The 143,563-nt window shown below is 42.1% G+C and overlaps 8 protein-coding genes across 8 annotated transcripts; 3 read left to right on the top strand and 5 right to left on the bottom strand.

The window, feature by feature from the left end:
- Positions 1-47,522: 47,522 nt before the first annotated feature.
- On the bottom strand, positions 47,523-55,781 carry hbp1 (HMG-box transcription factor 1). Its single transcript, XM_071897526.2, has 11 exons — positions 55,757-55,781; positions 54,238-54,405; positions 53,941-54,121; positions 53,197-53,317; positions 52,892-53,006; positions 52,436-52,551; positions 51,938-52,094; positions 51,501-51,645; positions 50,400-50,687; positions 48,630-48,771; positions 47,523-48,476 (listed from the first exon to the last, which is right to left on the bottom strand). Exons 2-11 carry the CDS (start codon positions 54,308-54,310, stop codon positions 48,459-48,461), a joined length of 1,356 nt encoding a protein of 451 aa, XP_071753627.1. The 5' UTR covers positions 54,311-54,405; positions 55,757-55,781; the 3' UTR covers positions 47,523-48,458.
- Positions 55,782-57,664: 1,883 nt separating this feature from the next.
- On the bottom strand, positions 57,665-63,947 carry prkar2b (protein kinase cAMP-dependent type II regulatory subunit beta). Its single transcript, XM_071897480.2, has 11 exons — positions 63,592-63,947; positions 62,371-62,406; positions 61,340-61,392; positions 60,760-60,843; positions 60,397-60,503; positions 60,007-60,160; positions 58,614-58,715; positions 58,448-58,522; positions 58,251-58,319; positions 58,014-58,149; positions 57,665-57,798 (listed from the first exon to the last, which is right to left on the bottom strand). Exons 1-11 carry the CDS (start codon positions 63,854-63,856, stop codon positions 57,665-57,667), a joined length of 1,215 nt encoding a protein of 404 aa, XP_071753581.2. The 5' UTR covers positions 63,857-63,947.
- A 7,148-nt stretch (positions 63,948-71,095) lies between these two features.
- Positions 71,096-77,741, bottom strand: LOC139910284 (cadherin-related family member 3-like). Its single transcript, XM_078283046.1, has 17 exons — positions 77,678-77,741; positions 77,295-77,470; positions 76,838-76,978; positions 75,269-75,417; positions 75,017-75,162; positions 74,376-74,568; positions 73,976-74,135; positions 73,543-73,645; positions 73,344-73,442; positions 73,018-73,229; positions 72,705-72,873; positions 72,246-72,517; positions 71,927-72,120; positions 71,768-71,781; positions 71,650-71,675; positions 71,498-71,546; positions 71,096-71,418 (listed from the first exon to the last, which is right to left on the bottom strand). The coding sequence occupies exons 1-17, from the start codon at positions 77,739-77,741 to the stop codon at positions 71,096-71,098; spliced, it is 2,490 nt and encodes an 829-aa protein (XP_078139172.1).
- A 586-nt stretch (positions 77,742-78,327) lies between these two features.
- LOC139910248 (endoplasmin-like) lies at positions 78,328-84,943 on the bottom strand. The gene is made up of 18 exons (XM_071897478.2): positions 84,792-84,943; positions 84,145-84,247; positions 83,605-83,746; positions 83,366-83,482; positions 82,924-83,255; positions 82,417-82,528; positions 82,169-82,303; positions 81,934-82,050; positions 81,672-81,809; positions 81,476-81,553; positions 81,297-81,362; positions 80,714-80,983; positions 80,252-80,497; positions 79,954-80,090; positions 79,717-79,795; positions 79,147-79,302; positions 78,721-78,822; positions 78,328-78,597 (listed from the first exon to the last, which is right to left on the bottom strand). Exons 1-18 carry the CDS (start codon positions 84,838-84,840, stop codon positions 78,571-78,573), a joined length of 2,406 nt encoding a protein of 801 aa, XP_071753579.1. The 5' UTR covers positions 84,841-84,943; the 3' UTR covers positions 78,328-78,570.
- A 1,484-nt stretch (positions 84,944-86,427) lies between these two features.
- nt5dc3 (5'-nucleotidase domain containing 3) lies at positions 86,428-94,708 on the top strand. The gene is made up of 14 exons (XM_071897479.2): positions 86,428-86,821; positions 87,337-87,521; positions 88,147-88,221; positions 88,329-88,384; positions 88,715-88,805; positions 88,917-89,054; positions 90,181-90,241; positions 90,557-90,659; positions 91,277-91,378; positions 91,699-91,780; positions 91,901-91,987; positions 92,611-92,751; positions 92,869-92,933; positions 93,078-94,708. Exons 1-14 carry the CDS (start codon positions 86,530-86,532, stop codon positions 93,343-93,345), a joined length of 1,746 nt encoding a protein of 581 aa, XP_071753580.2. The 5' UTR covers positions 86,428-86,529; the 3' UTR covers positions 93,346-94,708.
- Positions 94,709-95,216: 508 nt separating this feature from the next.
- Positions 95,217-97,318, top strand: LOC139910330 (vertebrate ancient opsin). Its single transcript, XM_071897603.2, has 4 exons — positions 95,217-95,562; positions 95,906-96,234; positions 96,388-96,633; positions 97,163-97,318. Exons 1-4 carry the CDS (start codon positions 95,217-95,219, stop codon positions 97,316-97,318), a joined length of 1,077 nt encoding a protein of 358 aa, XP_071753704.1.
- A 1,724-nt stretch (positions 97,319-99,042) lies between these two features.
- Positions 99,043-101,270, top strand: LOC139910288 (5-hydroxytryptamine receptor 1A-like). Its single transcript, XM_071897541.2, has 3 exons — positions 99,043-99,718; positions 100,541-100,902; positions 101,115-101,270. Exons 1-3 carry the CDS (start codon positions 99,043-99,045, stop codon positions 101,268-101,270), a joined length of 1,194 nt encoding a protein of 397 aa, XP_071753642.2.
- Positions 101,271-103,258: 1,988 nt separating this feature from the next.
- LOC139910307 (A-type voltage-gated potassium channel KCND2-like) lies at positions 103,259-129,154 on the bottom strand. Its single transcript, XM_071897571.2, has 6 exons — positions 128,043-129,154; positions 106,754-106,916; positions 106,178-106,276; positions 105,096-105,194; positions 103,824-104,044; positions 103,259-103,436 (listed from the first exon to the last, which is right to left on the bottom strand). Exons 1-6 carry the CDS (start codon positions 129,152-129,154, stop codon positions 103,259-103,261), a joined length of 1,872 nt encoding a protein of 623 aa, XP_071753672.1.
- Between the last annotated feature and the right edge of the window lie 14,409 nt (positions 129,155-143,563).

Genomic DNA, 143,563 nt, shown 5'->3' with positions numbered 1-143,563 from the left:
ATGGCAAAACAGTTTGGGAACCAGCCACCCGCGGCCAGTGGAGGAAAGAGAATAAAGGCCCGTGTCCTCTACAGTCTTTTTCTCTATCGTTCTCTCTGTCTGCTCGGTTTGTTTTGGTGGTGGTGGGAGCGTTGACGGATGAGTGGATCAGGGATAAGCTGTCGGAGCCACCTCCTGTTTATAAACTCACGGTATTCCCAGGCAGGGGAGACGCAGCTGACCAACAAAACAGACAGACACAGACTCTTTCCTCTGCACAGGGCTGGAATCCACTGCGCATAGTACAATCCAAATCCTTGCTTTTTGCAGGCTGTCCCCTGTGACCAGATAGTAGTCAGATCTGTAAATAATCACCGAATACTGATGAATATTTATTGTGGGGGGTTTTTTCTTTGCAGAAAAATAGCGAAATCCATCCCTTGTATTCCAATAGTTTGTCAGCCAGCTATGGAGGTAGATTCCCCGATTTACACCATGGATGAGCGTCGGCGAGGTTGATGTCCAGCGTCAGCCCAGGAGAGGTCAGTGAGTCCAGGCAGGGTCCATGCCCATGCCCCCCCTGGGACCACTAATGGAAGAGGCCTTTACTCTCCCTCTCTCTCATCACTCTCTCCGTACGTCGGGCTCCAGTAGCCATTGACTTGTATATCGAGCACAGGTCTCCAGTTTGACCCCTCAACACTTTGACCCCTCAATCACTGGAGATTGTGTGAGGAGCAGATTGCTCAAGCGTGTATGTGTCCAGTGATCATAGCATGTGTGATCACCAGTGTTTATGTGTGTGTGTGTGTGTGTGTGTGTGTGTGTGTGTGTGTGTGTGTGTTGGAGGATGGGTGGGAGGGGGGGTTGTTTGATTCAATGATTCAGTCGAAGGTCATCTTGATGAGGAGATGATGAGAGTAAGTTCATTAGACTGATTTACACTAAGATCCTAGACAAGAATCCGACCGGAGGACCCAGGTGCTGCACACACCATCATCTGTCTGTCGTTCAATTCCACACCCTTCTTACACAGCGTCCTAGAGAGAGAGACAGAGAGAGAGACAGGATGGAGGGGTGAGGTGTAGAGAGAAGGAGTGGGAGAAAGAAGTGTGGGGGATGCATTAGTGAAAATAAACATATCTTCAGCAGAGAGACGACAAGGAGCCTCTCATTAGCATAGCAACAAGCCTCTGATGTCTTATCATGTTCCTGTGTATCGGCTGATGCACTTTACATATTTTCCATTGCATTAGCATAATACTAGCACTAATTGTAATGACCACGAGGGAAGAAACACAAAAGCAACATTTATGCACTTAATGCATTTATCCACTTCCACATCTGTCTTGGTATTTTACATCTCTGTCTCCCGTTTTCAGGTTGAAGACTAACTGTTGTAATATGTTACTATTGTAGATGTGTACAATATAAATTATTACATGGCAAAGATTCAGGTAAATTATTGTATGTCAGTTGAACCACCATAAGGGTGATGAACGGCTCATGCAGTCATCATAATAGGACAGACTTGCATATAACCTTTGTGCAATCTATTTCCTTGGGGAACATGTCATACAGACAAGGATGACTCCTCATGTAAGCATGTGTGACCCATGCAATCTCCTCAGAGGAACATGGCTGTCCTTCTTCAAGGTTGTCCCTGAGAGGGATGTTGTACTTTACTATGCCACAATGTCAGCACATATGACCAGTGTACCATGCTTTGCTAATGTCTGTATCCATCACTGCCATGCAAAATGGAGAAACATGCATGTAAAGCTCTATTGCACAGTGGCATATCAAGGCTCTTATAAAAGGTACTGCCTGACAGTTCTGAATATGATAGTGTTGTATAGCAAGACACAAGCAGATGTGCACACATAGGGGAATATGCAGACACAAAATGATTAAAAAAAAAGATAAAATGATATATTTACAGTAGTAGATGGAATCATGAGGCTGGACAAACACATATCTGTGAAACACAAATTCATTTTAACCATAACTGTATGTTTCTACATGAAAGAGTTTCTCATCAGTAAAGCATGACTGAAGTTACTCAATAAATTACATGCCTGGCCCTTTCTAAGTCCATTCATTCATGTTTTTATGGTGACAGACATATTTGGCATTGAACTCCCTTTGCTGTCACACACGCTCTACTCCGAGGAGCGCTGTAAATCAAACCATTAAGTAGAGTGCCCCATCAAAACACAGCAATGCTCACCATGCAGGGTAAACACAGATGCTCCGGAGCTGGTCCATACACCATGCTGTCCCCTCCTTCCAGCTCTGCAACAATCTAGGTCGACATACCAATTACCAACTGCTGGTTGATTTTCTGCCTCTTCCAGCAGTAATCCAAGAATCAGGATTGGATATTGATGGACATGCAAGGGTCATGCGACTGACAGATGTTCCTTTCTTCCTTATCAATCTCCTCAGTCCCGGACAGAGAAAAACAACTCCACAGAGATTAGTCCTGACAGGGATGTCTGTGGGATTCTTCTCCTCCTCCCTTTCCCCCCTTTTTTCTGTCTCTTATCTGTCCATATGGACTGGTGTGCAAATGCTCTTCATCACACCAACTCTCTCTGTCTCCTCTGTTGCGCTCCCTCCCTGCCTCACTGTGTGGATAGGAGTGCAAACCACCACGGTCCTAGTATCTCTCTATCTCCCGCTCTCCTCTCTCTCTCTCTCCCTCTCTCTCTCTCTCTCTCTCTCTCTCTCTCTCACTGCGGAGGTTTGCAGTGCTCCCCCAGTCCTGATTGGTCTTCTGTAATAGGCTTAACCCTTTCCTCTCCGAATAGGGGAGCTGTTTCCTTTTGTTCTGAGTCTGTCCTTTCTCCCCTGCCAGTGACTCTGACATCCTGTGTGCCGCCGTAGTGAATTAAAATACGGCTTATACCAATAGGCTTTTAGACAGGGACAGTAGACGCCACTGCGCTAAACACACAAGCTGCAGTAGGTTCAGGTAGGGACTGTTGAAGGCATAAAGAGCAGAAAAAATGAAATAGTGCTGGAATGATGTATTAATTAGCACTGTCACGATGTAATGAACAAGTAATATGTTCGTGCACCATAGGGGGAATGAGAGGGATGGAGAGCCGGCAGAGAGAAGCAATTTTTTTGTATTGATTTTGCGCATGTAGGTCTTTATATGCGTGTGCAAGTGAGCATGAGAGGGAGCGAGACTGACAGAGAGCAGGGAAATTCTTGCAGGAGTGAGTGGGAGAAAAGGATTATGCAGGAGAGAGTGAAAGACAGAGAGACAGAGGATAGTGGCTCTGATTGATAGTTTCAATTAAGTTGCTCTGTCAGATCAGCGAGAGGTTGGCCACCCTCCATTCCTTTGTCAAGGCTCATTTGTCAGGTGCGATTATTGCCAGGGGGCATCCCGGTACCTGACAGCCTGCAGTGGTGAAGAAGAGGGGGGCATCTGTCGCTCTGGCATGGCCACCCGATAAACACACCATTAAAACCCACTGAAAATACATCAGGTGCTGTTATTCTGACAGTGACAACCTAATAATTGCACCTAGAAAGATGTGTGAGGCAAATGTTTGGTTCCTTTCAAGGCATTTGAAGTCAAGTTGCCACCCTCTGAACTAGAGATCAAATCTCTAGAAGGCGTTTTTAAGCTGTAACCTTTGTGCTGCATGTTGACGTGTTTCATCTGTCTTCACTTTAGGCCACATAGCTTGCTTGCTTGTCAGAAGTGACATGATAAGCTGTGCAGTCATGATTATCTGGATTTCTCAATGGAATTCCTGCCCAGATGCCATAGACATCCCTCGTAATGTAGAACAGATTGGAGGTCAAGGGGAAAACCTCAATTACAGTCATGGTATTATCGAGGGCTTTGGATCCCCTCTGATCCTACAGTGATATGTGTTTCCCTGCCACTCGAAACACAGAGACCACTCTGTATAAGAGGATTAATGAAAGACCAAATACTTTCACATGTTTATGAGCCTCTCATTATCACTAATTCTCACTGGATCATCACACTGCATGATGCGGGGAGCAGCATGTGTGTAGAGAAGAATTGTGTGTGTGGATGAGAGAAAGATGAGGGAAAGACTAGAAGACTGAAAGACAGATTCAGAGAAAGAGAGAAAGCTTGCATCTGTGTGTATGTGTGTTGTAGGTCTTTTTATGTATCTGCTTTTCTCTGTGTGTTAGCACAGAAGGTGGTCCACATCAATGGGTTTGTGTGTGTGTGCATGTGTGTGTGTGTGTGTGTGTGATTGCACATGCATTTATGTGCATCTGTGTGCATGCACCCCACATCAAGTGCCTGCTTTCTACACGGGGTACGTCTGTAAGCCTCTGGCAGTCAGACTATAATGACACAGCACATCAATGCAAAAACTGCTTCTCTGTCACTGCCTGCGACTCAAGGCACGGTATGTTTCATAACTTCCGTACATCACGAGGTGAGTGGAAAATGGACGTGTGTTTAAAAAGACTGGGCCACTTGACAGCCTCCTCAAAGCTCTTAAGGAATCCTCCTGGTCTGAAAAGTGGTAAACATACTGCTGCAAAAACACTGCATTCCCAAAACTTCACAGAGTTCAATAGAAGAATGACGTTAATATTTCATATTCATTAATATTTCATCCAGCTTTTCTCTCTGTCCCCAGACTCCGCTGTCTGATATTCGCTACAGTTTCTCTCCCCTCTCACTCCGTGCGCCTGCAGATGTCCATGTATACGCTGTTTGCATGTGTGTGTATGTATGTGTCGGTAGATACACACACTTAAGTGAGTGCATTTGTTTGCGTAGTGTGTTTGTGTATGTGGTACAGTGTGTGTGTGTGGTGTGTCTGTGGAGAGATCCCTCTCTGGCCTGGCCTCATCAGATAAAGGAGATGCAGATGCGGCATCAGCTGCTGCCTTATTTCATATCCACACTTTGCACGCCAAACATCAGCAGGCAATCTGACCATGCAATAGTGGGATGGAAGCCGGCAGGCCCGGAGGACCCAGCGCACACTTTTATCTCCTCCCTGCAGCAGGCATCCTGCACTTCCATTTGGTGCCACTGTGATTTGCTCCAGATTGCTCGAGAACAGAACTAGCCCAGCGCTAATGGAGTGGCTGGTTGGAAATGTTGTAGCGGTCTGCTCTCGTCTGATCTATTTAAATCACCAAACCCTTCCCACAAGCCCTGAGGAGCACCTGGTCTGACATCACGTGGACCTGGGAGGAGAGATGGAAACAGAGAAAGAAAAAGATTTCTTCTGAACTGCTTCTGTTTTTGTTTACAACTTTTCCTTGTAGGTCTTTTTCTATTTATCTTTTTTTTTTTTTGTAATTTTCATCCATTTCCTGAGTTCTTTTTAGAAGGCCAGAGTGCATTATGGTTCTTATCTGAAGATTGGTAGATGAGAAGAGGAAGACTGAATGGAAAGTGGAGGGGGAGGGGAGAGTGTTGTGCTGGCTACATTACAAGGTCCTCTGGTTTTTGCCCGAGGTCTGACCAGTGGTCAGTCTGCTTTTGGCCTCGGTCCCAGTATCCCTTTGGGTCCATCCTCAGTTGACAAGTGATTAAAGGGGCGAGATCAAGAAAGGAGAGGAGAGGAGAAGAAAGAAGGAGCTCATCCTCACCTCCTTTACACACTCCTTGAGATTGATGAGCAACAGTTTAAGATGAAATACAGCCGCAATCCCAGAGGAAATGTTAATGTATCCTCCACCATAGCCATATGAATCCATTAGTAACGAAGCGGCAACAATTGTGTATGACGTACACCACAGTATATTGTGTTTGACATGTTATTGGTAGGTAAAATACTGTTAATAGGACACAGAATTGATTGGAGAAGCAAATAAATATTGTTCCCTCAAGATTAGAAGTAAATAAGACTTACATATAGTGAATGTCTGTCTGGTTTGTTGTAGCGTGCTTTACAGAATTTCTAGAAGTTCAACATGTACAACTTTGACAAAGCTCATAGGAGTCCTGGCAGGTACAGTAGGCTCCAGGTTTTTTCTAAATCAGTAATGATGACATGTACGTATCAACATTCTACCTGCAGAGCGTTATGCAGCATTCATGTCACTGAAAAGGATTATTTGCAAGGCAGGCTGCCATATTAAATGAATTAGTATGATGCAGAGTAAATAATGGCCATATAGCTGCAATACACTTTAAAGTATTGCAATTCCTTGTCTTTGGGAAAGTGTGAGCTCTGTACTCTTAGCCAGTGATTTACAGCTCTGGGTGGTATTACTGCTATTGTGGGTCAGTAAGGTTCACTGCCATAAAGCAGAACCAGGCCCAGTCAGCTGTTTGACCCTGACCGCGGGGTTGAACAGCATCCATGCAGCCTCTTACCCCCCCAACACCCCCTCCACACACTCGCCTGGGATAGGCTCTTTGCTGCTTCCTGCTGGACTCTGAACACTCCACTATTCCCTGTCAGGGAGAGGACCGGCTGCTTTTCCATCAGCCCCTCAGAAGTCGGCCACTTCCTGCCACGGTACAACATCTGTTTACGTTAGCCATGTCAAAGAGCGTCGGCCAAGGCGTGGGAACGCAAGGGAGAGCATGGGGGACCTCCTCACACCCACAGGGAGGTACGAGTGCAGGGGAGGGCTGAACCCTGGGGGAAGCACGTAGAGCACAACCACACATGCAGTAGATAAACACACACACACACACACACACACACAGACGCATGCGTACGCACACGTGCACGCTCCTCCTTACAGGCACTCAGCCATCAGAGCACTCAGTGTTTGTCATCTCATCTCATCCAGTCATGCTGCTGCCCCTGGGAGTTCATGTTACTGTAAAAGCACCATTTTCTGAACAGTCACTCTCCTTCAACAGCTAGTTTAAGGATTTCAGTCACCAGTTTGTTTACATTGACAAACTTGAGGGTAATTGGGTCAGCGGATTCTAAATTGCGTATGTCCCAAATATATAGAAGGAAAAATAAACAGATTATTTTACATGCATGCTTTCTGCAAAAGGACACTTCCGTCCCTGAGGCTGTATGTCTGCGTGTGCGCGCGCGCGCGCGCGCGCGTGTGTGTGTGTGTGTGTGTGTGTGTGTGTGTGTGTGTGTGTGTGTGTGTGTGTGCGTGTGTGTGTGTGTGTGTGTGTGTGTGTGTGTGTGTGTGTGTTGAGCTGGGACTGCCATGCTGTCTGTGGCCTAATCCTGTCGCTCCCCTTGGCTTTCCCGACTCACTGCCTACTAATACAGTGCCTTATCCCTGTGTTCAGTAGCCAGGGGGGACACAATAGAGAGGGAATTCCCTTCTCGGCAGAAATGACCCGCCAAAAACTACAAAGACCATTAGGCTCTGAAGGCAGCATAGACAAAAGACTTCTTAATGGAGCACAATGACATTTACTGCCATTTTGTGCTATAGCCACAGAGCAGTATGAGGTTATCGAGCCATTTCTCACCATATCGGTATTGCTCACCAATAGTTTATCCAGGTTATGATACTGTCCAATTAGCAAGGTAGAAATTTGGACAATGCCTGCCAATAAACTTCCAAGTTAGTTCTTTTCTACCTAACAAGGAAAGATTTTTGGACTATGTTATTCCTCTTAGAACATTTTTTTCTTAAATCACTATCTTTTGCTTAGAAGACTGCTATGTGTACTTGTAACTTAACTTTTCACTCAGATGTTACTGGCAGTAACATCTGAGTGTGTGTGGTGTCTTGCAGTGCAGGGGTCTGATGCTAACAGTACGTGTGCTGATCAATCCTCACATTAATGTAAGAACGGCTTTGTGGTTGGAACTCTTTGGCCTCATGGTCACTTGTGTTAAACAGTGCTTGTTTTTCTCTTTGGTATTGCCTTTGAATCGTAGTCTTTAGGGGAATGGAGGGATTAAACCTCAAATAGATGGGCCTGTGAACACCAACAGGAGGCCCAACAGGAGCAGAGTTTCACTTCCTTGTACATGTACACATACGCATAGATATGCACACATGCGCACACACAAACATATGCATGTGCATTCTACACTCAATCCTTACCAAGACAAATACAGCAAAATCCATACTTTGTAAGGAGGATCCACGACCAAATTCTCTTACACACAAATGAAAATAAGCCAAATAGGGGATTCCATGCTCTCTCTGTATTTCCACGGGAGAGTAACTTCCCTTTGCATTGATTTATTTGGCTCTTGACAGCTGTCCTACTTAAATAAATGAAATGTAACACCTTCAGGGAAGTGTTCCAATATTACACCTTGTAGACACAGATGGCATGACACAAGCCTCTCGCTTTCATTTCCTCCCTCAAACTGCTCGTTTTCCCCAACTCTCTGTCTTCCTCCCTCCCCCTGTTTCTCTCCCTTTTCTCTCTTTCCTAGGTAGCACCTAAAGATAATTAGCCAGCGCTGGGCGTCATCCTATCCCTGTCCCTGGTCACACCTTGTCAGCAAGGCCTCTCCTGTCGGCGGTGCACCACTAATGGGCCACTGCTTTGGCTCTGACAGCCCAGATGAGCCTATCCCCCTCAGCTGCTACCTCTTCATTAAGGCCTGCCTCCAGCAACTCTAGCACACAGATCAGCACCTCTCATCTTAAGACTGTCACGCCAGCTGGGAATCTTCACAGCACCTCACTTCCTCCTCCCACTCAGGTCAGTATGCACGTCCCGATCCACACCACGCAGACCTTACCAACTGCACCGCTCATCCACCTGGCTGGATGGCAGGAGCGTGGATGCATGTCTCCCTTCATGTTACTTCTGTGACCTGAATGAGGTTTATGTTGATTATTTGTCGCTGTACAAAAGTAAAACCTTGATATCGACCTCACTGCTAATCCACAAGGCTGGATGATAAGTGTGGATGTGTGTCACGAAATGTGAAGACGGCCTCCTTTCATGTTGCGTCGCCACTATTTGAATCAGAGGAAATCGATGTCAATTATGTGTCATTAAGCGTTAAATGCGGTGCTTCACTAGTCATTACTGTATTGTGTACTGTAGTGAGGATGCGCAGCACTGAATTGCGATCTTGATTATTTCTCACCGTGCGTAAGTAAACCCTTGACAGGTGTAGAATGAAAGATGATCCGTTCTACCATTTTCAGCATTAGTGTAAATTCATAAAATCGCTGCAGATGATTTTATCGGAGCAGAGACACCAGGTGCAGCACGGTCCAGTCTCCCATGCGTCAGTAGGATGACTGTTGCTTTGGAGTGTGACAGTCTGTGTGGGTGGCAGCAGCAGGGTGTTGGCCGTGCCTGTGGGCGTACCAGGCTGTTGCCCTTGTGGTCTGGCATAGGGTCAAGGTAGTACAGGGCCGGCCACCAGCGTCAGCACTTCTCACTGTCAAAGCATATAATGCCACCAGGGTCTCAGTGAACAAAGAGGTGTGTGTGTGTGAGTGTGTGTGTGTGTGTGTATGTGTGTGTGTGTGCATGTACAACAGGGATTGGACAAGCTTATCTGGGTGAGATGCTTTGCTGTGCTGATAGCGCTTTTCTGTGTATCACTATGACTCATGTTAAAGTAGATTGCTGCACTATTTCTCCATAATTAATTCATCCCAACTAAACTGGCTGACTCATGCACTGCACTGTAACATGTACTTCCTGTTGTGTGTACTTAGTTGTGTGTCATGGTCACCAGTCCTATCTGCCTACGTCACAATAAAGTGATGCACTTGTCTATTTCTAAAGTAGAAAGAACCAAGAAGTGTATATTACTCTATGTCTCTGTGGCACAGTATGTCTCTGTGGCACTTAGCTATTTAGTGATAATTTTCCATTAAGAAACATTTGCCTCCACTATGAATTAGTCTCTCTATCAGTATCCGGAGGATATTGCTGCTCTCAGGCTCTTATTCATCTCTGCAGAATGTGAATGAATCGTACCCTATCCAGGCTGGATGACTTGGAAATTACACTGAGAGCGGGGACAATGTAAAATCATATTGTACGTCTTTAATTAAATGATCCGCAAGTTTTCCGGTTGTAATATGTGATGTCATAAACATTGAAGCTGTAACTATGATATACAAAGACCATGTTAATGACAGTTCTCAAGCTGATAGATGTGTTCTTGGGGGTATTTAAATTGCTGGAAGCTATAAAGGCACTGGGTCTTATAAACAGGCTGTTTAGTGGGCCCTGTAGAAAGGAGCCTCGTATCATTAAACAAACAGATTAGATTTTGGTTCCAGTTGACAAATTGACTGTAATTTCTTTTGCCGGCTGGATGATCGGTAGAGATTGGATTTCTGCTGGGCTCTGTAGGAAATTCACAGGGAAGCATTAGCAAAACAAACATCTAACAACTGTTCAGGCTTGATTCAAAGGCTCTTTGCATTACCCAGAGACTGAGGATCACCAGTACATAAGAACAAAACAATTTTGGGGAACTCCCCTGTGAACAAGTGAGCAACAAAGTTGTTTTTCTCCGCCATTTGAAATGTCAAGGCTGATTTCCTCTAGAGGTAAGAATATATAACTAAAAGCGATGTGAATAAGAAGTTGAACAGAGTAGAGAGACAGAGTGATAAGCTCCCATCGTGGTGTGAGTGTCGGAGTGAGTAATCAGTGGTGTCCCCAACAGGAGACATCTCAAACAGGAAACACATGCTCGGGTGCCAAACATGGCAAGCAGATGGCGAGCAACAGGGTCCTATCAGTCCAGTATAATATGGAGGTGGATGGGTGGGTGGGTTGGTGGGTAGGGAAGGTGGGGGGGGGGAGAAAATGCAGAAAAAAATGGTCAGGATGGATGATGTCAGGCCATCTGTCTGCATTGCAACAAGGTGTCATTTTTAAGAGGGCGGAAAACTCGCTCCCACTCTTTCTTCAGATCTGGTCTTTACAGCAGATAGCAGATAGCATATAACAACTGTGCCTTTGCCTCCTCTGTCTTTGACTCTTTATGCAACCAAATCCCACAGTGGCAGTTGCATAATGGTATTTGTTTTAACATTCCTCAATTTGTTAAAGAGTACCATGTTGCGGCACTCTCTTAATCTTTTTGTCACCTCTCTGCCCATTCTATCCTTACGCTCCCTCTCTCTTTGTCTCCCTCTCTCCTCTCTCTCTCTCTCTCTCTCTCTCTCTCTCTCTCTCTCTCTCTCTCTCTCTCTCTCTCTCTCTCTCTCTCTCTCTCCTTCCTGTGATGTAGCACTGCAGCAGGTGCAATGTGGTGCATGGTGGGAGGCCAGGAGTGACACTGACATATTCACCTCCCTCTCAATGGAGGATTGAGACATATATAGGAAGCTGTCTGGAGAGGGAGACACACCAAAGTTCACACACATGTAGGGAGACGTTCCGGCTGTTATCAAGTGATGGCGGACAGGAGTTTGTCCGCCCACATTCAAAAGACCAGGAGATGTCGGTTTGGGCCCGGCTTGGATCTGCTGGCTTGAGCTACCATAGCAGGTGGTGCACATTTTCCATGAAGAGGAGGTGTTGTCATCCGTTCCTGCATTTAATGCAGCCAATCAAAACCACTATAAGGCACCATCGATGGTCATGTCTTATGAATATTTAACAGTTTATCCTGGCACACTGTTTTGCTTCAGTCATATTTCTAAAAGCGCACAAAATCAGGAATATGTGTCAATGTCCAGACACTTGCAAGGAGTTTTCTTCCAACATTGATTGAATGTCAGTGTTCCTGCAGTGTAATTACTGCCAGTACCCTTTATCTCACTGTCAGTTATTAGGAGAGTTTTTTGTTAGTGATGTCTTCATGGGTTATTAAACTCGGAGGAGGAGCAAATAAAACTCATTCTTTGGAATAAGTTGTTATAGATAGTCAGTATTTTTATCAATGCTGAATGGTGTATGGAGCTTTATTCCATGTGGAGTCTATTGTTATATATGAATGCTTAGGGGCAAATGTAACATGGTTTTTCCTTTTGCTTTAGAATTGTCAATGCCTTTTGCTTTAGAATTTCTTTTGATGGAAAACAGGCTTCGACATTTTACACATGGGCACCTTTTAACAGGCGGCAGTCAATGGAAGCTTGAATGTCACGCAAGACATTTTCCAACTCCAGATAAGGCGGACAGGCTGTGTGTTGGCTGTTGTCATCCTGACCCAGAAAAGTGGAGGAGAATTCAAGAGGGCATTGCCCTGATTCAGGCAGGTTTAGTATGCAGGAGGGAAGGGAGGATGGAGGAAGAGTGAAAGGGAGGAGGGAAAAAATGGATGGAGATGATCCCTGCAGTCATCCAGCAACCGTAGAAGTTGAGATATTATGCTAATTATGGAGATTATTCAACCAGCCAATGGATCCTCCATTTAGGATTAAGGTGGAGCATCTGGGGTTCACTGACTCTGAGTTGCGTTCTCATGGGTCTCTGATTGGCTAGTTTATCTTATAATCGAAAGAGCTATCTTAAAGTTAAAACCTTGGTTGATTTTGACTGTTGCACATTATTCAGTGGTATTGATTCAGTGGTAAACAATGCTATGAGCCATGATACTATATGTGAAAAACCCCATCTAGCATTGCAATGCAAAGTGCAGGAGTCTCTCTCTCTCTCATGGGATTATGTCTATAGGTGCCATTCACAAGTCTTTTTTCCCTGTGTGCAGCTCAGATACAAGAATAAGGCTAATCTGCCAGTGGTATACAGTATGTTCTCTCACATGAGCTGCAAGCTTATGAATACTGAATACAGAGGCTGTGGCATCCAGAGCTGAGCATATGCCGATACACTGAGGAGCTGACTGCACAGTACAGTAAATTAGTCACTTAGCTGCAGGTTATAATCCGTTTTACTGGAGTCTGTTTTTTTGTATGTATACTTACATAGAGACTTCCATAACTTAGTCCACCACTTCAACTTCAGCATTGTCATAATCATATTTCATCTTTCTGTTGTATAAATGTAAATGAGGCAGCAATGGAAGGATGGCACAGGCGTTGTGTGTGCCCCTGTGGTTGATATTTACACTTAACTGAACACTGATGCTGAGTAATGTTTGATGATGGGCCAAGCTTGTCCAATCCCCAAAATGTGCTACGCTCCAGTGGCTCGGGTCATTATACTCAGAGTCAACATCCTTTAGAAAGCGCTTTAAGTGACTGTTACAGTCAGACATTGCATTACGGTCACGTGGAGTTGTTACCACTAATTGTTTTCCTTCTGAAAATATCATTATTATTTAGTTGCTGTTGGTGTCACCTCTGTAAAGCGCAAGAACACATTTATCTATGTAGGCCAAAGGCACACTATGGTTGCAGAGATACGTACAGTAGTTTGGCATGCATTCAAAGTTGGTGCTTGTGTGGACATAATTCAAACTAACTAAAGCTTAAACTAAAAGCTTAATGTCTCAATGTTTTAATGTGACAGTTGTTAGCTGAAGCCTTTTCATTCTGTGGAGCAGTTGGATGGCTTTATTTCATGTGTTCCACGGTGTGAAGCAAGGAGACAAATCTTTGATCCAAAAATAACTTCACCTCAGAATTTCTTTTGATTTGGTTTGCCCTGTATCACTGTTTGATGATGATGTTTGATTTCTTGCTATTTCTGGTGCCTCTCTCCTTCCTGTTGATGTTGCATGCATGTGTTAAGTGTGAGTGTGGCTTACCCAGGCAGGCGTTCACCTCACACATTGCTCAAAATGACAGATTTCTCTGTTTTGCATCTCTTTTTTTACTCTACTGCCCCCCCTCCCCTTTCCCGAACACCCCACCCCCATCCACTCCCCTTGGGCGATGAGAGCTAAGATGGAAGGAGAGATGGATGATGTTGTTTTGAACTGTGACATGTCTCCATGCAAGTCATTCCATTATTATTCATAAATAATTGGCCAGGACCGTCTGCGGGACCTATTTATAGAGCTGATTGCTGTTTCGCAAAGAAGCACAAAGTCTTACAGCTCTATTTCTTTCTCCATCTTATTCAGCCAACCAAAACCCTAACAGAAGGTTCTGTTTTTATTAAGCTCCATGTGAAGTACTTAACCTCTGGTTGATTGTTGGCCCTAACACACAGGTCTAATGCTACAGGTGCCAGTGTGGTAAAACAGATAGATGTGTAAGGTATTGATTCAAACTCTGTCATCACACCTCTTCCATCTGAAGGCTCTGTTGAGAGACAACTTTTAAATATGTTTGGTTGCTTTTCACTGACAGCCAAAGATATTAACTCCATCTCTGACATTGGATCTGTCTTACACGTATGTTTAAAATCAATAGGGACTGGTGAGGCCAGTCAGTTATACTGGATTAGAAAGGGGAACTTATCCTGCTCAGAGAAAAACAGATGGGCCACTGTTCATTTGTTCATCCTGAGTACAACAGTAGCAAGCCTGATTACCTGTATATGTGTGTATGTGTGTGTTGTGTGTCTGGATGTGACTGTAGCGCTTAACATACAGTCAGATCAATAGCTGTGCCCTTGAAGGTTGAAAGCGAGTGACAAAATAGAGAGCAAGGAATCTATGAGAAGAGAAAAAGGAGGAAGTAATCAGATTGGGAACAACAGAGTGGATTATTTAGCCCACATGGTTCATTAGGATAAGCCCAGAGCCTTCTGGTGAATATTGCATGAGAACGTTAGATTAGAACAGATGAAAGGAAGAACATTAGCCCAGCCAAGTTGCGCATAAACATAGATTTAATTGCACTCGCTGGAAAGATGCAATTGAAATTGTCATATGCAGTTAGGAAGAGAGCGCAGGGTGAAATGTGTTTTTCTGAAAAGCACCTTGCACACGCATGTGGGATTAAGCAGGTATAATGGCCGGCAGAGCTTCCAGGCCAGAAGGCTTTCACAATCATCACCCTCTGTCAGGTCACTGTTTCTGCTGAATCAGGACATTTGGGTATGGTACAGTGAGCTTATTGAAAAAAGACAGGAAGAGGCGGGTTGGGTCTGCGCCTATCTGCATGACAATAAAGAAATTAACTTTCAAACAGAGGTTGCAGCTTCCCACGTGCCGTAGCAAAGCAGACTATGCTGCATCACCTCATAAAGCGCTCCATCTCCACCGCAGCGTGACAGCATGAGAACATGGCTGGAATGCGGGATGACAAGGCTGTACGGTGGAAACGGTGAGGCTGTCGTTAGTATGCAGCGCAGACCCGTCTTGTCTAGCTGGACCTTTGCAGAAACCCTCTCCCTCTCAACAGCAGATAAATTGCCTGTACTGAATAGAGCAGCTGAGGCAAATCTGTGCCCTTTTCTACACATGGAGATTTCTCTTGTGTTGCTGGGTCTGCTCCACAGACAGCAGTCATAACAGCCTCAAAATGCACTGAGTAAGAAAGTATGTTATGCATTGCCAAGCAGTATGGATAGGTGTTATTATGGATCCATTTGTAGTGAAAAGGGGCAAGGTTTGACTTCTCTACAAAATTACCATGAACTTAAGACAGAGAAAGAGTGATGAGAGAGAGAGAGAGAGAGAGAGAGAGAGAGAGAGAGAGAGAGAGAGAGAGAGAGAGAGAGAGAGAGGAGAGAGGGAGAGAGGGAGAGAGGGAGAGAGGGAGAGAGGGAGAGAGACTTATTAAGACCTGTGCTCCAGCAGCTTAGCTCTCTCAACTCCTGAGTGAGTTTTATCAGAGAAGGCCCTCCAAGCATGACCACAGTAATGAACCTATTAGCCATGAAATTGACTTTTCAGATAAAGAGAGGACAGATGAGAGTTTAGGGGACCGATTCCACATTTTTCACCTTTTGTTTGAAAGTCGTAATTACATTTGAGCATTAATACTTTTTGCCAATTGGATTTTCACATGTGCACACATGAGTTTTACATCATTGAATTTTCCACTTAGCTTCCATTTTTCACCATGCTGCAGAATTTTAATTGGTCCAATTCTCTGGGTAAAAGCATTAACAACTTGGGGCGGCCACTATTCAAACAGCAGTGTAAATAATGGCATGCTCATATTCAAGGCAATATATTAGCAGTTGGCTCAATCAACCTGTGCAAACTTCAGCCAGGTTTCCTGCAATACCATTTTAATCAACTCCTAAAGTCACACTCGGAATGAAAACTTTGGGAGCTTACACAGTACAGGGCAAATGTCTTCTGTGTACCTTTAATTCCTGCTTGAAGATTGTGCGAACTTGATTTGTCATCCTGCTGATATTTATTCAGTAAGAGGCTCATCTAGGACTTCAAAAACACATGACTCAGGGAGTACACTTAAAAGCCAATCAAATCAGAGCATTGACCATGATGATTTGCCTTCTTACCAACATGATTAATACTGTCACTTAAATACTTTGCACTTACTGTAGGAAGTGTAGCATGAACTTATGCAAATGATTAAAGTGCCTCATATAGTCTAGTGAGGGTTTGCTATAGCTGTGGAAAGTCTTTTCTGAAACAGGTGGTTTTGGTATTTCAACGGCGAAGGAGTAGAATACCAATGAACTTCAACTGTTGCTGGTGCGAAAAGGGTCCAGACAATCTCAGTCTGTACAGAATGGCCCTCAACACCATTCTATTTGCATGGGCATCCTGTGACATCCAATCAACATATCCCATTGTGGAGAGTGTCAGACCCCAGTTGATTGATTGTAGGTCTGTTTTGCACCCCTCTGCTCAGAGCTCAGCTCTGGCAATGACAGAAAGGACACACAGATGAATAATGCATGCCTGTATCAACCCATCTCACAAACATGGTGCAAGGAGAGAAAGAGTAAGAGATGGATAGATAGAGATGGAGCAAGCGGGAGAGAGGGCCAGATGGACAGAGAGAGAGAGAGAGAGAGAGAGAGAGAGAGAGAGAGAGAGAGAGACTCCAGAGTTGATTGAAATGGCCACTGTACATGGAATTAGAAGTCATGATGACACCATCTTACAGAAATCGTGCAGCATGTCATGTATTAAAATCACAGCATTACCACTGACTTCCATAAAGTAAGCTGCACTTATTCAGTTACAGTTAGAGATGACTGCTCTTTCCTTAAATTTGGTGTAAGACTTTGAAATTCAAAAGGCCTTCAGAGGGTGAAGTCCCCCCGCTAGCTAATCTAATTAAAGGCCTCCTTTATTCTTTGAAGGTCTTCCTCCTGCTCTCTCAATTTACAAAGTGTAGGCCAGAGCTATTAAGTGGCATTCTCTCTGCCAGAAAGGAAACGGATCGCTCAACACCTGCTACAACAAAGCGCTAATTCTCGGAACAAAGCTCAACATTGCCTTGGAGTGAGTGATGCTCCAGAGAGGGGAACATGGATAGAAAAATATCTCCTCAACCTTGGCGGGCAGCCATCCATAGCTAAGGGTCTAAGGCCAACATATTGAATTTGTATCAGTGACTCAGTGGCTCTTTATTTGGATGGTGCTAAATCACTCTCTAACAAAACTGTATTACTCTTGTGCACACTAACAGTGATACATCAACCTGTTTCCTTCTGTTACAGTACATGGCATCAGACAAGGCTGTTGCTTTTGACCATTATTATTCACCATTGCCATCAAACTGATGCAGTATTATGATGCAGGAGGTAAAGGAGGTTTGGTGTGATGAGGATGAGGGGTGGGTGGGATGAGAGGGGCGTGGGAAGGATAGGTTCGGAGGATAAAAAGGTGAGGGAGTTCACAGTGAATCCTGTGATCTGTGTTGTGTGAGAGTCATTAGTAATTTAGCATGTACTTGACTAGTAATAATCTCAATAAATGCAATGTTAAAACAGATATGCACTGAGATGGAGAAGTGCTTCAGCCCATCTGCCCATAATTCCTTTATTTGGGAGGCGACATTGCTGCCTTTCAAAATTGTTTTATCACCTTTAATTGTAAGTGCTTATATTTACTAAACCCTCCAATTATAGGTAGATCATCCTGAAAAAAATTGTATTGATCCACACTTGTTGTCAAAAGCCTAAAGGGAGAAAAGCTTAATTTAGCCTCGCCAGTATCTAGAGGCACTCTCTTTGCTCATGTATTCCTGTCTAAGAGGGAAGAAGAGGGGAGGAGGAGGTGGAGGAGAGAGGCTTAATGCATGAAAAATTAACCATGTAGTTTTGAATTCCATTCTGTCACTGGTTCCTCATAGACGGAGTGAAATGATGTGTGTGTCTGTGTGTGTGACTGTTAGAGAGAGGAAGACAGACAGAGAGAGTGAGAGAGCGAGACAGATTGTCAGAGAAATGGGGAGTGGGAAGGGAACAACATTAAAGTTGTTTCCAGTATAGCATGATCACCCCGTGAACCCATCAGCATTTACTGTACACGTTCACTTCATATCTCATAGTACAGTGGAATTAGAAGCCATTAGAATTGGACTGTTATCTACCTCTCTACCCATTCTCTCTGCATTCCGCGCACAAAAGCTGAATATCTAAAAATGAAGAGTGGGTCCAAGCCATGGAAATATGCTGCCACTGTGCGTGTGTTTAGCGAGGAGGGGATGGGTAACTCTTTGAAGTGTGAATGTATTTTTAGTTCAGATTTGCTGGCACACATACAGGAGCTGCAGCGCTTTAAATAATATAATCTGCAATTCATTTGACCATTAGGTTTTGAGTATACTTACGTTTGCGCTTGAAGAGTGTGACTTGTGGAAGAGTGTTTTTTGGGTTAGGGTTAGAGTCTGACTCAAAATGCAGGTATGTTTTCCTCCAGTGTTGACATGACATTACAAGCATGAAGAAAAATCCTTTCTGGCCTCTAAATACATGTAAATCTTATATTTAGCTGCCACAGATTGGCCGTTGCGTCAAAAGCCCAGACAGAAAAGATGTTTTTAATCCCACAATTGAGATAGGTGTTGAAATTGTTATTGATTGATAGATTTGATTATGACCTAATTTTAGCAGATCACTTGCGTTTTACTGACGTCACTGTCTAACACTCTGGAGGGCTGACGTCTTCAGCACCAAGAGAAGATGCTTGTTAAAAATTTATATGCAGAATCATGGGAAAAGGCTGTTTCAAGCCTGTACTGCCGGTCCTGGAGCCTTCTCAACCTCAAGAGCATATTTTGTATCCAAAGGTTCTGTTTGCAATGGACTTTGTGGACTTTGCTCATGTTTTCAGAAAGGCATTGATCTAAATATCTTGAATATCTTGTGAGATAATACAAGGAGAATACTTAGATTACTGCACTACTCGTAAAATGTAATCTAAGTATATATCTTCAGTCACTGGTGAAATGCATGCATGTGAGTGTCTATTTGTATTGTAGGGGACACATCAAGGTGAAATACTCAATTTCATGTGTGTAATATGAAAACTGTGATCAGGGATGCACCGATCAATCGGGCACTGATCATAATCGGCCAATAGACGTTCTAAATAGGTCATTGGTGATCGGCCGAGCACCGTTTCAACTGCCTGATCACATAATAGGCCTAAGTTGGTTATTTATGCTCATATGCCATTGGACAGTAATTGAATACAGGCTTTTTGTTTTATTGATAGAGAATGGACCCATCCTTCTTTAAGTGGCCTTGCTGTTGCCTTACAATTTCAGAACTGTCAGGATTGCAGCGTAGAGAGAGACTTGGTCATTTCCTTGCCTTCCTTTCTGAACAGTGTTTTGAGATTGTTTGATTGTTGTATTCATTCTATATTTTTCACTGCTGATAGACACTAACAGCTCTTATATTGTTGCTGTCATGTGAAAACCCTTTCATCAAAACCCATTAGAAAAAATGTGTCATCAAGCTAAAAACAAACTGCTTTTCTTAGGTCCTGAAACGTTGACATTTTGGAGTTAGGAGGTTTTCACCTGACAGCGATGATATATTCATTTCTGACATTGTGTTTTAAACATCACAACCTGTGTGATTAGGAACAGTTGGACAAAAGGCATATGGCTTCATGTGTTCATGCACTACTGGTGGCAAGAGGTGGGTAAGCTCCTCAGCCATCAAGCACACACTAACATGTACAGCAATAATTATGTTAGAAACACTATGATTTATTTACACATGGTTAGGCCAGAAATATCTTGTAGCCATGACAGCAATCTGTTTAACACAGTGCTATATTGAAATTATATTGAAAATGCTGTGCACTTGCTGTGATGTGTTGCTGTTACTAGAAAGTCCAGGTAAATTGCATCATTTCAGTCCGTGACTGGACTGATAACAATCACATTGTTACAAAATTGGTAATCAGTATTGGCCCCAAAAGAACTGATCAGTGCATCCCAAATTGGGAAAGCTAAATTATTTAAAAAGGCCCAGGCCAGATTTGCATGTATTAAGTGTCTAAGTGCCTAACTCTTGACGAATATTGTTAGCTAATGGTGGAAGTCTGCAGTGTGAAATATAAGGCAGCTTCCCGTCCTTGTAAAGCATGCGGTGTGTTCTGCTTGATGGGTTTCATGGTGTGTACTTGTCCTTGTCCGTGGAATCCTCCCATATCTGAATTCCCCCGAGGCAGCAATTAGCCCTCAGTCTGTCAGCGGCTAATGGCTTTCTAATTGAGTCTCCACAGGTGGTGTACCTGTGCATGGAGGTTAAATGGGACAGTGTGGGCAGGACGCAGACCTCCACCATGCAGTTGTTCTTTCTTTTTGTCATCTCACGGTGTGCGGCAGGAAGCAACGTCCTCAGTCCGTACACTGTAACTCTCTCTGCTGCTCAACCAACTGTTCCTCTCCAGCCAACACGCTCTCGTGCCATACTGCTCGACTCTGATTTCAACTTTGACTCTATTTGCCTGTAAAAGCAGAAAAAAAATTGGTCCTCATGCAAAAATTATACCTTATATCTACCTGTATGATTTGTATATACAGTGTTTTAATTGCAAGTAAGAGACAGAATTCTGGAGTTTCTCTGCACATTTTGTTGGCTTCCAAGTCTTCTTTTATGCACCTACTGTTTTAATGATGTGTTATACCTGTAATCTTGGACAGATTCATGAAACAAAACACTTGGCTCTACTCATCAAGTGACGCTTTCTGGAATTGCTAATTGACAATGAACGGAAGAAAAATTGAATGAACAGTAATGAGTTGAATTTTCTGGGGATATGGGTACATTTTCTGGTTCAGCGATGAATTAAAACTCCCTTTTCTATCGCACCACCATACAGCCTGCTCCCATCTTATTTTTCTCTGCACCACACCACATCTCTCGACACCGTGCATTTTGCCTGGCCTCTTACCCAGCTTCAATCTTCTTTCCAATATCCCTCTCCTGAGGTCCATTTTCCACTTTTCATTATCATTCCCTCACACTGCTTTCTGCTGGAGCCCACTTGTCATCTCCAAGTCCATCTACGTGTCCTTTTGAATGTCTTTCTTTTGTCTGGCCACACTCAGGGACGGCAGCAATATCACATACTCTTTTCCTAATGGCTCTCATATTTTTGTTTTTTAATCGTTCATCCAAGGCATCGTTACTGTGACAGTGCCGATGTCTTGACTGTGCTCTCGGGAGGCCTGGCTCCCTGTAGTCGTGTTACTGTGAAGGAGCCAAAATGAAAGTATCAAATCTCTCTTCTTTCCCTTCATCCAAATCAGCCTCTTTCTTTATTGATCAGACTGTGGAGTGCATTAGTGTCTAAACATGGACTCTAGCCTTCAGCCTGGTAAAGAAATAAAGGGCAATTGATCATGCTGCTCATATGGCAGCTACCTATTTTGTGTGTGTGTGTGTGTGTGTGTGTGTGTGTGTGTGTGTGTGTGTGTGTGTGTGTATATATGTGTATGCGTACCCTGTCATTGCCTAGTATGGGGTGCTGTGTCACTTCAATAGTAACATTAACTGTTGGTGCGCTGTGTTGCTTACTGTGACCCAGGGGCGGTGTTGTGTAGCTGATGCTGACCTCTGACCTCTGTGGAGGGGGCAAGCACAAAGACAGGATCAATAGTGTGCTCCAAAAAAAAGCCCTCTATCATTGTTGTGTATGTCACCATAGATTTGTGAATGAGAGTGGTAAATGGGTTAAACAGTGCATTTTTTTTGTATCTGAGAAATGAAATATCAAATGTGTACGTAAGAGGTAAAATAATCACTGTGAGAGTAATTTTGTGTATCTAAAGACATGTGAGTGTTTTCTTCTGTATGTGAGAGGTAGAATATAATTTATGGCCTGCATAGCACCTCATAGCCTGTTGGCAGTTTGTTAGGAGTAGCACCGAATAATATTCATTTTCAATTATATTCTTGTCCTGTGTTTTGCTACAGTGTTGTACACAATGTCCTCATGGTGTCATTTGAGATCAGGGTTAACATAACTAATTGCGCACTGTCTTGTCTGGCACAAGGCTATTTGTCTCCCTTTGTTACATCTATTAATTATGAATAAAATAAGATCTCATAGTGTCATTGCTCATAATTGTTCCTCCTGTTCACGTGGTTTGTGCTTTGTGCTGCTGGCACCTTTTTGTACAATTGTGTGAAAGTAATATCATGCAGAACCTCCAACCCTCAGCAAAGAAAATGCATTAAATGTCTGAAATGAAATGCACAACAGTTCCTGATGGGATCTTTGACCATTATGTGTGTGATAATTTTGTTTCTCTTGAAGTGGTTTGTGAAATGGGATTCGTAGATACAACTGTGGTTCTGTATCTCTTTCCCACTCATATTGCTCAGGGCGGTGGAGCAGAAAATCAGAGTACACTGTATTTTGTGTGTTTGTGTGTGTGTGTGCCTGCATGCATGCGCGTGCACGTATATGTGTATATCAGTGTGTGTGTGTGTGTGTGTGTGGGTGTACTCGTGCATGTTTGGAGTGGGTGTTGTGTAAGAAATATGAGAAAAAGTGAAAGTGGTTCAGAGACGTTTTATGTATTTATTAATAGTGCACAACCTAATCACAATAATTAGAAAATTCCATGTTTTTCAGGTAAGCGACAAATTTACAGTCAGTGCTAAGCAGGTGTCTTTAATGGATCTTGCATATAATGGGAGGCAGTGTATGTCTGTGTGTGTGTGTGATAGAGAGAAAGAGAGAAACAGGAGGAAGGCAGAGAGGTGGTTGTGTGTGTGTGTGTGTGTGAGAGAGAGAGAGAGAGAGAGAGAGAAACAGGAGAGAGGAAGGCAGAGAGGCAGTTGTGTGTGTGTGTGTGTGTGTGTGAGAGAGAGAGAGAGAGAGAGAGACGGGGGGGGGGGGTGAGAGTGAAGGAGGAGGGATGTGAATCCATGATTAATGCAGCATTGCCCTTGTATGTTTCAGAGAGGAGAGAGGAGGACGGAGGTGAGCCTAACAGCATTAGCATTCTGCCCGTGCTCCTGGAGGAGTCTGCCTTGCCCCTGTACAGATGCTCCGCTGCCTTTCAGATTACTGAATAGACACTTCACAGACACTTTGGTCTGGATGCACACCAACCGGCCGCCTTCCAAAAGCTATTCTAGGTCCACTGCGGACTCTTCTGGATCCGCTGTATGCACAGTTTGTTGTTAATACAGTTTGTGCTGCGTGTTGTGTCGGTTTATCCGGTCTGAGCCGTTGTCTCTCCATAGAGTCTTTCACATGCTAAAGCTCTTCGGAGTCTAATGTTGGCAGTGAATACCCAAACAATCCTATCTGCTACGTCATGTTTGGTTTGCATCCCTTATTTGGGGCATTTGCTATAGCTTGGAGTTTTAAAGGTACAGTGGAAGCAAAACAAAGCCGACATACTGTAACTCGTTCAAGGCTTCATTTCAAGTTTACTTCATAGCTCATTGCTTATTTAAATCCTTTATGTTATGCTGTGCCTCTGAGACCCTGTGATGTGTTATTTGGAGCTGTAGCTGTGATAGAAAGCAGTGGATCTGGTGTAGGGTTACTGGTGTGCAGAGCAAGGCATTTCGGCAGGCAGAGAAGAGCCAGTGGCCTGATTGTGCGATTTTTGACATTTCTAGTACTCTGCTGCATTCTAATTTAAAATAGGAACAGAGCTACCCTAAAAGCGAACTCCGTCAAAAACCCAGCTTGTGTTCTATGCATCTCAGAGCCATAACAATCCAATGCAATGCATAGCTCTGGTGCTCAATGTAGGACTGTAGATGTGTGATGATGCCTGTCACATTAGCATATCTTGTAAGTAAACGTTGTCAAGTCAATGTGAATGTCGATGAGTGAATGAAAACATGTTTGATGCAGACTGAAGGGAATTTAACTGCTGAATAAGGAGACGTTCACACTGCAGATGAAAGCGTCCCAATTCAGATTTTTTTCCCCCTCACATGTGGCACAGATCTGATGTTTTCTAATCAGCAATGATCTATTCTGATCAATATGTGGTACAAAATTGGATTGGATGACATGCGATCTACATGCAACTTGTGTTTGAACGCTCAGCATTGCCATGATAATAAGTACATAAATTTGGTCCCCTTGGCAGATTGGGTTCTGTCCTACTTGTGTCAAAATTTATATCCCCTAAAAAATGTGGTTCTCCTGGTGGTGTATCCTCATTTTGTCCTTGGTGTGTGTTGTTGTTTTGCTGCTGCACAGGGAAGTTATCACTAGGGGGACATGCCCTAATGTAAAGTATAAGTATAAATGATAAGTAGACTAATATATACCCTGCATTTTCCTTGTAGAATCACAGGAAGCTTGTGGTTTGAGATGATCACAAACAACCTTGATCTCTGTTCAATACAAGGCAACTAGTGGGAGAAGCGTAGGTATAAAAATGGATGTGATATCTTATTGTTTCCCTGTGCTGGCATGCCTTTTCGACATTGGTGTCAGTTCATATCGGTATGGGATATGAGTTACATCCAGGCACAGATATGAACAGTCATCCAAAAAAATCAGATATGAGCAGCAATTTGGAATTGAGCAAGAAGGCCTGCAGGGTGAACACAGCCTAAGAGAAGAAAGTGTGTCAAAGGAACAGATTGTAGTGTGTGCCAGTGGCAGCGGAGCTGTTTAAGCATGGCTGTTTGATCTGAGCTGAGACGGCCACAGCTGCCAGTGTGCCGATCGATCGCAGCGTTTCTCCTCCGGTCCCTGTTGCCCTCCTCCTCTTCCTTCTCCACCATGCTAAGGAAATGTTTGCACACGTAGCTTGTTTGGGTAGTTATTTCTGCTCCTGCCTCAGGTCACATATTGAGCTGAACCTGGCAGTAATAACTTTTTCCAGTGTGTCAGTCCGTTACTGGTGACTCTCTAGACACACAGCTCTCTACTCTCTGGATCGCTTGTTGTGCTGTAGAGCAGTGATATGTTAAGGTATTTCTTTACACTTTACAATAACCATCATTCATAAATGGTCAATTCATCATTATTTAACATGTATTAATATTATTTAATAGTTAAGTAACAACTAATTGATGATTAGTTAATTTCTTAGATTGCTCAGTAATAAATAGTTAAAAAAAAAAATTAAATCAATTAATCATTTATTTTGTATCACGAACATTAACATAAACAAATGTTCATTTGTTATTATTCAGGTAAAATAGTTTTAAATACTTAGATAAGTGTTCATAAATTAATACATTAACACATCTTTTGTAAAATAGAAATGAACATTTTGGCTCCTATTATGAAGTGTAGCTGCACTTACCAAATATTAGTGATGTTATTGTTAAGTGTTACTGAACAGTTTGTCAAGCTGATGGAATATTTTTACACGTGTTGAAATACAACATTCCTAGGATTTGGGATATAGAGAATTTAAACATCAGCATGAGTTACTGTTCTCTTTCTGTGTTACTGTGCTTCTGCCTCTCCACGTGTTGGGATGGATGCCTGAGTAATGATTGTGTTGCCCTCTGAGGCACACAGGAAGTATTTTTTTGTTTGTTTTTTTGTTGCTTTCTGCTTCAACGCTCTGTAGAAATGGATGACAGCATCTGTGTAAACAATACTGTGGAGTTATGAACCACGAACTCTTTGTCTTTGTTTAAAGTATCGCCACATTACCAATGTCACCCTTTAATTACACTGTTTTCTACTGTACTTTTGCTTTTCCTTATTGCCCTTGAGGCAGAATACTTGAAAATCAAAGGATCTCATTCATTTTCACACGTGTTTTAATGTCCTGTTGTCATAGATCAGAATATCTTTTCTCTCAAACTGTAAAGTGTCATTATTGATGTACCTGTAGTCCTCTGGGCACCCATTATAGTATGAAATGACAATCTAATTATAGCTCTCCTTCAAGGTTGCGGGGGAGTCTGTCTTGATGCTGAATGTATGGATGTCTTTGAGTGACGTGGCAGTGGAGTTAAAAGTACAAGCGGGTAAGAGTGTCACACGGGGCAGCCATTAGTGAATGAGATTCTCTCTGAGTGGGATCTATAATCCGGCCCTTCCCATGACTCCCATGACTCCCAGCAGCTCCCAGCACCTGGATCCCCTAAGAGGAGTTTGGGTTTGATGCAGCTTTAATTAAATTGCGGGCTAGAGAAACCAATCTGTCTCAAGTCCTCCATCTGGCCTCCGTCACATGACATGCTGCTCCTGTTGTGCTTTTTGATAACATTTTGATTTGATTCCCACTCTTGTTGGCCCCAAAGGACACCTAGATGTTTTCCTTCCCTTCACCTGGGGACAAGAGGCTATCGTTTGCTCTGTGCACCTGTGCTCCTTTATTTACACAGCCGTATTTTGCTGCAGTGATAAGTTCTCTATAAAATTCTCTGCATATACACTCCTGCCTTTGCTTGGTATATTTGCTGTTACTGAGCCTGTGTGAAGGCTGTAATCATGGGCACTTACGTTAATCAAAAGGGCAATAATTACAATCCGAGACACTAGAGATTAAGTTTTATATCCTCATGCTTAAGAACAGATTTTCACATGCATACAGGCCAACCATCCATTCCCAAGTAGTCTCTTTTGTGATGACGACTCTGCAGACCTTTTTGTGTATATAAACTCTTGACAGAAGCAGGTGACAATGACACACAATGTCTGCAGGCGATTCTCATCTTAGTTTCAGTTGTGGTCTTTTATCCACTGCCCTTCCATCTTCCTCATGCTTCCTCTCTTATTGCCCATAATACTGGGTGAACAGGTTGGTAACTAGAGGAGGCTTGGAGACTTGCTTTTCAGATTATGGAGGTCAGCCAAATGGTTAGAGAAGCGAGCTTGTGAGTGATAGGTTGTCCATTTGAACCCCCAGACCAGTTGGGAAAATCTAGGTGGTGGGAGTGAATGCCAATGAAACACACTCTTCACAACCTCAGCAACTGAGGTGAGGTGCCCCGATGCAAGGCGTTGAACCTTCAACTGCCCCGGTGCAGCTGCCCAGTGGCAAACAACATGACTGTAGTACCAGGCAGCTCCCAGGTGTGAATGTGCGTGTGTGTATGTCTGTATTTAACCAGTCCCTCCAAGATACCTCCAGGATGTAAGTGATTATTTCCACCAAAAATGCTTGATTTTGTGGTTTTCAAAAATTGTGAGATTTGAGCTTTATGTTTGTTTTTCTCAGTAAAATTGCAATAATTGGTAAGAAGTGACAAGTCAAGGAGACAAGATGTGACTAAAAACATACCAAAAATTTGATTTTTATGACTTAATTAAACTTGATTAAAAAAGTCATATATAATCACTTTAGCTGATAATAAGCATACAGCATGTCACAGAAACTACTGGATATACTTTAGTTCTCATCAGTTTTTTTTTTTCTGAATGGAATAACAACATGGACTCAAAGTTACAACAAAGGAAAATACTGTGCTTTGATTCCAGTCTTCATGAATATATACCTTCAGCTCGACATCAGCACAGTAAGCACCAAATAAAATCAGTCCTTTTGAATATCTTTCATGAACACAAAACTGTATAGTTTTATTTAATAAGTGTCCATTTATGTTTGAGGTAGACTTAGTTTCTTCTTATAGTATGTAAACCAAAGGCTCATGATAGAAGGAAGGAAGGAAGGAAGGAAGGAAGGAAGGAAGGACTTGAAATGTGACTTGACTAATAGTGTAGGTTAAATGAAAAACACTTAAATTCTTACACCTACTCATTCATTCATTGTCTTTACCAGCTTATTCCTATTCATGATTCTGGGATCACAGGGCTAACACATAGACAGACAAACTCCAATCCACCGGACCTGCATGTCTTTGGACTGTGGGAGGAAAACCTATAAGAAGACCAAGGTAGATATAGTTTGTTGATGTATGGTTTGATTGGACCATTTAATGCGAAAAATTGCGATGATTGACCAAAATTACAAGCACTTTGTTGATTTGGCCATTTCATGCTGAAAAATTGCAGTAATTTTGCAAAATTGCTAGTTCTCACAAATATTGCAGGGATTGCTTGAATGTGCATTAAATATTGAGCTTGCAAAATCGATTTTAACCCTTTATCCTGCAACTGCTTCTAGAGACTGTTGATGTAAATAATAATGTTTTCATTCGTAGACAGAGAGGAGAATGCAGCTCATCACTTATGGCTGGGACAGCTGATCCTCCCAAAAAAATAGTCCAAGGCACACTTCTTTGCAGAAAAAATTAAAAAGCTTTTAATGTATGGGCTACGCCTACGCGTTTCAACTATACAGTCTTCATCAGCGCATGTTAATGATTTAATTGTCAGCTTTCCTGGTTAAATTAGATTTTTGCCACTGGAGAGAGAGGTTTAATGGATATTTGAGGCTGAGGTGTTAATTTGTCCTGACATTTCTTAAGGTGTAATGATTTACCTCCTCTGTTCCATACTCTCTTCACCTCCTGTGTCTTCCACAAAGAAAATTCCTTAAGGAAACACTTACACATATTGGACTTATACAATACAGGACAATGGACAATACAGTGTGTCCAGCTCTATCATGGATATCCTGTACAATAATCCATCCTCCTTGCATGTCTTGCAAGGATTCAGAAGACTACATCAGTAAGAGTAGGTATTATATACCATGTATTTTCAAAATTGCACTAGTTTCTACAGCCACAATCCACAGTTATAGCTGGCCACAGCCAAAGCTGTGCCTGGGTTATCATTCTTCCTGCTCCTTGGACTGTAAATGCTTTTTGCTCCTGTCAAGAGCCATGGTGCAAAATGATTGTACGTTGCAAATGATTCATTCTCACCGTGGGTTTGGACAAAGCACATAAAATGATGTTGATGGTGCTCCATCCATCTTTACACGTGCAAATGCATACACAGGCCCTGTGCTAAACTGCAGCCACGACAATGAGTATAAATACTCCATGAGCTGTGTTTAAGTTTTCTGCTGAGCTGTTTATGCAGAGCTCTAGGATTTATTTTTCTCTTCTGTTGACAATTAACAAGTGCTGTCTCCACTCCAGGGTGTGATACTGCACTTCCTGGTTATCTGATTAACCCAGCCATTTCTGCATCTCTGTGAACGCTGCCTGAACTCAGTTCATCTAATCAGGGCTATGGGGTACTTAATGATATCTATATTTCTTTTGGCTCAGGGGTATAAAACTGCCATCTATAGTAATGTAAATACATTACAGTCCCCAGTCTTCCCCAATGACATTTCATTTCTTCAGGATGCACAGTGTGCTACTCCTGCAGGACCCAGATCTACTCTGAGGCAGCTTCTCCAAGCCTTATTTTTCATGGGGCAAACAGTGTATTATGGTCCTCCCTCCATGCCAAAGGTTTGAGGCCGTTGTTGTCATTAATTCTGGGCTCAGTGTAGTGTCGCTGCGACCCATTACAAACCCACACCTCCATCTTGGCTCTGTGGTGATGCATTGCTCTACACTTCTCATTAATAACCCCCCTGCATGCAGCATGGTGGGGGAAGAGAGGGAAACTGAGCCGCAATTATTGAAGTCTACAGAGTTCCCAGTCCATACAGGCACAGGGAAGCAGTAGGCCTATATGACAGAGTGTGGGAGGGAGAGAGAGAGACCACCTGCATAGACTAATGACTGTGATAATCCAATAGCTGGGATAAAACATCATCCACCAGCTATTTCCACTGATTCTAAGAAAAGGAAATTACAAACCTTTTAAAGGCAGCATGTTGGTTTTGATTTCATTTAGACCACACTATGTAAGAAAGTTTCACCTTAAAGAGGATGAATTTTACTCTTCACATATTTTATGTCCATGCACTGGGACAGTGAGTATTACCAACTGCCGCCTGAAACCAGCTAAAAAAACAAACATTTTTGCTCTGTCCCCAAATCTATGACATCACACAGATGTACTGCAATGAATGCGATGGGAAAAAATGGCAAAGGTGACAGTACCAAGGGTGATTTGCTGGGAATATGGGTATATTTTCTTGTTCTCAACTAATGGCAATACTACAAAGCTCTTTCATATGTACAAATCTAAACAAACATTTTACAATGTGAATCTACAAAGTCAGTCTGCCATTCATTTTGAAAGGAACAGCTCCAGGCTGCACCTGTTAAAGAAGCATAGTATTAGTCTTTAATCTCTTGTTTCCAGCTTTCTGAGAGATTTTTTTATGCTCATGTTCATAACTAGGTGGTCCTGGGAGTACTACATTTTCATTCTTGGAATATTAAGGGATGTCTTGAAATTGTGTCTTTTACTGTGGGTTGTTACATTTCTTCACCACTTGACACATTTTGTGGTGACACCAATGCAGTAAACTACCTCATTAGCTTGCAGCTCAAAACTATCTTTGTTTTGAGCTGTGAGAGATACTAACAATGCTAACAAGCCCTTTTTATGTACAGTAATACAGAATTTGTTTTTGCCTGATGAAGAAAAATGACAACATTTCAGATGTCAAGGTATCTCACTTTAAAGGGGCCTTAAGTAATATATGACCTTTATTAACCTTTATTGGCAACCAGCAGGAATTGCAACAACATCGATACAACTTATTCTCTGGCACTACCCCCAGCCCACTCCTGAGTGACAGTGGTCTGTAAATGACAAAAACAAGAAAGTCAATAAAGTTAAATTGAAATTCCAACGGCCGGCTTATATTCTAAAACAGAGAGAATGACAGAAATCTCAGCACCTGGAAAAGTAATTGTTGAGTCACTTATATTGATCAACAACCCTATCAACCCCCCACAGATATATTAGGGTCATTTTGTGCAATGGGGCACAAAAAAATCTTACTTATTGTCCCTTTTTAAATTGAGTGGTATTGCCCTTTAAGATCTTTGGCTGGCCTCTCAGACTGCCTCTCACACAGGAGCAGCTCATCACGACCTCAGCCGCTGACATTATCCCTACTCTTAACATTTACATTTTTGTTAGAAAAAGGAGAGTGATGTATTCATGAATCATTCACTCTGTTGGGTCACAATGCTTTGAAATGTTCCAATTCAACACTGCAGGTTTCTGTAATAACGTCACTTGAATTTTTAAACAAGCTATTGAAAAGTTTCTGGTGTTTTTCAAGAGGCAGTGTGCTGCTCTATCAAAAAGGGCCTCTCTGGACAGTTGTTGAGAGGAACATTTTTACTGCATGCAGTTAAAATATTTTATTTTATGCACATTGTAAAAGCAGTTGTCACAGCAGTTGAGTCTTCCATATAGAGTGTTCATTTATTCAACAGGGATTTTTTTGTTCAATGTGTCGGTATAGTTTTATGTTCAGGCAGGTATCAATGCTTACTGCACACAGAACTCAATTCAACTTAATAGATCAATATCCAGTAGGTTTTTCTCTTCGGTTCCATGGTTTAACTAATGCAGATGAACTTGTTTACTGTCTAATCTGTGATTTAGAAACAGCTCCTGTCGGTCCCTGAGGTAAAATATCTCCCACTCGGTTCTCTGCTGTGACAGAAAATGAAGTCATTTGCATTTTTTGCAGTGTTCCATTTTGTGATTTGCTGTTTGGAGCCCTGCTGTAACACTGGAGTTTAATTAAAGCTGAGAAATGGCTTTATTGTTTCACAGTTAACTGACACTATTGCATTATACAAATCAAAACTCAATGTCTGTGAGTACAACATACACAATACTCATTATGAACAATTAATCTCATGTAAAGATAAATTATTACATTAATAATGCCATGTTTTGGAAATGCCACCTTTTCACACAACAGATTTTTCACACAGACATTGGTTTGGCTTTGATTTTGTTGGAGAATCCATTGTGTTCACAAACTTAATATTATGATAGACTAACAAAAGCATCACTCACAGCTCTGTTTTTGTGCAGTTTGGTCTCTTGGAGTCCCACAGTGTCTTAGAAAAACAGTTCAACAGGCCCAGTCAGTGCTCAGACCACTAGTGGAATTTGAATGGGTGCCATGGGTGCCTGGGTGCCTGACACCCATATAGATAATCTCTTGGAATTTTGTCATATTATTAGAAAATTAAATAAGCATTTTACAAACAATCATGGACTATTTTCCTGTCACTAATTCACTCTTATTTACTGTAACTGCTACATCTCTTGTTATTTATTTCCACTCCTCAAGTGGAATGTTCTATTGCCATGGAATCACATAATTAATGCCAATCAGAATACGACTCAGTGACGTTCAACATATTCAAAGGTTTGACGAGCACAACGATGAGCTTTCCAGTGGCATTCACAAACCTGGCAATACTATATAGGATTTAGCTGTTATTGTGAGTAGTGCACTGGCTGAGTGCTCTTTCAGTTGACTGAAGCTGCTGAAAACTTTCCTGTTGCTGTGACTTTGATGCACTTACATAACCCAATATAAATTGGTACATAAATGCGGCAATTTTCGTTTCATGTTTTTTTGTCGCTATCAGTGCAGCAGTTTTGTAGCCTATTAGTTGTGAATTTAGATAAACACTAGTCTCAGTGTGCTTATAAGTTATTAATGCTATTTCAGACCTATAAGATGGTTGGGTCTCAACACTACATTACACCCATAAGCATAAAGGCAATTTTTACCCCTGGCTTAGACATAGGGATATTGTCGGGTAGGTGCAACAAAGGCGGGAGGCTTAGGACTGGGCATAGGGCAGCCTTTATGGAGTAGGGCAAGTCAGTCAGGAAAATGAAAGATGGTTGTGGAGAAAATACATTTGCAGAAGGAAGTAGCAAGGTGTGCTAAAACTGTCTCTCAGGCAAAGCAAGGTCAGCGGATTCATTATAGGTGCAATCTATGATGCACTACCATCTCTCCAAAAAGTCAATTAATGGGTAGGCGAGGTGTTATATTTTTATCTCTTGGCCATCTCTCTCTAGGTTACCTCCTTTGGCCTCCATATAGGATTTCTTCCATGCTAGGCATTCTTGTGGTCTGCTACTTGTGTTTGGATGATTGGATCATTGACCTGCTAGCCTATGGCTTGTTTAAATAATTGATATACCATAAATACATATATATATATATATATATACAGTATATATGTAGTCAGGTGTGGCTTTGTCTATACAGACTTGATGATGGCCTATGACCAAAACATTTCATGTTGTCCACTTTTTTGTTTTTTGCACTTTTTTTGTCACTTTTGCACCTTTGTAAATAAATACTTGTCATTTGTTCCATCAGTTGGCCTCTTTTGCTTTTCTTCCTCTTTTTTCAGTGTGTAAGTTCTTTGCTCACTCCCCACACGAAGGCCACCTTTTTCAAGGAGAGAACAATGGTCTCAGATTTGGAGGTGCTGACCCACATCCCAACCGCATCACTCAACAGCAAATCATTCCAATGCACACCCGAGATCACAGTCCACTGGGGCCAAAAGAATGACATCATCTGCAAATAGGAATTAATGTCACCAACATAGGCCCTAATGTCACCGAACTGGACACTCTCCAGACATTGGCTGTGCCTTGATATCCTGTCAGTGAATATCACAAACAGGACAGAGGACAGGGCGAATCCTTGTCGGAGTCTGATGGGCTTCATTTAATCCCAAAAATGCGAACACAGCTCTCGCTCTGATTGTATAGGGACCGAATGGCTCTCAGCAGCAGCCCCGGCCCCCCATACTCCTGCTGCACCTCCCACAGGATGCTGCGAAACATGGATGACCCCTTGATTATCTGTGAGAGGGTACAAAGCTGGTCCAACACTTCTGCTCCTGGTTCTTCAAATCAGACACACAGAAAACTAAAACACATTTCCAAACTAAGCGTCCCATGAAGACATACACAACAAACAAAGAAGTCAAAATACAGAAATCATTCTTAATATCAGCGGAATAGAGCATGTTCCTCGCCCTTGTGATAATTCTATGGTGACAGTGATGCCAGAAGTCTCATGAAGGACAGCACCACTGCTCAGTGTTAACCTAGCCACCTGCTAGATTACCCTCACTTTGACCTCTAGTGCTACTCTAGCCGGATGACTGATCTTAGTTATGTGCACCACAGTAACAATAACAGTGTCCCACATATTGCTCTCCCAGGCTGTACAGAAAATGTTGTACAGAAAAGTGCCACCAATTGTGAATCTTTGATGAAAACAGTACTGCATATCTTACAATTATTATGTCTAAATGTCCATGTGTCCATTTTTATTCATAATAAAGTAATAAGGCTGTGTCAAATTTAAGTCAGTTTTGAATTCACGTTAACACTCTTAACATACAATCTATACTTTCACTCTGTACTTTAACCATCCCGCAAGTCATGCGGCGATGAGGACACTAGTACAAGCTGATACTTCCCCTGTTCCAGTTCTTATGCAACAGATGGAGTGTGTAGGACTTGTCTGGACTTACACATTAATGAGAACTGATCATCTAAGTACCAGCGCATTAGTGGCACTTCAAAACCTCTCCAGTGTGTGGCAAGTGTTTGCTGTGCAGGGCCGTCAAAAGCAAGCAGGTCTCAGAAGTGATGCTGAAGGCTCCCCGGATCACCGCACTGGGGGAGCTATCTTTAAAGACAACTGTAACTCTCAGAGTTAGGGATACTATAGAAAGCTAGAGGACAAAAGCGGGCAAAAAATATAATTACATCTCATACCTGCAGAAGTCTTGAGTTTAAATCCACACGGTGTTTAAATCCTCCAAAAGTCTGGGCAGGTTCCTCATCAAAGACTCCACTAAAGACCCCATTAAACTGTACAACTCCATCTTTTTGAGAAAAGAATGACATTCCTGTCTTCTGAGTTCTCTCTTCATTAACGTATCCATTGACAATATGTCGGTTTTCTTCTCAGCCTTGGACCAAGGTGTTGTGCTGTGGTGGGTCCAATGTGGGTTGGGTCTCTGAAGGGCGTTTGGGCTGCAGTTCAGAGGGGCTGCACAGGCATTGATTAAGCAGCTGGCCTTGCCATATAGTGACTTGACCTAATGAGGCAGCCTCTGTGTGTCCCACTGAGTGGTGGTGAGATGGTGCCACCTAGGACCCTGGCACTGCTACTCATTATACTGGTAATTACGGGAGCTGTGGTGTGCCAAATTGCCTTTCTATGGAGGTTCCCTGTTGCCCTTGTGGCAAGTGACACATCCTCTTGATTAGCAAAAAGAAAACTCTCAGCTTCATTTAGAATAACTGACAAGGCTGTAGTTGAATGAATACAGAATGAGCTGAAATAGGTTAGTCTGCCCAAGTGAGCAGGGGAGAGAGACGGATAATGACAATAGATAATGGAACAGAATATGGTAGAGAGATTACTGTCCAAAACAATTGGGATATGATGAAACATCTTAATCATTTTTCAATTCAGTTGCAAGTAATTTAACACATTTTATGGAGATGTATGCATTTCTTATTTCTTTTCAAGAGAGATGAGCAAAATATCTCAATACAGTCTCTATGTAGTTATTAAGTGTAGAATTTGACAAAGCAGTGTCACATTTGTGTTGCATTTTGAATGTGAAATATTCATCCTAGTTTCATGTTACATTTCATATCCTCCTCTACTGAAAATTTTATTTTTTTAAGGAGAAAAAAATCTTTTCTGCCTTTTGTCTTCCCTGCCACTCTAGGGATACAGGAGTATTTGTTACATCTATTGTCAGGACAGTTTGGAGTTGATCCTCACCACCCCTTACTATTATATATATTATACTACTATATATTTTACTGTTGGACTCAATGTAAGTCACTCTGGATAATAGCATCATGTAAATGCTGAAGATCTAATATAACGTAAATGCATTCTGAGGGACAAATCCATTTTAAAAGTGAGTTGGGGATATAGGCATGAAAAAGAGTGGTTGTCTATATTCATCACTATCATAATATGTATAAAATCCCTCTTTAACCTGCCCAAAAAGGCATGTGTGGACCAAGCTGTGCCCCCAAGCTGAAAGGCTTTATGTGTCTGTATAAGGTGAGAATAGGCCAGACTACTTGCCTTTCAAAAACAGCAGTAATAACATCGCCCCAAAAAAGCAATCACTGACCACTTCAAATCCATTTTCTCCAGACCAACCCCAATTGCTCCAGAAATAACAGCGGCCCTGTTTGTTTGATGGTGATAATAGCAGTGGTAAGAATCAGATAACAAGCAAGGGCGCCAGTACAGTCTCCTTGTCTGTCTCTGATCCCTCTAACTTTTCCCGTCTTTCTCATCCCCAGAGTGTAACTGTCGTCCAATGGCCCAAGCTCAGTTTCCAAGCTCAGAAGATCTTCTTTCCGCAACTGCAGGCTCCGCTTCCCTGCAGTGTTCTGCCTTTGACTGTCGTTTCATCTTCCGGCCTCCTTCTACGCAGCTCTGAACTGGACACTCTTTAACAGTGTTGGTGTGGTGGGGTGGGGTTATCAGATTTATATATGACTTTCTATGTCTTTATGCAATCTGGGCACAATTTTATGCAGTTTTCTCTATGGGCACCCATGGGTAACAGTAGTATTTCAGTGTTCACGTTGCTATTAGAACGGTTTTTGTACCTCCACTGGTAATGATCCATGTATGAAAGATAACCGTGCAGCAAATTAGATTGGAGCAAAACGACAGGCTACAGTATGACATGTAGTGCCTGTTTGCTAAGGATATAGGCTACATTTATTTATTTCGGGGACAGTGGCAGCGATCTGATACAAAACACAATATTTGAAACTGACAACCAGCATACTATTTCATGTCACTATGCTGTGTGTATCTAATTGTTATAGGACTCCAGTATTGAAGCCCTAGCTGCATGTCCACAGCTGTCTGGGGAGCTGTGGACTTTATACTGCACCTTAATACCTCAAGTCTGATACCTGTTGAGAGAGAAGACTACTCACAATAATTCTCAGGATCTCATTTGAATATGAGATAGAATAGTGAAATAGTTCTATTGCTTTCATTAGAGAGACACTTCAACAATGATAAAGGCAGACACTCCAAACAATAGCATATTACTATTTGCAATCAGTGTTCGAAGAATGTGTCCACCCTTCTGGTTTGCACATGCTGGTGCATCTGACAGGGCTCCACTCCAAATTGTGCTTCATCTCATTGTAATCAGGACATATCCTTAGACAAAGATGAGAAAACAAAAACCATTTGACTGTGCACCATTTATTTTTAGATAAAAGATCAAATCACATGTTACTACACAAACATATTGTACAGATAGTTAGCGCCACATCTAGCATCCAGAAGCTAGCATCTAGGGCAGGCTTATCCACATTGTAACTCCACTAACAAGGCTACAGCCAATATTCACACTATAAATAATGACTTTATAAAAAGTTTCAAAATAAATAACTACAAATAAGATTTTTTTTTTTTACCTGTCCTTTAAACAAGAAGCCATCTCTGGTGCTCATCAGTTCTGTTTCCTAGCCGCTCCTTGAGTTTTTTTCATTGACTAAAGGCAATGGCAGTATTTATTTTTGTTTTATTTATCAAGCTCCTTATTTGCTTGGAGACTTTCCAAAGAGCTACTTCTTTTTTCTGGATGGCTGCAGGCGGAGGCGGTGAAGCCAGTCCTGCGGAGCTGCTTCTGCATGCTACACTGCACCTAGTACAATCCAAAACAGTGAGCAGATTGCAGCGTCTCTTCCTCGTTCCCCTAAAAGATTTCCTGCCTCTGGTTGTGCCCGACCACAGGGCTTGGAGTGAGTCAAACTAAGTGCTCCTCTCGTGCAGCGCTGATGGATGGGTGAATTTTCTCTTTTTGAGCACCGACATATTACTTACATTGAAAATAAGGCAACAGTTTATAATGAAAAAGATCCATAATGTAGCTTTAACAATTCTCTTGCACTGGCCGGCCACGTGGCCCAGTGAGGCCAACGCTGTGTAGTTCTATAGTTTTATTTGGATCAGGCCCCAGAGTGAAATAAATATATAAATCCCAGAATCGATTTTCTCCACAAGTGAATGTCACAGAGTTCATCCCACTCCATCTCCGACTTCAGACCTTGACACAGTGAGCCCACTACTATGAATGTGTGTGAGCAACCACCCCTGTTAGAAGTTCTCTTGTTTACATCTCTTCTTAAAGCTGCAAAATGCAACTTTTTCACCTTAACATAATAAGCCCATAATAATACCTAAATCCCCCCGTTTGTCTGAAATGTACTTTTTTTATGTTGTGGCCGTGTGCTGTATGAGCACAGCCAGCTGGATTGTGGCTATCAAGGTGAGCTAGCGGTGACAACACAGGGAAATCATAGCAACAACAGATGTGGAAAGCGGTAGGGGTGACAGACAAGGCAAGACTCGGGTCAAAAACACAGGTGAACATTGGGGTGCTTTTTTATTGCCTGCGTTTGCTTTCTGCTTCTTAAACACCTGTGGTGGCTGAAGGATATCGGTTACCTCAGCCTCAGGCTAGATGCCGTTCCATGGTAGACAACTCATCAAAATGAGTGACAAGTGTTGGGGTGTAAACTTGCCCAACTGAGGAGGAGGGGGGCAGAACTAGTGTTACACTTGCCAAGCAGTCAAGTTGCACATTGTAGCTTTAACTTCCCCCTTAGTGATTGCTTTGTCCAGTATCTGGTAGTGATTTTGTCAGTGATGTGGAAGAAAATCCTCGTCTTTGGAGCAATAGCCCATTGACTGATCCTACTTTTCTCTCAGTGCTGTTGGCAGTTTCTTTGTCTGCATTATGCTAGCTTAAGGTCAATTCAAGTAGTCAGATCAATTCCCCTTTTACCCTGGCAGTTGTAATGGTGCTGTAGCTCTCAACCCTCTTTGATGTACTTGTAGTTATGTCTGGATGCTGATTGATTTGAGTCTGAAGGTATGGTACTGACAAATAACACTGATAAATGGTGCTACTGTAAATAGCCAAGTGCTTCAGCAAGTAGATCAAAGCACACCTGGTTTGAAACAACCTAGTAAAAACACAGCCGCAGCGTGAGGATAAAATAGCTAATAGCATCTTATTCTGGAAAATGCTGAGATTATTAAATGAACTGGGATGTCATATTTAGCACGTCATCAGAATGTAAAGGTCTTCAGGGGAATACTGAAACACATATAGAAAGTAATGACCCAAAAAGTGGTGGTAGTGCAACGAACAACCTCTTAAATGGTCTCTGGTATATCCTGCAGAGACCACATGTCAAGCTCTCTGTTTGACAGTTACTGCTGCAGATCTCTAGGTATTTCCCTCACACTTTCACACATCTCCTATGCACTAAGAAACTGGGCTAGTGTTCCCAGGCAGTGCCTCCCTGCGGACCGTGCTCCAGAAATACCTGCAGGTGAGAACTAGCTGAGCTTGTGTAGCAGGTGTCCTGTCACCTTCACCATTATGTATGCATCATACCTGTGGGTGGAGGTGGTAATTAACTGTTGCTTTGCTGTTTTTAGATCGTTGCCATGACAGCTCTCTCTCTCTTTCTTCCAACCCTTATTTCTCTCATTAACTCTTACCTACCTCTCTCTCTCTCTTTCTCTCATTAACTCTTTGACTCTGTCTTTCTGGTCCTTTATCCCTCTTTCCTTCTCACTTTTTCTCATCTATTCCCCACTGTCTCTGATTCTATCGTCTTTCATTTTATAGATTTAGTATATATGCTCATCTTTCTGCACAAACACATAATAGGAATGCAATTGACACAGAATACCACTCTACATGCATGTGTGTGAGTTGACGGATGTGTATGCTTGGGTGTGCGCACGCGGGCGTGAGAATATGCATATGGCTGGTGCATATGTGTGTGTGTGTGTGTGTGTGTGTGTGTGTGTGTGTGTTTGGGTGGTCCTGACAGGCTGATGGTGCCATCCATCATGAACAGATCAGGCCACAGACTCTGCCCAGTGGGCCGTGGCCTGCAGGTAACGGCAGCTGCAGCAGCAGCAAGTAGACACTGTCTCAACTGTCATCTATCTACAGAATGCCAGTGTGACAGGTCCTGTCCACTTCACTTTGCAGCCTTTCACAGCACACTGCTATATATACAATGACCGGTCTTTTCTGCTCCACGCCTGCAAATAATACAAATTTGTTGCTTGATTGACTCTGATATCCAGGTCCATGGCTGATGATTTACAGCCTTGTCATTCAGCACTTTTTCTTGACTATAAACCCACCAAGCTAATAACAGCCTACTGACAAAACCTTGACATCTGAAACACTTAATTTTTTTTGTCTATATAGCAAGTACAATTTGTTGCATTAAAATTATATGATTCCCCTCTCCGGTCATCTCCCGCCATTCATTGATAAATGGCATAATAAAATGAAATGACTGTCGTTGTGAAATATTTAATAACCAGGATATCAAAATATTAAAGTTTGAAAGTAGAAGTGCGATATGATCAAAAGGTGAGCATTACTTTAAGGGGGAGGTGACATGTGAGTGATGATATCTGAGGACCGGGGAAAGCTCTCTGCTGTGTCTGTAATTGCAGTGAAGATGGAGAGCAGAGGGGATCTAGACCAGACAGACCAACACTGACACACTGGTAAAAATCACTCATGCTTCTGCCTCTTTTGGGGCCAATTTTGATGATTGCTTACAAGGCCAGTTCACTTGCTGCTTAATGAAGATCTCCAGCAATATCTAAGTCTTATAGCTTCCTCCATGTTCCATGTTCAAGTAGTTGCTTAAGCATTTACTAATGCACAGGATTTGATGTTGCAATCCTGCCCAATTCAGATGTCAAAAGAATGATGTACTAAGCCAGAAATTGTGGCAATAGAGGACATCAGGCTAAGCCATAATATATCTACAGGACCATCAGGCAGGCAGCACCATTCACCAGCCACCTAATCTAAATGTTACAGGGTTGAGTGTGTGAGTGCAGGTATGTCACTGGGGTTATCAACTTGGCACCTCCCATCACAGATGTTTCTTTGAATTAGGCATGCCAACACCACACCTCCACTTCCCTGTACCTATGCTTAGGTTCATCCCTAGCTCCCAACATTACTCAATAATTTCTAAACTCGCTATTGATCTCAACAACAATAAGCTAATGAGTTGGCTGATTCTTTTGGCTCGAAACAGCCCACTCAGCAGTTCAGAAACTGAATTGTATCAGCAAACAATTATACCGAGAGCAATGCATCACTACTCACTCTGGCTACAATATCTATATTATCATACAAACTCTAAGCCTTAAAGGCTATGCAGAGTGCACGCTCCTTCATGTACTACTCAAAGTAGGCTCCCAAAGAACAGTTAGCCTCCTACAAGACCACAACCTCTTTGACTTAGTCAGATATTACAAATGGAAGAAAACAATTTCAACAATTTAAATGACATTCCTCATGTTTTTGTAGCCTTTTTTCCAGTAGATTATATCCCCTCCACTAGTAAATTCAATCTTGACACAGATGTTAATTGAGGACACATAACCACAGCTTTCAAGGAGCACAGTTGGATGTAATCTACACAAGCGATTGGCAGACCAGATAGAGAGATTTACCCATATGCACACACAGGCTTGGAGGCAGCAGGCTATTAGGTTTACATTGATGTCTCTAAAGATTCAATAAAGGATAAGGCGCCCAGATCCAAAGCAGTGCTTGCTTCCCTTCTATCATGTCCTTGCACAGGCTACAGTTTCCACTCTGACACATTCACTGTGTTTAGCACAAGTCGACTTCCCGGCTTTGGCATTCACCTGTGACTTTGGGGAGTTTGTGTGCGGTGGACACAAAGGAAAAGGAACTTCACACAGCATTTTGTAGAATTACAAATGCACACATTCGTACATGTACCAGCAACCACTACATTCACTGTTATAACCACTGGTTTTCTCTTCAATCCATGTGTGGGTAAATTGCTCAAGCCTGATTAAGTCAGGATTAAGATAAGAGAATTAAACAGTGAATGTTTTATTTCAGAAATGGTAATAGGTTTTGGGGGAGGGTGTAAGGCACCTTAGGGAGTTTGTTACTGTTTCAGCCTGGGAGCAACTTGGGGTGTGAATGTGACAAATAGAATGTTAAAGGAATAGTTCACCCAAAAATGAAAATTCTGTCATCTACTCACCCTCATGCCAGTTGAAACACAGGTGAAGTTTGTCCATATAACACACAGGGAGGTTGCCAGCACAACTCCATAGCAGCCTTCTCTAAAACAACTGAAGTCGGTGGGGACCTGTTCTTCAGAGTTCCAAAAAGACCTATATTTACACCATAATTTAGTGCAAATCTTATCTACAGCTGATTGATTTGCAACAAATAATGGTGTATAGGTCTTTCTATTCACAGTGTGACTGTTTGGCTGTTTTTGTTTTGGAACTCAAAGAACAGGTCCCCATTGACTTCAGTTGTTTTGGAGAAGGCTGCCACGAAGTTGTGCTGGCAACCTCCCTGTGTGTTATATGGACTAACAAATTTCACCTGTGTTTCATTTGGCATGAGGGCGAGTAGATGATGACAGAATTTTCATTTTTGGGTGAACTATTCTTTTAACCTTCTTTGAGTCTTCTCAGTCTTTTGACTGTTTTAATCATTTAACAATCTGTTATATATGCCCTTGTTTTGAGACTGTAAGTACCTCCTGTTGTACGGTCGTAGTTAAACTACCAGCGCTGTACTGCCTCATCTTTGGGGCTGCAGGTCCCCATAGAGAAACTGTGACAATCGATTGCTTGGTAACTAGTCCATGACCTATTATCATCTCTGTGGTTGTGTATAACTCTCAAATACAAGTACGCCTACATCATGTAATGATTCTAACATAATGTAATACTCCCAGCAGCTCTTTGCTGCTGTGGATGGCATGTTAGAACCAGTGGCTTCACTGTTTTGACGAAATACTCAGCTGTATAATTTTGGATGTTTTTATTGGTCTCCTGATACCATTGCAGTTCACTGTAGGCAAACCAAACAACTCCATCTGACTACTCACAAAGGCTCTTGAGCAAATAATGAGGCAATAATATTAGATGAGTGTGCAATGTTGAGTTAATGACAACAATCCAATTATCTCTTAATTTACCCTAAAACATGTCAACTATCAATGGATAATTTCCTGTCAAGATCTCACTGAGCAGTATTTTATGAGGCCCTATATACAAAATTGTTTTTTATTATGCTTCCATTCCCTCTGGTATGGGCAATGCATTCAACCGTGAGTGGAAATTAATTGGAGTAAACTCCAGTTCTCTCTCACTATCGATAGATAGCTGGGACATAATGTGAGTGGAGTCCAGGTGTATGTCTTTGCTTGTTTGTGCTCTGTCTCTGTCTCTTTCTGTCTATCTGTCTCTCTCTCTCTCTCTCTCTCTCTCTCTCTCTCTCTCTCTCTCGCTCTCTCTCTCTCTCTCTCTCTTTCTCTCTCTCTCTGTCATGTCTTGATGTGTCATTAGCAGTGTGCTCTAGGGTTATTGATCTCTAGGAGACGTTAATCACATTATAGAAGCTTGAGTTGTATCTTTCGCTATAGTAAACACAGGAAATGAGGATCTGAGGCTGATTATGTTGACTGATTTCAGTCATGCAATGACTCAAGCCCCTATCAGAGCCCTGGCTATAATTGCTAGGAAAACATTAATTGATTAATGTACAGACCATAATAAAAGCCCATTGCATCTCATTTTCTGGCCATTTTCATAGGGGGATAGCCTTCATTTCCAACTGCCTCTCTTTGACTTCCTTTACATGGTTTAAAAAATCAAGTCACCTTGTTGAGGAACAAACCCATCTGTTGGATTATAAAAGCAGTCACCTGTAAAGTGACTCTCAGTTAGCTGGGCTTGTGTAGGTCTACATGGATGAACATGTTTGTAAGCCGGTGCAGCCGCTCTGAGCATTAGTGCAGATTAGGATGCTATGCAGCGGTTGTGTCCCCGGCTCCTCTAGAGCTTTGTTTAACTCTTATGTGATTTCTGTCCTCTTGGCTGTTCTGTTGTTCAGCTGTCAGACCACAAAGTGCAAATTCTATCAGCAGGGGTTTATTCAATTCAGCTCTCTGTTGCCTGAAACCTGTGGGCCAAGAAAATGGAAAGATTTTCTCCCTTTCACAGTGTTCACACACCATCCAATTAGGGCTCCAAAACACAAGGGAGAAAGCGATAGGCAGGCGGAGATGTGGGCAGTATAAAAGGACAGAAGAAGAACGGTATAGTGTGACAGGTTATAGAATATAGTTGGAGAAGGAGGGAGAAAGACGAGGAGGGGAAATATAGTGCCCATGTTCCCGTCCTTTGAAAGGGTGTTATCATACTGTACCACCATTCTTGCCTTGATATTGGTTAATACCAGACTCAGACTGTTGTCTTTTACTAATGAGCCATTTACTGATGATTCATTAATTCGTTTTGCTTGAAACATCCTGAATATTAAAATAGTTGTTCAGAAGAATAGAATAGAATAGAATAGAAGGGGATGGGTGATGAATTTCAGCTCGCTGGATGACTGAGTTTCAACTTGAGTGATAGAAAGTGACAAGATGACATTCAATATTCTGGCTGGACCTTTCAACAGGTCCAGCAAGTATTGACAGAAGGTGTTTGAATTTAAGTGTTGAGGTGTCACATCAAACTGGTCACAGCGCCAGCCAAAATCCCAGTGCTCCAAAGCAGGAAAAGGTTATATCTTAGGAGGTGGCAATAAAAAAACACAAGGCACTAAAGAAATATGGTCATTGTAACACTGACTCATCATAGCCCATACATTTCTGTCCCAATCAATCTGTGGTTAAAAGCAACTAACAGAACGTTTGCATAGAGATGATAATGGAAACAACCCCTCCTGCTCAGCGCCTCAGGCTTGCTAAGATGTCAGATAAGAATGTAATGTCTCATAGTGCCAGGTGAGGTATAAATAACAGGAACAATGAAAAACTAATTTGGGGCTGTTTTGAGCACAAATTCCTAGCCAAGGGTAATTTAAACTGGAAAAAAGCAATTTGGAGAAAATGGAGTGAAAACCTTAGACTTTAGTATTGCGTTTTCCATCATATGTGGACAGTTCTGTGGATGATTGAAATGTTTAAGGTACTATAATTTCCAGTACACTGACATTCTAGGGAAAAACAAATATGAACACCTACAGTATGTGACGTGTTACTGGCTATGTGGGCAAAAATGGCATAGGACCAAAACAGTAGCATTACCCTTAAAACCAGTGCTCTCCTGTCACTCCCTCTCACTCTTTATTTCCCCACCATTACCTTGACGATCTGGAACCCTTTAGCTTTGTTGCTCACTCCCTTGCCATATACTTCCCCTCTGTACTGTCACTATTGGCAAACCACTGAACCTAAAGCAATTTGCAGCACCGTTCAAATGTCAGGCTGGCAGTGAGGTGCCACTGATGGTTGAGTTTGCAAGGAGAGAAAAGAAGATCCACTCATCTTTCTACCTGCAGTGTTTTTTGTGAATGTCAACTTCATGCGCGTTAAAGTCACACAGTATCTTGCATAGTGATTTGAGACTAGGTTCTTCTCTTTCCAGGTGATAAATGAGCATGAACATGCAAAGAGAATCTCTGTGAGGATTTTACTTCATGTTCAATTTGTTCAAGTGGTAGAGATTCTGCTAAAGTAAAAATTAAGGCAGGTACTAACAATCCCTTCACTTTTGCCACCATACACACACACACACACACGCTCACGCCGCTCTAACAAGGACACCAAGAGTCTGCTATCTCTCAGTGAATTACTAAAGCTAATTGCCCCTAATTAGGAAGCCTTGATTAAGGTGCAGCTTCTGATTTAAGAGGAAGCCAGCAGTGATGATCACTGTCTCAGTTTCTCCCTATCCTAATTGTTCATTTTATTATTCATTTGTTCTTTAATTGTTCCTGTCAAAGGACCTTATGCATAATGCAAGCCATTTTTCCAACTTAGATGAATCATAGGTTGTTTTTTCCTTCATTTTTTTACATCTGGAATCCATCTGACATTCACTACTGATGTTGGCTGTGCCGCCATCTTGATCAACAAGCTTTTTAAGTCTTTCATCCTCCACTGAACCTCTCCTTGTCTGTAGAGTATCCGTTAAAAATCAAATGTGAGAAGGAACAACTGATATGTGTTACTTAATCTATAATACAGCAGACTTTATGTCTGCTATATCTATGCGGTACGATTCATAAACGGAGCATAGCTTTGCTTGCATGTTGGGCAATCTGCCTCCTGTGACATGATACATTGCTGTAATGTTATTAAAGTGTGGAAAAAAAGATACAAAATGCTTTTCATTTCTAATTGCAATCACAACTGTATTTTCAAGTTAATTCATAGAAGATATGATGGTATTGATAGCCAGAGGCAGAATCAGACACAACTTGCAATTCTTCAAATCTGTACTCCATAAAGTATTCAACTCTGCAGATCATTTTGGAGTGCCCTGTTGTGGATATGCTATAATTAGATTCCTATGCTTGAAAGGCTTGGAGGGTGTTGATCATTGTTATTGCATGAGGCATGCAGCGCTTTGAATCCCCTCCATCCAGACTCGTCATTTTCACCTTGCAGACAAACAGGGCCCTCGAGATATTCATAAACATGAAAACAATGACTTCCCAATGTCCATAAATCATCAAATCAGCATTCCTTTGAGGGACTTTCTGGTTCATACCTTACAGTACTATACTATCATCAAGTAATTTAATGTAACTGCATTGTACTATAGTTTCCTATAAACCTCAAATATATTATCATTGTTGTCTCTTTGTTGACCTTATAGTCATGTTATCTTACACAAAGAGAGGACTGAGATTGGGGATGCTTATAATATCATAATGAGAAAAACCGGCATGTCATACACTGAAGAAAAATGGTGTGTGGGCGCCCTCTGCCTCTAACAGTGTAAAATCTGTCTTAAAATGGAGTATTCATTTATATTAGTACCAATTCCCGCATAACATTTTTAATAATGTGTCTATATACCTTAATACTCTATATACTCGCTGTCTGATGCAAGCACCAGACAGCAAGGTTACTGAAGCAAACATATCTTGTACATCTGATTAGTAGGAGTTTTTATTCTGAAGTCCTGTGAGGAAGCAATTCTCTCCAGAAAATATTGTCTCTAGTTAAAAGCTTATGATAATGTGTTCTTTCATTTTCATCTCCTTTCAGATCCTTTTTCATCCTGGGGGAGAGGCCAGGGTGCCAGTCATTACAAGATTCAATTAAAACCTTTAAGGTCGCCCTCATTCAACCAAGGAGTGAATAATTGTGACACAAATGCTACTTTGTTAGCATCTGTGCAAGATTGTTTTGATGTGCTAGACCAGCAGAGGAGAAGAATGAAGCACACTTTAAATGTGTTGTTACCTGGGTAACATTAGAGTACATGTGCTATGGTTTTGTTGGTTGTTGGATGTTTAGATCAGTGGCTATTGAAGGCTATAAAAGCTTGAGAGATCTAAAGGATATTCGTCTGTCAAGCAGTTCTTCATGGGAGGAGGCTGTTTCTTTTAGACAAAGACGGCGGCACAACTGGCTAAAAGTGGATTCAAACACAAAGCCAAGCATGTCATGTGATAAACTGCAGTATACAAAAATGAACCAAACACTCGGATATGATGCAAGATGCATGTTTAAAAATGTATTTATAATATAATACAAGGATATTTTGTGCAAGAGGTTGGTGGGGGGTGTGAACCTGTACATTATCAACAAAGTACTATAAATTCAATAGCAACCTGCAAGCGGGACATGGCTACTGGGCCACGATCGTGTCAAACAGCTAACATACTGTATCAAGATACATGTATTATACAAATGGGTTTCACTAGTATACAATGGCTGTATAAGATTAGATTACATATTTATATAAAGTGCAAAAGAAATGAAACACTTACAGTGAAGGCCTGGCCCTGAAGTGCTTTGTGACTGAGTGTAAACCCACCACCACACACTAAAAGCCTCCTCATCATATGGCCAGGTGGTTGGGCCGACACAGTCTATGGCCTTGGCAGGGCAGTATCACAAACTATTGGCCAAAGTTCAGCTGCTGAATATATACTGTATTACAAAATGTATGAAAGGGTTACCAATCGGTGCAATATATTGAATTGTACAAATATAATCAATATGAACAGTTGCGAAAAAAGTTATCTAAAATTCCCCTTTTTACAATTATAAATAGACACTTGTTGTTTACTGCTCCTTCTACACTGAGCATAGCACCACAGGGTCTCATTTTTCAAACCTAGAAATATGAAATAACCTGAAATATATGAGCAGATTCATTCTTATTTCAGAGGAATAAGACATCTCTGACATAAAAGATATAAGAAAATATAAGCACTGTTAGTTACTAGATTACATGTTTTGTTTATAGTTCATAATTGCTGTTTCTCTTAATGGTTTGTCTCTATATTTCAAGGTTATAGAAAGCAAGTGAATTCAGCATCACAGTTGAGTCTCAAGAATACAGGAGAGCAAAGAGGCATCAAGCGGTCAGTCAGACTCTGTCCAGCACCTCTCCACGCCAACCACCAGCATCTGGGGATTCTGGGGGATTATCTAGGTCTGCTGGGAACCCTGTGGAAAGAGGTAGACACGTGACTGAGTGATTATTTTCAAACTTACTTTCAGAAAATGGCCGCGTGCAGTACAACTAATGCATTTGGCAATCTGATTGAAAGTTGGAAGAAAAGGCATTCGATGATACAGGTCAGTGCTTTTGCTCCTTACTGAGTTGGTTCTTTTGCGTTTCCAGCAGTCTGGATTCAGTCTTTTCTGCTCCTCGGCCAGAGCCTTGGCCTCCATGGTGTACATCCTCCTCTCCTCGCTCTTCATCTTCTTCCACTTGTCACCCAGGATCACACTAATGGCTCTGGGGTGAAAGGTCAGAGTCAGAAGATCAAGAACGCACTTCTTTCGGGTTATTGTCTGTGTGAACGTGTTTGTTTGTTTTTCTTCTTATCCTTTATTTATCCAGGGAAGTCAACTGAGGCCGTATTCACTTTTCCAGCTTTTACACATACATCATGTGACACTAAAACTCTCTGTTGAAACTACTAAAAATTAGATCATGTTAGTTGGGTCACCTGCTCCTTAAGGCAGGGTGACCGACCCCACAGACTGAAACTCTGCGATACATTAGGCCTTTAAATGACTGAATGAATTTACAAAAAATATTATTGGACAACTAAATGAATAAATAAAATGCGCTGTGGTGCAGGAGGATCCTCTATCATATCGTCAGTGGACAACACTGCCTGGACGATATCCTATTTGTAATAAAAAGGACAATGTCAGCCAAATGATTTATCAGTCTAACCCTAGTTGGGGGATAAATGCTTTGGTCAAGAGCTTTCTGACGGTGGTTAGGGTTGAGGGCTACTGCCATAAATCACATGTAATCATAGAACTGAAAGAATAACCCATTTATAATCATAGAACTGAAAGAATAACCCATATATAATCATAGAACTGAAAGAATAACCCATATATAATCATAGAACTGAAAGAATAACCCATATATAATCATAGAACTGAAAGAATAACCCATATATAATCATAGAACTGAAAGAATAACCCATAGACTCCCTCTGCGCATAGTACAATCATTTTCCTTCATGTTTTTTATTCTAAGAGAGCGACTGTGTTACTTTTATCCTCAGCCTTTGGGCCTAACAGCCTTCATGAGGCATGCTCTCTGTGTTAAGGTCCGCCAGCCTTCACTTATAATTTCACTGACTTTTAGTCCAGTCGGTTGCTCTGGGCTCCAACGCTATAGTCCAGTCCGTTCAGTATCATTCCACACAAAGAGAGCCCTTTCTTTTTGTAAACAGTGAGTCAGTGCACCCTGTACCACCGCCACCCCACACCCTCATCCCCTAACAATATCCCTGATCTAAGCTGGTTCATAACAGAGCATGACATCAGACAATGAGGAGAATGTCACTGTACTGCATGCTGTGACACAATGATAGGGCCATTCATTAAAGAGTAATTCTGCACCCAGTTGGAGCTTCTCTCCGCCTGCTGTGCAGACGGCGAGCGTGAAGAGCACGGGACAGGAGGGGGGTTTGGGGTTGGTCCAGGTTGGTGAGAAGAGGAATGGGGTGAATTGTCTCAAGTATACCTTCATACTGGGGGTTTTTACCAAATGGTGTATCTTAGGACAATTGTCCTTGAACACGGCTGCATCTCCAACTGAACACCGGCTGCTCATTTTAACCACTGGAGGGCGATTTCAGACAGGTTTAGTGAAATAAATACAGCACCGGCACATTAGTGCTGAAATATTGACAATATGACTGCCGTTGTTGTATTTTATAACTACATACTACTAAATACCTTACAGCTCAAAAAAAGTATTTTAGAGGTACTCTTTAACCTAAATTAGAGAATTCTGCTCTACAGAAGCTAAAGCGACGTCATTCATGGTGGTACGAATGATTGCAATGGATCTCATAGACATCTACACTTTGACTACAGCAAATGAAGACTGCACACCTGTTATCCTTCCCAGGATACATCTGGGTGTACTCCACCCGGTACTTCTTAGCGAAGAGCATGAAGGCATTCATTGGCCGCTTGCATTTTGTGGGTGTGGCACCACTGGCTGTCCCTGAGGTGTGGCTCCTGTTTGATTTGCTACTAGAGGATTGGGGGGAGCTGGAGCGCTCAAGTTTATCACAGTCTGGGCTAACGGCGCCCCAGCTGGACTGGGAGGTCCTGCGCTGACGAGCCATGCTGCTGAGAACATACACTGCTGAAGAATCCAGCGGGGTGAAGTCATAACTGCAAGAGGTAGAAGGAAGGAAAAGAAAGAAAGAAAGAATAATTATTTGTCTTTCATTTGTTCACTTTTTATCTATAAGCCTCTGTCAGCATAGCATTCATAGTGTAACAGCATTAGTTTTGTATCCACTTGTCACTTTATAGCACAGAAGTTTGTCTGCTTGAAAACAGATGGAAGTCACACCTTTTTCTTCTTAGCGGTCTACTTCTGTTCTGAAAGCGTAAAGTACTGTTCTGCAAATTCCTTATGCAAGTGTGTTAGGTGAAGATGTGTACAGTATCAATGTATAGATGAAAATAGGTCACTGTGTACACAGTACACACTGTAGGCGTGCCTTTATTGAGAGTGTACAAGAAGACTGCCACAGTAGCTAATGTTGGGCATAAATGTGAATATCACAGAATTGTTAGATTTTGATTAAATTGTTGTGGAAATAGTCAAATGCTAACATTTTAAGTTGTTTCTATCCTGGAAAGAAACAGGAATGTAATGTAAAGTGTGTGTGTGTGTGTGTGTGTGTGTGTGTGTGTGTGTGTGTGTGTGTGTGTGTGTCCACAACTTTAGAGCATTTAGAGCAGTACTGTGTTTTTCTGCATAATGTGTATGTATGCATCTTCAGCAAACAGTCTCCCATAAGATAAATCCAAATACTGTCTCTACTCTTCTGATGGATGACATATTTTCCCCTACGTTTCATAAGGTTTAAGTGCTATTAGCCACATATAATAATAGTGCTCAGAATGATTATAGATACCTGTTAACTTCAGTCTTTTATCACACAATGCAAGATCACATTGGTTACAAGGGCATACCTCCTGAAAGTGTCAAAGACAACAGAGTCATCACAGTTAATGGCATCTGGGTGGTTTGGTGGCAGACACAGGTCGCCCAGCTGCATCTCATAGCAAGGGATCCCATGGTGCACCACAGTAAGGCTCGGATAAAAGGAAGACCACCCTGAAAAACAAAGAAATGGAGATGAAAAAATATGGTAACAACACACTTTTCTTCTAAGACTATTCATTCAATATCATTTTGGCATCAAAACCAAAGACTGTTGTTTCAGATATTGCTGTGAAAACTGTTGTCATTATGCACATTTTGGAGTTATCTCTTGCCAACAAAGCTGGCATTATGTTTAGCTGTCTCAAACAAAAAAACAAAAAACAGTGCATGCATATACTGCAGTCAATATTTGTATTCTTTTTGTTGGAAATTAAAAAACATTTGTGATTAAAAAACATTTTACCTTTATTTTTGACAAAAAAGGGGTGATCCAGTCGGCATTCGGCTGTTAAAAGGCCGTCATCGGGTGAGCCAGGGTCAAAGGTCAGTTTGAGAACTACCTGGCTAAAAGATACCGTCTCTTCATGGCTCACCAACTGAAGCCCCTCTGAACCGTAGCTCTGTAAATTAACACCAAAAGCAAAAGGCATCAGCCAATCAGATTAGACCTAACTCACCACAGAGATAAGCAAGTGGAACCCACCACCAAAGAAGAATTGGTACCTAGTTGCTTTCAGATGTAGTGTAAGAATAGCTGTGTGCCTGATTGGTCTGATAGTTGGATGGTTTATATTATGCTAATTGAGACCACAACTGTAAATTTTAAGCTGAAAGATAAGCTGAGAGTCAGTGATTAAACCAGTAGTAGAGGTGAGGTGAACACTAGTGAAAAGTATTACAGAGAATTGCAGATGATTACAAATTATTTTAAGAGATACCAAGGTCCCTTTTTGGTGCGTACCTTGTGAGAGGAGGATGGCATCATGGTTTCATCATCTGAGTCATCATCAGAATCTCTGAGGTCGTCAGCGTCCTGCCACTCCACATTAGGGCCTCGATGGAAGCGCAGGCGAGTTCCTGAACATCAAGACAACAATGTAAACTGAAAAATAATGTGTGGAGGGACTAACTGACAGGAGAATGTAGGTAAGTTGTCGTACTGCTATTTGGACACCAGAGGTCAGTATTTCTCTACAAATTTTCTAAGACTTGTCGAGGGTGGGTCTTTTCAGAAAACTGTAAACGAAAGACTGATAGCAGCACCTCTAAAGCTTCTGACCCAATACAATCTTGATTACATGTCCGGTTGTTATCAGCACGCTTTCAGGGCAGAGCTTATAAGAAAACTTCATGTTGCATTTGTGAGTGTGCATACACACTGGCGCATGCATATGTACATGAATGCGTATGTATGCACCTTTCAGGAAGCAATGCCAGGCTGTGGAGGGCCAGGAATGAGACCAGGCCATGTCTTCATCATCGGAAAATGATGAAGACATAGAGAAAACTCCAGACTCTGATTCACTGCTGGCCTGTTGGTGATAAAAAAAAAAACACAAAACAAAACAAAACACAGTTTAGGATGACAATAATATAAGTAACATGTTGAATGTACATGGAGACGACATTGCCATAGAGTCTCTGCAAGAGAATAATCAGTGGATCTACAGCAATGGATGGTCCTTCATCAGAAATCAGTGGAGGTTTCAGGTTAAAAGTTACCCTGACACGCCTGCGCTCCCTGAGGTGGCCTCTAGAGGGATTGGGTGCACTGCTGGCTAACGGTGGCCGGGCATAGGAATGTAAACTATTACTGTTGCCAAAGATGTGGACAGGAGATGACCTGAAAAGAAAGACAAGAGAAGGTTATGAGACTATGACCATGAGGCATTAAATGCATGTGTGTGTGTATTAGTGCTGAAACGATTAGTCGATGAATTGATTAGTCGATCGACAGAAAATTAATTGATTAGAATTTTGATAATTGATTAATCGTTTTAGTCATTTATCAAGCAAAAACACCAAACATTTGCTGGTTACAGCTTCACAAATGTTAAGATTTGCTTGCTTTTCTAGGTTTCATATTATTATAAAATGAATACTTTGGTGTTTTTTAAGACATCACTTTGGGCTCTGGTAACTTATGATGGGCATTTATAGACTAAATAATGAATCAATTAATCGAAAAAATGATCGTTAGATAATAATTGTTAGTTGCAGCCCTAGTGTGTATACATGGGTAATACAAGTTTATATGTAGAGCAATATAATCTACTGTAAATTGTACGTCCTGCAGTGTCCACTTGCACTGACTGTGAAGTCCTGTTGTCCCTGCATCAGGTGTGCTAGTGTGTACTTATGTTATTGTGTGAGTTGTCATTACCCCTGCATCGATGCCACCAAGATAAATTACTGTACATTTATACATTCACTGGACTTAGTGAATGAAGTGATTCTGATGCAAACCTCTTATGAGGAGCGTCCTTCAGCAGGGGGCTCTGAGGACTGGTGGCGATGTTGGCCAGCTCGGTGAGCCAGTTGGTGCTGGGCGAGCTGCTGAGCTCCTGGTGCGACACTCCCGCTCCCACCTGAAACAGCCCCGGAGACCTCTGGTCCTCCTCCACCTCCTGCAGCTCTGGCATGTCATCTGGAGAGGGGGAGCGGGAGAGGTCAACTGTAAAAAACATTATAAATGGGTGGAAAATCTCAGTAGCTTGAATGCGGAATGTGCCATGTTGTTGGCGTTTTGAGGCAAACAGTTACCAAAATCCATGTTGCACCCAGGTGAGGAGGGCAGGTCCTCGTTACACTTCAGCGGATCAAAGGAGTCGTCCATTCTTGCGTTCTGCTGTGTTTCCTCTTTATTCACAGGCTCCAGGTCAGATTTTATTTTGCTTCCTGCATCATATAATGCGATGCCAGCTGGCCTGACTGTTGAGGCAATGAGGACAAAATTACAGATTTCACAGTGAAAGTGAAACTGCTGCACAGAGTTATTTCCACTGATTTAGCAGTCTGGGCCAACTCAAAAGTACAGAAAAGGGACTATATCTGTGACTTTATCAGTAAGTTTTAAAGTAAGTTATTTGGATGTTTGATAGTTATATAATGGTTTTATGAAAGCATGATGAAAACAAAAACCCTGGAATTCTAAAACATTCAGATTAAAAAACACAATATATCAAAGATATTTGACCATAAATAAATACAAAATTACACCTGACAATATACATTGCAATACGTGTATTATACGTTATCAGTGTAGTAGGTAATATGGGGGAGCCTTGCTTGAGGGAATCCTTTGTCTGTGGATCGACACAGCAAACCTCTGACAGGCTAGTCATGTGACCCATTGCGTGCAGGCCTTGTTTATAAACTTAAAGGACTTAGCGCATGCGTATCAGAGCTCATTCATTCATAACTGCGTAGCAAAAAGGATCAATAGATTGATGTAATTTAAAAGTGGCATATCAGAGGTTCGAAATTACATTTACAAAACAATATGGGCATGAAAATAATCAGTCTATCACACTAGCATATTATATGATTGGTTTAAACAGCATCTGGTCGTTGATGGCATATAAAGTAAAGAATAAAACGTGACTGAAAAACATCAGGCTGTACAGGAAAAGATCAAATGCATCATTTCACAAAGAAGAGCTAACGTTAACGTTAGTTATGTTCTGACAACCGATCGACTAATAGGCGCTGTAGGTTTTGACAAACAGGGCAGTGTAGTAGCTTCGACTTAATTACGTTAATAATCTTTTATTCTGATTAATCTGTTAATTCATAAACTGTATTTGAAATATTATCACCTCTAAAAAGACCTAATGGGGGCTGGGCCTACTGTTTCCCCACTCCCCAGAAGGAACAGTGTCTTCAGCAGAAACGGAGAGGCTGTCGTCTACATTGTAAACAAAAGAATGTCAACAAGTTGAGGCATGACGCAACCTCTCTGCCCCGTTCAAATGAATGAGACGAAACCGTGTAAAAGTACTTTTCCAAAACTTTCACGTTAATCACGACAATTTTTAACGTTTGAAAATCTTGTTTTGATACACGAGCTGCCGTTGGACTGGTTTGTTACCAGCAAAACAACAAGCGTCACAGCGAAAAAATTTGTCAAGCACGACCTGTCATTCGACATCGAATAAGTGCATGACAACCTCAACATAACACGATTTTAAAATTGCAAAGTAACGCAACGTACACTGCTTATCTTCAAAACAAGTTTCAACCCTTTGTTTCTTCGAAATCAAGTAGACAACTTCCCACTTACCAAACCTGTCGCCATCAAGAAACTCTCTGGCATTCACTCGAGGGGTGGGAATGAATGCCTCCAAATAAGGCCATCTATTGGTGGATAGAAACGTCAGTCGCGACAATCTGCGGTTGCTATTGGTCGACACTGTTGATAAAATCGTAGCGGGCAGGGCCTAGTTTGTTGATCAAATTCTCATTGGCTGAAAGTATATGTCTGTTACTACCCAGTAACAGCTGATTGGCAATAACAGGAACAATGCACTGTTATTTTTTTACTTACAATGTATCAACTATCGCAAGAAACACTTTTGTTCAAGTTTCCAAATGGTATCTGCTGCCTCGTGCAAACATTGCATTTGCTTTTTGTTGATATTAGGCTACTGGTGAATGAATGAATGAATGAATGAATGAATGAATGAATGAACGAACGAATGAATGAATGGATGTGCTGAACAGTGCTGATTATGTCTTCATTCTGATAAATAATAATGTTACACGTGAATATAAAAACGCTCTTTATTGACATGAAAAGTGAAACATACTTTCGGCCAATATTATGGTTTTGCCTTGTATGGTACTCCAAATTACCAGTACTACCTGCACAGAGGGGGAATAAGATTAATTTTATACAGAAAATTAGTGTTAAAATCATCTCTAAACCATTTAAGCTACAGTAAACCACAGACAAAAATACAGAGGACTGTAATTACTGTATAAAAAAGAAAGAAAAAGAAAACAAACAGGAGCCACTAGAGGTTCCTGTTGAGAGGGAACATTAGAATATGCATTTCCAAACAGTATTAGTTGTTGGCAGAGGTAGACAGCAATAATGGATGAAATAATCATAACATATGTTTCACCGACACAAGAACAGCATGACTTAAATTTTACATTAAAACACAGGGGAATGAACTGCTCCAAGACATTGCTTATAATGACTACAGTCTAGTAGGGCAATTTATCAAATTAAAGGTGTAACAGTAAATACTCAAATTCAAATTGTACAGCAATGTTCTTACAAAACTATCAGCTATCTCTGAAGTTTGTTTTGTGCAAAAGCATAGTATTAGGCTAACAGCCACTAAACACTTACCAACAATGATATACAGTTTATGAAAAGGTATTCAAGGGATTAAATCTCATGACAATGGAAATGTATTTCTTAAAAAGTTGGACCACTGCCACCACAGGGAAGTCTACATTCTCTGGTGGTCAAAAGTGAATGTGAAAGCTGTTATCCAAAAACAGGATGCAATTTCGACGTAAAATGATCCTTATGAATACTCTCAACTTTATTAACAAACATTGTTAATTCTTTCTCATGTTGTGGCACTTTTATACCAATGCACCTCATGGTGCAAGTGTTCCCTACACTGCACTAGTGCCCTTGCCAAAAATGACGAGAGAACATGGCATAATCGCTCACAACTGATCCAGCAAGAAATTACCTTTGGCATGTGATTCTAACAAATAACATTTTGAAATTTACAAAGGAGATTATGCTGTAGGCCTAAACATAACACTGTGAGAGAGGAGGTGAGAGTTAACAAAAGTGTTCAATATACAAACAAGTAACTCATCTGACACTGACAAAGTAAATGCACACTTAAAATTTTACGGTGAGAACTGTGTGAAATCTAATTTGACAAGCTTTAAGCAACTCTGCTTTGGCTTACTTTACTTTAGTCATAATACTCCATGACAAACCCCTTTAAAATTGAGGTTGTCTCATCTGGGACACTGAAGTAGTCTGTTAAAATTAGTTTTAAATATCTAAAACACAAATGTCAGTGTAGTAGGTTTTCACATTTCTTGTAGGAAAATTTGTATATTTAGGTCGTTATGGGGAAAAAAAAACATCCATATAAGACTTTTTTTCCATCCACCAATTCATGGTCCATTGGAGCTATCTCCATGCTAAATTTCATGCATTTTGTTCCTCAATGTCAGTGCTACTACCAAACAGGGTCACCAACTGCTCCTCATAATTAGCAATGTTTCTCTTCATGATGTCCATGCATGGGCCCAGCAATCTCTCAAAGGCCTGAACGTCCATGACTGGAAAACAAAACAAAGCAAGAGTCAGACAGTTTTAGGACAGTTCTGCCACTGAAGGATGTACAAAATAACAGCCAGAAGACCTGTCTTTACTCATATTTGTGTCCTCCCATACAAAGATAACTGTAAACTAATGCAGAGTTATAGGTGATCTATTGGAAAATGTACCTGCCCGACAAAATGTATGCATGATCATAAGATTGCACAGAACGTACCCAAGCATTTGACGCTTCCCACAGCATAGGCTGATGCAGCTCTGGGCTTGTTTGTGACAAGTGCCAATTCCCCAAAATACTGGCCTCTGGAGCACGTGGCTATATCTACCTCCTCTTCCTCTTGGTCTTTTTTCGTCTGGCAAGAGAGAAATGCAAACCATAACATACCGAACAGGAAATACCAGTGATCTCCATCTTTTGAGGAATAAGACAAAGTAGACTACTGTGCAAACATACCCTGCTTCTCTTCATGGTGATTCTAACTTGGCCAGACTCAACAATATAGAAGCAATCTGCTAGATCGCCCTGCAACACAAGAGATTAATGTAAATGAGCACAGAAAATGAATGTGACTGATTGCTTATAAATGTGATATAGTGGCAGAAGACAGAAAATACAAATCCAAGTACAGATAGTGCAAAGAGAATAATCACCTGAGCAATAATCTGCTGTGCATCACTGAACACTTTAGAGGATATCACATCAACTACCTTCATTCTCTCCGAGAGCTGTGGATGAGAGGAAAATTGGTTGACACTGTCTTTGTCGAAAATGCATACTGCAGTTTCTTTACGCTGGGGGGAAAAGGTGGATCTTAACCTCTAATGATGTAAGCAGTGGTAATGTTTCAATGAACGCCTCATACAGCTTCCTCTTCTTGGCATTGTTTTTAACTATGATCCTCCTGAATGTCAGACGATCCTGAAACAGAGATTAAAAGAAAGCATTCATATTCATTCTTCATACTAATTAAGAAATAATACAGGATGTACGAAAAGTCCGGATTCATAGGGATGAGTGACACCATATACATTTTCTTGCTGCACTTGCTTTCCCTGCACATATTAAAAGTCAGGATGGCTGAGTAGTGTAAGGCACCCGGGTTTCTGGTCTCCAAAAAGGAGATGTGGCTTTGCACCCTAATACTGACCAGCAGTTTTGATACTCATTTACGTTTCCCCTATGATGCCAGACTTTTCAGACACCCTGTACAAAAGAATAACAAGTATGAAACATTATCCACCAGGGGGCACTGTGAGTCAGGATTTACCAAGTGGAGCGTCTCTCCTCAACCATAACATCATCCAGAATATTTCAGCAGCAACAGCACCCAGGTGCTGATGTCATGCTGCTGTTTTTAATGATACAGCTTTAAAAACATCTCTACTGGCAGTTCTCTGACATTTCAGGAAGATATAAAGTTCAGGCAGGCTATCAATCTAACACAATGGAAGGGTTTGCAGCCAAAGCCAGCAACGTGTCAGATGACAAAGGTGGTTGGTGGCATAGGCGATGTAGGCAGCCGCCTAGGGCGCCCTCTAGCTAGGGGTGGCATGGGATTTTGTTTTTTCACCCAAATAAGCTTCCATGGCCTGCACTCAGGCACTCCCAACCATAATAGTGCAGTGGTTCTCAATCCTGGTCCTCAAGTCCCCCAGTGTACTGCTGGTTTTCTATCCTACCAGATAGTTAATTCTTTCATCTTGTATCCCAGGTGTAAATTCAGTCCTGAGTCAGATGGTTAGAATGAAAACCAGCAGGCACACAGACACACACACACTGGTGCCAAGGTTAATAGGTGATACAGCTAAAACTTGATTTGCATAAAGAGAGCATGACATAACAATGTTGTTCCCCATGACTAATTATTTCAAAATTAGTTTTGGGACATGACCCTCTTGTTGCGAGATTGCTGGTCATTCGTAAACAAACTGCATCATAGAAAGCCAGATTAAGTGGTAATTGAGCCTCCACAGCATTGTGAAGAGGTCTAAGTCATCAGATGCTCAGTTAAAAAAAAAAAAAAGTCTCCTCCTTAGTTACATTCAATGGGTTTTATTTGTATGTTATGTCAGTATGATCTCACCTAGGGAACAAACAATGCCAGGGATACCACTGACTCTAAATCTTGAGAGAACTGCCAACACAGATTATTATAAATTCAGGACAGAGCCAGCTGTGCACCTGCATGCGGGTTTAATGGTTTACTCACTAGGCACCAAAGGGCTCCAGGTGAAGTGGCGTTTATTGTAGCTGCCCTGGGGGTGTTGTACATCAACGCCAACTCCCCAAAGCTCCCTCGGTTGTCATAGCAGCCTACCATCTTCTCTGTGCCCTCAACCCTCATGAAAATGTTAAATGTTCCACTGAATGAAAACACAATGGAAAGAAAGACAAGCAGAGGAAATATTAACATATGATGGGTTATCAGATACTTCTGAATTCTTTCAGCCTTCAACATATTCTTGTATTTACAGTGTCAGCAGAAGGTATTGTGCTTACTGATGCAAGAATCCAATAATAATTATCAGATTTACAAATTTAACAATCAATAATGTGATTGGCAAATAACAGCTGAGTAAGCACTGATGTGAAAGAGCACCTTTCAATAACATAGAAGTTGTCCCCATCATCATCTTGATCAATGATGTGCTCTCCATCTGTACAGAACTTCTCAAACATGGCATCCAGTACCTGAGACATCTCTTCCTGCGATGGTGTGTAATCAAAACAAAAACAACTTGTCAAACATTTGAATTTCAAATGCTGAAACACTCATGTAGAATCCCTTTCAACATGCCGTTTCAGCTACTGAAAAATAACCATCTATACAAATCATGCATAGTGCACTGAGCCGTGGCAAAAACATGCTGGCCCCAGGCTATATTCTCCTTTGTGTAATTTAAGAGATGGCAGAGAACAAACCAGAGGAGTAGTGAGTGTTATTGTGGAATACTTCACTTACCGGGTCCAGATTTTTGAACAGAAGAATGTCCCTACATGCCTCCTGTAGTCTCTGTCTCTGCTCGTCTGTTTTAGGGTGTGTGACCTGCAGATTAAAGCACACTCCTGTGATATGGCCCTGCAGCGTCCTACACATGGAGCTACATACAGAAGACTTCATGATGTTGACCATTGTCATTGAACACTATGAGAAGTAGGGCTTACTTCACACTTTGCTTGTACATGCACATGTGAAACACTCACACACGCATTCATATTATTGAATACTCACACAAACACGTATGAAAGTCACACATAAATACGTGTATGTGTGAGTGTTTCATATGTACAAGTGTGACTTTTTCAAATGTGTATGTGTGAGTGTTTCATATGTATATGTGTGACTTTTTCATGTGTAAGTGTGAGCATTTCATGTGTACTGTATGTGCAAGCGTTTCATATGTGTATGTGTGAGTATTCATTGAAATAAGCCCCACACAGCCTCTCATACAACACTGCTTTTAACGCTTTTTTTATTCAGATTCACAGCTACAATTCATATTGCTTGAAATCAAATCAGTATGGCACGAAACACAGTTTACCCATGGCTCTTTATCCTCCTCATCTTCATCGGGGTTGAACGCTTCAGCACAGACTGCATGACAGAGATAAAGAAATGAACGAATTACACATTCACTTCCAGACGGTAAATTCAACCAGAAATTTGAATCTATGTTCAGCCCAATGTAAAAGACAGAGCTTTTGGAAACAAAGACATCCACCACATCATCTGAAGAACAAGCGTTCATGTTCAGTATGGCCAACACACCATTCATCCCAGTCATACAGTAAAAGCCAAACCCCAGGCAAGATTCAGAGTCATTTTATGCAATGAATCTTTCACTGAACATAACTTTTCTCTCCTTAAGTGCAGGATTTGAGGGTGATGCAGTGATGGTGGTGGCACTCTTACTACATTTCACATTTCGTTCCTTTGTATTTTATGCCAAGATAAGACATGAAGTAGTCATAGCAAAGCGTCACGTTTTGTCTGCCTTCTGTCTGCCTGCCTTTCCAGTGTCCTACGTGTCTACATGTTCATTCCCCATCTTAAGTAATTAAAAATAGGAGTTTGCGCTTAAAGAAGTTTTAATGGAGAGGAGTGTGCTGTACTTTCTCACCAGACCCAAGCTCCAAATCATTTCAAGTCATCCGTCCCAAAGCCAAGCATTCAGATATCAGTCCTGGTACAGTACAGTTTCTTTTATACAGCTATAGTCAGGATCAATATATCCAATCTCACATAAACAAGAGATTAAGATTCTTATCAACAGTGCGCTGCACCTGGCCTGATCTCATCCCACTGACATATGCCCCAGGCTCCAGGAGACAAAGTGCTTTCATAACCACTATTGTAGCAGAAGATAAATCAACGTTATTACAATAAGCACAGACACACTGAGAAGAAACAGACGGAAAAATTCTTCAATATTGAGTATACTGGAACAAATCTGACACAGCCTTGGTGAGTGTTCATGTGTCAAGGAGGTTTTATATATTTCCACCACTGATGCTGTCCAGAGTGTTCATCTTGACAGGACAGGCCTTCAACAGGCAGCGAATGAGAACTCACCTGATGCTCTTCTGATGAATCGGTTAATAACGGGGGCTGCAAAAACATAAAAAATATATATTAATGTTAAATTTCATCATAATGTTTTGATAATCATCATTATTGACACTGATAAAGAATCTGAGTACATTTATCTTACAGTAACTGGATGATCACTGGGAAGGGTCATGGACAAGCCAGCATAATGTGTTTCACATCAATGCTTACCACAGGTGTAGTAGAGTATGCCAAACCTTTTACACACCATTATGGAGACATGCTCACTTGTGTAAAACCACAATAATAAGAGGTCCTTTAAAATGCATTTGCCTCTTTGAATCCAATTTAAATGAGAAAACATTTAAATGACAAACACAGCAATAAGCACCAAGCTCTGAAACAATAGCTTGGTATGAAATATACATTAGATCCATGGTCCAGGTCTCATGCATGAAAAGCCTTGCTAGCCAGGCACAACATTACCCCAGGAAGCTCACTAGAGATTTGACTATCATTAAGACATGGCGCTGGTGGTGTGATGGGCTCCAGTCATCATGACCCACAAAAAGCTTACTTCAAGGAAATCTGTACCTGTTCTCAAATAACCATTCCAGCCCAGCAGACCCCATCGCTCATTGGGATGCTGTGTCAGGCTCTGGGTTGCTATGCTACTTGCTGCACCTTATATGGCAATTTTGCACCAGCCATTGTGTTAGATTTGCCCCCAGTTTGGGAAGAATAAATTAAGATAGGGCAGCCAAAGTCATTTTCCCCCGAGTATCATTTAGTAAAGCTCTAGTTTTGCACCATGACCTGTTGTGTTATATTTCTGATACACAATCAAATCCAGGCTATAGGCCCATCCTAGGCCTGCCACCTGAAACTCGGAAATATTCAAATGACCTATAGGTGCGGGGTATGTGTTTCTAAAACGCACCGTCCCCTAATCTGCAGCAGCTGTGCTTTACCACTGTCATTCTCATAATAATGTGTCTGCATAAATGAAGAGCAGCACACGTTCATTAACCATCATTCAGCCTCCATGACCATATATGGCAAATGACAGAGCCATGGTGGATGCAAGGTGGCAAGCGCTGGAGCATCACTGCGCTGAATGGTTTTTATTCCCTTCAGCAGAACAGAAGCCCGGTACACTGGGCTACATGCTGATGATTCAAAATAAATTAAGGTCAATAAGCATTCAAATTAACATAATGCAGACCAGTTAATCCGTTAGCCTACCTATGAATTCCTCGTCATCCTCCTCCTCCTCCTCTCCGTTTTCCGAATCGATCTGCATGGCTTCGTCAATGAAATTGACCGCTTTACCAGGTCTTGGGGCCGAATTTTGGTCATTGCCAAATGAGGCCTCTTTGGTCTCGCTGTCCTTCAGCTGGGTGAAGTACTGTAATGCAAACTCGAGTAAATCCCTGGGCTGATTCCTCAACACTTCCACGGTAAAGCTCTGTAACAGCTCCGTCAGTCCTTCAGGAATTTCTATACTCATTCCTGTTATCAGTCTATGGATGTGGACAAAATGCCGGTTTGCTGCGAATTTAAAACAAGTCTTCAGCTGGAATCAAAAGCACGGAGCAAAAAAAAAAAAAAAAATGAGCAGACAGGTCTATGTGGTCCACCAATTTAGCAAGCCATCCACAGCGAAGCCTTTCTATTTCTTGAATGAAAATGGCTCTGGATTTTTGGTCCAAGCATCTTCTGCTGCTTCTGGCTACAGGAAACCCACGCATGTGACCCAAGAATCCATGGCAACCACCTACCAGGGATTGCGTATGAGCGGCAGCTACGGCAGAAACTGCAGTCAGAGGCAAAATCTAAATTGTGGTAGAGAGAAACCTTCAAGTGTAGGTGAGAGACCGATCGTGTTAATAAAATAAGGTGCAAAATAATAAAAACAAATAACAAATGGTGTAAATTAAAATGACTAACCCTAACGCAAATATAATATTCCTATTGTATCAGTAGCCGATACTATAAATCCTTCTGTTGTGTAGTGAGTTTATAGTTCCTTTTTGTACTTTATGATCTTACTTTATTTATTTTTTTATCTCCTAAAATGTATTATTATTATTCCTATAGGGAAATTATAAGGACTTAATTGAATAATATCCTTTCCTGTATATTATATATTATATATTATTATTGTTATTATTATAGGATAACAAGGCTATGTTGTTAAGGAAAGTAGCAAGCGTTGAGCTACCATTACAATCTTATGATAATCATCATAGATTAATAACAGTTAGTCTTGGATAGATCATAGATAATGTTATCTATACATAGATTACCTATGATCTACATCTAGATTATAGATAATCTAGAGATCACATAGATCACCGATAATCATGCTATCAACCAGTTATTTAAAATTACAGTTGCAACAGACAGTTAAAACATTAACACAGTTGTAATGGATGAATACAGGGACATTCTATTATCAATTGCACACCAATCTCCAAAATAATCAGCTAAGCCTTGAGACATTCAAAAGATCAGTATAGAAAATGTCAGTTTGGACCTGCGCCTTTAATGCTACTATGGATTCAGTCTAAAGTTACTTGGTAAAATTAGATTGGCACTTTACTGCTCTGACCCATTTCCTGTCCTTTAGGGAGAAAACTTGCCAAGGGACCTTTCACAACTGCTAGGGAGTTCCCCTTTCAGTATGACTTTCATTCAGATATGCATTTTAAAAAGTTTCATTCCAAAATGAGATAGCCATCATTAAACTTACTCTGACAAACTGATTCCTGGCATGAAAGTAATATTTGCTCTTCAGTATATTTTAAGTAATCATCTATCTTGAGCCCTTTACATGAAACATACTGATAGGTGATGTAATCATCTGGTTTTGTTTTGTTTGTTTTTTTTAAATATTGACTAGTGAACATTAGCTAACAATTGTTTTCAAAATAGACAGAAGGGTTACATTTTGGAATGTAACCCTTTATTTGCACTTTCACATGCATTGAAGAAAACCAAACCTAACTTCTAAAATCCAATCTGTTACATGTGCCAGTAAACCTCCAGTGATACCACTTAGTCTCATGGTCTGTGCTGTCAGCCTTAACTTAGTTAATTTAACATACAATTTAACATAGTTCTCAGGTTAGTGTTTTTGTTGGGACGTGTATGTAATTGCTATGAGAAAAGATGTGACTGTATGCAACAAGCTCCTTTGTCCCTTACAAAGTCACATGTGAAAACCCACACGTGAATTCAAAGCACATGTGCTTTCTTGGACACATGTTGGTTTTCAATTTTTTTCACATTGTATTCTGACATCACATGTCACATTTTTTTCTTTTTTTTTACTTCATATGTGAAGATTTCAATTCGGTGAAAAGTGTTTTTATAACATGTCAACATTTTTTCACATTTTCACCTGCCATTTTGACAATTTGTTAAATATGTGAAAACTGAATTTTACATGCAAAGAGACAATTTGCAGGTGAAAATGTCATTTTCACTGGGGAAATGTGAAAACAACAACATATGTCCAAAAAACACGTGTGCTGTGAATTCACATGTGGCTTTTCACATGACTTTTTTGTAAGGTGTCTCTGTATAATGTTGTAGGAATTACAGTAGCATGTTGCATTGGAATTTGACAGGATTGAGCAGACTGCTGATTGGGCATGGAGAGAGGGACAGCAGCAGGGAGTCATTTGAGAAAAAAAATAACAAAAGAATTCTAGTATACCAACAAATTTCTAGTGTCCTCTGTGCCTGTGTGGCTCTGCTGTGAGACCCCTCCCCCTGCTGTGGCCCATATCTGTCACCGCCTATCGTGCAGACGCATGCTCTCGCTCAGGCGAAGAGGAGAGGGAACTAGCTCATGGAGTGACCTCTAATGCAACACTGCTGCCGCTCAGCTGCTAGCTTTCCGACTCTGTTACACTTAAAATGGCAGTGCCTTTCGAGACTACAGGTTTACACTGTGCTCTGTACAGTCTTACGGTTGTACTTTGATGTGCATCGCCCCACCCTGGCATAAGAAGGCAGCAGAGACAGTTGGTAGGGTACAAGCATTGCAAATCAGCCCTGCTCTCTGGACCATAGTTCCTGAAGATTCCTTCTGCTTAATGCTTTACAACAGACTAATGGAGCTTGCAGCTGTGGGATTATTACGCTTCAAATTACCACACATTTCTGAAATATCCCTCAGTGCCTATATGTGAAAGCCTTGAATTGTCATGGTGAGATGCAATCTATATAAGGCAGGAAAGAGAGAAGGAGTTCTGTGGTTTTTATGCAAACAGGAATTAGCCTCTACTGACATTTGAAAAGACTCCTAATTTTGCCACAACAGGCTGCAGTCAATCCATCGCACTTGAAGATTAGTTGAGAGACATGTTGATTTCAGACAAAAGAATGTACACACTGCCATCTGCTGTGGGGCTATGTTACTATGCTAACTATACTATACTGAGTACAACAGTGACTTTTGAATATATATATATCGTATCTGTCACTGGCACTTCCTTCCTATTGCCACCATCACTTCAGAAGTATGGGATTTTTTTTTTTATGTATTTGCTTAAAGATAAGATAAACTGTGTGGTGCCACTAATGAAAAAGAGTAAAACAGACTTCCCACTGGGCCAAGAGTCTATTGAGGGTCCAGACAGGACATGTCCCACCACCTCTGGTTCAGAAGTTGGCACTTGACTGTGGTGGGGCCCATCCATTTTGACCCACAGTGTGCTCATTCAGATGCCCAACTGGCATAGCTGAGATCTGGATCTGGATTCATACAAGGTGAGGTGTGGTGTTAGTGGTGCCTGGCTTAATCAGCAGTTCTCCTTTGTTTGGTATTTCAGCCTATAGGACAGCAGCCTCTAGTGAACCACAGAAGCTCAGTCTGTCACTAGTCATGTGTGTGACCGGTGAACCTCACCTCCCTTATTTTATTCTCATATTCCACCCATTGTTATATGCTGCCAAGGACCGTTACCGAGTGTAGGACTCAGAAATGAGGAATTCAGAAATGAGTAACTAATTTTTTGTAAGAAGAATCTTTTTTCCATTAGCCAAGCTGGCATGATAAGGCAGACGTTAGTTAGCAGTGCAAGTGGCTTATATCTGCTAGCATAACCTTGCTAGCTTCCCCACACAGCTAACGCTTCAAGGCAAATCTGTCCTTGCTATCTCAGCAGTTAATTATACCAGCCATTTAAATACAGTCAAGGCTGCGATTAACTCAGTTTTTTCCTTTTTTCTTCACCGCATGGCCTCTACCTCCACGTCCTTGAGTGTCCTCAAGTGCCCTCGAGTCAACGATGAGGACGAGAGACAAAGAGGAGGATGCCTCACCAGTCATCTCTCAAGACACCTCACCAATCCAGGTGAGATGTCCCACTCAGGGTTGGTTCCAGAAAATGAAAACTTGCAGCAGCAGCAGCAGCTCTAATGTAAATAAGTCTGGCAGTTTTGTGTTTGTGTTTGTGTTTGTGTTTGTGATTGGAAAATGTACACAAAATATGCCATAAAAATAACACACTGTTTTGCACTACCAGGGACCACTTTCCCTGTTTCTATAGGAAGTGGTGGGCAATGGGAGACTGTACAGCTAAAAATGACTGGATAATGCTGGTCTATGGGTTTAGCATGGAGCAAAAGACAGAATGATCTACTGGGGACACAGGGATGATTTTGGTGTCTATGTTCTCATCACTCATCTCCCAAAAACTATCTTCCTTTACAATTCCGTTAAGGCTGACACAATGTTGTATGTTTCAGAGTAATGTAACAATAGCAATAGTTATAGTAGTTTTTCCACATTGTCACAAAACAAGTTTCCCTTAAACATGTGAAAAAAGAAAAGACACTTCTAGTTAATGAATAGTAATGAGTAGTAATGTGTAATTTACTGGCCTCTTGTCCTAACCAGAAACAATGGCTGTTGGTCTACTGCTTTCCAGTCCTCATATTTTAGTTTTGTTCATTGTTGCCTATCTACAGTATTAGTTATGAGCAGTAGTGGTGTAAGACATTGAGAGGGCTTGGTTGGTAAAATGACATGATGCTGACAGGCTGAAATTTGGTCTATGAATTCCCTTCAGGGTAAGGAGGAGTGAGGAGAAGGGTCGAGAGTCAAATAGTGGAGTCAAAGCTGTAGGGCAAGAATGTGGTGTTATGTCCTCGTCTTGTAGCAGGACTGAGGGCATTAGACTGCTAGGAGAGTCATAAGAACCAGTTTGCTGTACACTTTCTTGTCCTCAGGTTTCACCACACACCACAGCTACGGAGTGATAGTAGCAGGTATGAGTGGCTTAAGAAAAACTATGGCACTAAGATTCTTGTGCCAGGCTGCACTCATCATTCAATTACCTCACCAGATTAGTCCTATTACTGTATCTCAATTCCAATTTAGACTCACTTTAATTACTTTACACTCTGTTGCAAAAAGCACTGCAGCAGTCATCTGCAAACATACAGGTTATGGTCAAAAAAGGAAAGACAAACAGTGTCTGCCCACAGCTTAAACAGTTTCAAGTTTCAAGTTTCAAGTTTCAGAAAGACATAATATCATCACATCAACCAGAATTGGGGGTACAATATGAGATTAACGCAGGCTTTCATGGGCAACATTGCACTGTGCATGCAGGTTTGGACAATAAACAAGCCAAAAAATTCACCTCACACCATTAGGGAGGAACCAGACCATGGGAAGACTTCACGCTGGTGTTTCCTTTCTGTTGACCATGTCATGTAGCTTCATTCATATTTTCAAGATGTGGATTACTGTGCCATCTACTGGGCTTGGCTTTATATTACATTGTAATGCTTAAATTGCATCATTTTATGTCAAGCAGGCAGTGTCTTTGTGACAGTGATGTAAAACACTGGAGGTCGCCAAAGTCATCAAGTTTCAAATTGTGCTGGCAGCAGCTTTAACACCTGGGTTCTGGCTTGTGAAATGGTTTAGCCTACACTCTCATTTAACTTTTGGATTTCATTTCAGTATCTTGTAATGTTTTATTGAACAACATATACAAATTTTCATAAAAGTGTCAGCTGCATTCTTTGAAAGTGCTTTGAAGAAAAATAAGAGAAAGGTGAAAACCACTCTCCTTTGGGGCAGAGAGGTTGGATGTTCCTCAGTTCTGTGTTTTGTGTCTCAAATCTCATAAAATGTACTGTCTTGGTTCTGGCAATCACATCAGAGCCAGCGTTCCCTCTAAGCTGTATGCGTCTGTGCAAGATAGCTTGGTGACTTATGACTACTAATTTATCACACTGACTAAACAGTAATATTTTCATCAGTCATTGCTCCACTTTGTCCCCAGAGAATTAGTCTATATAGCCAGGTTTTGAAGTTTTTGTGGTGAATGATATGCGATGCAGGAACTTTGAAAAGAAGCAGCTTCAGATTTCCCATCTTAATAAAGTCAAAGTATTAGTTCTCTGGCAAAGGTGACTGTAAAAGCATCCAGTGGGATCGGCTGGAGTTAAAGATACAGTTTCTGGTTCAGAACCATGAACACTATTATAGACCATAAATCATTTGAGTATAAAAATTCATATATTCAGTAGGTCCACAAAATTAATAGCCGATTCTCTGCCTACGCCCTTGAAATTGTAAAATTGCACAAATTACCTAACATATTTTCTCTTAATACTCAAAATGCTCACATATTTTTAGAAAAATCGTTGCTCTTTCCTCTACACAGAACTGGCTTCAGACAATTATTCATAATGGCTTGATATTAAAGACATACAGTATATTTGATGAGATTTGAGACACAAAACGCAGAACTGAGGGACAATGAGCTGCAGTCTGTAGGAACATCCAACCTCTCTGCCCCAAAGAGTGGTTTTCACCATCCTCCTATTTCCCTTCTAAGCACTTTCAAAGAATGCAGGTGGCACTTTTATTAAGATTTCTGTTATCCTATAAAACATTACAAGATACTGAAATGCAATCCAAAAATTACATTAGAGTGTAAACAAACGTGTCAAATGCTGTTTACGACTATTACATTTGCTGCTAAAAGATTCATCATGGAGTCATATGCTGTATTATGAATACTTTCAATACAGTTCCATTAGTTTATTACTTCATTGAAGAGGCCCAAGATCATTTTCCGTGGTGCTTAACTGATATGAGACACAGTGTAATGATTATATTTTTTCTTTTTGGTTTACACTACTGTAGTGGGTAGTAAAAATGACTTAGTGGAATTAGAAGCATAATCATTTAAAACGGCTACAACTGATTTTATAGTTCTTAACATGTATGGAAAGATATGATATAGGGTGGCTGCAGGTTGTTTATCACACATTCTCCTAAAGGTGTAAAATAATATTCACACATATATTGTTTATCATCTCTGTGATTCTTATTGTGCTCGGCTGCCAACTAAGATGATTTGTAACCTTTTGTGCCGTGCTGAGGCTCATTATCGCCGACAGCAACTACTAGGCATCTTGATAAGCCCATACAGTTTCCCTCTTATCGAATTTTAGAGCTCAGAGCTGTTACCAAGACACACATAGACGTAGCTGATAAGAAAAATCAACCATGGAGTTTCCATAAAGTCATGATAACTTGATGACATTTGGACATTTAGTAGTTAAGACAAAAGCCAGATTAATTCACTGACACTCATTTATGCTTTTTTTTTGCCTTATTTTGATACTGTATTGATTGAAAAGTCATTGTTAATTAATCATAATCACTGTCAGACAATGTAGCACAAATACTATCAATGCATGAGATGCCTCACACCTCTGAGGTTGTTCCTATTGTTGTCATGGGGACAGTCTCTGGCTTCCGTCCTCTAACTGAGACTGCAGGTGATTGCGAGGACCGTCCGGAGGCCCTGCCCTCTCCCTCACTCCTGGTCTGTGATAGGCCAGTGCCTGTCCTTACTCTCCCAGTAAGGGATTGCATGGAGCTGGAGTTTTGCTGGGAGGTATCAGTGTTCTCTGGAACGACCAGCGTGCTGCTCCGACGCTGTGTGGGAAGATATTCAGACACAATGCTGGTGTCCTTCCAACGCCTGGCTCCCGACTTACTGTTGTATTCATACACCCTGTTTGTGACTGAAAAACAACAGTAATAACAGTTAAAGTATAGTGTTCAGCATTCAGAAAATTCTCTGTATAGTTGAGTGACTATTACCTGGATCAACCGCCTCTCCATCGAACACAGTATTGATTTTAGTCACCTCCTGTAAAGGAAAGAAAGTGTATCAGTGAACTGTAACAAGCACAGTAAGTTGATCAAGACACAGACACCAAGCATATATATATATCCTGTAAATAAAGCCTTACCAGTATAATCTCTTCCTTTGGAGTCGCTGTAAAGAAACCATAGACACTCAACCTTGTACTATTGATTACTGGTGTAAGGGATTTCAAGGTCTTTATTGAACATGTTGTGGATATTTACCTGGCTCTGGAATGCTGTTAAACAGAAAAGGAAGAAAGAAAACAGTCAACAGCTACCCAGAATGAAATGAATAATAAGATCACCTAACATGATCCAGCGACTGTGGACCACTAAACCTTCCCGTCAGATAAAAATAAATAATATAGTTTGCACACTTACAGCTCTTCCCTTTCTTCCACTGGCCTGGGCTGGCAGCAGCTGCAGTCCGCTGTGGAGAGCCACCTGCAGCAGTGGTAGAGCAGGTAGGCCAGGACTGCCAGCAGCAGCATGGCACCCAGGGCGATAACAAACCACACGTACCAGTCATCAAGGCTGAATGTGTTCTCTGTTAGGGTGATGTATGTCACTCGGGGCTGCAGAAGAAGAACAGGCTGAGTGCGTTGCATCGCCTTATTGTTGGCAGTTCACAACTCTCTCTTCTTCATTGACTTTTGTTTGGAACGGTTAACTGTGATGGTGTGTACTGTGTCATATCCACTTTACTAACAGTGGTGGTGGTGATGACAGTGGTGAGGCTAGGGTCCAACACTTGGATGTTGATGATGACGGTGCCGGTCTGGGTGGGAGCTCGAGCTCTGGACCCAGCTTCTCCTGCCCTCAAGTTGCCATCAGAGATCAGTACAGTCAGACTGTAGCGCCACACCCGGTCCAGACCGCTCTCAAAGTCAAAGCGCTCCTTCAAGAGAAGCCTCGTCACATTGGTTCCCGACGATGGCGAGAACACAAAGTGGTTGTTCAGGTTGCTGGCCCCTGGGGTTGAAAAGACAACAAAAGTAGTCTGAGATTTCCCAGTTTTGCTTGCCATTCTATATCCTATAGCCCTATAACAATGAAATCATACTCCACTGTATATGATGCTATATTGAAGCAAATAGTCGAACCAGAATTCAGATTGCAACCCACTTTAAGGCCATAGCTATGGACATAAGGACATTACCTGAGATGGAGTAAATGAAGGAGGTGGGAGGAGAGTCCTTGTCTGTGCAGGAAAGGATGAAGCCCTGGACATTGGAGCCTCCCCTCTGGTCTACTGGAACTATCAAGTTGGTCCGATTGGGTCCACATACTGGCGGCTCATCATTGGCCTCTGTGATGTTGATTGTGACCTGAATGGAGCATGCACACCCACCACACACACACACTATGGAGTAAGAGCGAAGAGTAATGAGTTTGTAGTACTGATCTTTGCATGTAAACGATAAATAATAAGGTATCCAGCATACTGTAGCAGTGGCAGAAAGGAGCCTGACTGGATCTCCATCCACCGCTCTGATGAGCAGTCTGTAGTACTGGGTGGTTTCGTAGTCTGGTCGAGTCAGCAGAGCGATACTCCCCAGTTTGGGATCCAGGAAGAAGATGTTGGACAAACCGCCACTGCCCCCACCAGAGATGATGGAGTAATGCACTGGAGTGGCAGGGAGGTCTCTGTCTGTAGCATTGACTGCTCCTATCACCGCTCCTCCTAATTGTAGAGACAAAAAGGCTAGATCATGATTGTAACTACTGGTTATTGGTTTATTGTGGTTATAGGAAGCTCTGAAGACCATTAATTATCTTTATTGTTGATCTTACGTACGTCCTAGGAGCTCTGAGATACTGTAGAAATATGATGAAGGGCTGAAGACAGGAGGGAACTCATTCACAGGGGTCACCGTCACATAGACATAAGCACTGCCTGTAAATACCCATAAGAATATGAATATGAATATGAACATAACAACAGACTTCCTTGATGTGTTCTTGCAGTAAAGAGAAGTCTCCACTGTATAGCGTACCTTTCAGTGAGGTGTCATTCTTATCTTCAGCCACGGCCAAGAGTCTGTACTCATTACCAACAAGCAGATTGCTTGGATCCTCAAAGTCTAGGCTTCCCTTCAGCTGTGGATGTGGTGAAATGGAACAGTATTAAATCAAGATGGGTTTGACTATATGTGTGTATACAGTTATATTCTATATAATTTATCCAGTTCCAGAAAACTGATTTTTCTTGAAACTATTGTAACTCCTTAATGCTTTAAGATATGCAGTTCATATTAATGCCACCCATGTGTTATGTGAAGACAAGCAAGTTGGCATAGAAATATTTGCCAATTGATGTGTTAATTAGCTCAATTAATGACCTCATTAGCGTAACTGGTTATGTCTAATATCATGGTGATTATAGCAGGACATTATGCAGCTTGTTATACTGGGTTTTGGTTTTTTTACCACAATGCGATTGGAGGAGTTCAGGGCAAAGTGCAGGGTGCAGTCCAGACAGGAAAGGCCAGTGAACTGGAACTGCCGGAAGTTGTCGTCCACGTCATTATCTGTACATGTCACTGTAGTGATGAGGGACCCCACTATCTCTGTCTCAAGCACTGCCACCCTAAGATATTCCCAATAAAACAAACAATAGTTACTAGTTTGGAATTGTTTATGATAAAAATAGTGAATCAGAAACTACAGACTGAGACGGAAGCACTTGCAGGGATGTAAAGACTGCATTATTTCATGAATATGCAGCTTCTCTCTTATTGAAGATTCAGCGGTGGCAAGGGAACAGGTGGCCATGGTTCACTCCCTAATTTAGATGCTTGGCACAGGCCTGTGCCTGTGTGATACTAACCTCTGGGCAGCAGGGAGGCAGATGGGGGGGTTGTCATTGATGTCAGTGACAGTGATGTCCAGTATGATGGTGTTGGCGAGAGGAGGGCCTGAGGGCCTGAAGGTGGCTGTCACAGTGACAGTTACAGTGGGGTTCTGTCTCAGCGGAGATGAGTCACAATCCATCCTGTTGGCTACTGTCACCAGGCCTGTGTCTGAAACACAGGATACCGGATGAAGAGTTTCATTCCCAAACGAGATAGCTGTCAGTTGAAAAAGTGGCATGTCCTATCACAAAATGATTGATAGCACTAAATTAAAATAAATTGTGGTACTTCATAAAGAATAGTTCAGTCCTTGGTTGACAAAATTACACTTTCACAAACATGATGACACAAACATAACACTTTCAAACAAACAAGCTCGATCCTCTAGATTTTATATATATATACATAGGTATAGTATATATATATGTATATGTGTGTGTGTGTGTGTGTGTGTGTGTGTGTGTGTGGCATTCTGGAAATTAACACGATGAGCCACAAACTGAATGCATGAATACACAAACAGCAGGCTGTATACAGTATGTATTCCGATACACATAGATACTAATAGCATGCCCATCTAATCTATACTGCTTAGCAACATGTTGAATGTGCTCACATCTGTGGATAGCCAGATAATTGTTAGTGCTGATGGTGTAGAAGATGAAGCCATCATATGGTGGGGCATTTGGGACGACTGCTGTGATGTTGGCGACGATAACTCCCGGACTCAGCTCCTCAGGAATGGTGAAAGAGGTGATTTTACTGGACACCACACAAAAACACATACCAACCAGTTATTCTCAGTCAATAATGTCAAATTGTGTTGCAAAATCCCCAAACTGAAACATAACTACTGAGGAATACTCACTTTATGAACTGAGGTTTGTCATCATTTATGTTCACAATGTTGACAATCAGGGTTTTGGATACTGCGTTGTTTCCATCACTCACACTGACATTCAGACTGTAGCTGGGGAACAGACATGATGAATGTGTGGCATTAGCGCCATTTTCATTCTTCACACCCCAAAAAATTGAAGGGTGAGGTACTGAACACTTTTTCCACAAGGGAAGGGGTTCAGGGCTGCAGTAAATGGTATTTCAACATGTGTGCGTGTGTGTGTGTGTGTGTGTGTGTGTGTGTGTGTGTGTGTGTGTGTGTGTGTGTGTGTGTGCACGCAAACAGGTTTAATCTCTGTTATCAGAAGACTCAGACGCTCGAAAGCATTGGCAATATTGGCAGCCAACTGGCTTGAGGCGAGGTAGAAGGCTCATTTTTATTTTCATCAAACCCCACTCCAACCTGTACCAACAGCAGTGCTCATATGGGAAATTGGAAGGAAGGGTGACTATTGAAATCACCATGTTGTACACATCAGAACTAACAGCAACACCATAACAGTATCATGCTTGATACTGTCTATCATAGTGCCTTGAGATTCATTACCAGCTGCAAATTCCTTACGCATCATTGCACTTTGTATGCCAGAGCCGGATGGCCTTCTTTGTATGTATATAGGCAAAACCACTGGCTGACTATTATCTAATAAGTCACTAAGTCACTCCTTGGGATGCTCCCTACTTACTTGTGTACATATTTGTCTAGAAAAGGATGTGTTCATGGCCTACGCTCACAGAATTATCTGCACATGTCTATACCCCGAGTTCGGACAGAGTTGGGCAAAAAAGTATTCTGCACCCTTTACTTGGTCTGACTTGATTTCCTTAGGAGAATTCAAATCAGTTTTAAAAGAGTTGGAAGCGAAACTTGATTAGTCAAGGTCTCTGCCATTAATCTCTGACCTGTTTTATTGGATTATGTATGTGTGTGTATTGAGTGTAACTGTTATTCCTGTTATGCTCTCATGTTGTCCTTGTACGTAACTGTGCTCAATGCTGCCCTCCTGGCCAGGTCGCTCTTGTAAAAGAGATGTCCTTTTAATCTCATTGAGATATTACCTGGTTAAATAAAGGTTAAATAAAAATAATAAATACAATAAAATAAAAACCAATGGCACTCCTCCCCATAGACATACAGGATATCCATAATATGCAAACTGCTTACCTACTGGGGTCAGTCTGGTAATTAAACTGCTTTGTTGTAGAAAGGACACCTGAAGCAGTATCAATATCAAATCCAGGGGTTGGAGGGAGCAGTGCAAACTGAATGGAAACAGACATCTTGTAAGACACACATATCAAGCAACAGACAAGCAGTGTAACTGGTGGGAAAATGATATCCTACAAACAAAGGCCTGTTCTCTGGATCAGTGACGGCTGGGGCATAAATCTCTCCTTGAGGGGATTTCTCCACAACATAGAGCACTGAGTCTGGGTGGAAAACACATTTATCAGATCACTCGCTGATCCTCAACTTTATGAAATACAAATATACTCAGACTTCTTGTCGTAGAACAGAACCTTCATCATGAAATACAGGAGCCTCATCCACGTCTGTGAGGATCACTGTCAGCGTCTGAAGGGCGCTGTCCTGCTCACTGTCCACAGCAAGGATTTGAAAGACGAAGCGGTTTGGGGCCGTTTCAAAGTCGAGCTCTGCATTCCCAGTTACAGATACCTGCGTTCAAATTAAACTTGAAGAGTTTCAGTCCAAAATGAGATGATATCCAACATTTAAAAAAAAATACATCTGCTGTTTCAAGATTATTCCTGACATTCAAGGAAAACATTTGTTATTAAGAAAAAACATTTAAGCTATTTTGGAAGCCTAAACATCAAATGATGAATAAAATTTGAAAACAGTTCTTCCTAAAAATCGATATCCCTTGGAATTAAAATCTTCCATTGTAAATCATCAGGTAGATATACGATACTTTGAAGAAGGAAAGTATTCATTTAACCATGTGAATGCCATTTGATGTTTTAAACTTCACCTTTGCTTGTGTAGTGTTGTGCATGGACACAATAAAATCAGTGGTGAGTGGGTCTGAGTTGATGATCGTCGGGTATCCTGGTGCCAAGCTGGCCCCTGGGGAGAGGACCAGCTGAAAGCAGTAGACTTCAGAACCAGCAGCGCTGTTCTCTGCCAGGCTGGCTGTACCTGGTAGACCTATAATAGACACACCTGCAGCACAGCCTAGACCCCAGAAATATAGTAGCCTCAATCAATATAAGGCCACACAGAATCACTGCTTGGCTTTAAGAGATGGAAAATATGTAGGCACACAGACAAAGCGGAACATGAAGCATCCACAGAAAGTCAGAATCTTATGAATAAGCTTAATTTGTATGCAAGAAAGAACTCTGAATGTCTCACCTTGAATCAACCATGTGTACAATATGACCAGGCTCCACAGGAAATTGAATTTCTCACACTCCATTCTTTTCTTAGAGGTATGTTCAAATGATACCCATTAGTCTGAACTTGCTGTGTTCGCTGAGAGATTGACTGAGAAAACTGAACGATGTTGCCAAGGCTTCTGTTGGTAGATACCAGGATTTATGATCACAGGTCCACCTCAGAGGACAAATTGTTTCCTTTCTGTGTTTATCAGGCTGTAAACTCACTAAGCTGTTGATTAGTAGGATTGTTTTAGTAAAATGATCACTGTAATGTGTAAAGATGGTGCGTGTGTAATGCTGCACCACCCACAATGACTGGAAATAATTGCATAGCCAGTGGACTTTAATGAGGTACAGTAACCTGATATAAGCTCTTGACATAAGGAGAGCAGGTCACATCTTGAGTAACATGATTGGTTAACATGGAGATATTTTCAAATGTTCTTCAAATGTCTTTCAAATATGACCACCAACTGATGTTTAAAATCTTGCAAGATTCAATAGCCAAATAATGGGTTTAATATTTTCAGAAGAGAGACACCTTATTTTTGCAGCCAAAGCAATGCTCCTTTACTATTTCTGAACACCAATCTGTTTAAGAACACCAAATACACACACTATAAATCCATTTTTTCCAGGAAACATTTATTCGATCAAGAGACAGGATCGCATCTTTCCATAAACAGGTCAGTTAAATATTAACAAATTTACAGTCATGAGGAATGTAAAAAAACAAAACAAACACAATGCTCGCCTTATAAAACCCCAACCCAGGGACCCCACCCAGAACAACATCAGCCACGGTGGTGTTGGCCGAGGCTCAACTCCAGGTTCTGTCCATTGTTACGCGCTCTTCCATTCAGTGCCTCACAGTTCATCTTTGTCTGTTTTCATCTGTAAGGGAACAAAATAAGTAGTCTTTGAAAACAGCCATACGAGTAAATACATCAGCACCTGACGCCTCATGGCTATATCCTGAAGATGTGACTTGATGTGTTATGGTAAGTGTTCTCTCACCGATTCATCTTCCTCATCTACAATTTCCTCTTCATCTTCAGGCTCTTCCTCTGCTGGCTCTTCAGGCTCCTCCTCTGGCTCTTCCTCTGGCTCTTCTTCAATCTGCGGGAACATTCACATGGTTAGCAAAACACACCCATGCCACACTCACTGTGCTCACGCACTGACAAATGACCCAACTATACAAACGAGAAGGTCAATGACTTCCCAATGAGGGAAAATACTACAAAAATAAGGAGAATGGAACCACTTCCAATGCAAAAAGGACACCATTTAAATCAATAAAACAGTCACAAGGATGAAAATATATTCATCGGCTGAGGACCAGCACATTACTTAATACATGCAGACTTAAATGACCCAACTGAAAACATTTGCAATGCAAATCTTTTTCCCAGGATATTGTGTCAGTGGGCAGTGACTTGCCTGTTCTTCCAAGTCTACGTTCATGCTGAGTCGGAGCATGCGCTCTATCCTCTCTCCATAGGCCTTTGTGTCAGCCAGCTGGTAACCTGAGCGCAGGGTGGCCGTCTCAAACAGCACCACAGCCAGGTCCGAGGCCGTCTGGTCTTCAGCGTTGTCCTGGAGGGCATCAGAAAACAGCCAGTCAGAACAATCCCAGTCACATTCAAAGCCGTTGTACAACACCCAATTAATGCACACCTGTGACCGTTAACATTAATGCATCAACTGAAAATCACCACTCATATAGGTACTTGTGTGTTGCCTAGCAACTGCGTTGTTTAACAACTAGAGATCAAGATCTACATTGCTTAGTGGAAGGGTAACATTTATTTATTACCTATTAGTTAAAAATAAAATATTTATTTTAAGATACAATGGTGTGTTACCACCGTTTTATAAAAGCAATAAGTCATTGCTTAAACGACATAGCATAATTTACATAGCACAAAGATGTAGGACCAAATTAGTCAAAATTAAACTGATCTGAAATGGAAAGTGTTTCATGGTGGTTGTTTATACATTAAGACTTACATTGACTCGTTTCAGCATCTGCTTGATGAGAGGGTGTTTAGGGTTGATTTCTAATGTTTTCTTCTGGCTGGCATAATAACTGAAAGAGAGGAAATGTCACATGGTATTATTGCACAGCTCAGAGCACACAGTCAAATACAGGCATGCCGAGACTAGTTCTACATTTGCATTTTATGGCCCCTTCCGGTGAGAACAAGCACATATACTGCCAACATGCACAGGATCATTAACACTCACTTTGTGGAAATGTCTTTTCCTGTCTGGTAAGCCTGGGCCTTCATGATCCTCTCCATGTTTCCTGACCAGCCGTACTGGCTGGCAACCAAGGCGCAGGGTGAATTGGTGAGCCTCTGAGAAAGGATGGCCTTCTCAATCTGCGGGAAAGAGAGAATCATATATGGAATGAAGTGACTGGCAAAAGTGTAGAATAGACTAAACCTACCAGCCATAACTAAAAATTACCGGCTTGTTGGCTGGTGTTTATTCCCCATGCTGTGTATATTACATATAATACACCAATACATTAATTCTCTACCTTGTCTTTCAGGGAACTGTCCTTCAGCCAGGTGGTGAGAGGTTCATACTCCTTCTCCAGTGCCTCCCTCTTTTCCTTGGCCTTGTCGCTCTCGTCAAATTTGATGCCCTCCTTGGCCACGTTCTGGAAGCGCTTGCCGTCGAACTCGGGCAGCGCCTGGATGCAGTACTCATCCACGGGCTCCGTCAGGTAAATCACCTCGTAGCCCTTCTTCAGCAGCTTCTCCACGAAAGGAGAAGACTCAGCCTGTGCAGGAAAAAAGACGAGCAGATGATGATCAATGTCATGAACCCTTCTTTTGACAGTAAAGTTTGGTCAGGGGGTTGAGTTGAAAAGTTTGGTTTCTATGAAGAGTGTAAATAACATTTAAGCACACTTTGTTGATGCAGTAGACAGTTCATGAATTTTACATAATCTGGCATTTTTTCCCACAGTGAGGATACATCCACCCACTCTACCCACCTCCTTCCTGCTGGTACCGGCCATGAAGTAGATCTTGTCCTGCTTCTCCTTCATGCGCTCCACATACTGCTCCAGGCTGGCCAGGATTGTGTCGCTGTTGGAGGTCTGGAAGCGCAACAGCTTGGCCAGACGGGTCCTGTTGGAGTGATCCTCGATCACGCCCAGCTTGATGTTGGTTCCAAACTCCTTCCAGAACTTGTCGTTGTACTGCTCCTCGGCGATCTTCTTGATCATGTCCAAGGTCTTGCGCACCAGCTTCTTGCGGATGACCTGAACAGGGACAAGATGAGCAATTACTTTTCTATTGCCGTTTTCCATCTTCCACAAAACAAAGTTTTATAGTAATTATTCATCCTCATCAATAATATTTATTTTTATATCACTTTTCAAAAGCAAAGTTACCAAGTGTTTCACAGTCCAGAAAGTGAAGAGCAGATATATTAAACAATGACTAAAACCCTGAATTAAAAAGTTACAACATAAGATGTGTAACAGACTTTAAATTAAAAAAAAAAACAAAAACAGAAAATTTGAAATCATGGGCTTGAATTGGAGTTTCATTTGTGTTAGATGTGAAGCTCACCTTGAGCAGTTTGTGCTGCTGCAGGGTCTCTCTGGACACATTCAGGGGAAGGTCATCAGAGTCCACCTAGCAAAAGAAGTTTCCATTAATCACAGTGCAGGCACCATTTAAAACAAAGAGCAACTATGTGTCCATATTAACATACGGCTTTGTCTCAGCTAGAGTAAGAAATCACTCACCACTCCCTTGACAAAGTTCAGGTATTTGGGCATCATGTCGTTGAAGTCGTCCGTGATGAAAACTCTCCTGACAAACAGCTGTGACAGGAAGAGACGTTGTTAAAACAGGAACTAAAGTGAGGCAACTCCCTAATTCCCCTCCATAAGCAAATACAATCCCTTAAAATAGCTACTGAATACTGTATGTGGCAACTACCTTGATGTAGTCGTTCTTCTTGGAGCCATACTCGTCAAACAGTCCACGGGGAGCTGCAGCGGGCACAAAGAGGATGGACTTAAAGGTGACCTCACCCTCTGCGGTGAAGTGGATATGGGACAGAGGCTCTTCGGTGTCCTGTTGGAGAGATAAACACAGTTGGAATTATTAAGTTAAATTGTTGAGTCCACAAGGGATGTATAACGCACACACTAACATTTTTAGAAACTGTTAGAGACAGCATTTCTGTCCAGGTGCCTACCTTGGAGAAGGTCTTGTAGAAAGCCCTGTACTCGTCCTCCTCAACCTCCTTGGCTGGTCTCTGCCAGATGGGCTTGATGTCATTCATCAGCTCCCAGTCCCACACGGTCTTCTCAACCTGGAACAAACAAGATGAGACATTTTCAAAAATAGCTAAAACTAATATTCCTTTGAGTCAGACAACCCAATCATTCCAAGTATTAAAATAACAAAATGAGATAGCATGAACCTCCTACCTTCTTAGTCTTAGGCTTGTCTTTGTCTTTGTCCTCCTCCTCTTCCTCCACCTCAGCCTCATCCTCTGTGGCTTCTTTCTCTGGTTCCTCCTCTGCCTCAGCATCCTCCTCTATGGGCTCCTCAACTGTCTCAGTCTGCCAAGGGGAAGAAGTGATTTACTTACATTTGTTAATTCTAACATTTGTCAATTTAATTTAAAAAAAATTGTCTGTTTTTGAGTCAACCAAGAAGTGTGTGAAATAATCACCTTGCTGGCCCAAACGTAGATGGGGAAGTTGATGAATTGAGAGTATTTCCTCACAAGGTTCTTGATTGTCTCCAGCTCCAAGTAGTCTGAAGCCTCCTCCTTCAGCACCAGTCTGAAAGGTTAAGACCTTTCATTCCACACTGTACATGAAATTTCTAAAGCCACAGCAGTCTACCATCTTTCAGTCTAATAATATTAAACAGCGTTTCCTGCGTCTTTTCTAGTAGGTGTTGCAGTTTAAGAATATCTCTTAATTGGTTTTACATCATGATATATGGACAGTTGCGCTGTAATTGCAATGTAAATGCAAAAAATGTATACAAATACGAATACAAAAAATGTATTCTTTTCATTTTTCGGGGGTGGGAGGAGGGGCGGACTGAGCATTAAGACCTGCAGCAGTTGTTGATAATGTTAAAAAATAAATAGAAAAACAAAGTCAAAACTACTGTGGACGATTTTCCATCTTGGAGCAGCTGAATGTAAACAGCAGAGAAGTAAACTCACGTGATGGTGGTTCCTCTGCCCAGTGTGTCCCCGCGGGGGTCCTCAATGACAGAGAACTCATTGGAGTCGGACTCCCAGATGTGCTGGGTGCCGTTGTTGTGCTTGGAGGTCACAATGACCTTGTCGGCCACCAGGAAAGCAGAGTAGAAACCGACACCAAACTGACCGATCAGCTCCGAGGTGGACTGGCCCTCCGTCTGCATCTCGGTCATCTTGCTGAGGAACTCGCTGGTGCCGGACTTGGCGATGGTGCCCAGGTTCTTCACCAGGTCCTCTTTGGTCATTCCAATGCCAGTGTCAGTGATATGGAGCATGTTCTTCTCCTTGTCCGACTGGGGATTGGAACAATACAGTAAGTGACCAACAGACCAAAAACCATCAACATAACGGATAATGACTGCAAAACAGATGTAAGACCGAGTCCCACTCCTCTCATGCGTACCTTTATTTTGACGGTCAGCTCTTCATTGGAGGCCATTGCATCGTCGTTGGTCAGAGACAACAGGCGGATCTTATCCAGAGCGTCTGAGGCGTTGGAAATCAGCTCCCTCAGGAAGATCTAAAAGCACATTGCGTATTACATCATACTTCCTTGATCACTTCTGCAAGCCATACTACACTAGCAAATGCATAGAATTAATCTGCTGGGTATACATCAGGTCGCCATGTATTCCTGCTCACCTCCTTGTTCTTGTAGAGAGAGTTGATAATCAGCTTCATCATGCGGTTGACCTCAGCCTGAAAGACGTGTTTTTCTGATTTCTCTCGGATTTCCTTGATCTGAGCTGCGTTCAACCCATCCAGCTGGATAGCCTCCTCCTCTCTGGATGGACGGACATGCACAGACACACACACACACACACACACAGGGGAAATCAGTGACATTCAAAGCAACAAGTTAGAGTTGTCAACAACCAACATGCTCATCTGCTCTGCTCTCTGGGGACCAATGTCAATGTTGAAGCCAATAATACAAGACATTGTCATATAAGTCATTATTTCCCCAGGCTTAATGAGGGAAGTGCAGTAAAATAAACCTTTGCCACCAGTGCAGTTTAAGGGTCGTTATGACATGTTGTCTCATGACTGTCCAAGTGTACCAGCTTTGGCATGTTGACCTTGTAATGTTAAGTAAAGGTTCAGCTGACCTTTTACTGAATGGGCAAAACTACTGTGCACACAACAGGCCTAATCTGATAACGTGTTCAAAGTGAGACCTACCTCTGCACCACTTCATCATCTGTTCTGGAGCCATCCCTGCTTTTACCAAGATCCTCCTCCACAGTCCCATCGATGTCAACTTCATCCTCTGCCTTAACAGCAGCTAAAAAAAAAGAAAAAAAAAAGAGTTGTTAGATTAAAAATATCCTCACGGCTGACTAATTGCTGCTCGTGTATCTGGAGAAAGATGGTGCATTTGAGATGAATTGGTGAAGAAATACGTTCAGCAAAGAGGAGATCAGGATCACCGACTGAGTTAGGCGTTAACAGGCTGGCTTGGCTTTTTAGCCAAGACATGGATGTGCGTCTATACAACGGCTATACTCTTCCAAACACATATAATTAGATAACGTCAGGTTTAACATGGTATATCATGTAGAAACTTCTGGAAAGACAATGTGGAATCAAAGGAAGTCTGACGTTGCTGTTGGAAGCGTGTCGAACCAAAGTCAACGACGATTTCTACTTACCAAATGAACAAATAGCCTACAGCTAGAAAACTGCAAATCTATCAAGCTTGTGGCCATGAATGAACAGAGAGGAAGCAAAAAAGCCATGGCAAGTTAACGGTAGCCTGTTAGCTAGCTATAACGTTAACGTTAGCTAAAGACAGAGAGGCGAGATAACAAAATCTCCCGCGTACTCACCAAAGGCTAAAAGTGCGAAAAGAAGACCTATCGCCCACACACGCTTCATTTTGAGATATTGATTGAAGGAAAGTAATGTGTATCTTCAGCTCTTGAGACAAAAGCCGGGATATCAGTGCATGCAGCACTGCCTTTACAAGGAAGAATGACAGGCTGCCTCTCCCACCAAAAGAGCCCACTTTATTAAACCTCCGACAACCGACCAATGGCCGTGCACCAACGCACAACCAGCAACCAATCGTAGCGGAGACAATGGCACATTTGGCCCAATCAGAATCTTCAACATAAGTTGATACCCGAAAATCGTGGCTAGATACCATTGGCTAAGAATGAATACTCAGCAGATCACTTCCCCACAACTAGCTTTCAGTCTGCAAAAAGACAAACAGAATCACTGTCAATACTTACACTTTGATTTTCTTATGCAATGCCACAGTGACACACACACAACCTTAGGGTGATATAAGGATTCACACACTTTGGTTACAGTTTCTACTGCCATTTTTAGTATAATTTCGTTTCTGCGTCTGTCCATAGTATTGTATTTATCTATTCTATATTGACTTTATTTTAATCAGATATCCATGGTGTGTATGATGAATAGATCTGCACGGCTGATCTCTGTCCACAAGGTGGTACTGAGCAGTCCTAGTTCAGGTGAGTAAAAGATGGCAAACAGACATATTGTCTCACAAACTGTTCAAGCAGGGAGACTCATATTGTGTCATATCTGGACTAGGCTACCAACAGTTCAAACAGGGCACACGAACTGGGGTTGCGGTTCTCGGTTTCCTTTTTTTTTTTTTTTTTATCTTGATAGTTCACACTGAGCAAATTTCCGTATCATTTGCCTAACCTATCTGATGATAGGCACTTAAATGGGTGGAAACCTGGGACAGATGCTGGCTGTGTGTGTGTGTGTGTGTGTGTGTGTGTGTGTGTGTGTGTGTGTGTGTGTGTGTGTGTGTGTGTGCGCGCGTGGTGTGGGGGTAAAAATTGGGTGTGTGGCTTTTGTGTCTTCACTTGTTTAATTGTGCTTAGTGTGTATTCTTGGTTGAATTCGTTTTCATTTTAGAAATTAATTTTGAATTTAGGACCATTACACACAAACAATTGTTAAACTAACTATTGATATATCACCCCCTATCAACTGAGATCGAATTGATCCTCGTGACTTTTGAATCTCCCTTTGCTTAGAGCTATGGTGGTTGTATGACTTCAACACAGTGCTGTATCTTAAAAGTGCAGTAATTCCTTAGCAAGGAATTAAACTCAAATGCTGTACATAATTCCAGTACCTGATGTCAACCGCCGCTGTGCCTGTCCTAACATGTCAAGAAGTAACACAGACAAGCTCAAACTCCACCTCAGGAAACTCCTCTGAAAACACAGAGAAAAATCTGCTTGTGTGTATTTCGCAATACACTTATATGGAGTGGTGTGTAATTTATCTGGAACATGTTTCATGCAGCCGCGTGTGTTTGGTGACTTTGCCAGCTATAAACTATGATATTTAAATTAGTGACGGATAGTGCAGCAGCAGCAGCAGCAGCGTCCTCAGACGCATCAGTCTCTGATTGGCCGGTTGGCTGGGACAGTGCCAAACGCGGAAGTGACGTTCAAAGCGATGATCCAGAGACACTTTCGGTATTTACAGAAGAGCGCGACAGCCGCATGCATTCGTCCAGGAGCCCACCACCACGACCTACACACGGGTTGAAGCCCAAACAAGAGAGCCATGACGCCCTTGGCATTGTCCTTTTCGACTCTTTTAAAGCGTAAGGACTGTCTGCAGAAGCTGGTGGTTTTCTGCAGTGCCTTACATAGGCAGGATTTCGGCAACCGACCGTTCGGGGCTCGGTTATGGAAACGGAATTTCTCTGCGATGTCCCATGGAGTCGGTCAGCTACAGGCACAACACCCGAGTGCCAAAAACTACGCAGCATCACTGTGTACCAGCTCTTCAAGCGGCCAAGATGTAACCAATTGGCTGTGGTCTGTTTACAATGAGACCAAAAGGCAGACTGAAGGTATGAACACGCAGATTAGACTTAGAATGACATCCCACTCATCAAGGACAACGTGTCAGTAAACAGAAATCACTATTGCCTTCTTATAACCCAGTAATGACAAATGGAATAGCTCTAACACTGTTATTATTTCCATTGCTGCTCATGTTGCCTGTTGCCTCTGTTTCAAAACAGCAGCATTTCAGACTAACTCATGTAGCAAACCTGATGGAAATAATACTCTTGTTCCTTTATATCACATCATAGGATGCAATTGATTATTTATAGGCCTAATGAAACTATCAACCAATTGTGATGAATCAGTGATTATCATTACCTGTTCATATTCAACATTGTTATTCAAAGTGTTGATATACATGGAAAAATAACCAACACAACCTTCAACAAGCTCTGTTATACCCTATTGTCAGGTCATATTCCTTCATATTAATTCCCATCATGACAACATATACTATTCCTAAATGACTAACAAAATAACCGTAATAACAGTATTGTTGCCCTCTCCTCCCTCCCAGACCTGATCCCAGTCATATCCACGAACTCTGTCAACCCTGACACCATCTTCGCCAACAACGAGATGAGCCTCGGGGACATCGAGATCTATGGCTTTGACTATGACTACACCCTGGCTTTCTACTCCCGCCACCTCCACACCCTAATCTTCAACATCGCACGGGACATCCTCATCACAGAGCACAGGGTGTGTACAGTGTGTGTGTGTGTGTCCATCCATCCCCCTGTCCTCTTTCAGCTCTGGCACATCAAACGCACCTCTGCTCCAGATGCAGACAGAACCAGTCCTTTCAATCACGGCTGTGTGACGTTTTGTCAGCTGTGTAATTGCACAAAGCACAGAACAGGACAAACAACCATATGTCTTCCTTGTTTACCATTTTTGTGTAATGTTGTGTAAGATCCATGCTCTATCCTCCCTCAAAAACCACTGTCAGTTTGCCCTTGAGCAAGGCATTTAACCCCCAACATCTCCAGTAGAGCTGCTCAGAGGTCAGTAGTAGAGGATTATGGTTTTATGAATGAATGTGACACGGAGCTTTGCTACAAAATAGGATGCATGTTCACCACACATTCCCTAGATAAATTAAGGTTAAAAAAGGGCTTAGTACAACTGTGTTATACCATCAGGCATTATATTACTTGCATAGATGGATTATGGATTATGCTTGTGGTTTACTCTTTTGATGTTGCTCGATTGTTTAGGACTCGGTAGAGATAATCCCCTGTTTTGTTGTCGTTTGAGCCAACGAGTCTTACAGCACTTCTTCCACATAAAGCTCATACTAACATCTGATTTTCTTTTGGATTAGTATCCAGAGGGCCTGCGCGAGTACGAGTATATCCCTAATTTTGCTGTAAGGGGACTTCACTATGATGTTCAGAAGGTGAGAAGGACATTCCTTTCAAAAAGTGACTGACTGATAGAGTTTTACATGTATCCTAACTCAGTGGGATGATCATTTTCAATAATGTATTCAACAATTTGCTATAGGCGCTGCTGATGAAGATAGATGCTTTTCACTACATCCAGTTGGGAACGGTTTACAGGTATCTATGCATTGTATTACTTCACACACCTCTGACACCTCTGAATTATTCCTGGGTAATAAATAATACTTTCTCATGGGTAATAAAAAAATCATATAATATAAATATGAATATAGCTTGCTTTTTCTTGGTTGAAGAAAGGTTTGGGCAATTAAACTCAGCGTGTGTGAAATGCTGTTGATTTTTATCTTTCAGTCAACATTTCAGTCTACAGTCCTTATTGCTTTTTTGTTGTTTATGAGCTGTTTTAGGAGGTTGTGCATGCTACCAGTGAAGCGCTATGAATTCTATTATTACTGACTAAGGATTTTGTGCTTTTATTCTCTGCAGGGGTCTTTACCCAGTTCCCGACGAGGAAGTAATTGCCATGTATGAGGGTTCCCACGTCCCTCTAGAGATCATGAGTGACTTCTACGGCAAGGTGAAGATCACCTCCACACCTCTCTATAATAGCAGAGACACGGTGGAAATAGAACCATGAAACATGGCCTAACACAGTCATCTGAATAGTATTGCTTTACTTGTCCTGCAGAGTTCCCATGGCCACACCATGAAACAGTACATGGACATCTTCTCCCTGCCTGAGATGACGCTCCTCTCCTGCGTCAATGATTTCTTCATGAGGCACAACATTGACTATGAGCCCGTCCATCTCTACAAAGATGTGAAGGTGAGTTATCCTCATATCATCCTCCTTTGTTTGATCACTGTTGTGGGAGCGTCATGTTTGCTTGCTGTTTGGTCAAGGTATTGCAGGCATCTCAGGCCTTCATGTTCATACAGTGTTTGCTGTAGTCTGGCCAGGGCAAGTGAATGAGTACTACTGTCCTTTTCCTCAACAACTGACATTGAAGTGGCCTGGAGCAAAGCACTTAACCCCCAGCTGCTCCAGTCGAGCTTCTCAGTGGCCAACTGTAGAGGATTGTGATTGTAGCTCAGAGGTGCGAATGTCTCTAACTATATGAATGTGGGAGCGGGTTGAAAGTCAGCATGTGCACACGTGAATGTTCACGTATTTACGTGCTTGCGGTTTGCTGTGACTCCGTTCCTATTTCGATGCAGTCAACAAGACGAGCCGTCTTAATTTTAGCTGTGAAAACTGGTGTCTAATTTTAGTCCAGCGAGCCGGCCTCCCACCATCTGCGCCTGTTCTCTGGTGGCTCTGCTACTTCAGAGGGAGAGGGGCAAGAGAAACCAGTGCTGCATTCTCCCTCCGAGGGCAGCTGTCACGCAGGTCCTGTCTACTCGGTGTGACACTGTAGCGCTTCTGACAGATCGCTGTCATTAAAAGCCTCCGCACTCTCTGCTCCATGAGCGCCTCTCATATCTTCTGGAGTTGACAGTTTTTCAAGGACGCCCTCCCCACTCTTTTCCTCCAGCCAGGCCTGATTTACTAATGAGTTATTAACCCTGTCGTTTATCACTTTCCTTTCCTTTGACTTTTGTGTACATAGAAGAATCTCCCAACTTAAGCTTCCCGTTAACTTTGCCCATAAATGTGAAACTTTGCCAGGGAGCGTTGATTCACTTCTGAGACAAAGGCAAATATGAAACTACTGAAAATCTGTTGGAAACCTTGTCTCTGTCTCACTAAAGCAACTAAGCCTCAGGGCCTTCTTTCTTCGTATTTAATTTGTATTCAGAGATGTACACAAACAATTTGCCTTCTTTGTGCTTGCAAAGTCAGCCATTTTTATACAGAACAAAGTGTTGCCAGTGGAGCTGAATGCTAACTTTGTATCTGTGAAGTCATGAGTCCCTGGCTGAGTTTTGTGTACTGCCTCCTCTCTTCACAGGAGGCCATAGGAGATGTTCATGTCAAGGGCATTATGTACCGAGCTGTGGAAGCAGATATCGGTAATGTTCTTTGATTTCCATTACTTTGTTTGAGCTGATATAAAAAAAAAGTGATGAGGGCGCTGTCTGTGTCATTGCCAAGAATTCTCTTATCTGCTAAGAAATTACTGCAGGAATAATGAGGCAGTTATCTGAGAATGAAGACAATGGATTTCTGTTTGCACAAATCAAATGAGTTTCTTCCCTCTTCACCTCTCGCTCTCTCTCTCTCTCTCTCTCTCTCTCTCTCTCTCGCTCTGTCTCTCTCTTCCTCTCACTCTTTCTGTCTCACTCTCTCTCACTCTCCCCCTCCCTCCTTCTTTTCTGTTTCTCCAGAGAAATATATTTGCTATGGTGAGCAAAGCCATGCTGTGCTGAAGAAGCTGTCTGAGCATGGAAAAAAGATGTTCCTCATTACCAATAGCCCATTTGACTTTGTGTAAGTTTACCTTAGATCTGCATAAGAGCAAACTGAGTGTCTGGGCTCCAGGGAAGTGTTTGTTGACACAATCAGTTTAAAATGCCAAGTATGGGGATACAAATATTTCATTGCTGCCTCTGTGTTGTGGCCCAACTGGTGTGAATAGGTAGATACACATTTGAGGGCGTGCTGTTCTCTAAATATTTGTAAGCCATTCACAGCGGGGCTCTTTTGAAACCAGGCTTGACAGCACACAAAAAACGTCCGTGTGGATCGCTCGCCAAAAACTTCTCAGAATCCAAAAACATCCAATTTGTGTCCTTGGTTACATCGCTGGCTACATGCTGTCCTCACAGCAATAAACTGGCAACAGGTTAAAAGAAATACGGCGGTTTTGTCAGTGACTTTTATTCAAAGCCACACATCAGTAGTGTGATTATAATATGGATAGTGTGCGGACATTGACCGTCCCTCTCCATTGAATCATGGTTAGTACAAGCTGGTTTGCCGATGTTTGCATCATTAATCACTATGTGCTATCTGCTGAGCTCAGGAGCAACCCTCACAAACTTTTAAGATGTTGCTGATAGAAGTCTCTAGGTAATGATGATGCCCTGATCTTTTGTCTTCCTCAGGGACCGAGGGATGAACTACATAGTAGGGGAGGACTGGAGGGACCTGTTTGATGTTGTTATTGTACAGGCCGACAAACCGGGTTTCTTCAATGACAGGAGAAAGTAAGTGTGTGTGTGTGTGTGTGTGTGTGTTTGTACAATGTCCATGCCCGGATTATCCCACTAGGGGCCCCATGGTAAGCATGCCCCCCCCTCTCCCCCCTCCCAACACATACACACACACACACACATTGGACCTTGGACATTGTGCCTCTGCCCTGTGAAGTACCCACTTAATCCAGACACAACTATGCGCACAGATGCTTATATGAACGTGTGTATTTGCACGTGTGCATGTGTCTAAATTTGTTTGGGAGCTGCCACTATTATAAGTGGTTAAGGTTTGTCTTTGTGTCCATCTCTGTTTTTTTTTTTTTTCCCAGACCTTTCAGACGAGTGACAGACAAAGGGGTGCTGCTGTGGGACAGGATTCACAGGTTGGAAAAGGGGCAGATCTACAAACAGGTGTTGTGCCAGGGCTTTACCATCTCATTATTGTTTCAAATTCCAGACAGATTACTGCTGCTCACACCTTAGGAAATACATACATTTTGTAATTTGGGTGTGTCTGTTTGGTCACTGCAGGGAAACCTGTATGAGTTCCTGAGACTGACCGGGTGGAGAGGGTCCAAGGTGCTCTACTTTGGAGATCACATCTACAGCGACCTGGCTGTAAGTAGCTCCCAGGCATCTACACAACAAATGACTCATTATAAGAATACACAATACATTGTACTGTAACAGACAGGGACATGCACAGTAACCTGGCTATTGGCCATACTCCGCTTAAGGTCTTATTCGGGTTAAGCTGTTTATATGAACCTTTGATACCCTGCAATTGAGTCTTTTTGTTTCTGCCACGAATAAATGATTTAACAGAATATTCCTGTCCATCACTGTGGCGTCCCACCCACAGATAAAATGGCCTGCCAGCAAAAATGAATGAAAAAATGCAGCTGCCAGCTTTTTTATTTCTAATACAGGGGAAAGAAATGATGATCCCTATAGTAATAGTATAGTAAATACTACTTACTGTCATATTTTCTGTTGACATCAAAATATACTCATAACGCTGATTTTTGTGAAAATGAGTAAGTGAAAGGAGTAAGATGTTTACATGCAACAATAACTCCTATAATACTGGAGTAAGCCAGGCATCTTAACCGGGTTACTCATAACTGGGTTATGAGTAACCCCAGTTACTCTTTTTTCAAGTCCTCAAACTTGACAACATATGATATGCACAGTACTGAATTTGGGATTCAAGATGTGTCTTCTGGTGCTTCGTCCTGCAGGATCTGACGCTGAAGCACGGCTGGAGGACAGGAGCCATCATCCCTGAGCTGAGGAAGGAGATCAAGATCATGAACACAGAGCAGTACGTCCACATGATGACCTGGCTGCAGGCGCTGACTGGACTCATCGAACACATGCAGGTCAGGAGACTACAGTAAACGTGTGTCAGTCTGCATGCAAAATCTTAGACCAGTATTTCTCTTTCTCTCTCTGCCTCTCTCTCAAGTATTTTGTTCTGCTTATCTGCTTTTACACAGGTACACAGGGATCCAGCATCTCAAGCTGTCGTCCAGGAGTGGATCAAAGAAAGAGAAGCCATGAGGTAAAGGAGATAATTCATTTGGCAAGGCAGTATATTTTAGATCAGGTGCAATACTAATTACTCACAGAGTTCTTATAGCCTTACCGAGCTTCAATTTGCTGATCCTGGCCTTATCATAACGGTATGAATGTGTCGTCATGGCAGATCGCAGACCAAGGACACCTTCAACGCTCAGTTCGGGAGCCTCTTCCGGACGTACCACAACCCGACTTACTTCTCACGCCGACTCTCACGCTTTGCTGACATCTACATGGCCTCCATCAGCTGCCTGCTCAACTATGACTTCCAGCACACCTTTTTCCCCCGCCGTACTCCTCTGCAGCACGAGTCCTCCTTCTGGCCTGAGCAGAGTCCTGCTGACACCATGAGCGTCTCCTCCCAGCCCCACAGGACCAAAGCAGACTCCGATTAGAGAGAGAGAGAGAGAGAGAGAGGGAGAGAGAGCGACAAGTTGAAAGATGAAGGAAAGAATTGAAGAAGCTTCATCTCTGACTTTCACTTGACATACTGTAGAAGGTTTGAGACATGAATGCTGACTTTTCGGAAGATGGCGCGCTGCATTTTAACTAATGCAGAAATGGCAACATTATGTAAAGACTTGAATATGTAAATGCACCCATGCTGCATCTCGCTGTTGATATTTAATCCTTGTCTATGAAGCTTTAAATAGGTTAATTATGTATATCCTCTCAAAAAAATCTGGAATGTTTTCAGTTTGTTAGAGGAACAATGGCACTAGTGCTTCTTAAGCCAAATGACAAGATGTATGTGAGGATTTTATCCACACAGATAGAATTAGGACCTTTGAAGGCACTGATTGTTTTAAGTGTGTGTTTGTGAGGGACAGAGAGAGAGTGAAAGACAGAGTTTATACAAAGATGATAGCATTTATTTACACAATGTAAACAATAGAGGTATGCACACACTACGTCTAAAGTGTTTAACTATGAAGTGTGAATTTGAGTTTCTTATGCAGATGTCCACTTATGATATACCATTTTGACATTGTCTTTGCCTTTTTTTGCTTGCATCTGTAAAACTAAGAGACTGCTGGTGAAATGGAAATTGCTGAAATGTGGGAAGAAGCAGCTCAGGCCTTCATTACCACTGAGCGCTGTTTAATTTAATGAGATATTTCTATTACAAACTCAACTGCCTTAAGGTCATGTTCAAAATACATCACTGCAATGTATATATTTTTGTAATGCTGTAAGAAAGTAATATTCTTTGTGGTAACCAAGCTATTCATAATGCTTGTAAGATAGCACTGTAGTCCATTTCATTATGAACTGCACATCATGATCATGACCTGTTGTTCTGACAGCTTTTTTGTTTTGAGTAATTGTTTTAACCATCTTTAGACCGTGTGTGTCTCAGTCGTGCATATGAGAAATGTTAATATTTGTAAGGAAAAAAATACATACAGAAGCTACACAGACATTGCTGTATTTACCAATAGTGTTACTATTTTATCTGTAGAGGCAGCATGATTTTTGTGCTCATGGGTTTAATACTTTTGCACAAAATGTGTGAAAAGTGGTCACACATACTGGAATGAGGGGTTATGAATAATGTATTTGATATGGCCTGGACCTTTAGAGTTTTGAATTATTTGAAAAAGGGAAATTGTTGAATACCATTGGCCGCTACCAGAACCTCATGGTTTACTTGTGTTTACTTTGAGTTTTCAATTTGTGTTAACTTTAACACTACTTTTGTTGAAGTGTGTTTTTATTTCACTATTCATTAAAATGGAAATGGTATAATTAGCATAAGGTAGTGCTTGTGTCATTAATTAAAAGCAGGTATTGCTGCTTTTGTAGGTTAGTTGATATTGACATTTAATGAGTATGTATGTACTCACTTATTAAATTAAATATGTAGGCTACTTATGTAGTATGTACTTAAGTTCCTTTGCTATTTAGTCATGTAAATAGCAAAGGAAAATGTTTCATAACACTAATTGATAGACACTAATTGATGAGTTTTTTTCTAAATCCCTCTCCTTCGCAATTGCCATTATAGCAGTGGATTTATTGGGATTAATCCCTCCAATCATGTTACAGAGCAATTTCCCATATTGCTTTTGGGGGCAGCTTTCTCAAACAGACAGGTGCACAATGTGAGATCTTGAGATATAAAATCCCGAGGAGCCGAGTGGTTAAACAAGGATCAGAAATGATAAGATCGATGACGCGGGGCCCTCGCGTGAGCAGGGTGTCTGGGTGAGTCGCGGGGTCACAGTTGTTTCGCCAAGGGTCGCGTGTGGTTCATTTAGGCACCATGGACAGCAACAGCACGCCTTGGAGCGCAGACTCGCATCCTCTGCTGACTGAGGCCGTTACTGTAGCGCCCACGGTCTTTCCGCGGGTGGGCTACAGTATCATTTCTTTCCTCATGTTCCTCAACACAGTTTTATCAGTTTTTAACAATAGTCTTGTGATTACCGTCCTGCTGAAGAATCCGCCTCTCCTCCACCCCATGAACGCCATCATCTTCAGCCTCGCGGTGTCCGACCTCATGATCGCCCTGTGCGGCTCTCTAATAGTCACCATCACCAACTATCAAGGCTCTTTCTTTCTTGGCAACGGATTCTGCATTTTTCAAGGATTTGCGGTCAATTATTTTGGTAAGTCGAGGTGTGTTACCAATTCGTTGTCTTTGACAGTTTATTTTATAAGGTGAATGTATTGTGACCAAAGTTGGTTTGTCTGTGCCTGGACTTCTACCGTTGTGAACCCTAATAAACAAAAGATATTGAGGGTAAAATTTCCACCATTTGCAGTATTTTTTTTTTTTTGAAATTTCAGTTCATGTAGCCTATAGGCTAAATTATAACTTTATACAAATTTTTATATGCTAGGCCTTTGTTAGATGTTTTTTGAGGAAAACAATCTTTTACTGGGATCAGATTTTGCAAATGTCTTTTGTTTCTTTCCTGAAACTTTTGGTGATTGGTTTCTCTTTGCTAGGTCTGGTGTCTCTCTGCACCCTGACTCTGCTTGCCTATGAGCGGTACAATGTGGTGTGCAAGCCCAAAGCTGGTTTTAAGTTAAGCATGAGGAGATGCATTGTTGGGCTACTATTTGTCTGGGTCTTCTGCTTGTTCTGGGCGGTGGCACCGTTACTCGGCTGGAGCTCCTATGGACCTGAGGGGGTCCAGACCTCCTGCTCCCTGGGCTGGGAGGAGAGATCCTGGAGTAACTACAGCTACCTCATCTGCTACACAGTCTTCTGCTTCATTATCCCTGTTGCAGTCATAATCTACTGCTACTCTAAGGTCCTGACGTCCATGAACAAGGTAGGTTTATCGATGGCTTCTACATATCTATAACACTCGCTACCTCAATCACCATTTCGGCATGGTAGGATTTGAACATTCATACTTCTTCCTAGTCTGTTTACCCACACTTTGCCATGTGCAAGTTTTTAATGAAATGCTGTCTTATCCCAGCTGAACAGGAGTGTGGAGCTGCTGGGCGGGCGTCCCAGCCTCCAGGAGAATGAGCATGTCATCAGGATGGTGCTGGCCATGATCATAGCCTTTTTCGTTTGCTGGCTGCCCTACACTGTCCTGTCTGTGGTGGTGGTGGTGGATCCAGAACTCTACATCCCCCCACTACTAGCCACCATGCCCATGTACTTTGCCAAGACAAGCCCTGTCTATAACCCCATCATCTACTTCCTTACCAACAAGCAGGTACGCAGGTGCTAAAGTGTATCTCTGCTGTAAAGATCTAGTACTGAGATACATCGTTTAGGTGTGAACATAGGTAGGAAACAGAAGGAAACATAAGTCACCTAGGACAGTGGTTCTAAATGTGGGGTCCGGGGACCACCAGGGGTCCTTGAGGGGGTTCGGGGGGTGGGGGTCCCCAGCAAATTGATAAATTGTTAAACATCACCGTTATTTCATTTACAATAAGTTAACACAGATAATGTAGAAGAATGATTACTTTGATCATAGTTTCACTGTTATCTCTCTACCTACAAAACAGATAGTCATGGGATTCTGGACACAGTCATATCTAACAATAAATATATTCTCAGATTTGGGTCAGAGAGACAAAATCTCATCAAATGGGGGTCCGTAGCCCTGATGTGTTCTAAATTAGAGGTCCTTGATATGAAAAAGGTTGAGAATCACTGACCTCGGACCTGAATGGCTTGTGAATGTTGATGCTCATGTATTTGCTGACAGCGTGTTTGTATTTTTGTATGTCCAACAGTTCCGTGATGCCACTCTGGAGGTGCTGTCGTGTGGCCGCTACATTCCCCATGGGGCTGTCAGCGTCAGCGTGAACATGCACGTCTTAACCAGGAGGAGCAGACTGACTAACTCAAGCAGGAATGTCAACATGCACAGCAAGGTGTTGCCTCTGTGACTTTCTCCAGCATGCGCGAGAAGCTGCCATAGTGGTCTCAACACAGAGACATCTCAGCAGCGGGACACAGACCTGCTCCACTAGAGGCCCGTGTCATGAAGAGAGGTCTTCTTCACAGCAGCCCAGCAAGAACTGAGCCTGGCTCAAAGACTAACAGCTGACATATTTCTAGAACAATGAGAGAATTCGATACCAGTTTATCTTTGAAAACGAAATTTTATTTATGTGATATGTTGAGATCAATAACTGTTACCATTTTCATATTGAAGTGTGTGTGTGTGTGTGTGTGTGTGTGTGTGTGTGTGTGTGGGTGTGTGTGGGTTTTTTTTCTGGGTATGTACATGCATGCGGGTGTGTGTGCATGTGGGAGACTAACCAAAAAGAGATAAAGAATGAGGAAAAGAAAGAAAAAGAATGAGTGAAATGCATTTTTTGTGTAAAATGTAGTTTTCATTTGTACATTAGTAATATGAATTATTGAATAAAGATGAAGATAATGGATCAGTTATGAATCACTGAGTTTGTCTTTGGGGGAAATGAGGGGTTTCCACTGTGGTAGCCACATTTAGTTGAAATGGTAGCCTTAAGCACCCTTAGTACAGCTGCTCTGTAGACTTAATACAACTGCGTCCTTCAATGGAAGTGACTCAAGACAGCAGGACTGTGTTTTTAAGCCAGGGAAAGCAGTTAATCCAAACTGAGAACAGTTGTTTGAAAGGTACTGAAGATATACTGATGCACTAAATGTGATTTTAAAAAACATAAACTTCAATGAAACACCCTGAAGTTTGGTTCACACCCCTTACAGACTGGAGCTTCTTGTTGAGTGTCTCAATGCACCAGAACAGTTTACTAAAACAATAGGAGGTGTTAGCACTAGGAAATTTGATGACCACTTCTTGTGTTCCATCACACTTCCTTTTCTAGCACTGCTATATGCAGCTACAGTATCTGATTTCAAGAGACATTTGATCAATCTAAAATATAGAATGGTCAGGAGGATAATGCACTATGTTGATCTAATCCCAGATTTGGCATAGCCCATAAGCTTACAATTTTGAAGCAAAGAGCATTTCACACTTTATCTCCAACAAATAGGATTATACAATGTCATGCTGTAATCCAGCAGCACGGCTCCTTTCATTTCCTGGGCCGTTTCAAGAACTCCCAAGTCATCCATCTGGAATGGCTAATGCAAAGCTTTTAACCTGTGTGAGAAATTGTACCGAATGAAATGGACAGCTGTTGCATCAAGATACACATCACACACGCGTGTAAATGCAAATCCTATGCATTGCAGTGCCATATCATCATGTGCTAGTAATTTCATGCAAAGTTTTCAGGTTCATAAAATACCTCATTCCCAGCTGGCTCACAAAAGGACAAACGGGTCAGTTTTAAATTAGATATCAGGATTGACAATAACACCATCTTTTCAATTAACCATCAGCCTTTTTGTGCTCGTCTCTGCTGTGAATGCACAGCTAAGTGCTAATGAATGTGATGAAGAGTGACTGCTCCCAGGTGACCTGTTGGTGATGTGGGGTGATAATGAAAAGGGCGGATACTTTGCCGTCACTTGTCCAAGCTGCAATAACTAAGGGATCAGATCACCCAAGAATATATTGCCTGCAAGAGAAAGAGGCTTAATGCACACTCCCTCGACTTAGAAAGGATGAAGATATGGAACTCAAAATGTTGTCGGTGACTCTTTGAAGCTGGAGATGAGCAGTGAGCCTGCGCCTGCATGGGGCTCTGGGAACAACACCGTTTGGGAGGAATACGTTGACATCGCATTCCTTGTGACAAACTGTTTTATTCTGTTGATCACTTCTTTTGTGGGCATTGCAGCAAATCTTTTTGTCACATGGGCAGTGCACCACCAAAAATCACTGCAGACATGGAATAATGCACTACTGGTGAATCTTGCAGTTATAGACATTCTTCGATGTGCCGTTGACTGCCCCATTCTCTTAACCATTGTTATGCTTGTGCGTCAAAGAGGATATGTGGATGAATTTATCTGTGATGCACAAGTGGCCTCTTTCTCCTTCAGCTGCTGCATCCAGCTGCTAACGCTGGCATGTATAAGTGCAGAGAGATACCAAGCCATTGCGCAACCCTTCAAAACTAGTCAGCGGCGAAAACGGATTATAGTATTGATTCCTCTCACATGGACCCTGGCTATTCTAGTAGCTGGTTTTTGTCTGACATTTGTGAAGGACTCACCTGTCTATGTGAAATGCCATGGATCACAGGGGGAAGCAATACCCTCCTATGACACTTTTGGACTTTACATATTAGTTCCACTATGGACAACCTGCTTTGTAGTCATTATTGGATTCTATGCTCGCATATTTACAATAGTAAGAGCGCACAGTCGCAAAATATTTGACAAAGGTACTTTTCCTCTTTCAAAAAAAGACAAAACACAAAATGCAGATGAGCAGAAGAAAGAAGATGGCATAGGTGGAGAAAACGGAAACAGTAAATCAAACCAAAACCAAACCCAGAAGGAAATTGTTGCTCAGGTTGAACAGGTGACAGAAGCTGATCCAAATTCATCCAAGAGAGATTCTACAGCTGCCCTACTGAACTTAACAAAAGAGCACCAGATTGTCTTAAGTGACTCAGAGAATAAAAAACAATTCAAAGCTTCAGTCAATATATCTGAATCAGGAATGGAACAGCCTCATCCTCTTGTGATGCAAGTTGAACCAAATCCTTCCGATAAAGCTGCTATGGCTGGTTCAAGGAGCTTATTAACAGAGCCACAAAGGATCTCAAAGAATTTAGACAACAAAAATGAGCCAGAAGCTCAAGTGCAGATTGATGATGCACCGTCTGGAATGGAACAACCTCGGTCCCGTGTCATGCAAGTGAAGCCAAAGTCATCCAAGGGAGATACTATGGCTAGTCTTAGGAGCTCAACAACAGAGCCACAAAGGGTCTTAAACAATTTAGACAATCAAAGCCAGTCCAAAGCCACAGTGCAGACTGATGAGGCACCCTCTAAAACAGATCAACCCAAACCCCCTGCAACACAAGTTAAAACAAAGTCAATGAATAGAGATGCTATTACTAGTCTTAGGAGCTCAACTACAGAGTCACAAAGGGTATCAAGCAATTTAGACGAGAAAAGGCAGTCCAAAATCAAACTGCAAATTGATGAGGCACCCTCTGAAACAGAACAAACCAATCAACATGTTTCTTCTGCTCCAGAGTTAGACAATCCTGAAGCCTGCTCCGCTTTGCTGATTGACTCAGAACAAGTCAAGAACAACAGTGGAGGAGAAGCACTGCCTGTTGCTAAAGCAGATCAAGTTTCTGCTCTACCTGTACTTCAAGTCGCATGTCGCATACCCCATGCCCCTGAAACAGAAGCTACGGAACAAAACCAGGAGGTGGATGGTGCTGTGTGCATGATGCCATCTCTTGCCAATAAAGACAGAGCCAACAAAAAAAAGGAAAGTAAAATGGCTAAGCGTTCAGGCTACATAATTCTCACCTTTCTCTTATTCTGGCTGCCACTGATTACAACTATCATGGTGAATTTCTTGGTCCACAAAAACAGGAGTGCAGGGGTAAGTGTTTTTAAAGTGTAAGATGCTTGTCATTATCTCTGTAATACAGTAAAAGATAGTTAAAATTTTAGTTTGTAGGCCAATATCTGTGCTCTAAATATAAGAAGGATGCTAAATGAACAAATGCAACATAAAACTGATTAGCTGATATACAACTTCTATCTGATGTTCTCTAACATTTTTTGATGTGCTGTCATTTGTCTGATTTTCAGATGGGGACCATTTGGGATGTGGAAATTCTGTCAGTCTCGGTCGCCTGCATGACATCGCTTAGTGACCCAATAATATATGCAGCGGTAAACCCTCAGTTTCGGACAGAGTTTTATAGGCTCAGGAACAGGCTTAAATCCTCATGCAAAAAGAGATGATTGTGACTGTTCCCCTCTACCTCTTGAGTGGCAGTGGAAACTAGGACCAACTGACAATATTCAATATGTAATTTTCAACTGACTACTAAAATAGCAAATTGTTAATTCACTGTTTCAAAATGTCAACTAAATTAAAGTCCAAAGGTTGTCTTCAATGTGTTCATTCTCATTTCCGTATAATTTCATATATAGAGAATCAATAATTTAATATGCCTCTGCATTAGCCAAGATCTCAAGCTGGTTGCATATTGTCACACATACTCAGCAGTAACGAAACACTCCAGAGACGCTGCATGCTGCGAGCCCCAGCCTGGACCAAAACAATCAGCTCAGCAGAGGGCCACCGCTGAGCTCTCAGGCCCAGTCAGTCACAAGGCCTGCCCCGCTGTCTCCGGAGAGCCTGAACCCATGACCTACCGCTGGGCCAGCCAGGTCTTCACACGTCCTGCAGCAGCACCTGGGGAGGCACAGCATCTAATCACCTTCCCTCTCTGTTATCATCAGAGAGGCTGTTTCCTTAATCAAGCAAAGCATTACGAAATGCATCTAATTACCGCTTCCTTTTCAGTGTAAAAATAAGACATGGGTCATTTACTGGGTGTTTCAGTAGAGCTATTTATTCTATCCACTGCACCAAATGCACAATGTGTGATTATTTGTCCCTTTTCCTTACCCTATATATGTAGTCCATAACAAGATTTGTATTTCATTAAAAGCAGTGTTGCAGAATTTACATCATAATATACCAGTCTCATTGTGTTTCCTTCAATCAATCTTATTTTTTTACTGACAAACCTCCAATAGGAAGCAGACACATCTTAATTTAATAAAACAGAATTCTGCAATGACAGCATGCAAATCCTTAATTCAACCAGTTGACAGACAGAAATAGCATGTTAACAACTGTTAACTAAATCTAGAAATAAGAGGAGCCAACTTCAAGGGTGTGTGATGAAGTTCTAACTGAGATATTTACAATATTTATGAAAAATGTACAAAATGGGCCTTTAACACAGTGAAATCTACCAAGTCTCGCTTCTGAATATTATAATTTAAGAGGAACGTAATGGAATTGATGTTCATCATATGGTTTTCCAGGCCTATAGTATGTGTCCACATTAGGGTTAGTATTAGTTAAGTGTTACTAAGAACATTCACCCATATTTCTACCTTGTGACCTAACTAATATATACCCTGTATATTTCTGAATATCAATTATTTATTATGACAGTGGCTTTCACATAGATCCATATCAGAATGTCAAATATGTAAGCTAACACAGATTTTGTAATTTTGACTTTCACTTGCACATTTCACAAACATGTCAGGATGCGTAGTATATTTTACTCATCAAGCGATGACATCAACCAGTTAATGAATCAGTTAATGAATATTCACAACAGTTATCCATTCCAGTGGATGCATGTTTTCTGAATTTACAACAGTGAGGGGAATATTAGCAACCAGTAAATTAAGGGGATTCAAAACAATCTATGTTAAATTGTGGTGGGGAGTGAAGTGGGTGTGTACCTAGTGTGTGAATAGATTGATTTAATATTCACAAGGATGGCCCTCTGTTTATGAATACGTGTGCTTTGTCATCAGAGGCCATCAGGAATGACCTTTAAACATCTGCCTTTCATCCTTTGTATCATAAGACAACACATACAACTACATTAGATTTTCAAAAATAAAGTTTTTCTCAGCATTTTTTTGGGCAACAACGATAACCGAGTGATCCCAACATTTCCTCGCTCTACTGTGCTTAATGGAGCAAGATCCGAGGGTCCATTTTGTTCCAAGGCAGCCGTCCACATCATTCTAATACCATGCAGAGTTTGACATCAGATGAGAGCACTACTTCAAACCCTGACCTCTGCTAATCTTATAATCCCTCTAGATTATGGCAGGTTGATGCTCAGTGGTCCCCCTCCTCAGCATCTGGTGCTTCTTGAAACCCCAGTTAGCCGAGCAGATAGGCATGACATCTACAAGGCAGATACTCGGACAATGTTGCTCTGAGAGTATGTGGTGGAGCTGGTGGAGCCGTCCCCGCCTGATGAGGTCACCACCGGGGCAGACAGGCTGACCATGGAGGGAGTGATGTAAGGTTCGTCACATTTCAGGGGCACGGTCTCATCGAGTTTGGCGTTCAGGCTGGCCCGGCTGTAAAAGAAAGCACAGGAGGAGACAGGGTGAGAGGGCCGAGTCACCGACCTTGTGAATGTTTTACACAATGCATAAACACTTTATACACTCTGACGCAGACTGCATAACAGTCTGTATAAAGATATATCCACGTTCTTTGTACAGCCGAGTGTATAAAGGTTTTGCTCATGGTGTTGTCATTAAGGTAAATCTTCAGAGTGTATAAAGCTCATATAAGGGGATTGTCTGTATGAAACTGAGGGTCCAGGATGAATATGTCTTGGATACATTATGATACATTTGACTCTGTTTGATATATAGTCCATGAATGTTTTTGTTAGAGAGTGAGAGAGAGAGAGAGAGAGAGAGAGAGAGAGAGAGAGAGAGAGAGAGAGAGAAGACTACCTGTTTGCCACTGGTCTCTCTCTTATCTGTATGGTGCTGAGCTCCTGGTTGTTGGTGCTGGGAAGGCTGAAGCTGCTCTTCTTCCTGTGGCGCCGGGAGCAGCATGACGACAGGCCGTGCGGAGACGAGGACAGCGAGGAGGCATGGGAGCCCGACTTGTTCATCATGGAAATCTCCATGCAGTTGGCCTGAAACGTTTGCTCATCCACAAACTCATGATTCTGCGGAGGGAGAAGGTTGAAATTTGGAGGCAACATTGCTCATGAATCACACGATTACGTCAATGACTGGCTCCGCTAAATAATGAGTAAAGATGTTTCACGGTAAAGACTAAACAGTCTGAACAGAATCCACAGCAAAATAGTTTAATAATTGGAAAATGAATCATCACAGGAATAGAAATATATTGGCCCAGATGTCCACATTAAGTGCCATCTGTGAAAACATTCACAACTGTTATCCCTGTGGCAAATGGGCAAGCCTTGAAGGTCAGGCTCCAAGTGTGTCTCAGATACAGCCAGCAGGTGGCAGAGTGACACCAGACAGCATGCGACTCCATGCCCTGAATCATGCATCCTCTTTTCATACCCTTCCTCCGACTCTCCTGTTCTGCACTCTGTCATCTATAATGCACACCATAAGAGGCCTGATGTAAACATGTGCGTCGGCATCAGGATGACATGCAGCCTATATGGGGCTTTTCCCTGATGACCTGCAAGCCTTTTACTAGGGGAGGACCATCTATGAGGAGGAACACTGATTTACTGCCTGTCCATGTCTCTGTACAGAGTTTAGAGCTGCATGTGTAACACTCATGTCACAGTGAAACATTATAGAAGCTCTTACATCTCTAAATTATAGATGGTGTAAAATGAAGCATGCTGGTTTGCTTTGAGGGCATAATGTTACTGGCTGGCGGAGGGAATGTTATCTTCGGCATGTTACTGGTGATGGAACTCAACATTTCCCCGCCCCATTTACAGCTATTTTTAACTCACACTGCATATGTAATAGATTCTACAGTTTGTGTTTGATTAAAAAAAACAAAAACCTTACCTTGTTTCTATTTTAAACAAGCTGTAAAAGGCTGATGCTATTGATAATACAATTCAGACAGCACAAGTGATCTGTCACTTTACATTAAATCTTTACACTGTGTAAATACTGTAGCCAAGATACAGTTACAAACAATGAAGGATGCCAAAGTGATACTGTGTTTACAGCTGACACAACTTATAAGAGTCAAAGTTTTTAAAAAAAGAGGCATTTTACCGTGGTCTTCTCCAGGCAGTGCAGCAGGTGGTGATGTTGGCTCTCAAAAGGAGGGTTGGCGGCCTTCCCCACCAGGACCTGTCCTGCCTCCTTGGAGGCCTTGGAACACACAAAGTGATATAGGGGGGATGAGCAGCTGAAGACTCTAGATAAAACGGGTGGCTTAGGCAACAGCTAGCTCAATGATGTAGTGGAGAGTACACAAAGCATAGAGGGTTGAAAATGCAGATCTGTAGCACGGCAGCCAATCTACTGAGAACCTGGCGGGATAGGGACGTTTTAGAGACGCATAAAGACAGTGATTGGTTACAGAGCGTTTCACTGATAAAATTGGTTTTATCTTTCGTTGATTTGGCGAGAAGGATCAGGAAAGTCAAATTAGAAATGAACTCATTTCAATGCAACAGCAGTGGCACACCCAGACACAGATCGAGACACAGATTGGACCAAACACAACACAAACCCTGGACAACAACACACTACACACAGTGATGAAGCTCTGCACGGCTCTTGGATGGAAGGTACTGAATGTTGTGTTAGTCTGCACTAAAGCCATCGACCGGATGCTCTAGAAATAACACACGGAACACACAACAGATCAAAAACAGAGTTTAGAGGAGATGTAGGCTGAGCAGACAGCCTCCATAGGCGACCTGCTGTCCAGTAAGCCTCTGGTTCCCTCCTTCCCCTCCAAACCCTGTTGGACAGACATGCAGAGCTTTGTCATGAGTCAGTGTGACTGTAATGGCTGTGTTACACCAGTAAGGGGGGGGAGAGAGTCGTGTGCCCGCCTGGCCCTCCTGCTGTGTGGACAGAGAGAGAGAGAGAGAGAGAGAGAGAGAGAGAGAGAGAGAGAGAGAGAGAGAGAGAGAGCGTTGAGGAAGCATGTCAGTGCTGCAGCTGAGAGGCGTGATGTTAGAGAGGACGATCACACGGAAGCACTAGGATGACAGCAGCCCCTGTGTTACAGCATGAGAAGCCCCCTGTGTGTGGTGGCATGGCCCCCGAGCAGAGCGGCATGCAAGTGTCAGTAAGGCCCCGGTCGGTCGGTCGGCCCCCGACCCGCTGCTCGGCCCCGTTACCTCCTCCAGCGAGTCGATCAGGAGCCCATTTTGTTTGTAGCGCATATAGGCGTTAGTGCCTCGAATCTTCACAGCACGGATTCTAGCAAGCCGCGTTTTCTGTTTGAACAAACAGACCTCTGTTTTAGCCTCTGACGGTCCTGACTGTTACGCTAATTGGCTCTGTCTCCCTTTGGCAGCAGCAGTATTTAGCAGAGAGAGGCTATGCTTAAATGTACGATTAGGATTTTCTGCCATAGTAAACACTTTAGGAAGAAATGTACATATCGCTATTGAAAAGCTGCTGACACTACTATATACTGTAGATCATTTGCTCAGTCATTGTCATTTCCTGACTCTCATTTTGTCCCACTGAAATATACTCAAGCAAGCATAGCCCGCCCAACACATATACTTATACACAGAGACACAATAAATATTAGATTAATATTCTGGAAGATAAGCATTTGCCCTGTCATTCTGTTATGCGAGGATAAGACAGGGACAGAGGAAAAGGCAGAGAGAGGCAAAAGGAAGAGAGAGAGAAAGAGAGACATAAACATAGACAGAGAGGCTGAAAGATGGGGGAGTCAGTACCCTCTGGGCTCGTCGTTTCTCTGCCCGCTGGCTCTGGTGGTAGATACGGCTGAAGTTTGACACAATAACAGGGACAGGCAAGGCGATGACCAGCACCCCACTAAGAGAGCATATGGACCCAAACACCTTCCCCACGATGGTTTTGGGCACCATGTCACCGTACCTGAAACACAGACACCAGACAGCAGTAAGCACACTGGGTAGAATAATTTTTCCACACAGAAGGTCAGTTCAGGAAAAGAAATAATGTAATTCCTTTTAAAGAATACAGCATGGAGGTTTTGTTTCAATCGCTTTGTTATTTTCATTTATAGCACTTGTCTGGTTCGTTGCTTTAAATAGTCCTAAAATACTTTTGATGACCTTGTATTATCTCATAGCTTCAAATAAGAAGTCACACATCTGAAGTGGGTGAAGAATAAATAGAACTTTTGTGAAGTCTCTGCTTCCTGCCCTACTTTCTGCGTGCCGTCGTGATGTTCCTCTTTTAAAACCTTGTATCATATATAATTACGCACCTGCTGGCACTGGCTAATGCTTTCACGCCGTGACCAAACACACTACATATCCCCTGTGACCTCTGTTAGCCAAACAGCTCGTGAAAGATACAAGGAGTTGTGTCACATTCAGTGAGAGCAAAGTAAAGACAACAGTGTGCTTCCAAACCCCGGAGAGAGCATTTTAAAGGTCTGGGGCCTCGACAGCATACGCTTTTGTGTTTTGTTTTCCACTCCATGTCTTCAAAGCTCAATCAAAATCAACTTTGAATATTGAATGTAGATGCACATGGAGCAACCACATTAAAACAATTAATTGATGTTAGAGAGAGAGAGAGAAAAGCAGCTCTTGTCAGATCTTTTTTTCTTGCACAACACTGGTCCAATGGTGCGTCTAAGCACTTAATTTTTCAACATCAGACAAATGTTGAACAGACAGCATTTAGCATGAACAGATGAAACACTGTGCATATGTCAGATGGAACAGAATCATCCCATTAAAGAGATGAATGCACCTGTCTTCCGTCAGCCAGTCAGAGCTGTCTATCCTCAATGCAAATCTAAAATGAATCTGTCTTCATGATCTCACCTTCTCTTGCCAACCAAGTTGTGGCTGCATCAGTAGCGGCGGTCCGCTCCAATGCCACTTCCAGGTAATGCAACCAAGACCAATAAACAAAACATTTAGCAGCGTACACAGTGCCCTTCCCTTTCCACATGGAGAGGCAATCATAATTCAACATCATCAAATAATGAGGGAGCAAACCCCATTTTCTCCAAGGCAATTAATAGCGCCAGGCACAAACCTGAAAATTGCTATAATTACTTGAGCATCACCTGCATGTTCATGAATAGCCCTCTGCTGACATGTGCCACAGGCAGCAGTGTGGTTGAAATAAGAGTGCAAACAAATGATTCAGAGGATGTGTGTTAACAAAATGTTTTCCCCAGCTTTCTAAACATCCCACAGTGTGCCATGGAGGACCAGCAATCCTGTGGATCGCAGGTGGGTGAGATGAATGATTGAGACTCTAATGCGCTAATGACCTGAGAAGACCATTACCTCCCGAGAGTAAGATGAATGCAGGTAGGAAAGGACATCAGCATTGCTCAGTGGCTGTGACAGTCGCGCGTCTCTCAAGTGAGGCAAGGTAATGTGAATGTATCGCTACACGGGAGGTTGGCTATTTCATAAATGAAGTTGTCTAATGCCCACGGCCGTCTGCTTGAGTCATTAGCCTCAGGTTTCCATCACGTTGGGCCCAACAGTCAGGGCTTTTACAGAGCTTGGGCAGAAAGATGTAAAAGTGGACATTTTAATATCACGCTTGATGGCTCTTCATGTACAACAGTTTGCTTTCAAGTTGAGTAATCTCACGCAGATGTCATTAGTTTTACAGTTCATTACAGGTCAAGTCATTTTCCTGTGTAATCACCAACCAAGCTTGACAGCAGGCGTCAATTATACATTCTGGATGTACTCTTGAGAGCCTATTAAGACATCCACAAAAACACATGCACAGTGACATTCCCTCACATAAAAGTGAGCGCTCACATGCATTTTATTCCTATGGGACGACTGACGAGAGGCTGCTAAATGTGAAACCAAGTCCGAACATTACGTGGAGTACAATTTATTACTTCTCTTTCAGCAAGCATCCCCACTGAAACCAAACACAGCAGTGGGTAGGGGAAAAAGGAAGAAGCAAGCGCATTCTCAAGAAAGGCACTAACAGTGATGGATTGTTCATAAGGGAGAAGCTGAGATACGCAACACTCTGCCTCCTGGATGATGGCGGAGGTCAGAATTAACAGCAGCGAGAGATTAAAGTAATGTTCTCGCTTTGTTCTTGTTGTCTCCGACTACCTGGCATCCACGTTTGCTAGCCTGAGCTGACATGGGTAAGACATGAAGATGGATGGCCAGATCCTTATCCACCCAGCAGAGGAGCAAGAGGAGTGTCGGAATGACTGAGTATCAATTCCCCAGTTCCACCCACCTGAAACCATACTGTGCGCACACTTGCATTGGGAAAAAAACAGCGCATTCTGTAGAATTGTCCTGTAGCGAGACAGCAGCATTGCAGATGAAACCCGGCACAGTGAGAGAGCGAAACCAGGGGATCGCTTCAGACAGTGCAGGAGAAATGTCAGAGACTAAAGGGAATATTTGAATTCCAGAATTGGGGAATGAATGTCCCCGGCCGGCATAGATAATAGAGCAATCAAACATTCATGAGTCCCTGTATCAACCTGCGTGGCTGAGCTTGTGAGGCTGACCTTAAAAGCGGAGTGCCGTTCCGTCAGGGGCAGCTCTGACAGATTTCTATACATGACCTCAGCACCTCACAGCGAGGTCTTCCACCCAAACACCCGGAAACACGCACAGGCACGCACACACACACACAGGGACGCGTGTGTGCACATACATGCATCCATGCGCTCACACACCCTACACACACACATGCACACTCAGACACACACAAAACTACACACATGCACACACACGCAGGCACACAACTACACACACACACCACACTGTCCACAAATGAAAAGGCCTTTAATTCGACATCTAGTTACACCAATCCCCCATCCTAAAAAAGCAATCTTGTTCCTTGATTGTCTTCCAGAACCCTGTGTCTGAAATCTGACTGCCATCTGGTTAGTGGGGGGAAAAAAAAACAAGATATCTGGATGACTTTACAGACACGTCATTTGTTTATTTCTTTTCTTGGAGAAAGTGCACGTCATCAAACAGCAAAACCTACTGCGCTAAAAGAAGATCAACTTGTAAAAACCAGAAGTTCTTTGGTTGTTTAACCTGCCGCATCTGCCGCACGCAAGCATATGACAGATACACCAAGCTGTCAGATTACACCAAGGTGTTTTGTGTTTTGGCGTGAGAAAGGCAACACGCTCTCTCAAAGAGCCCCTCCTAATTGAGCACAGGCTGAAGTTTCTGATGTAATCACCCTTCAAGGAGGTCTCTAAAGTAAGTCCCCCTCTCCTTCTGTCCCACCAATTGATATGCCAGTTGAGATCATTCCCAACAGCTTAGCAGCACTGACAATTAGAATCCAAGAAGGATTGTGGGAGATCTCTCAGCTGAGAGGGCTTTGTCAACAGTGTTAAAATCCAATCATCCACTGGCGCCTCTGTCACAGTACTTTTAGTTTCCACTTAGATTGGCTGGGTTTTACAGTAAAACTAACTTCCCTTTGCTTGAGTTGACTCCTCCAAAAGTCATTGTGGTAATGTGTATTAATAAGTACAATGGGAATGAATTAGGCTCAATTGACCCGACGATATTTAATTCCACTGATGTGAGCGATCAAGGTCAAGGTATTCAAATGAAGAAAAATCCTCTGATGAAAAAAAATTAAGCTTTAGCCGCTATACTGTACCATCCTATTAAATCTGTCATGATAAAGATATTAAATCTCTATTTCATCATCCCACACTCTGATCTACTCTTCTTTGATGTCTCAATCAAGAGCAATTGAATGAATCTAATTTGATTAATAAATTGTGTTAAGCATTTTGATTTATCAACAGATTAATATCAAGATGAATTAACCCAACTATCCTATCCCGTACACTATCTATCCTCATTGTTTCACGCCAATAATTACTGAGGTTATTTCAATCTGATTCTCTGATCTCAAAATTAACTTCATCCTGCCTTGTTTTTCCATGAGATTGGTTTTACTTGCTCTCAGCATCGGTCTCTTATCTGCAACCAGGGAAATCTTTCTGAGAAACATTTATTGGCATCTACTGTACGTGTTGAGTCGCAGTGAACTCACTGTGAGATGCCATTTGAGATGCTAAAGCAGAGACATCCATTTTAAAAAGCACATAATATTGAGGGGAAAAAGGTCAACCACTTAAAACTGTATTTTTTTTATCATTTCAAAATATGAGTTTGGTAGACATTGAATGCTTTCTGCATAGAGTGACCTGACTGTCAGCACGTTTTTTGATAAAACTGTGAATGCATGATTTTCTGTTTGACCTTCACCAGCCTTCCCATTGCGCACTGAGCTCCCTATCAGTGCTTCCTGAGGTAATTCACTCTCTCAGTTTCACAGTTCAATGGCTGCTACAGCACAGACAAGCCCTCCGAACCTGTGAGACCAAAACCTGTCAATTACCCTGAAGCTCAGATACTGTCACCGACGCTACCAATCAAAAGGTGATAATGACAGACAAAGGCATTAAAACCATGCAGGAACAATGGCAAGGTCAGCAATGACTAATGAATACCTTTAACCTAAGTGGGTGACATCTCCCATTTTGAGATGTATAGTCCTTATAAGCTGCTAAAGAGCACCAAAGAGCCTCAGAGTGGACACAACAATCTCATCTATAAGGGCTTGACATAAAAGTGATAAAGCCTTACAACGACCAACCAAGAAAGACTATCTTTTACAAATCGTGACAAGGAGCAAATGGAGCAATGTTCCATGATTATGGGGTTCTCTATACTTCTCCACAAAAGGCTGAAAGAGCACAATATTCATCTTTGCTGACAGTTAAATAATAGATGTACCGAAAAATGTAATTTTCCTCCTGAACTCCATTCTGGTAGTACAACAATGAATTCAGAATCTCAAGAAAATGGATTATACTGTCTTCATGTCATAGTCTTTGAGGCATATTGACATGAATGACAAAAAATATCAATTTTCTGAGTGTATTTGTGAAGACCACAAGATTTATGGACTACTTCAAGCGAGGTCTTGAGGGCAGGTATGTAACATTAAGAGCGCTCATAAAAAATGTAGTTTATTTTATGAAAACGTGGAATGAAAGGCAATATGATCTTTCTTTTCTATCCCAACGGGATAGCCTTCGTTTTGGTGTATTGATCTTACCACTGTGTAAGAATAGCAAAGATAAATGCATGAAATAGAATTGTTCACAGATACACACATAAATGGGGCTAAATGAAAAAAGGGAAAACTCATACTAATAAACCATGTATTTATATCACTGGTGAACCAAATCTAAACATCTGTTTTGTATTTTTGTTGGCCTGTTATTATATTAAGCATATTGTGTTTTTGCTTTTATTTGCCTCTCTCCGCTCAACAGAATGTAAAATAGTGAGAATAAATTCTTCGCAATGCAGTTATGAAGAGAGACTGGCAGCATCAGTGGTGTGTAATGCTCCTCAAGCACCCGGGTGACCTGTGTACATTTGTGCCACTGTGTCAAAATCCACAGATATATACCACAAGCTTTCAGAACCAGCAGGACCATAACTGAACATGATCTTCAACATTTCCCCAAACACCACGTATCATTCCTGGTGTTCTGCACCGCATCCCTGGCTCCAATCCGGGAGCAGAACATCCAGAACGCCGTCTCTCCTGGGTTCGGACACTAGAGACTGATGGGATTAAGAGTGTGTGGGCCGATAGGACTGTGCTCTGATCCTATCCCTCAGATATAAATCATTATAGAGGGGGGAATCCCACAGGCGCTGGGATTAACACGCTAGATTTTCACTGCAGGTGATGAGGGAGAGAAGGAGAGGCTGGCAGAACTACACAACATAATGGGGAGATGGGAGAGGAGAGATTGGAGGGAGCCAGAGGACCACGCTGCCTGGTGTAATTTGTGTGGTAGAAAACAGACCGGTCTAGTATGAGTAACTGTGAACAATAGCTGCAGGGAAAAACAGCTTTGAGATGGGTCAACATCCCTGTGTGTGTGGGTAAAAACCTGAGGACCACATATTGCTAACTGGATGCTGAAATGCAATAAAGTGTTACGTATAGTCAGTGTAAGGCCGATATTTTCACGCTTTTCACAAACCAGCTGAGAACAGTCTTGGCAGATTTGTGAAAGGTGATGGTCGGGGCTAAAGGTTACCGCACAAAGTTCAAGGAAACAGACACTGCATGCATGGCTGCATGCCAGAGGTTACTGATGCGTTGTAAATGAAGACTTTATGGTGCAGAAGTGTCAATTCAGCTTTGATCCTGTAGCAGAAGATTCACCCTGGAGTCTCAGAAACTACAGAGACCCAATAAAGGCCAATAAAATTCCCCTCTTTTAGCCATGCAGACACAGATAAACCATATAGAATAATCCCCCACATATAGCACTGGCAAAGGCACCTCAGCTCTCTCCCGCTCACATATCAAACATGTATTCCCTCAGCTCTTCAAATCCCAGCTTAACCCTCGCCCCGCGAAACCAGGCGGCTAGTTATCACTGCGGCTTTGACATTAGCATGCACGCCCTCTCTCATTTGGGAGATCTTCTTAAGAGTCAGGGATGATAAAAAGCTTTCCTCTCTACCGCTCTTCCGTTCCCCGACTTTGACTCACCCTTCCTCTGCCTGGACCTGCCTGCCTCTAACTATGAGTTGGAGATGAAACGCTTCATTCTCTCTCTTTTCCCCCTCCTATTCTATTACCATGCAGTGCCAGCACAGACCTGCTTGACATTTTTCTTTTCTTCTGCTCTTCTCCAATCTCTCAGTCTACACCTGCTGACACTTGAGAAACAATTGCTGCGCTATGCAAAAAAGCACACCCTATTTCAATGCTATCATAAGCCAAGTCACCTCCACTTCGGCTCCTCATCCTCATCGCTGTGAATGATTCCTCATGGCAGTTTCCTCTAATTACTGGATGAATGGATGTTCTGTATTAATAGACGTTTTATGAGGGTTAAGCATCCACACGGACCCATAAAATAGCATACTATCATGCAAATGTGAGAATAATAATTTGTGTGTGTGTGTGTATGCGTGTGTGTGTGTGTGTGCTTAGACAACCTCTCTTAAAAAATACAAAGTGCTCTGTTCAGTCAGTCAGAGGGGAGTCTGGGTGATGCAAGTCTTTGATCACTCCAGGTTCAATTAAACAGGTAAACTGACTCCACTATTGCTCACAATGTATTTCTTTCTTCCATGTTTAGATTGCTGCCCGTCCTTACATTACTTTGGAAAGTCAGGGGCTAAAAATATATTCGAACGACGTCAGTATAATACTTTGATAATGCAATTACACTGCTTTGTGGCTGAATGGGGAGGGCAGGGGAACATGAAAGAGGGGCTAGAAGCGAGAAGGGGCGCCAGAGCTATGGATTATGAGAGAACGTGATAATAAAATGAAATCATCAGACACTCAAGCGATTATGCTAATGAACTAATTTCGTATTCATCATAGGTTAATCGCCATGCAGGCGAGAGAGTGCTGGCATTTTCTTGAACACAGAGGGCTTTGATCGAGCAGGCAGCGAGTCACGTCACCTCTGTCGTGAGCAGGCCTGGGTTGGGGTTAAAGGTGGAAAAGTCAGAAATTCACTGAATACGACCAGTCATGGAGAAATAAGAGCAGTAGTATTAGCAGTAGCAGTGTTAATAGTATTAGTTATAGTGGTGGGACTTTATTGGATTCCACAGTGGGAAGTGCCTTTATCTCTGAAATACCACCAGTGATACAAGACATGGTAAAAGCACAATCAGGATGCTGCTCACATAGACAGAACAGACTAGATCGGTAACTTACTGAAACATATGGTGCATCAGGATCAGTGCGTATGCTGCTGGGAAGTCACAAGTATTGACCAGATGAGATTGTACAGTGACCCCTGTGACCTTTGGCGTGTGGCAAGGTGATGGAGGAGAAGCAGAACGTGAAAGGTCTTGGAGGATTAGAGCCTCAGTGGTGGAAAGGGGAACTGGTCCAGGAGCCTCATCACACTGACAGCAGATTAGTGCTCCACGGCGCCAGAGCAGACGGTGAGAGATTAACTTTGATGTGTGATTCCACACAGAGCAGCCACTGGATATCAGCTCCCTCCACCAAATGGCTGCAGCCCCTTACCTCTGAGTTTGCGCTGCATACATACATGAGCTATCATTAAAAATCTGCACCATTTTTTATAATGAGATGACAGTGTCACCAAATTTTGGCCTCAATGAATCCATGTGCTATTGGTTACATGCTCAACATAGAAATATGTTTCTAGAATTTGGAGGAATGGAGCAAGTCTCAGGCCCAAAGATGTTAGGGGAAAAGGAAAAGATTTTCCGTTTGTAAAAGCCGGAAAAACACTTTAGATTCTATCTCAGTTCTCACTTGAAACTGTCAATTTCAGCTCCTTCCACCAAATGGCTGCAGCCGCTTGCCTCCAAGTTTGCTCCTCATACATACAAAGGTTACTCACACAACACAAGGTAGTGCCTCACATGGATACATCCATACAGAACTCAGTATAAAAATGGCCTTTGATTGTTTGTCATACTGATGAAACAGGCATGATAAATACCTCAGGGAGACATACATCAAAACCAAAATTCCAGGCATTTACAAAAAAAAAAAAAAAAAAAAAAGCTGAAACAGCTGCAAGTTCTGAAGAACACTTGAAAATCTCACACTGAAACTGAGGGGAATAGAGGAGGTCGGGATGAGACAGAAAGAGAAGTGAAGCGTAAAAACGTACTGAGCGCTCTCTTGGAGAGCATGGACAGCAGCCAGACAGGCGACAGCAGCGCGCCCAGATAACAGCGAGTACCAGGAACCAGTGAGAACCTGTGGGGAAGTGTTGGGAAGTAGGCCCAACGGGCCGGCAGAGCTGCAGCTCCTCTAACAGCTGTCGACTGGCCCCTGGGGCAGAGCAGAGAGGAGCAGCACAGCATGCGAGCTCTACAACCACATCCACCATCCCCCCACCTGCACAGCACTACTTCATGTGCATGGGGACATCATTACTTTTTTCATTTCATTCCATGGGACCTCTCTTGTCAAATCAAACACTTTAAAAAAAAATGACACGAAAAATAATAACTCACAGCCATGGGCAAAACAACAACACATCTGAAAGGTCATTTGCCAATGAAAATTGGTCTTGCATAGACACAATCTATCAGTCGTCAATTGTTTTATTGCCATGTCTGATTTCACAGTAGGGGTGGGTGAAGTCTGAATTAAAGTGACCCTGGGCCAGTGAGAAGAAGAATGTGTACTAGATGATACAACTCCCATTATTTATAACTCCAGCATCTCTGTCATTGCAAAGGACAGAACTCCTGATGAATAATGATGTTAACACTCCTAATCTAAGAAGACAAGCGGATTAAAGGCACAGCTCAGGTTGTACTGTAGACGGCACATTCAGATGTACCGTTAACAATCGTGACTGAATGAAGGTTATTCATTTTAATCACACTACAGCACGCGCTCCCTCCCACTATCCCAGGGGGTTGCTATTTTTAAGCACTTTTTCATTTCTTCTCCTTTTTTTGGTCCTGGCTGATGGCAAGGCAATTGCTTTGTGGGACGTCTGCCCTTGAAGAATCAGACAACAGAAGGAGATATTTATACATAGATGTGGAGTGTGAGCGGGCTGTATCAAAATTCAATGCCTTCTTTGACTGTTTAGTGTTAAGGAATCAAATCAACCTTTTTCTTGCTTTCTAGCTTTCACTCTTCTTTTTTAATGTTTCCCCTTGAAATCAGGGGTTTTGTACCTGTGTTCTAAGATTACTGAGCGAGCTGTCTGCCTTGGGGGAGATAGAGAAGATGTTCTCCCATCTCCCGTTCCGTCTCTCTCCCATTCAATCGCCTGCTTTCTAATTGGACTTCTCCATCTGTTGAGGTCCGCAGACTGACTTCTGGGGATGCTACGGCTAAAACGTCCTATCAAACACATCAATACATAGGGGACAGTCTTCTTGGAGCTTTGCCAGACTAGGCATTGGTACAGTAGGAGAATGTGTGTGTGTGTGTGATGTATAATCAAAGTCCAGCAGCATGCAGCTTGGAGAGTACAAATGGTGGAATGAGATAAGTAGATAGATATGCTGATCTCTGATCTGAAGCTGGCAGAGGCGGCTGTTTGGGACATTAATCTATCTGCCACACAACAGATCTGTCACTGGTGATTGGCCTTCCTTTGTTTTTTAATGAGAATTATTTTACAACAGGACAATGTCATAATATTGTTTGAATCTCATTAGTATTGCCTGTATGTCACATGCACAACTAGGAAACAAGTTTCTCCACTTTGAAAGAATTTAACTTAAATTCTCAGTTAACTTCTCACTTGAAGTTAATGATAGGGGAAATTATGTTCCTCATGCTTGTCACTCTTTACATACCATTGACTGGGAGTTGAATATTCAGGAGCAGCGGGATGTTTGACAGTGTATTTGTGGTGATGATTACGGCCCATTAACTTTGATGGATGCCATTTCGTCGAAAGGACGGCGGGGGTTGGAATGACGGAATTGTCACTTGTTTTGCGTCACCAATTTATGTACACAGAACAGAGGTGGAGAGCCCAAATAAGAGATTTCTATCAAAGTCCATGCAAAATTGATTTCTGGATTTCTCCTCCCCTTGGTCGCATGAGACCATTTCACCTTTGGAGGTAATTGAATGTCACATTAGAGAAGCTGATGCTGGATATCTCTCCCAGGATGCTCAGACACGATCCCCTGTGACCTCCAGAGGACAGCTAGAGCCAGGGAATCCAACATCACCACACATCCGACTAGCGGAGGCGTCAGGAATGTAAATGTTGATGTGGTGTGTGTGTGTGTGTGTGTGCTTCCATGTATGTTTGTGTGACTTTGTATGTGCAGCGTAAATGAGACAAAGCTGAATCTCAAATTGATTGCAGCATCCAGCTTCATTAATGCCAACTGTCTAGGTAGCTTTTTTCTCCGTTCAACTCGTCTGCTTGTCCCCGCCTGGCTGCCCACATGTGTGGCTTAGTCAAAACGAGACGCACTCCTCTGTCTGTGGCCGTTATGTAAAGATGAGGCCATGGATGCCAGAAATCTAACTCTTAAGCTCCTCCACAGGGATTATGGACAATTGGCTGAGGGGAAAAATACAAATAATAATCAACTGTTTACGGTTTTCCCGTAATACCTTGAAAAAGAAGTGAAAATCCCCACACAGAAATACAATCCTTAAGCAGTTGAGATACTCTTGCGTAGGATTCCTGTGGAGAGACACAGGCAGGAAATCCTCTAGGTGGGAGCTGAACCCTCACTTGAATAACACCTAGACAAGCATATCAATCTCCATTATGATCTATCCCATTCTCAAAAAACATTTTGAATTGTTCCCATTTTCAAGTCAACGAAATGCCAACTTGAACAGCATCAGGATGCATTGCCATAGGATTACTTTTTCAGCTATAAATACGCTTACCTGGTGTGACCTTGTTAGTTGTAACCTAACTTGCCCCCTGGAGTGAGTATTCACTACCAGCATATAGGCTTTTAAAAAAAAAAAAAACAACGTTTATTTATAATTGAAAATAGGCTATACTCTTTGAAACATATAATACAGAACAGAGACTAGATACTATTTGAATCATCATTTTTTTGGTATGTGTGTTAGATATGCAGTGTTAAACAAAACATCACTGGTGATTACTGAGACAGCCAATGCTGGTAGTTCACTGGTAAGGAACTCTATTAGGACATACAGTAATTACTGAGAACGATACCAAAGATAAATATCACTTTAACTCCTTGCATTTACATTATCATTACCACTTCCTGGGAGGCTAAGCAACATGTAACAAAAGGTCATGACCTCATTAGTACAGTATTGTTAGTGACTTGCCCTCACACACAGTGAAGTGTCCCGAGCCTGCCCTCCCTCCTGCTGTGCCATGGTGGGTGTCACAGGTGACACATGGGCAGGGGGTCACCAGCATGCCAGCCTCCTGGATGCATATGGCAAGTAAAGCTTAGTGTATTGACTGTTGTTTCAGTGAATCAAGTTATCAAATTGATAACCATTAAAAATATACAAGAGCATGCTTCAGCCACAAGATGTCTTTTAGACTATTTAAAAATGATCAAGGACAACGCAATTCAGCTTTAAAGTAAATTGCTCAGTAAAATACAATATGTAACATACAACACACACACACACATATATACATACATATACTGTACATATACAGTATGTGTATATACTGTATATACACATACATAGACATATACATACATACACATACACATACAGTATTCTGTAGCCTGCTAATAATTTGTTGAATATTTTAAAAAAAATCAATTGTATTCAATCAACTGGAGGATCAGCTGAAGGTGTCTGAAGGTGACCTAAAATAACGGCACAATATAATTGCAGCTTAATATGTCACTGACCCATTTGGGACTGCATGGAGAGAGTTAGCACAGACGAAAATATCAAGAATGCGGTGGTGATACTTATACACCTGCACATGAGGAATTAGTTTGGGGTAAAAGAGAATAATACAGCCCCAGAGCTCATGCCCTGTTTAGTTTCTGTTTGACCAAATGGCCTACATTAGACGATATATATATAGCTATTTATAGAAGCTGGGGCAGGCAGGAAACAGCTGCCATGTGTCAGGGTGACAGGCTGACATCCCTCATCTCAGCAGGACCTCCCTGCCAGGCAGACAGGGGGGAAGCTCTTTATACATAAACTGAAATGGGACATGCCCTCTTATCATTCATACTGCATACAGAAACTAATAATCTGTGGAGCCTGTGGCAAAGACTCAACAATGAAATTGGGTTAACATTGGCTAGTATGGGAAACTCAGTTCAAAGCCACACTCGCACACTTTACAGTCGTCTGTATTTCGCCTTTACAGCTAACGCTGTGGATTTGATTCAATTAGAACCAGTATTGATCAGGGGGGCTTTTATTGTAGCTTTCTGGTGCGGCACACTGGCACACGATTCCACATCTATGTCAAAAATGAAGATGGTGCATGAATAGTGAAACAGAGATTTAAGCTGACAAAAGGGTTGGATCAATATTCATGACTTTGCCATGAAGCTGCTCGCGTTTAGGTGTTATGAATGGGCTGTAAATCGAGTTTCAATTAATGTGTTACCATCAAATAAAGTTTTACTGCTCTCTCACACGCTATGCTTTTTGTTAGTCTCTGGCACATGAACACACAAATTGATTTAAATGCACTCACAGGATGCAAGACAGAGCAACTAGTCTTAATATTACACCTTAATAGTATACCTTGATACTTTGTCTTAATGAAGTAAATAGGTGAGTATCCTACGTAGCATTTAAAAGTAGGTACCTTGGAAACTGCAGATAGTGTCAAGGTTATGGATTTCTCTCATTTTGCTCTAGTGCATTTTTGCCAAGAGGCGTTAAAAACAACATAGCTTTCTGCCAGGCCTCTTATTTTGTCATTCCAATTTGATCTACGGTGATATCCAATCACTCTTCCGATGAGGCCTCTGGCACTCTGACATCAGCCAACTCAGGCAGGAGTTACATCACTATTTGAATTCTTTTTTGTTCCGTTCAAACAGTAAACTGATTATTGCTGTTAGCTATAGTCTGTGATGATCACAGATGGTGGGTTATTGGCTGTGGGGCATTTTTGATAAAGAGACAAATGTCAGAGGGAAGGATACTCACACTCTGGCATTCTAAAGGCTGGCATGGTTTCAAGATATTGTGTTTGCTATGCTGTCCCATGCGTCGGAAGAAATATTGGTGCAAAGAAAAACAGCAATACACCCTCTCAACCCCTCGTAGTGAAAGGTGGGACTATTATCACCTTGCTCACAACTGTTTGTGCCTGTATCCTTGCTGCAAAGCAGTGTGTAGAGTTAGAGTAGAGTAGGAGCAAGGGCTGATTTGGGCCTGGGAAATTCAGTATAATGAATGCCAGTTCAATGTTTACCACAGTGACAATAGCGTCTAAAAATAAAAGAACAGCTGTTTCTCCCACAACCAGATCACATTGCATGCCAAAGCCAGGGGTAGTGTAATGTTCAGCAGGCATAGCAGATATTAAACATGTTCCTGACACAACTCTCAATGAAAACAAACAGCAGCTTGTTCTTTATATGCTGATAAGAGCCACGAAAAAGTAACTTTATCAGTCTATCTATCAAATTTGTCATGTGACTAGCTATTTTTTACAGTATAATATGACAATGTGGGAATTATTATTATCTATTCATTTTTCTGTTGTTTCAACACATATTGACTTCATAATTGTTTTTCTGACCTAATATTGAAACACTGACCATGAAAATTAAGTGAGAGGTGTTGACGATTGCTCTCAAAGCGGACAATATTAGCTGCTGTTCCTGAATTCATAGAGGTATCTATTAAAGTGAAAATGTCCTATGAAATTGAGACACCACTGTAATTTAAGGACAAAAATTGACACGATGCAATGAGGAAAAACGTCATAATATTATAACTACGCTTATTGCTATGCTGAAACACAGTATGCACATTAAGTCCTTAGCTTTACATCAGTATTCAGGATATCTAGCTTTACATACAGCTTGGCAACTCCAAGATCTTGTAGATCTAGATATTCTCTTTGTAGAACACATTCCCTGTGATCCTTACATGATAACTGTTGTGCATTTGATACCGAGCACAGTGTAAAACAGAGGACTAAGCCAAAGAGAATCCACTTAGAATATTGTTGTGCACTTTCAACAAAGTGATGAGGAGGCATTATGTGTGTCTGCATACCAATGGCCATGACCAGACAAGCCATTTTCATCAGTATGTAAATGCTGAGTATGTAAATAAGCCATGCAGCACTAGAGGATGAGATTGCTGTTGGGCTTGTGTTTATCATTTTCACACTGTTTGATCCAGTGATCTGATGGCATACACTTTACATCTGATATATTTTACGACATATCAAGTTTCAAGATAGAACACCGTCAAATGATAGCCTATATTTCCTCATTTCATTCATTCACTCTAGCTGGGTCAGGGTTTCCAGGCTGTTAGATTGGATGGAAGTGGAGCCAGGCAGAGCAAATGCTTTCTAACAACAATGAAATCGAGGCAATGTGTTTTCTCACATATCTCCTTACTGCCTAATGCAGTGATGCTGCATTCATTCAGAGTAACTTTAATCTTGTTCTGGAAAATTCCATTAATCTTTGACGTTGCTTGCAATACAAAAAAGAAGAGGAAAAATGCTGAGCAGTGGAAAAAATACTGATGCCATATTTTATGTCCTCACACTACGTTACCCAAGCCCAAGTGCAGAACATGCCAGTCTATTTCCCTGTTTAATGCAGCACATTCAAAGTGAATTAATGAAAACCCCGCCATGGACGGAGCGTTATTGGTACTGCCTCCAAGATGGGTTGTCAAAGGAATCGAATCAAATGGAAGGACAGCCATTTTGTCCTTGCCATATAGATTATTTATCAATCTGACCATCCGCAGTGACGCATGCCTGCTTTTAGAGTCAGTTCACACACACAGTGGCCTCACATCAACCTACCAGCTGGCCATAATCTCTTTTTCAGTTCATGGTCCAGTGACCACAAATACATTTTCCTTTTTGACATTCTATTGTTCATGTAAAAAACAAACAACACCAACAAGAAACAGAAATATTAACAGTAAAAAATAATTTAAGGTGCAAAGACATATGTTTGATATTTCTACCTGTTTATGTTTAATACAATGTATAGCATATTTTATAGTGTACATATGTAATGTATATAAATTAAATATATTGTATATGAATGTTTTTCTATATAATGCTCATCAATCATTTAACTCTCTGCCATGACTCCCTTTTAAATCTCTGAACTGGCAGCTGGAGAGTGTAAAACTATTCAAGTGTGATGAAAACAGTGAGAATAAAAAAAATGCAGGGCCATGCGTATTTCCAATTTAGCAGTGAAAAGAGCATCTCTGTTTTTTTTCACAGGTTCTATCTTTCACAATGAGCTTAATCTTCCCTGTGAAGAAGCCTGCCTGTTCCCGCCCCTCGCTCTCACTCCTCCATTTCACAGTCATTTGCATGGGCAGAAAGGAGCTCACACAGAACACATTTCAGTGCCAGGTTCCTCTCATTAAGTTACCTGTCACTTCAGGACCATTATACCACTCTCCCATTAGCATCACCTCTCCTCCCCAATAAAGCACCTGGAGGGGCAGAGTCAGCCTGTGGGCTAAATGGCAGCCTGCACGTCTCACATCAGCCACTTCTGGCTTACACAATAATACATCACATCACTCATAATGGATTGCTGATTTTCATAATGTTGTGCATACTATACACAGAGCCAAGTGGTGTAATGTATTCTACTGAACACAAAAATTACACCCATTGCAGTACATAATCAAACACACCAAATGTTCTCACTGAGTGTCAGTTTCAAAAACGAGTGAAAATCCTCTCCTCTGCCTGCCAGGGCCATGGCAACTTATCCAAACACATGAATACTATATCATCAAGAATGCATTTGTTATCTCTCGGGAACAGATACAGTAAAAAGCCCTCAAGATCTTTCCTGTACATTTCAATTACATCAGACATGCAGCGAAGGGCTTGGACTTCAAACAGCTTTGCTCTGCGTCACATCTAACCATGACGTTAATGCTTTGGGTGTAGGCTTTGATTGCCATGGGGTTGTGGTGTCAAAACTGGCAAGCATGATAATGGTTCTACTGTTGGTGGTTTATGGGCCCTACAGTGACCCTCGTGTCTGTTAACCTTGCCTCCTCTGTCTTATAAATCCTCTCCTGATAGGTTTATAGGGCTCACTTGTCAAGCCTTTCGAGTCGTATTTGGTGGGTGGAGCTGTAGCGCAGACAAACGACATGGTGATAAATTGTGCATCTGTTGAGTGATTACATTGTACAGATGCGTTTGTGACACAAAAGGACAATGCACATGATATTAAATGTCACAGCAAATCAACAATTAGAATGGTCATTCCTCTCAACAACATTTGCAGGCACAAACTGAGCGAAGAATATCGATCACTACTGGGAGCACAGTAGATACATGTGTGAGAAGAGAATGTGTGTTTGAAGCTAAGGCCCATTATGTCTATCAAAGGTAATGTCTGTTTGTGTCCAGAGGATCGTGTGCGCCTCCATGCCCGAGTAACCCTGTCCTCCCCACTCTTCTTCCCTTGTGGGTTGCGCTTGACTTCCACCGTTTTCACAGCTGCTCTCGGCAGTGCACTCCATTACACCTTAAATCACTTAAGAGATCTGAAGCACCAAAAACCCTCTCTGCAGCTAATTCACCCTGACTGTGTGGATCATCTAGAGGAGGCAAGAGCAAGCAAACACAGCAAGATCTGGTTCTAGCCTAATAAAGTGCAACGCTATCTTTATATTGGAATCTACTGCTACCTTAAACACAAACAATGGACTGTATTAAATCAAGTCACAACATTTTTCAGCTAGACCTTCGTGCAGTTTCCAAAGATACTGCACAATACCACAGATAAAAATCTCTTATTTTACAACCAATCAGCCAATGCTTTTCTTAAAGCTGGTGAAACCTTGGCAAGAGCATTTTGACAGAAGCAGATTCTTCTTTGTTGGGCATCCGAGAGCAGCCACAGATATTAGGCTCAATAAATAAGGAGGGATAAGTGGGTCTTCTCCTGTGTTTGGTGGCACAGAGCAGTAGACACACAGAGGCGTGACATGCAGCTGCACAGCGCTATTGATTCTCCGCTGGTCTCCAGGCACCCTTCCCTCTCATTCAGGCTGCCTGCCAAGTGCCTCTGAACAGGAGCCCCTGCTCTCCCAATGTCTGCACGTCTGCTTAAGCACGATCAATGGGCCATCAGCAGGGGAGAGAACGAACGCCACTGTCTTTACTTCCACAGGGTGTGAGCCAGGGAAATTGAAAATATATGTAGTGGAAAGGCATCATGATACCATGCAGGCATAAAGCGTCACTGACTATCATAATGAAATTGAATGCTTTCAAAGGCTTCAAATGGAAGTTCCAGCCAGCGGTGCCACTGCTCTAAAGAGCTTATTTGCCGGCATTTGAAAAGACTGCCCTATTCGTATCCAACTTAAATAACTATTTACTAAACATCAATTTGTCTGCATGCTGAGCTTTGAAACAAACCGTCAGAATCCCTCATTTCCCGTAATCAGATAAGCACTTGAAGGTTACTGGAGGAGAGTACAACAACGGCTATTCTCCTCAATTCAGTGTTTTCGGCAGACAATGACAACCATAATTCAGCCCCACTGGGGTGTTTGAGATATTGTTTTAAAAAGCACACCTGGAGACACTGATGGATCAGGAGAAGGAGTTGACATTGCCTTTCGATGATGGGTATTCAGCTTCTCCACCAGTGGTCCACTATGCAGTAGTCTGCGCCACTGTAAGGCTTCAGTTCAGGTTGCAAATCTGTCAGCCAGGCTGTCATGGTTTACAATGGAGTGACAGAAACGTCCCCATTACCAAGGACATTTCAGTTTTGTTCTCGCGCGGCTGAACATCTTTTTCAAATCCATCTTAAGCAACACAAAGGGGATTCCAAGCTCAATACAGCACCATCTTTCTTGCTCCCAAAAGATAAATAATGTGCCCTCTTATACAACTCATCCTTCATTTGAGCTTTGAATATGAACAGATACCTTGGCCAATGCTGCATTATGTCTGAGGTGGCAGCTTCAGTGGCTGAATGGAGCGGATCACTGTTAATTTTTCTCTCGTGGGTCATTTTGAGGGTGAGTGATAGTTTGACTAGTATTGACTGAGACTGAGAGAAGCTTTGTACGCCATTAAGAAGACAGGAAATCCAGTAACTCAGTGACATGTCACCGCGGCATGCCAGATGAGAGCGGATGGAGAGGTTACCTTGGCAATTGTCAATATTTTGACAAGCTTCTGTCTGTTTCCAGGCTTGTAATAATAATAAGAAAAATAAAAAGTAGAAGAACAGACAGAAAAACTCAAAAACCATATTGTTCTCCCAAGAAACAAATTAGCAATACTACTACAGCATACTGAAAGCAACACAAGACTCTACTGAACGCAACTTTATAAAAACAAGTTTTCAGTAGTGTCTTACAAGAAGACATTCTTGTCACCATTAATCATTCACAATGTACTGAGTGAGTAGTTTACTGATTACACATAAGTTGTACCTATCTACCTAATTATTAATGATGATTTGTATGATGAGATAATTAGACATGAAAAGCCATTAAAATAGGGACAGATGGTTGTCCTTTTGAGCAAAATGTCGCCTACAGACCTGAAGGGTAACCAGCTGCCGCTGAGTGGCTGCATCGAATGCCGATATGAGGGCAGATAAAAGCAAATAGCATCAATATCAAACACAAGATAAGGCAAGCACACGACCAGTTTGTTTGCATTATGCATGAACATTTCTGTACCAGTTACACCAACCGTAATCCAGAGGAACAAGCACTCTTAGGCTGTAGATTTACAGGCATGAATTCTGGTGACATCTCTCTCTCTCCCTCTCTCTCCCTCTCTGTCCCTCTCTTAGTCACACACACACACACACACACACACACACACACACACACACACACACACACACACGCACACACACACACTAAAGCCAGTGGCAATTGGTTTTGTAATGTCTTATCTCTGATGCAATGACTTTTGAAATTAAAACAAAACAACATTATTTCTATGGGACCTCATTTCTGTGTGAGCAATGAAATGGGGGGGGGGGGTGGGGGGGGTAGAGTGGCTGGGTTCAACCCCTCCATGCAGCAGTGATTAAAGAAGCAACAAGGATATTTTTATACACGAATTAGGGACGGTCTGATTATTTTTTTCCCACTGTATGACTTATACTCGTGCTTCAGGAGGCCAAACGCGGCCGTTCACTATTAATTTGGAGACCGAATAGCAGGCAGTCGGCTCGTTGACACAACTTTTCAGCACCTTGGAAAGCGCATAGCCGCAGAATGCAGCGAGAATAATAATAATATTAATATAATAATAATAATACTAATAATAATAGGCGAGCAGCTGAGCGGTTGAGCGCGCTCATCAATACAAATTACTTTAAACTAATCGTCTTAACCACGATTCATTATTTTATGCTGCATCAGCACATACAGCTCACGTTGTTCATGAGCATAAAATTAGCATTCAAATGTTTACTGTACACCCTGTTGAAAGGAGAAGAGATGAGAGAGGGCGAGAAAGAGACAGAGACAGAGAGGTGGGGGAGCAGAGCAAAGGATGTATGGTGTGTGTGTGTGTGTGTGTGTGTGCGCGCGCGCGCGCGCGCGCGTGCGTGTGTGTTGGGGGGGAGCGGGGTTCAATACATTTTGTAGGCTACTTCCCCATTAACTTAATCACTGCACTAGTGCTTCAACGTGGCCTTTAAACGCGGTATGTAGGATCTCAGCCAGTTTACCAGCTTTCTCTGGTCTTTAAAGCTCTCATAATAATGTTGAGTGAAAAGACCTTTGCTCTGCCATCCGCTAATTAGCCGGAGTATTGGTGTTCATTACTGTAGCCTATCCAAGAGATCGGATGAAACCCTTGAAGACAGTGACACCGGCAGCTACAACCCACAGACAACAACCGCTTGTAAACTGTTGGCTTGTTCATGTGAGTGAGTGGCGCACAGCAGCCTTTCTAAAACAGACATTCCAGCCCTCCGTTCTGATTGGCTAAGCTCGAGGCCGTTGTAAAATTCCCAGTAAATGCACACCTGTGACTGCATAGCACCTAATTCAAATATGAATGCACTAGCCGAAAATCAGTACTTTGGCACTTATGTGTCGCTTAGCAACCACGTTATTTAACTAGTGTTCAAGAACTATATTGCTTGGCGGGAAAAAAAAAAAAACAATTATATTGTTGATTAAGAAGTGTGATTAGTGTGAATAAAAGATTTCTTGAACATCTTAGTCGTTTTATTAAAATATTGTGTAACCGACGTTTTATAAAAGCCACTTGAGGCCGTGATTTATGGTGCTTTTAGAACGGCTTAGAGGGTTTTAGGCACTTAAACAGACACCTACCCCAGTGTTGTCATGGTGACAATGGTGTACCAAAAAGCAGCGGGGATACTGGTGAACTTGCTGGCTGAGGAGCCTTTCTCTGCATAAAACATGACCGTTGCAAAGATAATGATGGCCATGGTGAGGGAGAAGAGTAGGAAGCCCAGCTCGGAGGCACAGCTCTTCAAGGTGTAACCCAGGATGCGCAGTCCTGCGGAGTGCCGGGAGAATTTGAAAATCCGAAAGACCCGGAAGACTCTCAGAGTGACGAAAGCGCCGCTCACTTGGTCATTGTCTGTCATGACCAGTCCAATGTAGTAAGGCATGATGGCGACCACGTCAATGACGCTCATCACACTTTTCATAAACTTGTACCGACTGGGAGCTGCGATTAAACGTAGGAGATACTCAACAGTGAATATCATGACGCACGCAGTGTCTAAACAAAAAAAGGCCAGTGCGTAACGGTCTCCACAGGACATCTCCTTGGACCGGTTAGGCAAAGTCCCACACGGAACCGTCTCCACCACATTGGCCATCACTGATATGGCAATGAAAAAGCCAGTGACATAGTAGAAGACCAGAGCTAAGGTGCTGGTGTGAGGGTTTTCAAAAGCCCGCCACAGGAACTCCCGGGCCGTCATGTTCAGGGGCGCCACGTCATTGTTCATGTCCATTTCGTCATCGTCTTGGAGCCTCTCTGCATTTTCGCGCCTCCGGTCTTTGTACTCCTCATAACAGCAGTCCCCAATTATTTCTGGTATTATCCCGAAAAATGCCAGCTCCTCGTCATACGCAGAAATACATTCTTGACGCGGATAATGTAGTTTCCCCGTGCGGTAAAAATTGAGAATATGTCTAAAGATGTCGGGGTCACGGTCGAAAAAGTATTCATTTGTTTCCTCGTGGAAAAAGAAGTCTCTCTCCGTGCTCCCCAGCAAAGTGTCCGGGTACCTTTCCAAAGTGTTTCGCCACGTCTGAAACTTGGTCCCACTCACGTTGAGGATGATAAGTCCGTCTCGGCCTTTCCTCTTGTCTTTTGGAGGGATGGGCATCGGGGCAGTCGCCACGGGCATCCATCCTATGGCCGCCGCACGGGCGAACGGGAGCCATGCCGCTACACCTGCTGCCATGCTGACCTATAGTGTTTAAAACGACCCTGCTCCGGATATCACAGTGCTATGGCTTAGAGATGAATTGCATCTGCAGAAGGAACAGCAGATATAGACACTGTAGGTTAGGCTTCTAAAGCACCTAATCTTAATAGGCAGTGGGTAATCTTAGTAAATTGTGGTACAACACACAAACCCATTTAGTTAAGCAGATTTTGCGCATAGCACTGTTGAATTTCACCCTCAAGCCTTTATATCCACAGTGTAAGTGTTCAGTTATGGTAGCCTACTTTGCGGCAGAATATAAATTGGATTTCGAAAACGTTATCTATCAATAACCAAGAATGCAACGTTTATTAAATCAAAATCTAAGTAAAAGAAATCCACCCACCTTAACGAAGGCTGCTCTTTAAACTGCATCCACGGTGAGTTCAATAAAATACCTATTCTCGTAGGAGAATACTTGAGAATCCGCCACCCATCTATCTCTCACTGAAGCCCGACGATAGAGCAAAACAGTAGAATAACGTTGCATCAACAAGTTAAACAATTAAAGCTGCAGTTTCTCAGCAGCGAGTGGTTATCCGTCCGAGCGCAGTCTTTTTTTCTTCTCACCATCCGCAAGGCAACGGTGCTCAGTTGCATGCGTTTTTCCTCCCGTTGCAGCTACTCCTCAATAAACTCCTGCTCCTCTCGTCGACTGCAAGACCACCCCCCACCCCCCCAGGAACCGACTGTGGAGAGAGGAGAGAAAATAATATGCAGAGAGAGGAGTGGTCCTATCTGCACCCAGAAATTCCTCTGCTGCTTCACTGTGGGGGGGAACTAATCAATGCGTAATGGTAGCCTAAGTAGGCGGCATCTCCAAAACCTCAAGTTAATGCTTTGAATATGTTTGTGTGTTTTCTCCCGTTGCACATCATATACACTCGGCATTGGACTTACCGTAACTGCACAATATAATCTAAAATATAATGGCAGTTATGGTCATAAAATAAGATTGTGGTTGTTTTCTGTGTCGGTCGTAACTGGATTGGCCATTCCTTGTGCTATAAGGACAGTGGCGCAAGTCCTTTGAAGTTTTCCTCTGATTTTTATCGAAAAAGCCCTGTAATATTCCTTATATTCCTATAGGGACTTATAGTATATCTGCAGTCGATAGTGAGTTTAGAGTGATCTTATCATTCTTCATGTTATGTTTTAAATATTTTATAGTAGCCTATAACATTCCTATAATATTCCTGTAGGATACCATATAGTTTATACTTACGCTGCCCTGTATAGGTTTACTATAGTTCTTTTTAGTAAGGGATAGCATACACAGATTTCTCTGCAACAATTCGTGATCATTGTTGTTACTTGAATAGCATCGTTTTGAACAACACTGTTACACCGCTTAAAAGGTCAACATCATCCGGCTACATTGCTCTACTGACATTTTCCAAAATAATCATAATGAATGAGTGTGTCTCGTGTTCCCTAACGCAACACTGGCTTCTCCGACGGGATTCAAGACAGCTGCGTCCACCGTGAAGCATGTGTTGCAGCTTAGACCGTATTTGGCTTCAAATCAACGCATCAGGACATGAAAGGAGGGTAAAGCGCACGGTCCCCTTGAGCTGTATACCGTTTTGTCGTCACAGACTTCGGCAGAGGTTTCGTTCCGTATTTTGTCTTTTTGTTTTTTTCCAGCACCATGGAGAGCGCTCCGGCTTTCAACAGTCGGCAGACGTCAATTTCTCCCGCGCGTGCCACTGTTGATGCGCCATGTGCGTGCAGTTTACAGCTTCCCGGTTTCACACTACATTACACTGTAGTCATTTAGCAGAAGCTCTTATCCAGGTTCAATTGAGCAGATAGGGACTCGGAGTCTTGCTCAGGGACACTTCGACAGGACACATGCCTGTTGACCTTCTGGTTAATGGATAGTCTTTGGGCCACACTGCCGCCCAAAAGGTGTAGATTCTTTCATTATACATTTTAGACATTTACTGCATCTTAAGCTCTTATCCTGAGCAATTTGCAACAAGTGAGCAGGTGTTGAGTGTCTTGATTGAGGACACTTTGACAGGACACATGGCTGTTGATGGACACATTAGAAGCTGGATGGGTCCTACCTGTGGCCTTTTGGTTACAAGAAGGCGTCTCTAACCACTGGTCCACTGTGCTGCTTTCACACCCTGAGCTTTAGTCCCTCACTCTGGCACACTACTGAATGTTTGTAGGATGAATGCACAGGACTGTCAGAAGTCCCATTAGTATATTCAGAGCATCTCTGAGTGCACTCAGTGTTCAGTCTGAGCACTCTGGCCCAGGGGCGATGTATTCATCAGGGCATTTGAATATTCCAATGGTTGCCAAATGGCACCAAACATAGGCCTACCAGCTGAGCTTGATGCCAAGCTAGCAGCCACTCCACAAAGCACAGATCGCCACACTGTTTTAATTGAAATGGTAGTCAGAGTTTTCAGTTAGCATTTATACAAGTTTCAGCCAAGCAAACTGATTTGTTAAAAATGTTCCAAACCTCTGATAATCCTCACAAAGCATGGGAAGTCGTACACTATCAAATGAATGTCAATAATTTGGCACTTTTTCATCATCCTTGTCTATCTCCCTTTGGTCTTTGTAAATCCTTCTAATCCCTCTAATATTTTTCACCATATTCCAGTGAAACCAGAGAAACCTGTCATCTATTTTTAAAGGGAGGATCAGATTGTATTTACACATACACCAAAGAAGACAGGACATTTTGTGTGGCGGGGTGGGATTTGGTGTGTGGAGGGGTGGGATGATCCACAAGGACGGAATGACATCATCCGGGGAGTTGACATACTTTATGAACCTGGTCCATTACAAGAAGTTCCAAGGTCACTTCAGATGAGTGGTGTTGACACACAGCTATGCAGATGATTTAATTACATCCTTTGTGTGTTTATGGATTTACTCTTTGGATCAAGTAATTAGCATCCGTCCTTAACAAGGTTGAAATTTCAGAGCAACTCTTCCTGTCAGTGGCATTGTCGTTTTAAGTTGGGGTGGCCATCAATTCAAAGATCGAAACAATAGCATTCCAGTGGTTGGAATTAAGCAGCAAAAATCTCAGTGAACATGCAGACAATATGGTTTTCAAGTGCTTCCAGTATAATATGTGATCAGGCTCCTGTCCTGTCTAGCCTGACAGCACTTGCTAACATTTTGAACTTGTACCATTGAAGTGACTCTAGAGCCTGTGGGATTAGGTTGTGTAATAGGGATAAATTCTGTAAACAGGTCCTTAAGTCTGCTTCTGTGTTGTAACGCAAAGACATGCACACAAAAACACACACTCACACACATGCTCACACTCCTACAGGCATACATGCATACAGACACATATACACACACACACAAGCAGCTGTCTTTGCATTTGACCCTTTGACAGAGTGACTGAGTGTTTGAATCGTCAGTCTGCCAAGTGTAGTACGCTGGTGCAGCCCACAGTGTGGCCTGTTTCTCTATTCTATATTTAGTCAGGTCCAGCTCAGTGATTGAGATGATTAAACAGATGAGTCCCCTTCACTGGAGACGTGCCACTGCTTGTTAAGCGAGAGGTGGAGGGGCAGTCGCCATTTGATTCGGGTCATCGATACGGCAACGTTGAATGTTTAGAACAATTGAAGTGATGCATCACAATGCCTGGAAAGATAATCATATAGGCCAGTCCTCCGTTAGGGAAAGGTAGTGGAGCAGAGGTCCAGTTTAACTCCATAATAAACTTGATTTTTATCGAACATTTTAAAAACGAGAGTTGCATAAAAGAATGATAAATAAAAAGCCAATAAGATGAGCAATAAAAATCCCAGACAGGAATTGAAATGGTTAGAGAAGGATAAAACAGGCAAATAATACATAGTACCCTATTTCAGGCCTGGAAACACCCTGCCATGCTTTATGACACACCACTAATGAAGCTATGAATCGTCCTCGTGACCTCTGGGCACGACGACATGCTGATGTCCTCAGGTGAAAAGCCCACCGCCACAGTCTGTCTACCACCACGTCATCTCCCTCAGCTCCCTTTGCCTTTCCCCGGCTCTAATGAGTTATTGACCCCCTGCGGATGTGTAAAATAGAATAGGTCTTCTTGGTTCTTTATTGCGTGTGGCTGTGGGTGTGCATGTGTCTGTGTCTCTGTGTATGTGTGTGTGTGTGAATATGAATGCGAGCGTGTATGGTGTGTGAGCGTACACATGCATGCACACATTATTCATCTGCATGGGTGCATGTGTGCGTGCGATGTACTGCAGGGAGGGGAGTTGCTGTGTGTGGGAGGTTGATGTTTGTGCTTGAGGACAGTATGACTAGGTTTATCCCTGTCAGAGCTGCTGGGATAATCCGTAATTTAACAACTGCTGGTTGTCAGATAGATACACATGAGCCATCCGGGTATTTGCAGGGCACAGCTAACACACTAGCTACCTAGTGTGCTACCTGTGTCTCTTTATATCTGTTAGCACTTAAAGCATATTCATTTTTTAAACTTCATTATCTGATGGTAATGGAGACAACCAAATATGTCTCTGCCAATGTGGCTAACATCAGCACAGACTAACAAAAACACAAAAGAGATAGATATGGTTTCAGACACTCGTAAAGTTTGTGGTTTGGAAGGAAAACTATGTGCTGAGTACATGTCTGCCCCCCAGCGACTGTGTTTTTTAATTGTTTTTTTTTTTTTTTCACTTAGCCCCATCTCTCCATGTCTATAGGGAAAGTAGTTCCTGTCATCTGGTGAAGGGGGTAGAGGGGATTAGGCGGGAATGGGAGGTGTCTGTCTGTCACTGTGAGTGCTTGTGCCTATAGGTGAAGCACATACAGAGGCAAGCCAGCTCATCTGCAGCGTGAGTGTCTGGGGCTTTGAGTAGCCCTCTAGCACATATAGATCAGCCATGAGTTTCTTAACTATCACTTCACAAGGGCATGTCAGCCGGCAAATAAAACGCACAGCCATGAAACTGAAATGAAACATACTTTCCCTCAGCTTCCCTTGTCTCAATTCAGCCTTGTTGTATTGTGTGCAGAAAAATACAGATGTGTGTTTCTCTCAGTTTCTGTAATTAAAAACCAAAGACAACGTGGAGCCTCATTGGCAAACCTTCACTGAAATAGTAATAGTTTTCACAAGGACATAGCATTGTTTACCCTTCTCATCTCTTCAACACACTCCCCACTGCTGAGGTGCTGAACAGATGCTATGTAAACATTTAAACACAAGGCTCTTAACAGGTTCACACCGTCTGTGCTATTGGAGCGCCAAATTGAAATTAAGCTTTTTTTTTTCTTGTTAAACCTCAGCTGTGGCAAGTTTTGAAACCTCCATATTCCAGCTGCTTCCGTGCATTGAATTGATGGCTAAGAAAAGCGAGATTAGTCATAGTGCACTGCTCTGGATCACATCAGATATTAACCCGGATATTCAGACAAGTTCATTGCCCATCATTGGCACACATAAATTTGTATGACAGTTATGTTGGAGCACATGGGATTGCTTCCAAGGTGGAAAAAATATGATCTAATCTACTTCACCATTGAAATCATATTTGCTTGGCAGAAGTGAGGTGCTGTTTTCGTTGGATGATGTTCAGAATTTCATTGCCGTTTGCGTTGATTGACACTTAAACGTCTCTGACTTTAATACGCTTGCCTAAGACGTAGATATAAAATCAATTTTTGGTGCTCTGCATTCTGTTGCCCTTTTGGATCGTCTCATTGAAGTGACAGTTCATAAATATCCACAAGTTTAGGCAATCTGTGTCAGGGTGTGTTTTGAAACTATACGCTCCCCTCTAATCCCCAAGTGCTGTTTACTGTAAGATATTTGACATTCGCGTTTTGGGGGCATTTAGCTGATTTAGCTGTTTTCCAGAGGGACTTTCAATGAGTGCGATGGCTAGGATAAGCTTTAATTCCTAGATCAGCATCATTACAACCAACAGTAAGGCAATGGTCAGGAGGGGGCAGGAGCTGGTGGCAGGGTTATGTGGTCGGGTGCTGACAGTGTGGGCTACTCCTGACGTCATTTGTCGGGACTTGGCATCGCTCGGCCTGACCAGTGACATTTGCTTTCCCACCATGTGGCCCCTGTACTTTGAGGCCAGATGGCACACGATGCCTCCAAAGCAGACAACGCACACACACACACTCACACACACACCACACACACACACACACACACAGATCACTTATACACACTCCTAACAACCAAGCTTCCCTTCGATCAGCAGGGCGGAGGGAGAGAGGGGCAAAACAACAGATCGATTTGTCACCCAAAATAATTTATAAAGTCCTGATAGAATGCCAGAAAGTAAACTTGGGGAAAAGTGGATGTATTATGATTGGAGCCGGGTAGATCAATGCTTTCCTCTCACTGCGATGCTGAGCTTGTTTGTTCAGGGTGAAATATCATCATGAGGCACAGCACACCGCTCTTCAGCCTCCCCTTTATCTGGACTGTTATATTTGTTTCCCTTCCGCTCACATCTCCTTCTTTTTCTTGCATCCGTGCCTTTAGACCCTCATGAAGGAATCGTCATTCAGCTGTGAATAGGATTCAGTGGAATGACCAGTGAACTGAGATTTGTCATTCAACCACATGTCTTGTGATGTAGCATGAGGCGCAGGGAGGAGAGTGTTGAAAAACAAACTGATCACTTTATGGGGTGTATGTAAATGTGGCCTACTAACCCCGCTGAGCAGAGGCAAATCAATTTACTCCCTTTGAAAGATCTACCAATCATAAGCATCTTAGCTTAGAGGTAGGAGGACTTTCTCTAAATACATCATATCAGTAAACTGTGATAAGCATCAGTGCTATATTCTAAAGCTCCTTTGAGCGGCTTTTCACAGATTATTTCTGCTTTACTAGAAAGCAAACAGAGTAGAGAGACAGGAAAGATGATATAGACAGAGAAGAGATAGGCATAAAGTGCACATGGAGATCTGGATCCAAATCTATGACAAGGGGTGCGCTCCAGCCTATCAAGCCACCAGAAAGCCCAGTGTTAGCTGCTTCTATTGGCATATTTCATTATTTCCACATTCACTCCCCACTGCTTTTGTTGTGCAACTTATCATATTATCCAACTGAAAAGATTTTCTATGGGGAATTGAGCACAAGCAATCTCAAACTGGACCAAATGAAAGCACAAAGCAGAACATTGGAGCTGATGTTTGTATCAGCGACCACTACATTTTTTTTTTGCAGATATTAGAATGGCATCACAGCTATTTTCAGCGTGATATATTGATGAGGAAAACTTGCATTCAGCATCTTTAACAATGAAGGGGTAGAGGGTGAAAATGAAAACGACCAGTTTCGATAGGCAATGTGTCACAAACTCAATTGAAATTCCATTGAGCATGCATTTGTCTTACCCTTTAAAGAAAATCTTTACACAGAACAGCTTGATACAAAGATAATGATGTATTTCAGTCTTGCAGAAAGAGCAATATAGCAAATGAATGCGTGAGCTGCAATGAATAACAAGATAACCTGCCTATTAAAGATAAAGGGGCGGTGTTGAGGTCATCAGCTCTGGAGCAGCTGCTATTGGATGGCAGTTCAATTAAAGAGGGGATGGACTATCCTTTGAGAGTTTTGTAATTAATCAAAGTCCCCCTTTAAACTCAACTATTTCAAGTTCAATTTTATCTGCTCGTCTCCCATGTGCAAAGCCCTTCTTGTGTGATGTTAGCCTATATGTTAATTACTCTCAGATCATTGATATCCCCCCTCGTATCTCTCGAAGAGACAGAAAATCATTTTACAGCTGAGCAGATAAGTCCCCCTGCTCCCTTTAACAGCCCCCCTAGCCAAAGCAGATCTGACAGTGTTGTAATGACAGACAGGCGGCGAAGGGCCTTGTTCCAATAATTCCTCGGCTACATACTAGTAATGAGCCCCCCGCACCCGTGATGGATTTCAAATTGAGCCCCTGCAAAAATATTTTAATTTCAAAGCAGGCATACTTCGTTAATATCTGTTATTAATGGGAATGGCTGCTGGAACTGGCCCGCTGCTGTATAGGTTTTTCAAAATGAGTGAAGGACCATTATTGAGCGTGTGTTTGGGTTTGTGCGTTTGGGAGCATGTACGCTATGAGGAAATATATTATGTGTCCTGCTTTATTATTTCCAATTTATATTAAAGGCCAATAATTATTGAGTCTATTTTGATGTCATGTTCTACTTAACTTAACATTCAACCATATTCCACTGCCTTTATGAAAAATGGACATTACAGCCACCTTCTGGTATCCTCCATGTAGAGGGCAGATTAGTCACCCAAAGCATTAAAGATGTCATGCCATAAAAGCATCCACTTCTTTCCTTTGCTCAGTGTTGGTTGGCTTTCTATATCTTTGGTTCTACCCCTGTGGTACGTTCAACACCTATTAAAATTATCAGAGGAACATTGTTAAAAGTCGATACATAAAAGTTTGTATTTATGTTTCATGAATAATTGAACATTTGTCACACACCGGAGCACCTGTGGTGGGTAGAGTAAAAATGATTACAAATGTATGTTTACACTCATGAATAACTGGATGGAAAAGTTTGGACAGAGGACATTATCAAAATCACACAAAAACTTGAATTGGTGGAATTATTTGGACTCTTGAATTCTTGCTCACATACACACTAAAATGCCTAGAGCTGCTTGTCAAATGTTATGATAGCAAGCAGCAGACACAAGCTGTAGAATGACACAATCCGCCGTGTCTTTTGATGCTAAAATAATTATAAATCCTTCGTTCTATAAATAAACCTGCCACATTAAAGTGCAATTTTTTGATATGCTAAACCATGTGCTTCTTTATCTGCAAAGGGAAAAAATGCCAGAGGCCAATGCTGGGGCTTTGAGCGTAGCTCGGGGGCTATGCTGACAACACAAGCGTGTGGTTAAATTAAACACGAGACTGAAATAAACACAAGGTGTGAGACCCAAACTGAACTGCACATATTTAATAGATTCTGACTTTCTGATCTGCCCGAGCAGACAAAACAGACATAAAAGCGGTTCCATTTCACCGTGCCTTAGTGTATTTTCTGTATAAATTGAAGCAGTAAACCCACACTTTACTACAATTTAAGATTCTCATTACGGCTGGTCTCACCACCACAAGTATAAACATCATTAAAGCGTCTATTACTGCATGAAGCAACACAAATATTCACCTGCAGTGCTTGTGCTTCTCCCACTGGTGGAAGAATTAGCACGCGGTTGTCTAATCACCTCCTTTCAGTCTTTTGGCTTGTTACTGGCTAATCATGCTCATTTAAATGGCTCACATGTGTAATTACTGCAGTCAAGCAGTCCCAGGCCCAACAGGTCAGCCTGCTGAGAGGGGCATGCCCATTATCAAGACGTTAAGTTATGATCATAGCTATAGGCCAGCTGTAGTAATACAACCCCGGGGAACAAATGTCAGCCCTTCTCATTGGGAAAATAAAGTGTTTGTTTAACACAGAACGAGGGGAGCTTTAGCGTGTTCTTCGATTAGCATAAATGACCATAACTCATTTATGGCTCATTAGTGGGCACTGTTTTCCAATCAGACCTATTCTATGCAACGCACTGGGCCCTAATAATGAAAATAGCGACTTTGAGCTTTCTTTTTTTCCCCCTACGCCATACGAAGTACAATTCCCTGTGCTGTTGAATGTTAATGATGGCTGTGATGAAGCAAGACTCATGCAGTTGATTATCAGGCTTTTTTCCATGGCTGCGTAAGGGAGGGAGGGAGGGAGGGAGGGAGAAAGTCATGTCTAGTGAAGTGTCTGTACTCAGAAGGAGGGTTCTTATTTAGGATGCGGAGTGCGCAATGACGCTCAGAGGATTAGCCGTGGCGTTACCATGAAGCAAAAGTGCTCTCAGGACACCTTCAAGCCTTTCTCACTCTCCCCTTAACTCTCTCTTTCTTTCTCACACTTTCTCTTTCACTCCATCTCCACACTCCCAGGAGGTGAAAGAAATAAGCCCTTAACGGTAGGAAGAGAGGGAGGAGAGGAAGTGAGAACAGGGTGAACATAAATTCACTCAGTGTTTCACAAAAGCGTGTGTGTGTGTGTGTGTGTGTGTTTGTTTGTGTGTGTGTATGGGTGGGGGGTGGGTGTGTGTGTGTGTGTGTGTGTGTGTGAATGTGTGGAAATACACAGACATCTGGGGATGCCTTGGTTCCTGCAGGCTATAAACCAGTGTTAAAAAAGCAGTGCAGATCAGCAGCTGGATTGAACCAGTGTTATGGCTGGTTTATGGACTGTGCCCATCCAATCAAAGCTCTAATTAAGCAAGAGCGCAGTGGGAATGGTGAGAGCGTAGCACCTCATAGCCCTCCAGATTATACTGTTGTTTACCAGAGCCAAAAGACTTTGCACTCTGTGACTGCTGCACTACTGTATTGAGACGGCTGTTTTATTATGAGCAAATACAGTTTTTTCCCGTGCCTTCTCTGCTTAAAAGGGTCTTGGCGAGGCAGGCCCAGGAGGTTGTACATTCTATTTCATTTCCATTTGAAAAACAGTGCGGCGGAAATGACAAATGTGTGAGGCCTATTGAGGAGCCTTCAGGGCAGTAATGTAAATAACAGAAATTAATCATCTTCTCCAAAGAGGGAGAAACACGCCTCACAGTCGCAACAAAGGTCACAAATCCGGCCTATGCCTTCACATCTTCCAAACAAGAAATGACAGACTTCTACACGCCACTAATGTTTGACTATGCGGTCTGCCTGTTTACTGTGTGTGTTTTTATGTTTGTGTATCTGTGTGTGTGTGTGTGTCTGTTTTGTGCATTTCTGTTTCTGTGTTTGAATCTATTTGTTTATGTATGTATGAGTGTGAATTTGTGTGTGTGTGTGTTTGTTTCTGTATCAGTATGTGCATGCATTTGTGTATGCGCCTCTCTATTGTCTGTTTGAGTGAGTGTTTGGTTGTGGATTCGCAGGATACCTTTTTCTCTGAGGCTGAACCATCTACTTTTAGCTGACAGCAAATAGTTGAGCAGAACCAATTTAATCTTGTTTTTTAGTCCAGGATGACATACGGGAGAATAAAGCAGTGAAGCTTGTCCTAACTCTCCTGGTGGAGGCAGTCACTATGGGCAGCCGTACACTGAGGAATAGACCGTAATTGCAATGTGTTGATTTGAGCTTCACTGGCATCATGGGAAGCTGTGGCAACACAATGTGGTATTACCATAGACTGGGCAGAGAGAGACCGCAACCCTCTCATAGCCGTTCTAACAGCTTCCAGGGAAACTAATTTGCAGCTCAGGAAAATACTACCTGACAGATCGATTCACCAGTCGTGCCCACAATTAATGGATGATTCACTCTTATGGAAAAGAAAATCCTCTGGGTAGCTTAGGCACATGAGGAAGGGAGCACAAATGTTGCTCTCCCACATCTCATAAATGTCACAATTAAAACCAACCACAAGCTCTGTGTACGTTACAATGCCTCTCAGGGGACAGCTTGACATTTGGAGAATCATGTCGAGTTTCTCATCACGAAGGAAGTTGGATTTTATGTACCCTGGAGAGCTTGCGCATTGCAGCATTATTGGACTCATTTGGGGGAAAAGAGGCAATTGCACTGAAAATGAAGCACAACAGAATGTCGAAGATATATTCATAGCAGCAAGTGCCACTGAAATAGGCCTTTCCAATGACGGAGATCTATACATAGAGCTGGTCTGAGTTGAAGTGTTGCTGGTGAAGAGGATGCGCCAGCTGTCAGTGTGGAGAAAGAGGAGAAAATAGCTTTCATCACAGAGGGGAGAGGACTACGGGGCCAAGGGGAGGCAGAGACTGAATCCTCAGTCATACATTGTCGGTTAATATATGGGTAAACTAGAATTCGACTGCAGGAATCCAGAGTGGTACCTAACGTAACCGAACAGCTCATCCTCCCAGGAGAGTCCTCAGATGAACAGGGTAAAAGTACAAACAATAAATCCCTTGAGCTCCCAGATTGCTGCAGAGTCAAAACCAGATTAACAGTAGCTTTGCACCAAGTAGTCGATGAAATCTAAAACGAGAGGCATCCTGATTGTTTTACATAATGTGAGGGTGGATGTGACTGAAACACTGTTGACTCTAACTAGACTTACTTCATTTTGAATGGCTGAGATTGGGTAGCTAAGCATTGGCCTGTTGCTCGTGTTTTTGTTGATGGACAAAATTATGGGATTTGACTAAGAGGATTAAAATGACAGCGGTTAATGAGACACAGCTGGGACTGGATCGGAGCAGACAAAAGTGTGTTCGGGTTTTTCTTACGTCGCTCTTACAAATCCATAAACACATAAACATAGACAAACGCACACTGACACAGACACACACAGACACACACAAAAACATACACATGAACTGAACACACACGCACACACACACGCACGCGCCCATGGACATAGACATTAACACACACACATATGTTCTCTCTTTCCATCTCTCTCTCTCTCTCTCTCTCTCTCTCCTCTCGCGCTCTCTCTCTCTCTCTCTCTCTCTCTCTTTCTCTCTCTAACACACACCTAGAGGCCAAGAGAAAAGCTGCCACTCACTTCCATATAATGCATATTACACAGGGTTTATTATCCCATTCAAATGAACCAGATTAATTCATGTTTTTTCAGATGGATTTGAAGTATTTAGCCTAACAGGACACAGTGGGAATAATAGCATAATTGTAAGCTCTCCCTAACCCCTCCTCCTTGTCAAGCAAAAAAAAAAAAAAACTGCTCCATTCTTAAATGTTGGTTAAAGAGAGAAGGGCAATGTATGCACATGAAAATGAGGCATCTGGTGTCGTAAATTAAATTAATCAGGCTGATCCACATCACATCACAAGGTTGATCCATGTCATTCTGCCTTATGTAGTTGGCTACCATGACAGTTTGGATAGGAATAACAGACGAAATATGACCACAACATCTTATCTCCATTCTGACATTGAATTATTACTGACGATTAATGTCTTTCATGGTCGCGCCATGTCTCACATCTTCAATGTAAATGTCACCTTGTGCATATATTCAGAGAGGGTGGGACAGGGTGGTGCTATGGTAACTATCGTGTCCTGGATATGAAACAGAGCTGATTATCATTAAATGATCAGGTATTCATATTCTGTGATGTTTGCTGATGCTCCTACCACCTGTTTTTCCCCTCGATCTTTCCATCCTTCCACCTTCACCCCTCCAGGTAATGTGCGGTCTATGTTGTGGCTATGTGGGATGTGCAATTTACATAAAAATGTTAATGACATTCCTGGACATAAAGGAGCAGCCTGCAGCACCCCCCAGTCAAGAAAACGCACCTAATTACTGTAAATTCATGGGGACCATAATGAGCATACATACTACTGATGTAGACCGAACCGATGGTAATGCAATATACATGTTAATAAAGATGCGACCAGTTTAAATATTCTAAATAATGTACGCAACACATTATTAATCATCTCTGGGAGCATGTCGAGAAGATGGAGTGCCTGCAACGCATGCATTTTGAAACAACTCTTGATGAAACAACTGTGTGTGTGTGTGCATGCGTGTATGTGTGTGGCGTGTGTGTGTGTGTGTGTGTGTGTGCTCACATGTGTGTGTGTGTGTGTGTGTGTGTGTGTGTCCATCAGTGTGGGCGTTTTAATCTATGTGCATCGTGAGACTTTCACAACCAGTAATGATGCATTATATTCCATTTTCTCATGCAGTATTCAAAAATGAGACTCCCAGCATCACTTTGCTGCAGCACATTTATTGTCATTCCTCTCATCTTTCAATCTCACAGACATCTCAGTGTTCCGTTGGTACATTCAAAGGGGGGAGACTGTGTTATAATCAAACTTTGATAAAAACTAGCTACGTCTCAGTCGGTCGGCCTATGAAAGAGATGCACGCATGAAAGCGAGAACTGCTAGTCAGTCAGATATCCAGCTGATAGAAAGGACAAAATGGAGAGAAGGATGAGAAATCAGAAGGCAATTCCAGCAGCAAGACCTTGGCTGTGAATGTAGGTTACATGGTGTGAATTGGGCTGAGGAGCATGCTAGGAGACTACACCGATGTTAGCAGCTCTCTCATGATCAAGCCTGCATGACAGACAAGACACCTCTCCATGCTATGCTCTGCCTACTTGTATTGATATTCAACAATTAAGTCAAGCTCTTGTTTTTGCTGTAAACACTAGATCTGCTCTAATATTTGGAAACACAATCACGCATCCCTTTTAAAACTCAAGGGCCACAGCATTATTTAGCTTGGCCTGATGCTGTGATGAATTAGTGAATTTCTGTGAGTGTGCTCTGAATTCAATTATGCTAATATTAGCAGACGGCCCATCTGCAAGGAGCATCGGGCAGGATGTATCTGTTCCACCAAGCTATTTCT

The sequence above is a fragment of the Centroberyx gerrardi genome, chromosome 4 (genome assembly GCF_048128805.1).
Source record: "Centroberyx gerrardi isolate f3 chromosome 4, fCenGer3.hap1.cur.20231027, whole genome shotgun sequence".
Taxonomy (NCBI): Eukaryota; Metazoa; Chordata; class Actinopteri; order Beryciformes; family Berycidae; genus Centroberyx; species Centroberyx gerrardi.
Note: the sequence above shows the minus strand (reverse complement) of the source record. Positions and strands in the feature narration are given on the sequence as shown.

Bases quoted from the DNA above. Each gene is read 5' to 3' on its own strand.
- LOC139910330 (XM_071897603.2), top strand. From the start codon at position 95,217: ATGGACAGCAACAGCACGCCTTGGAGCGCAGACTCGCATCCTCTGCTG. The intron at 95,563-95,905 runs GTAAGTCGAGGT...TCTCTTTGCTAG, and splicing joins ATTTGCGGTCAATTATTTTG to GTCTGGTGTCTCTCTGCACC. The intron at 96,634-97,162 runs GTACGCAGGTGC...TATGTCCAACAG, and splicing joins ACTTCCTTACCAACAAGCAG to TTCCGTGATGCCACTCTGGA.
- hbp1 (XM_071897526.2), bottom strand. From the start codon at position 54,310: ATGGACGACTCCTTTGATCCGCTGAAGTGTAACGAGGACCTGCCCTCC. The intron at 53,007-53,196 runs GTAACTTTTAAC...TATCACCAACAG, and splicing joins GGGAGCGCAGGCGTGTCAGG to GCCAGCAGTGAATCAGAGTC. The intron at 51,646-51,937 runs GTAAAATGTTTT...TTTGTTTTTCAG, and splicing joins CTTTTTTGTCAAAAATAAAG to GGTGGTCTTCCTTTTATCCG.
- nt5dc3 (XM_071897479.2), top strand. From the start codon at position 86,530: ATGACGCCCTTGGCATTGTCCTTTTCGACTCTTTTAAAGCGTAAGGAC. The intron at 86,822-87,336 runs GTATGAACACGC...CCTCCCTCCCAG, and splicing joins GACCAAAAGGCAGACTGAAG to ACCTGATCCCAGTCATATCC. The intron at 91,781-91,900 runs GTGTTGTGCCAG...TGGTCACTGCAG, and splicing joins AGGGGCAGATCTACAAACAG to GGAAACCTGTATGAGTTCCT.
- prkar2b (XM_071897480.2), bottom strand. From the start codon at position 63,856: ATGAGTATAGAAATTCCTGAAGGACTGACGGAGCTGTTACAGAGCTTT. The intron at 61,393-62,370 runs GTGAGTTCTCAT...TCTGTCATGCAG, and splicing joins ATTCATCAGAAGAGCATCAG to TCTGTGCTGAAGCGTTCAAC. The intron at 58,320-58,447 runs GTGATTATTCTC...CTTGTGTTGCAG, and splicing joins CACAGCAGATTATTGCTCAG to GGCGATCTAGCAGATTGCTT.
- LOC139910284 (XM_078283046.1), bottom strand. From the start codon at position 77,741: ATGGAGTGTGAGAAATTCAATTTCCTGTGGAGCCTGGTCATATTGTAC. The intron at 75,163-75,268 runs GTGAGTATTCCT...TGTGGTGTCCAG, and splicing joins GACAAACCTCAGTTCATAAA to TAAAATCACCTCTTTCACCA. The intron at 73,230-73,343 runs GTACGTAAGATC...CTCTACAATTAG, and splicing joins TATCTCAGAGCTCCTAGGAC to GAGGAGCGGTGATAGGAGCA.
- LOC139910307 (XM_071897571.2), bottom strand. From the start codon at position 129,154: ATGGCAGCAGGTGTAGCGGCATGGCTCCCGTTCGCCCGTGCGGCGGCC. The intron at 106,917-128,042 runs GTAGGTGTCTGT...TCTGTGTTTCAG, and splicing joins GTCACCATGACAACACTGGG to GTACGGTGACATGGTGCCCA. The intron at 105,195-106,177 runs GTAACGGGGCCG...GTGTGTTCCAAG, and splicing joins TGATCGACTCGCTGGAGGAG to GCCTCCAAGGAGGCAGGACA.
- LOC139910288 (XM_071897541.2), top strand. From the start codon at position 99,043: ATGAGCAGTGAGCCTGCGCCTGCATGGGGCTCTGGGAACAACACCGTT. The intron at 99,719-100,540 runs GTACTTTTCCTC...CTTCTGCTCCAG, and splicing joins TCGCAAAATATTTGACAAAG to AGTTAGACAATCCTGAAGCC. The intron at 100,903-101,114 runs GTAAGTGTTTTT...TCTGATTTTCAG, and splicing joins ACAAAAACAGGAGTGCAGGG to ATGGGGACCATTTGGGATGT.
- LOC139910248 (XM_071897478.2), bottom strand. From the start codon at position 84,840: ATGAAGCGTGTGTGGGCGATAGGTCTTCTTTTCGCACTTTTAGCCTTT. The intron at 80,498-80,713 runs GTGGGTAGAGTG...TTTCCTGCACAG, and splicing joins CCGGTACCAGCAGGAAGGAG to GCTGAGTCTTCTCCTTTCGT. The intron at 79,303-79,716 runs GTAAGTCTTAAT...GATGCCCTCCAG, and splicing joins AGATGCTGAAACGAGTCAAT to GACAACGCTGAAGACCAGAC.